At 43.9% G+C, this 142,435-nt stretch overlaps 3 protein-coding genes and 1 pseudogene across 8 annotated transcripts; 3 read left to right on the forward strand and 1 right to left on the reverse strand.

Annotated features, from left to right (window-relative positions):
* Window positions 1-517: 517 nt before the first annotated feature.
* RAPGEF3 (Rap guanine nucleotide exchange factor 3) lies at window positions 518-25,312 on the forward strand. 4 transcript variants are annotated; one of them, XM_003825770.7, is made up of 28 exons: window positions 518-1,122; window positions 1,595-1,807; window positions 7,701-7,754; window positions 7,841-7,947; window positions 8,150-8,271; window positions 8,454-8,622; window positions 9,245-9,329; window positions 9,680-9,740; window positions 9,853-9,929; window positions 10,134-10,280; window positions 10,739-10,851; window positions 11,128-11,216; window positions 11,518-11,596; window positions 11,808-11,958; window positions 12,044-12,126; window positions 12,771-12,810; window positions 15,603-15,684; window positions 15,995-16,141; window positions 18,069-18,166; window positions 18,631-18,756; window positions 18,848-19,029; window positions 19,274-19,364; window positions 19,478-19,528; window positions 20,449-20,536; window positions 20,925-20,989; window positions 21,432-21,486; window positions 21,586-21,657; window positions 21,994-25,312. In XM_003825770.7, the coding sequence occupies exons 1-28, from the start codon at window positions 1,117-1,119 to the stop codon at window positions 22,110-22,112; spliced, it is 2,772 nt and encodes a 923-aa protein (XP_003825818.1). In that variant the 5' UTR covers window positions 518-1,116; the 3' UTR covers window positions 22,113-25,312. The 4 variants fall into 4 exon arrangements, with proteins under 4 accessions (XP_003825818.1, XP_034791863.1, XP_034791864.1 ...); XM_034935972.4 differs by having other exon boundaries at window positions 583-1,122; window positions 10,176-10,280; window positions 21,994-22,434; XM_034935973.4 differs by lacking the exon at window positions 15,995-16,141 and having other exon boundaries at window positions 583-1,122; window positions 21,994-22,434.
* Window positions 25,313-33,640: 8,328 nt separating this feature from the next.
* Window positions 33,641-53,487, forward strand: ENDOU (endonuclease, poly(U) specific). 2 transcript variants are annotated; one of them, XM_003825775.6, is made up of 10 exons: window positions 33,641-34,294; window positions 38,791-38,913; window positions 41,502-41,567; window positions 42,041-42,178; window positions 42,638-42,809; window positions 43,200-43,399; window positions 46,306-46,419; window positions 47,072-47,178; window positions 47,919-48,061; window positions 48,776-53,487. In XM_003825775.6, the coding sequence occupies exons 1-10, from the start codon at window positions 34,240-34,242 to the stop codon at window positions 48,891-48,893; spliced, it is 1,236 nt and encodes a 411-aa protein (XP_003825823.2). In that variant the 5' UTR covers window positions 33,641-34,239; the 3' UTR covers window positions 48,894-53,487. The 2 variants fall into 2 exon arrangements, with proteins under 2 accessions (XP_003825823.2, XP_054951695.1); XM_055095720.2 differs by lacking the exon at window positions 38,791-38,913 and having other exon boundaries at window positions 33,646-34,294; window positions 48,776-53,486.
* A 133-nt stretch (window positions 53,488-53,620) lies between these two features.
* Window positions 53,621-100,143, forward strand: RPAP3 (RNA polymerase II associated protein 3). Of its 2 annotated transcripts, XM_003825768.6 has the most exons (17): window positions 53,621-53,731; window positions 56,879-57,037; window positions 58,116-58,256; window positions 61,983-62,105; window positions 63,292-63,419; window positions 69,066-69,187; window positions 70,503-70,573; window positions 71,697-71,822; window positions 72,795-72,922; window positions 77,910-78,031; window positions 79,949-80,019; window positions 80,129-80,230; window positions 89,380-89,618; window positions 90,625-90,811; window positions 91,876-91,973; window positions 92,647-92,747; window positions 98,497-100,143. In XM_003825768.6, exons 2-17 carry the CDS (start codon window positions 56,885-56,887, stop codon window positions 98,580-98,582), a joined length of 1,998 nt encoding a protein of 665 aa, XP_003825816.2. In that variant the 5' UTR covers window positions 53,621-53,731; window positions 56,879-56,884; the 3' UTR covers window positions 98,583-100,143. The 2 variants fall into 2 exon arrangements, with proteins under 2 accessions (XP_003825816.2, XP_034791866.1); XM_034935975.3 differs by lacking the exon at window positions 56,879-57,037 and having other exon boundaries at window positions 53,636-53,731.
* Window positions 100,144-119,088: 18,945 nt separating this feature from the next.
* On the reverse strand, window positions 119,089-120,531 carry LOC106635373 (large ribosomal subunit protein eL21-like; annotated as a pseudogene).
* Between the last annotated feature and the right edge of the window lie 21,904 nt (window positions 120,532-142,435).

The following is a 142,435-nucleotide window of genomic DNA, read 5'->3' on the forward strand; positions in this document are numbered from 1 at the left end:
GGTAGCAAGCCTGCTTAGCAGGGCGCTGGAATTCCCGGTCTCTGCCTCAACCTACCCGGCCACCAGGGAGCGCGCGGTATGGGGCGTGGTACTCGAACACCTTCTGCTCCCCTGGAAGCTCTGCCACAACCCCAATCTCCTCTTAGGGCCCCTATCCGTTCTGGAGAGCAGTCCTCCAGTCCCTACCCGTTCTGGAGAGCAGTCCTTCCTCTCCAGCCTCAGTTTCCTCAACTGCTCCCGGTGTGTGTGTGCTGGGGCACGGGGCAGTGGGGCGTGGGTCTGGGAACGGAACTGTGGCAGGCAAGGCAGCGGGATTCCCCGCGGGAAAGCCGCCTATTCCCTCCCCCGGGCGGCTGGAGACCCTGAACCGAAACAGGAGGCAGACACCCCCGGCCGGGAAGCGGCCCCAGCCCGGATTTCCCTCCCGGGTGGGGCCGCAGTGACTCACCCCCTCCCCCCTTTCCCCGGTTTCCTTGTTTGCATTTCTCCTCCCGGCCACGTGGCGGCCAGTGCAGCCACTCACCGCCGGATCCCTGACACCCCGGCCGTTGCGGCCTCCTCCGCACACTTCGGGGCCGCTCCTGCCCCCTGGGGATGCTCTGGGCTCAGGCGGATGTCCACTCTGGTACCCCCGGGTGCGGACTCCAAAGCCTGCCAGTGCCGGCCCCCTTCCCCTACGCATTCCTCTACCGTAAGGCAGGGCGCCTCCACCCCGCCCCCTCCGCCAGTCCCGGGGAGGGGAAGGGGGCGGGCAGCGCAGGGGGTGTGACAGCTCCCGCCCGGACCGGTGCCAGCGCAGCCTTGCTTCAGCGCCCGGTGCCAGCTGGCTCCTTCGTCTGAGACGAAGGCGGAGGCTCGGGGCTCCTTGTCGCCGGTGGCTGGGTGGCGTCCCCCCACCACGCCCCCACCCCTCTGCTCACCCAAGAGGAGCCTCTCCACCGAGCCCTGCATCCTGCTGCCCTGGCAGCCAGTCCAGCTAGGCACTGGCCCAGTTCACTGTACCTGGACTTACCCACTGGCACCCTCGGGATCCCCTTATCAAAGCTGATGGGGGTCGCTGGGGACCCCCCAGCCTTTTGCTAGAGCCTGCACGGCTGTGCGAGCTTGAAAAGAAACATGAAGGTGGGTAAGGTGGGGTCAGGGTTGAGGAGGAGCAGGAGAGGGTGGGAGAGGAAGGTGACACGGTGGGGAGTTTGGGTGGGAGAGAGAGGGTTAGTCAGGGCTGAGGAGGAGAGGAGAAGGGTTTAAGCCGAAGCTGCATTTCTGGGAGACCTAGTGAATCTATAGCTTCATACTGGGAGGTAGTGGAGATCCCTGCAGGGGCATGGGCAGTGAGATGGGACAGAATTCCAAAGAGGACTAAGAAGGGCCTGATCTTTTCCAAGAGCCAGCTGGAGACCCCTAAGTGCGCCAGACCGGCAGGCCCCAGTGAAGGTCTTCCTGTTCCTCCCCCCAGCTCCTGGCAGGGTTGCAGCACCTCCGCCTGACCAGTCCAGAGGACTCTAAGGAAGTAGTTCTGCCTGGGGCAGTTGTACTGTGGTCCAGCCGCCCCAGTCGCGTCCCATGGCTGTCCACTTTCCTCCCCGTGTCACAGGTGGGCTGGCCAGGTGAGAGCTGCTGGCAGGTGGGCCTGGCTGTGGAGGATAGCCCAGCTCTGGGAGCACCGCGGGTGGGAGCCCTCCCTGACGTGGTGCCGGAGGGGACACTACTCAACATGGTGTTGAGAAGGATGCACCGGCCCCGAAGCTGCTCCTACCAGCTGCTGCTGGAGCACCAGCGTCCGAGCTGCATCCAGGGGCTGCGCTGGGTGAGTACCTTTCACCTGCCCAGGTGCCAGGGCCAGTACCAGAGCTAGAGGGGGGCCTAGATCATGGCTTGGCATGCTGCTGGTGGCCCACCTTGCTCTGGGGGTGTAGAGTGGTACAGCTGCCGTGGACACTGGGTCAGGAAGCTTGTCTGCAGTGTGCGTGGGTGGCTCACACAGCTGCAACGTGTGTGTGTCTGTGTGTGTGTTCTGCCCAGATGTCTCTGGGCATGGGGGGAAGGGGAAAGGGATTTGTTGTTTATCTGTCACCTCAGTGAGCCGGCATTGAGTTAGGTACTTGCGTGTTCTTTCCAGGTGGAGGTGGGAGGTATGGGGGCCGGGTCAATGGGTTGGAGTGAGGTAAGCTTGGTTACAGTTCTGGGTGCGTCACCGTGGCAACATTCTCCTTTAGTGAGTTACTGAACTGAGCTAATTCTGCGTTTTGGTCTTAGGGTGAGGTGATCATGTATGTGGACACTGCTTGGTACCTGCCTTTGGGGGGCTCAGGGAAGGATTCGGAGACATTTGGAGAATCTGAGATCACCAAAGTGCCCTTTGCTAGTGAGAAACATCTCTGGACCTGAAAGAATGAAGGAGAGAGCAGGGAGGGGAAAGAATGGTGGGATTTGGGAGGCAAGATAATGGCTGTACTATCCAAATCAGCAGAGAAGCTATCCCCAACCATCCAGACTAAATAGAGTAGCTTAGCTTGAGATTCAGTTATGTCTCCACTGCGTGTGTCCACCCAGGTTTCGCTATGTTGCCTAGGTAGGTCTTGAACTCCTAGGCCCAAGCAATCCACCTGCCTTGGCCTCCCAAAGTGCTGGTATTACAGGCGTGACCCACTGCGCTTGGCTGGGAGAGTTCATTTCTTTTTTCTTTTCTTTCTTTTTTTTTTTTTTTAACCGGAGTCTTCCTCTGTCACCAGGCTGGAGTGCAGTGAAGCAATCTTGGCTCACTACAGCCTCTGCCTCCCAGGTTCAAGTGATTCTCCTGCCTCAGCTTCCTGAGTAGCTGGGGCTACAGGTACGCGCCACCACGCCCAGCTAATTTTTGTATTTTTAGTAGAGATGGGGTTTCACCATATTGGCCAGGATGGTCTTGATCTCTTGACCTCGTGATCTGCCCACCTTGCCCTCCCAAAGCACTGGGATTACAAGCATGAGCCATTGCGCCTAGCTGAGAGTTCACTTCTTATTGGCAAGTCCTTTTGAGTGGAATAACCACCACCCTCTCCCTCCTTCCCCCTACCTTGCCCAACTGCCATTTACAGTGAGGCTGAGTTGAAAAAACTGAGACCTACCAAGAGGAGGGGCTCCTCTTTGCAATCAGAATTGAGAGGAGAGTCCACGTGTCAGCCCTGGTAGAGCTGTTCTCTACTAGGGTCTTCCTTATCATGAGCCTGGGTCCTCCTCCGCTACCCTTCTGGCTCTCCGGCTCTCCGGGTCACTGGCTGTAGCTATTGCCTGGAGCCAGTGGGCTGGAACCCTCCCTCCCTCCTTCCCTCTTGGGCTATAATTATTTGTGCATTTCCTGTCCCCTTCCCAGCTTGTGGAAGCAAGGTAGGGGGTAGGGAGAAGGTCAGGTGCCAGGACAATGGGTCACTGGAGGATCTCCTGGGACCTGAAGTCTGGGAGGGAGTGGAGGAGGCCACCAAGCTGTCTCCTGACTCCCCACAGCCCCCAGAAATGAAGGGCTGGTGTGCATGGGAAGGCCAGAAAGGTGGGGTTAAAGGTTGCTGGAGTGTAAATGGGGTCAAAGGCACCAAAACAAGGCCTTTCCGTGCCAGGTGGGCGTTGGTGACTAGAGGGAACTTAGATTTTTAGTGTTTAGAGGCAGGCGGCCACTCCCTCTTCTGATGACCAACTTTGGGGACTGGGGTGGGGAGGTTTCATTCCATCATGCCTATATTTGAGAGGCTCTGGGTACCTGTGAAGCTGTACTTCTTACCTCTTGATGATGCCTTTAGCCCAGGGAAGGCTTCCGTGAGGGAATGAGTGCCAGCTGTGAGCATGCACGCCCATGGTGAAGGGGTGGAGCCCGAGTCCCAGGAAGACAGCACTGCCAGTTATTGAGACCAGACCTCCCTCTTCGAAAGCCAAGGGGAAAACCCATCAACCTCCCAGAGAAGAAGTCTGAAGACAGCTCTTTCTGTTCCTACCTAGACTAGGACAAGAGAAAATGAAAGCGGGTTACAGTAGGAGGGCTTGCAGTTAGATACAGACTAAGATAAGACTTAACAGCTATTGCAAAGGTGACACTGGAATGGGATGGAAGAACATCTTTGGAAAATAAGAGGGGGAGGTGAGATCTTGTCTGATGTCCGGGGGCAGGGGCAAGATCAGAGTGACCTGTGGTGGGTTCTACTAGCTCAGGGAAGTCTGAGATGATTCTCTTTGTGTGACTGTTCTTGGGGAAGTGGCCCTGTTTTGTAACTCCGAGAACGCACTTTCATTCAACCTATCCAAATAATAGTAGTAGTTAATAGTTATACAGTACTTATGTGCCAGACATTATTGAAAGAGGTTTGCCTTTATCATATCAAATAATTCTCACAACAGCCCTGTGAGATAGGTACTAATGTCATCATCTCCATTTTATAGATGTGAAAACAAAGCCACAGAGAGGTTAAGTGACAGATTCAGAGTTACGCAGCTGCTAAGTGGCAAAGCTGGGCTTTGGTCCCAGGCAATCTGGCTGCAGAGTCCAAGCTCATAACCACATAACCACCATGCTGCACTTCTCTCTTGCTACAAACAGTAACACTGACACCTTAAGGCATCATCCCGGCCCCATGCACCCTTCCCCTGTCCCACCACAAGCAGCCCTAGCTTGACACCTTAGCTATGGCCCAAGGGAACTGGTCTGACAGGTCCCCAGGCTGTCTGGCTCTGTGCCTGTCTCTCCAGCCCAGCTCTGACATTCAGTGACAGGGAGTGAGGGTGGGGCAGGCCACAGTGCTGGTGCCAGGGGAGTTAGTGCCTCCTCTTCCGCCCTGAACCCTTTCTGTTCAGGAATGAGAGGGGGGAGTGGGTGAGGAGGACCTTCACCTTGACTCATATCAGCTGCTTCTTCCCAACTGAGAACCCTGAAGCTGACATGACTAGCATTGTATTTTTTTGCACTGTGTCCTGGTAATAGGGCCCATCATGAAATAATAACATCTGATCAAGTCAACTAAACTTACTAAGTAGTTACTATGATCCAGGCACCATTCCAAGTACTTTATATTATTAACTTTTTGATCCTCATAACCCTTTGTGATAGGTACTATTCTTATCATCAACCCCAGTTTACAGATGAGGAAACCGAAGCACTGCAAACTTCAGTAATTAGCACGAGCTCACACAACCAGATGGTAACGCAAAAGCTAGGATTTGAACCCAAGCATCTGGCTGCAGAGCCGACACACTTGACCACTGCCCTTGAATAGCAGCCCTCTCTCCGCCCCATCCTAGAATGTTGCCAGGCACACAAACATCCTGGGGGCACAGAGAGGGTAGAATAACAAACCTGTCTATCTTTGTCTAACCCAGTGGTTTCCAAACTTACTTGCCCACAGAACTTGCCTGAAGGCAGAATACCTCTACTGTCTGTGCCTATAGCACAAAGCTGAGGAAACATGGGAATAGGCATAATGGAAGACGGTAGGGCATAATGCTAAGAGCATGGCCTTTGGAATCAGACATAGGTATGAATCCTGGTGCCCTTATTGACCAACAGTTAGGGCAGGTTATAGAACCTTGGAGCTTTCTTTTCTCTAGCTGTGAAATAGGAAACAAATACCTACCTCTGGGGTCAGCACCAGTAGCAGAGTTATTCAGTAGAATCTTACCTTTCTAAATAGTTGTGTGATCTCTCTGGGCTTTTGCTTTCCTTGTCAAAATGAGAGGGATTCCTTAAAGTCCCTTCCTCAGTGCTCATGGACTAGGGCCATTCTCTGACCTGCATCCTCATCCCCTGGGGGAGGACAGGAAATGACCAACCTGGCCACGTGACCCAGCACCACCCCTCCTAATGTGCCCTCTCCCAGGTCAGAATAATACCAGGAAGGGGGCTGGTGCTGGAGCCTGGGTTGTGGGCTCCAATGGGAGTTGGGGCAGGGACTGGGGCCACCTGGGCATTTTGATATGAACAACAACAAGTCATTAGCACTCAGGCACTGTTTGTTCCAACACAGGGGGCTGGCTGGGTAGCATTCCTGCCCTTCCTCCCTTCCCTGGCTCCTCCTCCTTCTCATTTCCTGTCATTAAGTCTCCAGGGCTCTGTGTCTGGCACTGGGCTGGGCCCCATGACCCGGGCAGGGATACCCTTGGGACACCTAGTGACTTCCGCCCAGCCCTGGGCCAGGCGCCTGCGCATGCCAGACCTCAGGCCTCTGCTTGGGCACGCAGTGCCAAGATGCCTGTGCCCAGGGCCCTGCCAGCACCAGGACTGGTTGTACTGCAACTCCCCAGCAGGTCCTTTTCAGGGACCTGAGGCCAGATGGGAAGCTAGGAGAGAGGTGGCTGGTGAGGGGAGAGGAAAGGGGCAGGTGGGGTGGGTGTAGGGAGACTGAGAATGGGAGCACTTCTGGGTGGGAACTTGAACTTCTCCACAGCTGTCTGGCTGTCCGAAGTATGCGCAACTGAGTTACACAAGGTACCTCACCTCCAGGCTTTTATTTCCTTGTAAGTGACAGAGGACAGACAATGCCTGCTCTGCCTATTTCACATCTGATCCTATTTTACATGAGATCCAATGAAATCAAGGGGGCGATTGTGCTTTGTAAACTGTAAAGTGCTTTGTAAACTGTAAAGTGAGCCGTTTGAGAGGGCTCGTAGATGGTAGAGCATCCTGTCCAGAGATGTCCACAAACCCCAGGTTCTCAGGTGGTAGGAAGAGAAGGGTCGTGAGGGGCTTTCATGGCCATTATTCCAGGGCATACAGGCCCGGGAGTTCCAAATGGCTTGTTACCAAGGGCAGGGAATCCTTACTAAGCAGTGTTTCCATGATAAAGTGCGTCTTCCTGAGCCAGTCCTGTGTGCCACCAAGGACTTATTCACTCTCGCAGGGCACGGGCTAGCAACATCTCAGAGAAGAAAGACACTTTCCAGCAAGCAGCCCCACCCTAATGCCTCACAGATGAGTACTAGCTAACATGTGCATACAACTATATGCCAGGCAATGCTTTAAACATTCGATGTGTAGCAACTCATTTAATTCTCCCAAAACCTCATGAGTCGGTATTATTAGTGCTTTGTAGATTTTACAGTTCAGGAGACTCAGGTAGGGAGGGAGAGGTTAAATCACTTGTTTCAGGTCACATCTGCCATCAGTGGGGAAGCAGAGATTTTAATCCAGGAGCCTGGCTCCAGGGTTTGTGTTTTAACTACCAGGCTGATCCGAGGCCCAGAGATGGCAAGACACCTGCTCATGGGCCTGTGGAAGGACACAGAACCTGGCTGGGGATCAGGTCTGTGACCCCAGCCCAGGAGCAGATGTTCCCAGGCCTCCTGAGCTGCTCACATCCTGGCTCCCATCTCACAGGTCTTCTTATCTCATGTCCTCATGCTCCTTCCAGCTCCCTCACTTCTTTCCCCCAACAGGGGCAGTTCACCTGGGGGCGTGGGCACACCTGGGCCCTGAGTAAGCAGAATGGGTGTCTTAGGGCTCTCAACTGTAGGGAGGCAGTCCTTGGGTTGTGTTTGGTGATCAGGATGGCAGGGTGGGAAGAGGCGATGCCCGGGGCACAGGGTGCTGAGTGAATATTTGTTTATTTGCTGAATGAGTGGCCACATAGATGCATTTGGGGTTGGGGCCTAGGCAAGAGTGGGAGTGATGGGGGAGGGGAGGTGTCCAAGAGCTGGGCTTGAAGACCTCACACTGATGTGCACGCTTTCCCTGCTGCCCCCAGACACCACTCACCAACAGCGAGGAGTCCCTGGATTTCAGCGAGAGCCTGGAGCAGGTAGAAGCCTGGGCAGGGTGGAGCTGGGACAGGCAGCACCATGAGGGGTTCAGAGCCTGAACTGCTGTGCCCTTCCTCCCTCTAAGGCCTCCACAGAGCGGGTGCTCAGGGCTGGGAGGCAGCTGCATCGGCATCTGCTGGCCACCTGCCCAAACCTCATCCGAGACCGGAAGTACCACCTTAGGCTCTATCGGTGAGTGGAGGCCCTGCTGCCTCCTTGCCCAGCCTCACTGCTTTCTCTCCGTTCCACTTTATGTCAGGCACCTGGGCCTCACCCTGCTTCTAGCACAGGGACGAACCGGGCTTGGGCCTCGGAGGGTGCCTTTCTAATGCATAGTTCCTCCCTCTCCCTGCCACCCTCCTTCCACTGGCCTGTCCCCTTCTACCTTCCATAGGCAGTGCTGCTCTGGCCGGGAGCTGGTGGATGGGATCTTGGCCCTGGGACTTGGGGTCCATTCCCGGAGCCAAGTTGTGGGAATCTGCCAGGTGCTGCTGGATGAAGGTGCCCTCTGCCATGGTGAGCCCGAGCCCAGGGTGGGGTGCCCTGGGCTGGGCTGGGCAGTGAGGGGGACAGGACAGGGCAGTCCTGGGAAGCAGGCACTACTTGGGGAGTGCTGAGGGGTGGCATTGCAGTGGGGTTTCATACCCACATAGCCTCAATTTCCTCTCCTCCCCCACGCCTGGGCCTCTGCCCCCCAGTGAAACACGACTGGGCCTTCCAGGACCGAGATGCCCAATTCTACCGGTTCCCCGGGCCCGAGCCCGAGCCCGTGGGAACTCATGAGATGGAGGAGGAGTTGGCCGAAGCTGTGGCCCTGCTCTCCCAGCGGGGGCCTGACGCCCTGCTCACTGTGGCACTTCGAAAGCCGTGAGTCAGAATCCCTGCACCCCGTGACCCCAGGCCTCACACAGCACTCAGATTTCACGGTTTCTCAGATTGATCTCTGGGGGCATCCCTTACCTGCTGTGGAGGGAAGGGAACCTGGCTGGCCCAGAAGCCCCTGGCGCTGACTGCCACAGACTCACTGTGTGACCTGGATCCCTCCACACTCCCAAACCCCCCCAAGTCAGTTTCTTCCTCTGTAAATGAGGATGTTGGACCAGGGGGATCTCTGAGGACCCTTCCCACTCAGAGACACAGTTGTGGCTGAAAGCAAGTGGGTTTTGGAAACTGCAGTCCGGTGGGTCCAGGTTCAAATTCCAGCTGGACTGGCTACTGGCTGGGTGACCTTGAGCCTCCTCATGCTAGTTCCTGTTCTGTCAAGTGAGGATAATAGAACCACTCCTTAGGGTTGTTGTGAAACAATGCATGCAAAATGCTCATCACAAGCGCTGCCACATGTGCGCACTCAGTAAAGGTTAGCTGCTGCTGATAACTGTCACTGCTGAGGCACCGTCTGGCACAGGCATCGGCTGGGTGGGTGGAGTGGCTCCCTGCACCTGACGGGCCCACAGTTCACAGTGTGCTCCCATTCCTCCTGTCCCTGCAGCCCAGGTCAGCGCACGGATGAAGAGCTGGACCTCATCTTTGAAGAGCTGCTGCACATCAAGGCTGTGGCCCACCTCTCCAACTCGGTCAGTCCTGCCCCTCCCAGCCCTGCCCCGTACCAGGCATCTTCTCTTCCTGTGACTTCCCTGAAACTCCAACTGCTGGGCCAGAGGGCATTTCTCCACTTCCATCTATGGCTGGAAATTTTCAGTCTGATTTCTTGCCCCCGGCGCTGCCCTGTCTGAAAATCCTTCCGCCTCTCTCAGCCCATTTTCTCCACTTGCTTTGTCTCCTGCTGAATCCTGGGAACACCTGACCTGGCCACATCTTTGTCCCCCAGCACTTGTGTCTTTGGACCTAACCACACCCCTAGCAAAAGCCTGGCTGCTCTGCACATGAACTTGTCGCCACCGACTCTCCTATCTCCACCACACAGGTGAAGCGAGAATTAGCGGCTGTTCTGCTCTTTGAACCACACAGCAAGGCAGGGACCGTGTGTAAGTCCAGCAGGGCATAAGAAGCCAGGCACAGGGCCTGGACATGGGCAGAAGGATGTGTGAAGGAATGGTAGGTGCCAGGAGGGCCCGGTCTGAGGTATGCTTCTGTCAGTGTTCAGCCAGGGGGACAAGGGCACTTCGTGGTACATTATCTGGAAGGGATCTGTCAACGTGGTGACCCATGGCAAGGTGAGCCCTCCCTCCTCCCCACCCCAGTGCCCTGGGTCCTAACTGCTCCCTGGTCCATGTCCTCATGGGCAGTGCCTTTGTTGATCTACTGCTGCTGACCCCGTGTCTCCTGTGTGGGTTGTTCTCCTGCCGTGGGTCTGTCCTGGCAAGAGCTGGGGGCGGCGGGGGTGGCAGGGGCGGGCTGAGACTGAGGCCTGGCTGCAGGGGCTGGTGACCACCCTGCATGAGGGAGATGATTTTGGACAGCTGGCTCTGGTGAATGATGCACCCCGGGCAGCCACCATCATCCTGCGAGAAGACAACTGTCATTTCCTGCGTGTGGACAAGCAGGACTTCAACCGTATCATCAAGGTGCTACTGCTGGGGTTGGGGAGGGCAGGGGCCATTCGTCCAGAGAAGTGATGTGGAGAGAGGAGTAGGGACCAGAGCAGAGGGCCTGTAAGAAGCAGGGCAGGTAAGAGATGCTGGGCTATGACAGCTGGCAGTGGGACCATGGCCCTGGGTGTGTGTGAGAAGGTGAAGCCCATAAGGCACAGAAGGAGTTCAGTGAGACCAGTGACTTCAGGCTCAGTGTGGGAGACCAGGGGAAGGATGGGCGTGCAGGGGGCGGGGGACTAGGCTGTAGGGGAGGCAGGATGCATGGAAGGTAGGGAAGGCTGAGGAGGTGGAGCCAAAGTCGGAGGTGGGAGAAGGGCTGTGGGTCCCTGTGGGACCCTCATGGGGCTCACGGGCTGGAATGAAGGAGGTAGATGAGAGGGTCTAAAGCTGGAACATCATGGGTTGAGCATGGGATGTGGCCTGTTCTCCAGGATGTGGAGGCAAAGACCATGCGGCTGGAAGAACATGGCAAAGTGGTGCTGGTGCTGGAGAGAGCCTCTCAGGGCGCCGGCCCTTCCCGACCCCCAACCCCAGGCAGGAACCGGTAATACACCTGCCATGCTCCCTCTCCACACTGTCCCTCCTTTCATTTCCCAATCTTTGCTCCCTTCCCCTGTGTCATATCCCTGCCCTCTGGCCACTTGTGGATGGAGAGGTATTGAGGGACCAGGATGTGCCTGCTGAGCCAGTCTCCTCCCTGCCCTAAGGTGGGACAGGGCTGGCTAATCGAGAAACATGATGTAATTGATTATTGATGTCTGCCCAGGTGTGGAAGTGGGGAGTAGTGGCACCAGTGCCAAAGATTGGCCATTTCTGCTAGGTATACAGTGATGTCTGGCACCCCAGAGAAGATCCTAGAGCTTCTGTTGGAGGCCATGGGACCAGATTCCAGTGCTCATGACCCAACAGGTAAGGGCAAGAGACACCCTGCCTGCTTTCTGACTCATTGGGTGGTCCATGGAGCCTGGGAGAGAGCCAGGTACCCTGCATCTGACGTCACCGAATGCTGGATTGGTCTGTACAGAAGTTGGCAATAAGTCCTCTTACCTGTGCTCTTGGCTTAGTGGGGAGCACTATCACAGGGGCTGGACACTGCTGGGACCTTGCAGGTGGTGGGATGTGGGGAAGGGTCCTTCCAGCTGTCCATACACCTGTGCTCAGCAGACTTGGCCTCTGAAGCCTCCTCCCATCCCCTCACCCTGTCATACAGAGACATTCCTCAGCGACTTCCTCCTGACCCACAGGGTCTTCATGCCCAGCGCCCAACTCTGTGCTGCCCTTCTGCACCAATATCCTTCCAGCTCCAGGGGGATGGTGTGCATGGGGATAGGATGGTGCGTGGGGTTGAGAGAAAATCTCACCAGCGTGGCTGTGCTGAGCCCTTTAAATGCCAGCCTGCTGCCAGGCCCAGCTTGCCAGGGGCCCTGGGCATCCTGCCCCTCCTTTGCCTCAGGTGGGTGGCCCTGCTTGGATGTTGTGGTTCCCTTGACTGGTGCCCACCTTCCATGTGGAGCCTGCGGGTGGCAGCGAGCAGGAGCGCAGCACCTACGTCTGCAACAAGAGGCAGCAGATCTTGCGGCTGGTCAGCCAGTGGGTGGCCCTGTATGGCTCCATGCTCCACACTGACCCTGTGGCCACCAGCTTCCTCCAGGTACCTGGGAGTGAGGCACAGCGGGGCTGGGCTGCCCGGGGTGGATGCAGCTACAGCCATCTCAGTGAATCTTGGCTCTTCTTAGAAACTCTCAGACCTGGTGGGCAGGGACACCCGACTCAGCAACCTGCTGAGGGAGCAGTGGCCAGAGAGGCGGCGATGCCACAGGTGATGCTTTGACTCTGTTAATTTGTCATTTCCATAACTGGCAGTGCCATGGGGACCAAGAGCATACGCTCTGGAGTCAAGCACTTGGCTTCAGATCCAGGCTGCACCACTTACTTCAATTCCTTGTTCTTATCAGTCCCCTTGCTGTTCACCCTCACACCACATGTCCATCCATTCTCATGCATCAGGCACTCATTCATTTATTCATTCTCATATCTTGAGTGCACCTGCTGTTCTCACTTCCTCCATTGGGCATGCATTTATTACCAAATACCCTCAGTGCCAGCTTCTGCCAGTCCCGCCCGGTACATTTCCTAGACTTTACCTTCACCTTTGCAGATATTCCCACGGGAGCAGCTGAGATTCAGGGGGGTTGGGAGCTCATCTGAAACAGCACTTGATCTGAAACCCTGGGTCTGCATCTGCCTTTAACTTTTTCCTTCCGCTCCTGGCCTTGGAAAATCACAAAGTCTGGGGGCCTGGTTTCAAGACCGTGTTTGCCCCTCTTTATGTGATACTTACCTGGTCGTGCTTACCTCTGAACCACTGGTGAGGGCCGGGGAGAATCCAGAGCCCCAAGGGCCTCCCTGCTGCAGCCCCAGGGATACCTGGGCTCACTCACCTCCCTTCTCTCTTGTCTGCAGGTTGGAGAATGGCTGTGGGAATGCATCTCCTCAGATGAAGGTGTCTGCCTGGCCCCAGTTTCTTTCCTCTGCTCCTCCTGGACTGCAGGCCCCTCCTTCGCCCCCTGACCCTGAGGGGCTCTGTGTGGGTGGGAAGCTCTCCTCCCACAGACACACCCTTGGGTCTCTGATAGGTGTTCACGGGGCCCTTGCTGCATGTGGTGCCCTGGGCCAGGCCGTGCCAGGAGGCGCAGAGGCCTAAGGTGGCCTCCCTCCTCGCCCACTCCCTGACTCAATGGGCCTTTTATTCCTTTTGGGAGGTAATTCATGCCCACAGGTAGAGCCTGGGAGATGAGGAATGGTGGCTGGAGTTGGCCCCTGAGGCCCACGGGGCTCCTGGTGGCCAGTGCTGTGGGAGCTCAGAGGAAGGCGCGGCCCCTCCCTGGAAAGTCAGAGGTGGCCCCAGGCCATTCTCAGCTGGGGCTTAAAGGGAAGCAAAGAGGGGATGAGAAGATGTGACTGCAGCCAGGATTTGGTTGAGGAATGGTGGGAGAAAGAACTGGAAAGGTAGATTAGGTTGGTGGTGGGGAGGGCTGCACTGGGAATAAAATCCAGGGGCCTCACCATCCAGCAGGCTCCCCATGGTCCCACCCTACTGTGTGTCCCAGCCCCTGCCTGCTGGAGACTCTTACTGGCTTCTTCTCCTCCGCAGGCGAAGCCCGTTCTCCCCTCAGGGCCTTTGCACTTATCCCTTAGCCTGGAAGGGTCTTTCTCTGGCTCTGCCTGGCAGGATCCTTCTCGTTCTCATCTCAGCCAAATGCTGGGTTCCCAGACAGGCCCCCTCCCGTCTCCCTATCCAGAGCACCCTCCCCTTTCTCCCCACCACGCTCTGCCTTGGTGTCCTCTGTGATTTTCTTCAAAGCACTCTCACCATGTGGAGTTGTTTTCTTTGCCTACTTGCTTTCTGTCCTTTGGTATCTCTCCCATCCCACTGGAGAGCTGACTTCCCTCCTGCGGGCCCCCACCTCCGCTTCTCCTTGCTCACATGCTGCCTGGCTCTTGGCTGACGCTCAGAAACTGATGTGGGCTCACCCTCGCAGGCCGGGCACTGCGCTAGGTGCTGATGCTGCACTTCATTCAACCCTGGCCTGTGGGGCTGCAGTCAGGCAAGGGGCAGAGCAGTTAAACAACCTGTGATGTGCAGTGACACGGGACACTTTCCCTGAATGTGCACTGGAGTCGGCTCTTCCAACTGTAGTCCGCTCCTGAAAACGGGAGGGGAAGAGCCAACTCCAGTGCAGATTCAGGGAAAGTGTCCCGTGTAAGCGACTACTGGAGTTGAGAGCTGCAGGGGGCAAGGGTGGAGGAAGAAGAGGATTCCTGGTGGGCAAACCCAGGAGGAAAGGGAACCCAGGAGGAGGATCCCTGGAGGAGCGAGAGTAAGAGTAGGACCCCAGAGCAGGCAGGAGGTGGGCAGGGCCCCCTGGGCCAAGGACAGGGGTCTGATCTTTGTCCTAAGAGCAGTGCAAACCATTAAAGGGGTTTGAGCCAAGGTTGGCAAAGTCTGATTTGTGTTTTGAATAGGTCAGCTAAAGAGCCTGGGCTTTCTCCAGCAGACAATGGCCGCCACTGAAGTCAAGTGCAGGAGCTTCACAGGGCTCTGGTCAGGCAGATTGGAGGAGGAGGGCTGGAGGCACCTGGGAGGGAGGAGGAGGAGCATAGTTGGGCCATTGGAATAGATAAGGAGTGAGGCCTCGTGGGCAGGTGGAACTGGAGTTAGCCTGGGCAGGGGAGGAGGGGGCACAGAAGACCCACTTCAAAGAAGAATCTTCAAAGCAAGATGACAAGCTACGGAAGTGTGGAGGAGCCTGGAGCTGGGGAGAATGGCTGGGGAACAGAGTGGTCTGGGAGGCAGGATGCAAGGATCCGATGGGTATATGGAGTGTGAGGTAATGGATCATTCATGTGGAAGGATGCAGGGGGTGTTTGAGACCAGGGTTTGGAAGAGAGTTCAGCACTGCTGGTAGTTTTGGGAATCACCCATGTGCAGGCGACACATGAGGCAGTAAGGAACTCTGCAGGGGTCCCTGAGATTTGGAAATGTAGGGAAGAGCAATGGATTGAGGTCCGAACCTGGAGGATCTGCTATACGCAGAGCTGGGAGGAGGGACAGAGTCAGTACCAGAGTCGGAAAAAAGCAGGGTGGGAAGGGGAACCTGAGTCAGGAGACTTGCCTGGCAGGCGCTGCCCTGCCAGCAGAGGCCTGACAGTGGTTTCCATGAACTGCATCCCTGCTGTGGGCTGGGACAGGGCCACTGACACAGTATCGGAGCACAGAGGGGGAAAGGAGCAGGAGGGATTCCAACTCTGCCAGTTAGCAGCTGTGTGGCTTTGGGCATGTTACTTAACCTCTCTGAGCCTCATTTATTTCATCCATAAAATGGAAATAAAAATAATACTTTTGTCAAAGGCGCATTGTGAATATTTAGATCCTCAGAATAATGCCTGGCTTGTAGCAAATGGTAGCTGGAGGAAAAGGAAGAGAAAACCAAAGTCAGCAGCTGAAGGATTTTCATATTAGAACTGCTCTGGACCTATCTGGCAGATGCAGAAGCACACACACACGGAGGGGCATGGATTTGCCCCACCCTTAGACATGTTGTGTCTTCTCCTGGATCCTTGGTCCCAGGTGCCTTACCTGAGCTCAGGTGAATGTGGCAAGCAGAGCCCTCTGGTGGTGTGAATGCTGTGTGGTGCCCGTGCTCCTGGTGACACAGGGCCCTCACAATCCCTCCCTCCACACTCTCCTCTCATGTCCTCCCAGCCTTATTTTCTCGTTCCTCTTCCTCCCAGGCCCGGAACTTGCCTGTTTGGCTCCCCAACCAGGACGAGCCCCTTCCTGGCAGCAGCTGTGCCATCCGAGTTGGGGATAAAGGTTGGTGGTCTGTGCCAGCTGGGCACAGCCCGACATCTGCACCCTGCTGTCTCTGCCTCTCTTGTCCTGCTGTCGTCACTCTTGACCTCGGTGTGCCTGGGCCAAGGTGGCACGCTGTACTCCTCAGGGTCTGTGTTCCAGGCTGCTGGCTAGATCTGCCTCCTACATGCCTCTCTTTTGCTCAGGGCCTCCCCACCTGCAGCTCAGCCTCTTGGGGATCCCTCCCACCATTACTGCAATAGCCGCCCTCTCCCTCCTGGGGTGGAGATCAGGCAGCCCTTCCCACAGCTCAGTCTGGTCTCCTCTTCAGTCCCCTATGACATCTGCCGGCCAGACCACTCAGTGTTGACCCTGCAGCTGCCTGTGACAGCCTCCGTGAGAGAGGTGATGGCAGCGTTGGCCCAGGAGGATGGCTGGACCAAGGGGCAGGTGCTGGTGAAGGTCAATTCTGCAGGTGGTGAGTTGTGCCCCTGGATAGACCCCAAGGGAGGGTGGCCCCTCGGATCTGCGCCCAGGTCCCCCAGTCAAGATCATTGTCATCATTGTCATCTTTCTGGTCTTCCTCAGTGTGAATGATGGCTAGCATTAATGGGAGGTGGAGTGCGTCTGTTCGAAGTGCTTTTCATGCAGTGTGTAAGAGCATGAGCTCTGGAGCCTGCTGCTTGCATTTGGCACCAGCCCTTTAGCTCACCATCTGTGTGTCCTCTGGCAGGGTACTTCATCCCTCTGTGCTCAGTTTTATCATCCATAAAATGGGAATAGTAGGAGTACTTGCCTCCTGGAGGAATTGTGAGGATCAATTGAGTTCATCTATGAAAGCATTTAGAATGGTGCCCGGCACATAGTGATACATAAGTATTAGCTGCTATTATTATCATCATTTGTGTTTAGTCATTTAATATGAAATAATAACAATCTCATGAGATACAGGTACTTTTATCCTATTTTCAGACAAGAACACTGAAGCTCAAAGGGCATGAGCTATTCCTCAAGCTCACACAGTGAGAGTAGCTGGTCTTGGAACTTAAGTAGTCTTCATTTCTTTAGTCACTCAGCAAACATTTTTGAGGATCAGCTATGAGCCAGCAATATGTTAGGAGCTGGAGATACCACAGCAGGTAAAACAGGTCAGCTTGATGGTTAAGAGCATAGACTGTGGACTCCCAGACCCGTGAAGGCATCTTAGGCTCACCATTTACTAGCTGTGTGATGCTGGGCAAGTTGCTTAACCTCTCTGAGCCTGCATTTCCTCACCTGTCAGATGAGGACTGTAATTGTATCTACCCACAGGGTTGCAATGGCTAAGTGAGCTAATGTGTGTAAAGCACTTAGCACAGGGCCTGCCACAAAGTCAGTGCTGAGAACATGGCGGGCTCAGGAGTATTAAGATGGGCCTCCAGAGAACCTGGAACATTCAAAACCACTGTTCTCTGCGGAGGGCACGGGCTTGACAGCTGGAACCCAGGGCAGACAAGAATTAGGGGCGTTCAAGAAGTGGGGATGAGAAAAGAAAAGCCTTCTCCCTTCAGGAAGTGGGGAGAGATGGTCACCTGTGTGCCCTGCCCTGGGAAGTACTGCCCTCTGCTGGCCACCTGGTGAGTTGCAGTTGCCCAAAGGTCATGTTTATTGAGACCCTACTATGTGCCAGGCACTGTTTAGAGCACTGATCTCCGAAGCACTTGGATCGACACCCATGTCAATAACCAACATTTAATTAAAACCCACACCCCACTTGTGAATATTTGTTTGTAAGTAATACACATATATTACTACATTAATATAATAAAGATAGATAAAATAGAAATTGATGGAGTAGAAATGCAAAGCAGGTAGAAAAAGTAAACGTAAGTAGAAGAGCTCATATTTTCCCCAGGCACATGGATGATCTGATGTACCTTACTTTGGAGGCCACTGCTCTAGGGACTGGGGACTCAAGCACAGTCCCAGTCCATGAGGAGCTGATGAAAATCAACACCAAGGCTTATATAAGACACTTCCCAATTTTCAAAGGGCTTTTATACATAGCATGTACTTATAGCTACTATTTATATACATTATTTTATTTGACTTATGAAATAGTCGGGGCAAGTCTTATTGTCTCCATTTTACCAGGGAAGAAAGTGAGGCTGAGGGAGGCTCAGACCCTGCCCAGGTTCTTCCTGACGCACTGAGAATCTTTTCTCATCCTCTTGGATGTGCTTCCCTGGGCTGCGTGGCTGCGTGGGCACATGCACCTGTGTATTCTGAGCACCACCCAGGACTTCAACCCTGCTACTAGGAGAAACAACCTCTCAGCCTCCCAAACAGCACCTCCACCCTGGCATCCAGCTGGTCCCCGGCCTCCCTCCCTTCCCCCACCCAGTCCGCCTCTGCTGTCTTTGCAGATGCCATTGGCCTGCAGCCAGATGCCCGTGGTGTGGCCACATCTCTGGGGCTCAATGAGCGTCTCTTTGTTGTCAACCCACAGGAAGTGCATGAGCTGGTAGGGACCAGGCAGGGTGCCAGGGCCCAGGGAGGAGATCTATTTTGAGTGTGGCAGTGGTGGATTCTGGGGAGGGTCCCAGAGAGAAGAGGGAGGAGGGGCCTGGCTCTGGCTGCTGCTGGGTCCTCAGCACACAAAGGAGTGGGCCTCAGCTGATGGGGGAATTCCCAAGATAGTGCAGGGCAGGGGCTGGTAGCACTGGTTGGGAGCTCCCAAGGAGAAAGAGGAGGACCTGCCCTAGTTAGGGGTTCCCCAGGAGACAGGAGCCCAAAAGGAGGGGTCTCAGCACTGGGCAGCCCTATCCTCCAGCTGCTATAGCCCCTAGAGACCCTCTACTCCCCACTCCTGCCCTCCTAACCCTCCTCCTAACACGAGCATAGAGTCCTTGCCCCAACCCTCTCCCCCTACCCTGTGCCTTTCCCTGGATTCCTCAGGCAGCCCCCTGAGCACTCTCCCACCCGCAGATCCCACACCCTGACCAGCTGGGGCCCACTGTGGGCTCTGCTGAGGGGCTGGACCTGGTGAGTGCCAAGGACCTGGCAGGCCAGCTGACAGACCACGACTGGAGCCTCTTCAACAGTATCCACCAGGTGTGGGAGGCAGAGCTGGGGGAGGAGAGCAGGCGGCGGGGCGCCCGGCTCGGCTCAGCACTCGCTGACCTCTCCTGCTGACCCCACCCAGGTGGAGCTGATCCACTATGTGCTGGGCCCCCAGCATCTGCGGGATGTCACCACCGCCAACCTGGAGCGCTTCATGCGCCGCTTCAATGAGCTGCAGTACTGGGTGGCCACCGAGCTGTGTCTCTGCCCCGTGCCCGGCCCCCGAGCCCAGCTGCTCAGGAAGTTCATTAAGCTGGCGGCCCAGTGAGTCCCTGTCCAGTGGGTAGGGCGTGGCCAGAGTCCCCCGGCTACCTTTTCCTAAGCCCCCCTCTTTGCTTAGTATGTTGCCAAATCTGCCACCCTATTTGTTCCCTGGGTCCCCTGGAGCCTCTGCCTTCCCACCCATCCAGCTTGGATCTCTGCAGAGGCTGGCCTGGCCGTTGTCTGGGGGCACTGTAGGGGTGGCTGCTTCCCTTACCCTGAGGGTCTCTGGGTCTTCTGCTCACAGCCTCAAGGAGCAGAAGAATCTCAATTCCTTCTTTGCCGTCATGTTTGGCCTCAGCAACTCGGCCATCAGCCGCCTAGCCCACACCTGGGAGGTAAGTGTGGTCTGGAGGGCCCCCTCCTGAGGTCAGGCCTCAGGCCCTCCTGGGAGTGCTGGATGGGGCTGGGCCTCCCCCAGAGCAGCCGCTCATCTGCCTCCTTTTCACAGCGGCTGCCTCACAAAGTCCGGAAGCTGTACTCCGCCCTCGAGAGGCTGCTGGTGAGTGCTTCGCCCTGCCCGGCCTGGCTCTGCTAGGATCAGCTGGGCTCGGCCCTGCCCTCCAGACACCCTCACTCTTGGCTTCCCTGCAGCCCCTCTACTCGTCCTTTGTCACTTTCAGGGTTCCCAACCTCGGCCCAGGGCCTAGCTCCAGCCTGTGAGTTTGGGGAGCTGGCTGAGGAAGGGGTGTTCAGCACTAGGATAGGGGTTGCACGGTGCATTCTGGCCCTCAGTGTGTGCATGGGGGCAGGAGATCCTGTGTGAAGACTGGGCTGGAGCCTGTGGGTGTCCAGTCCTGGGGTCTGAGGTGCCAGGGCAGTGTCAGGGGCTCCAGAGCCCAAGGGCCTGGCATGGAGCGCCCGTGTGCACCAGGGCCTGTCTGCCCCTCAGGAACTCCGAGGGGCTTGCGGGCTAGACCAGTAGAAGAGGCGAGGATAGAGTTGGGGGTGGAACCTCCCACCTCCAGGAACTTTTGAGGATTTTGAGGGTTTTGACTATTCTGGAGAGAAGCAGAGAAGAGGTACTTCATCAGCATAGCCTGGGAGCTCTTGAGAGAAAATCCACCTCGTGGGGCTCAAGGGATTCAAAGGAGTTTACTCTGCAGAGAGAGAGAGGGAGAGAGAGGGAGGGACACAGAAAGAGACAGGGATAGAAAGGGACAGAGAGGTGACAGTGACAGACTTTTCCAAGAAACCTGGGGCCCCTGTGACTAACTGCTGTGAATTTTCTCAGTGCTAATGGGAGGTTGGAAGCCCCGTGTTCGCCTGTGACAGAGCCTGGGTGAGACCTGGGGCTGAGGAGAGGCTGAGTTGGGGCCTCTGCACCTGCTGTGGGATGGGCATGTGGCCCCTCCTTGGTTGGGTGGGGTCTGTGGTGGCTTATGGTGTGTGCAACCCCCTCAGTGTGGCTTCTTCCCCTAGGATCCCTCATGGAACCACCGGGTGTACCGACTGGCCCTCGCCAAGCTCTCCCCTCCTGTCATCCCCTTCATGCCCCTTCTTCTCAAAGGTAACAGGGCTTCCTGCCTCCATCCCTCCATTCCCCCCTTCCTGCCTCCATCCCCCATTCCCCCCTTCCTGCCTCCATCCCCCATCCCATGCCTATCTGTGTGTGCACCCACTCTGTTGGAGAGATTATACCTCAAGTGCTGATGCCTCAGGGAGTGCAGAGATGAATTAGGAGTTCTTAGACTGGAAGAATGAAGACATCCAGACAAATACGGGCTGCCTTCAGGGCCTAAGAGATACAAGGAAATGCTGCTGGGGCTTGGAGGGGGCAGAGGCAGGGGCTATATGGGGTGAGGTAGGCCCAAGGGAGCCGTTATGCCCTTCACATTTTCTGGGCTACAGGAGGGCAGAAGTTTGGGGCCCTATGAACAAAACCCATCTCTTTGCAGACATGACCTTCATTCATGAGGGAAACCACACACTAGTGGAGAATCTCATCAACTTTGAGAAGATGGTGAGTCCAGGGAGAGCAGGCGTTCACTACTAACATAGGTTGGAGGACATGACTGTGGCCTGGGAAGGGGCAGGGCTTGGAGGCAGCTTAAACTTGTTATGAATAATATGAGGATGAATACTTACTGTGTAATAGCCCCTGCCTTATTCCACTGCAACTGGGTCTGCCAGGGTGCCAGCCTCAGACGTCTCACCATTCAATGAGAGCCCTTCCAGCCCTCTTCTCTCTAAGCCTTTCTCTCCTGGCCTCTGCCTTCTGTCCTCTGCCTGGTCCCCGCTGGGCCTCTGGGTGTGCTGGGGCGAAGTACACATGACGCCACATAACCAAGGATCTTACAGCCCCTGATCCTTGGTTCAGAGGGAGCTTGGCCTCCCTGCTGCTGCACAGGGCAGGACAGGGTTTCTCCCTCAGGCAAGAGCTCATGCCCCGGTGTTGTCCGCAGAGAATGATGGCCAGAGCCGCGCGGATGCTGCACCACTGCCGAAGCCACAACCCTGGTGAGAGGGCGGGTCCCCGGGGTGGGAGGTCCCCCACCCTACATCCTCTGTGAGGCTCCAGGGTGGCCCTGACTCCATGACCCCTCCCCACCCCCGCAGTGCCTCTCTCACCACTCAGAAGCCGAGTTTCCCACCTCCACGAGGACAGCCAGGTGGCGAGGATTTCCACATGTAAGTGGTGGGCGATGGTGGGTGGGCAGGGAGGGGGTGCTTATGGTAGTTACCCATGGCTGGCACATCCTAGGCACTTGCCATGTGCCAGGCACGGAGCCCGGCCCTTCCATACATGATGTTGATAATGTTCAGCCTCTGTGCTCTGAGCCAGGGGGCTCTTCGGTCCCCTCACCCGTGGGGTGGGCAGGGACAGCCGTCTTTAGGAATTGGTGATGGGAAGTGGTTTGTGGGTGGTGGAGGGCAAGAAGGCAGATGTGACATGGCTCCTTGGAGGGGAAAGGTTGGGTTCCACAAAGGGGCATCAGTGCCTCCCTGACTACTCTCCTCCACCAGGCTCGGAGCAGTCCCTGAGCACCCGGAGTCCAGCCAGCACCTGGGCTTATGTCCAGCAGCTGAAGGTCATTGACAACCAGCGGGAACTCTCCCGCCTCTCCCGAGAGCTGGAGCCATGAGGAGGGGCTGGGACTGGAGCTGGAGCAGGCACTTGCAGCCAGGAAAGCCAGGGTGTGCCGGGCCAAGATACTCACAGGCTGGCCACAGCTGGGCAAGGCTCTCCGTGGAGTGGACTCGAGTCCCTGGAGCAGGCAGTGTGGAGGCAGCCATCCCCTGTGATGACTGGCAGCTAAGGAGGACCTCGGAGTGGACCCGAGCCAGGAATAACGAATGACCCAAGGCCAAGGAAGGGAGGACAGAGAGGCCCCAGGAGTGGGTGGAGAGTGGAGTGCGCTGGGACGTTGTGTGCAATAGAGAGCTCTCCACACCAGGTGTTTTCCAGATTCTGTGCCTCTGGCTTTGTTGTCCAGCCAGGCCTGCAGTTTATTTTCACAGTGGACAGAGAGAGAGAGAGAGGCTGCATGTGTGTACCGTGTGTGGCAAGGGCAGGGCCTTGGCCTGGGGCAGGGGCCCCCTCCTTTCTTTCCACAGCTTTCTTCCAACAGCAGGCAGTGGGGCTGCGGGCCTGTGCGGTGGTCCCTGAGGAGCTTTATTGTTACTGTCAACATAGTAGTATGTTCCAGGCCAGCCCAGAGGGGGCGTGGCAGGGAGGCTGAGGCCCCGCCCTCTGGGAAGGAGCTGTGGAGGAGAAGCAGCCCCATGCTGGGCACGGGCCAGACTGGGTCCAAGATCCTGATGCCACCCAGATGTGCCTCCAGGGCTCTGGCCAAAGGGCGGGCTGGAGCCTGGAGCCCCTGTCAGCAGCCAGCCAGGGTGACCATCAGCTGCCCATGGTGGTCCAATAGGACTTTACAGTCCAGATGCAACTGACAGCTTCTTCCCAACTGCAATCCCCGCTTTTCCACACTTGAGCTCGTCCTGGACTGTTGGGCCAGGCTTCTGGGGTCTTCTGGGTGTGGCTTGTGATAGAAACAATGCTGAAGCTTCCGCGGAGAGCCCGTCGCTTGTTGGGGCCCAACAGACTTCCAGGAAATCAGGGTTTATCATCAGTGTTGAGAATGGTCCCAGCAAGCTCTGGTCATACGAAGTCCTCTCTTCCCTGCCCCTTCAGCACTTCCCCTAGGAACCAGCTACTGCCAGGACCCCTCTTGCGAGGCAGAGCTCACCCAGGAAGCTCCAGGGACTCCACCCTCTTGCCTTGCTATTGCCCTGAGTCCTGGCAGCAGGAGGCACTTGTCTGGCCAGAGAGAGACCTCATGGCCCCTGGCATGACTCCTGAGTAGGTATTGAGGCTGCAGGGCCTTGGGCGTCCGGAGGCAGCTGGTATGGCCCCTCTGCACTTCAGCCCCATGGATGTGGATACACAGGCCTGCTGCTCCCAGAAAGGGTCAGAGCCTTTAGCAGGGAGGCAGCACAGCTGGGCTTATACCTCAGGTCACTAAGTGAATCTGAGCAAGTCAGTGAACAGTTCTCTTCCTTCATTTCTCCACCTGTAAGCCAGGTATGATAAACGCCATACAGCGCTTAGTGACAAACACATAAAACTGTAGCTCCTGCCTCTGTAGCAGAGGTGACAGCCAAGGGCAGTCCTGTGCTATCCAGGCCTGGTAGGGGGGCAGTCTCGCCTCAGGTGAGGGCTGAGGGAGAGACTGAGGTGCAGCAGATGGCAGTGGTAACCAAACCAGTTCCCTTGCCGTGGGTGGGGACACAGGAGAAGCACGGAAGCATCCGGAACTGAGCAATCAGGACAGGAGGCTCAAGCCTGGGTGAGTCAGGAGTCTGGGGGCTTTCTTTTCATCCAACCCATTGTCTGCTGGTGTCTCGGCAAAAGCCAGCCAGCCAGCCGCGGCCCTTCACCGTTCTTCAGACTCTAGGGTGAGCCCAGCCCAGCGACACAACAGAAACCAAGTGCCACGGGGGCCGGTGTCCTCCACCAGCATTTCTCCTCTGGTCACATCTACGTCCTGATGGGACTTCTCCCTCCTCCTTGGACCATCAGCTTTACAGTCCAGACCACCCTGCAGCCACCCTGTGGTCTCCCAGCTGCCCCAGTCTCGGGCAGGACGGCTTTTGAGCCTGTTGGGAGAGACCTTGCCAGGAGAATGGTGCCCAGGGCAGGCAAGAGGACACAGACTCTGGGAGCTAGAAGAGTTGCGGCCCAGGGGGCCAGGCCACTCCCAGAGGACAGGAGGCCCAAAAGCGGGGAAAGGCTCCATGTTACGGTGGCCCCATGCTGGGAGTTTGTGCTGCCTTCTGTCTCCCTGACTGCCCAAGCGTGGGGTGGTATGGGGCAGGAGGCATCCTCTGGTGTTCCCTAGCAGCCCAGGCTGTGTGCAGGGGCTCCCATTTTGTGTCTCAGCTGCAAGAAGGCCACAAAGGGAGGAGGGGCTCATGGGACTGCTGAGAAGAAGGTGTGCAGAAAGGGAGTGTGGCCCTAGATCAGTCCTTTAAAAAGCCTCTGTTACCTGAAAGGAGGTCAAACAGAGAGGAATGGCTGCGTGTGTGTCCTACAGGGCAGGACAGGACAGAGGGAGGTCATTGTTACACACACATCTCCCCTCCTTTCCTCCTTCCCCTCCACTTCCCTGTGAAGGCCTGAGGCAGGCTGTGGCCAGGCTCAGGCCCTGACTGTGGGGTACACACCATGGAGGGCCACGCCTCCCCACAGACGGGGTGGAGTGGTCAGTGGAGCCAGCACCCTCTGCTGCTTCAGCATCTCCGCCTGGAGCCAGCTGTCCCCTCTCTCTCAGGCTCCATCCAAACAAAAGGATGGCAGAGCCTGAGATCCGGCACCCCATCCCCCTCCACTCAGCACTGAGTTACAGCTGGGTGGGGGCATGTCTGCCTTCACACGCTGCCTTATGGCTTTTGTGTCTCCAACAGCCCTCAGCCTCTGGCTGCTCTCCTTCCCAATAGTCACAAGATTTACCATGATAATAATAGGTTAAGACTTGAATGGTGTTTTCATCTTCTTTCATCTTCACCCTGTCTCACATTATGTTATTTTTATCCTGATGACAGAATAGGTACTACAGGTATTTTTACTCTGGTTTTACAGTCAAAGAAACTGAGGCACAGGCAGGTTTGCCCAAGGTCACATAACTGCTTAATAGCAGGGTAGACAGGTGAAGTAACTGGATGTGTATCAGCCATGCCCTTTCCCCATGCCCCCGGCACTCCCCATGACAGCTCCCTGAATCCCAACATTTTATTCTTTTGCAGGATTAGACCCAAGCATATAAATTCCTTTTTCCCTCTCTCCATTCCCACATTCTTTTATTTTCACGTACTTACTATAGGCCTTGTAGGGGCTCTGTGAACAAGACAAAGGCCAGGTGCTGTGGCTGATGCCTGTAATCCCAATGCTTTGGGAGGCTAGGCATTTGAGACCAACCTGGGTAACAAAGCAAGACCCGGTCTCTATAAAAAATAAAAATTACCCGGGTATAGTGGTGTGCACCTGTAGTCCTAGCTACTTGGGAGGTTGAAGTTGGGGGATCACTTGAGCCCAGGAGTTCGAGGTTACAGTGAGCTATAACTGCACTCGTCCTTTCTTTGGTTGACAGAGAAAGACTCTGTCTCTAAAAAAGAAAAAACCAAGACTGGTAGTTCTGGCCCTCATGGGGTCAATCATCCAGCTAGGCAGCCAAGTCTATCAGTAACAAAAGATGCCGAGGGATAAAGTCCAGAGCAGCAGAATCCCAGGGCTGCAGCATCTCAGTGCTTACCCCAAGCATTAAGGCCCAGAGCTGCTCCTGTTGGAGCATAGTTCATAGCCCCAGCTCCCCTGAGCCCTGCACAGCTCTGTCCCCTGAGATGGGGATGCTCTCCACTCATCACTGGCACAAGCCACCTGAGTAGCAGGCAGGTATGGTGGCTGGTGGCTGCAGCAAATTCTGACCTGGCAGTTGTCCTCAACCCCTTTCTCCCTTCCACAGACCTACAGGTCAGAAAGTACATGTCTTTCCAAAATGTGTCCTAGTACCCCAACCCACACTCAGTATTGAGCTCCTCCTACATCTGCCAGGCCATGGATCTATACTAAGTAAGTGTCCACCCAGGCCTGTCCAGTTGCTGCAGCCAATTCAGGCACCCTCCTCTCAGATTCTGGACTCTTCAAGACCTGAGCTGTAGCCTTCCTGCAACACAGTCTGCTGGCATCTGAGGGTGAAGGGGCTTGCAGGCCAGGGCACGGGTGACTGCCGTCCCTCCCAGTGATGATAAAACTGGATCATCCTGAGAAGCCGAGTCTGACTCAGCTGCACTTAGAAAGAGTCTTCTCTCCCATGCCTGGGGGCCTTCCTGGAGCGGGGGCCTTCCTGGAGCAGGTGCCTCGATGGGGTCAGGGGAGGATGCTGCTGGTGGTAGCTGGTAGAACACGGAGGAGCCTGGTGACTCCCAGAAGAAGATAGAAGGTTAAGCTCACAGTTTGGACCCACTTTTTGTGCTAGGAGGTGTGGGATTCTGGTTGTGCATGTGTGTGGACTGTGACCAGTGTGCACCCTGGACCAGGGAGCTGGATGCTTCAGGCTTCACCCTGACTCTGCCTGCCTTGCTCTTGGCCCTTGGAGAGCACCTGGATCTTGGTTTTCTCAATGGAGTGAGTTGTAGGCAGCTAGAGCTGTTTTGGACTGCTGAATGGAGGGCTGTACTGGCTTTCCTGGCACTTAGGCGATCCTAGCTAGCAGAGGGGTACAGACAGCGTGCCTTTTTAGGGGGCCATGACAACAGGATATTTTAAGCTTACTTGACCACCCAGAAAAGTGCCCTGTCCACCAGAGTATAAGGCAGCATAGGCGGATCCCATAGGTGGGCAGTGTGCTGGGGCAGGGGGGCCTCCATCTCTCAGCAGCCCTGGGCAAGGCAAGCGCCTTCCTCTCCCTGGGCCTCACTTTCCCCATTTAGAAACAGGAATTTGGATGAGAAGTGTTTGAGGATCTATGAATTTGGCAACTCAGGGTGTCAAAAGGGGAAGGGGTGTAGGCCCCTTTAAGCATCTTCCCCATGGTGGCTTCCAGCCGTGACTGCTCATGGGAGGGATAGTGAGCTGCAAGCACTGTTTTATTGGAGGGGTTCTCAGAGCTCCCTACCCCTGAGTGTTGCTCCCTGCTACCTGCTTGAGTGCATGACTGCTTGCCTTCTACTCTTTGAGTTCTAGTTGTCAGTAGAAGGCCCCTGTTATGTAGATACATAAGTTGGGAAGATTCTAATGGCCCAATTGTAGATTCTAATTAATATTTCTAATGGTCACTTTTAAAAGAATAGAAAAAGAAGAGCCTCGAGGCAATGGCATTAGGGGAATTTTAATGGCATGATCAGGTGGCAAGGTCCAGAGATGATTACTTAGGGTGGGAGAATGTTACAGGGGTCCTGGGACACAGGGCATCCAGGGTGGGAATCAGAGGGAGAGGTAGGTGGCCAGTTTCACCCTCTCAGCGTTGCTGGGGCTGAGCCCTGCAGGAGCAACCTGTGTGCTGGAAGGAGAGCCTGCACATGCAGGCTGGACTCTGGTGGCCCATGGAGAAGGTCAGCAATCTCTGTTTCTCTTCTCCGGTTCTTGACTTTGCACAAGGCAGCTGTGGATTATCTCATCAAATAGAGCACAAGGCTCAGGAGGCTGAGCCATGGAGTTGCTGCTCTTAGCTTAGCCCCATTGCAGCTTTTAGCTTCCCCCAGAGCAAAGCACTGTTCCTAAGGCTGCAGGCCACAGCCCCAGAAAACAAGTGGTTCCTTTTGGCACCAAACCAGGTGAGTTAGACAGTGCGACTCATCAAAGGGCCATCCCCAAGACTTGAAAATACCAAGGGTGCACGTTTTTTAAATGAAAATATTATCTTTGGAATTATAAAATAAATATTACATTATAGAGACTGTAGATTAGAGGAGCTGCCACCTTCTCACTATTGTCATTTTCAGAACTTTTTTTTTTTTTTTGAGACGGAGTCTTGCTCTGTCGCCCAGGCCGGAGTGCAGTGGCGCGATCTCAGCTCACTGAAAGCTCCACCTCCCGGGTTCACGCCATTCTCCTGCCTCAGTCTCCTGAGTAGCTGGGACTACAGGCGCCTGCCACCACGCCCGGCTAGTTTTTTGTATTTTTAGTAGATGGGGTTTCACCATGTTAGCCAGGATGGTCTCAATCTCCTGACCTCGTGATCTGCCTGCCTTGGCCTCCCAAAGTGCTGGGATTACAGGCGTGAGCCACTGCGCCCAGCCCAGAACACTTTTATTTTTATTTTTTTTATTTTTATTTCTTGGAGACGGAGTCCTGTTCTGTTGCCCAGGCTGGAGTGCTGTGGTGAGATCTTGGCTTACTGCAATCTCCACCTCCCTGGTTCCAGCGATTCTCCTGTCTTAGCCTCCCAAGTAGCTGGGATTACAGATGTGCATCACCACGCCCAGCTACTTTTTGTATTTTTAGTAGAGATGGGTTTTCACCATGTTGGCCAGGCGGGTCTTGAACTCCTGACCTCAGGTGATCTGCCTGCCTCGGCCTCCCAAAGTGCTGGGATTACAGGCGTGAGCCACCGGGCCCAGCCACAGAACATTGTTAACATTCATTTTTCAGGCTTTTCCTAACCATCCTATCTAAATTACGCCCTTCGTGGCCCTATTCTTTTTTTTTTAACAACAAACATCTGGCCTTATTTGTTAGGCACTGTTCTAAAACCTTTGCAAGGATTAACTTATTCAATCCTCACCATAGCCCTCTAAGGTACTCTTACTTGTTCTATTTTAGATCTACGGGGGAAATTGAGGCACAGAGGGGTCAGGGAACTTGCCCAGGGTTGTACAGCTGGTGGGTGGCAGAGCTGGGATTCAAACCCAGGCAGCTTGGCTTTAGAATCAACAGTCTGAGCCTCATGTCCTCCTGCCCAGATCTGGCTGTAGACGCTCTTTATTTATGTCTTTCTTTCTCTCCAGCTGCTGAGCTGCTCACCCTTTATCCACTTTGCTTATCACAGTGTCTGGCACACAGTGGCATTCAAGTGCTATTTGTCAGGTGAATGAAGGAATGAATGAGAAAGGGGGAATTTCCCATAACCCAACTACCTTAGCACAATAATTATGGTAATTTAGACAGATTGTAGATTTCAAATCATGGGTCAGGAACCGCTCCTGCCAGTCCTGTTGTCCTGTCATCATCTTTGAGGCCAGAACAGCCCAGCTGTGCCAACATACCTGGGGCGAGAGGCAGCCCATGTTCCTCACGCCAGCGGTCAGCTGCGGGTTGGCCTCGGGCCTGTCTCTCTCTTGATCTCGCCCTTACTCACTCCCTCGCTGTCTCTCTGAACCTCCTTATCGCTGTCTGCCTGTCTTGCCCACTTCTCCTTGTTCTCATTGTGCCTCTAGACCCTCTTTAAAGCCAGTGGAGTTTGAGGACATGCAATAGTAATTTTATAATCATTACTGGGCAGTGTAAAACAAACATTAGCACAGCTGGCAAAGAGTGTAGGCAGATGGTTCCTTTGGGATCCTAAAAAAGCAGGATACAGCTGAGATCTCTGTGACACTGTGGATTCAGAAACTGCTGGAACTGTCCAGTCCCTGTGGTGGCTGCCCCTTGTAGGGGTGGTGCCAAGGGTGGCTTGGGGGTTTAGGTCCTCCTAAATTTCCATTAGGCCCCAACAAATACACAGTATAGCTAAAAAAAAAACAAAAACCCAGTGTATTTGTTATGAAAATGCAACTTTGAGATGAGTCTCTAGACCCCACGTGCCCCCTTTGGATAAACTCTGGTGCTTCACAGCTGCTGGAGACCCATTTGCTGTCCTCTGCTTTGCTAACCATCTTCACTGAGTCTTTAATAACAAGTGGGGCTGGAAGACTGACCAGTGCCCTGATTCATTTACATATTGATTCATTGCAGGTCTCAGGCACAGGTTGATAATTATTTAACTGTTTAGATTCTAACACACATTGGTTGGCAATACAAAGGGCCCATGAGGCAGGGTCCCCTTCTCAAAGAACTTCAGAGGAAAAGTTAAATGGCAGTGCAGGGGTTAACTGATACCATGTTGGCAGCAACAGATGGTCAGAGATGACTGTGCTGTGTCAAAGGCACACAGGACAAATATGCACAACCAAGCTCCTAGGCAGGAGAGATCCTGTGGGCTGAAGAGAGGTCAGGCTTTGTGGAAGAGTGAATTTGCCCTGGGGCTGGAGGATGAGTAGGAGCTGGACAGCTGAGCAGGGAGGGTGGGGGAGGGTGTTCCAGGCTGAGGACCAGCATGGGGTGTGGCTGGCAGAACTAGAAGTGCAGCATGGGACTATGTGATGAGTGGGCCTAGTTGGGAGGTCTGACGGATATGCTCAGCCCAGGCATTGAGTGTGATGCTGATGTCAGGGCTGCCCACAAACTTAAACAAAAGCCTGGGAACACAAACGTGGTATACACCATACTAACCAATGTGGGAAAGAAATCACACATGGAGCCGCTTCTAAGACACATTCAATAAGAGCAGATGTGGGTGACCATCCTGCGCTTCTATCCTGTGGGCCAGGGCAGCACTCCCAGGAGAACCAGCATCTTCATGTGCCAGGGTCCCCTTGGGAGGTGAGTCTGGGCCTCTCCTGTGATGGGCCAGCTGCAGGGTCCTTCCACACTCAGGTCCTCTGCTGAAATGACGTGGCCTTGGTTTTGCAGGAGAACGAGGATGGTAGAATAGGCTGGCCTGGGCAGGTGTCCCTTTTAGTAGTCCTCTGGGTCAGTCTCTCTCAAGGCCTGTTGATCCTGACAGACCCCAGACACCTGTGGTAGCCCAGAGATGAATGAGGCCTACTTCAAACAATGCCCTAATGCTGAGGCTTATCTGGCTTCTGTCCCACCAGAAACCAATCAGTTCCAGGAAGAGTTTTCCAGCCCAGCCTGAACCCTGCCAGTCCAATAGCAGCATAGCCCCTGACGTGTAGTGAGCACTCGATAAATATTTGGCTGATGGAATTCCCACCCTCTATGTCTCTCACAGCTGAGTGCCTCCCAAATCCTTGCCCAAGCAGCCTCACCCTCTTCCCCACTCTCCAGACCACCACAGAGGACACAACTGCACCATCTCTGTCGCTATTTTCATCATTGAGACACCATCCACCATGCATCTCCCTCCACTCTCTCCCTACCCCAGCTCTCCAGGACCCAGCCTACCACGATTCCCAACTTGCTGGCTGGTCCCACTGTGGCTTCTTGGGAAGTCTGCAAGGATGGAAAGCCCATGTGAGTACCTAATGGCGGGGGGTACTCAGAAAGAGGAGCCGCAGAGTTCTTGGTCCACAACAGGCTAGCAGGGAAGAGAAAGCTGCCTGAAATCTATCTTAATGTATCTCTCTCTCTCTCTGTGTGTGTGTGTGTGTGTATACACACATATATGGACATCTAAGTTTATGAGGCATCTTTGCATGAATATGTATTGATATATTTTCACTTATTGGCTTAATGGATTTTTTCTGCCTTTGTCAGCATGTCTTCGGTTATAAAATCTGGGGTTTGGGAATCCGATCTGCGAAGAGGGCGTATGAGCAGCCGTGGGAGGGCATATCCCAATTCCCCACCCCTCAACCCTCAGCACCAGAGGCACTGAAGGAGAGGCAGGACAAGCACTTAGGGTTGTTTAGGGAGTTGTGACATCCTATGAGAAGTGGAACTAGATGGCAGTTGAGGTCCCTTTAATTCCAGTGAATTTAAATCTAGACTGCTTTGTATAGTAACCAGACATGATTAAGTGGTCGTTCAAAGTGTGATGTTGTGGGGCAATGGAGCAACGGTGCTTATGAGAATGACCCCTGGTCAGATGGATCTGGGTTGAGGCACAGCTGCATAACTTAATGATTGTGTGCTTCTGGGCACGTCTCCTAACCTTTCCGTGCCTCAGTTTCTTCATCTGTAAAATGAGGACAGCAATAGTACCTCTTAAGGTTGTAGTGAGAATCAATGAGATAACACATATGATAACACACGTGGTAAGTGCTCAGTCAATGTTGCTGGTGGTTGTTAAGGCTGTTATTCTTGTTGAAGGATGCAGTTTTAAACACTTGGGTACTCAGATGAACCATTTGGCTCTATGGAGTCATCCTTAACTGTCTTCCCCAGCTCCAATCCTTGCTCCTGACCTAAAATTCCATTAATGGGGGGAGAGCTCCTGCCCTCAAAACACCATCCCATGGCCAGTTCAGCTGGACACTAGGAGAACCTAGCCAGGCTGTACTCCACTCTGACAGCTTTGGCTTCAGCTAGGGTCCACCCAGCTGGACACTTGGAAGGGACAGACCATTCATTCCCAAATTCTGAGGCATCATTGCTTCCCAGGCCAGCCAGTGACACCTTCCTTTGTCCCCTAAACAACAGGAGTCAGAGACACGTTTATGTGGTGCCAACCCAGGGAGGATGAGGATTCTGAGGGGCAGTGACTCTTCAGCCTGCTTTTGGGTTGTGTAAATGAAACCTATGCAAATGAAGCAGCCATTTCTGCTCTTACTCATTCTAACCAGCTTCCCTCTGGGAGAGAAGGGCTAGGCTCACTCTTTAGTTGTGCTTCCGGGCTGGATGCAGTGGCTCACACCTGTAATCCCAGCACTTTGGGAGGCCAAGGTGGGCAGATCACCTGAGGTCAAGAGTTTGAGATCAGGTTGGCCAACATGGTCTCTACTAAAAATACAAAAATTAGCTAGGTGTGGTGGTGCATGCCTATAATCCCAGCTACTCGGGAGGCTGAGGCATGAGAATTGCTTGAGCCGGGGAGATGGAGGTTGCAGTGAGCCGAGATCACACTGCTGCACTCCGGCCTGGGCGACAGAGAGAGAGATTCCATCTCAAAATATATACATACATTGCACTTCCTGTGTGAGCCCCTTGCAAAGTTTGCTTGCCCTAGGCTTGTCCTTCTCTCTACCCCTGAGTCCCTGTGTTTGGACTCCTCTCTACACAGCAACAGGCTGGGGGATTCTCTTTAACCCACCAGCAACTGTTCAACCTGGCGCATGGGCAGGAAAACTCGAGATTAAAGTCTGAGAACCTGGAAGGGATTGTCAGATCCAACCCCATCATTTCAGATGAGAAAGCTGAAGACCAGCGAGAGGAAGAAACTTTTCCTGTTAAAGCACACTGGATGAAGACGTGCTCCACTCCCAACCTCCAGAAAAAAATCACTGATAGAGTGGCCTCCACTGTTCACCAATTTTGCCTTTTTATATGATAGTTTTCTTTCCTGAGAGGGTTGAGAATCCCCATGCAGTGCTCTTTCTGGCAAGGGCATCATACTTAGCAGATTTTACCTTTATTATCGGGGAAAACTGGACAGTCACGGGGAGCTGCTCCCCTTCTTTTGGACTTGGAAACAAAAGAACCTCACTGGGGAGGAGTTCCTGAGGAGAGGAGTGTAAGTGGGGGTGAAGGGAGTGAAACCCTGGGCTCCCAGGGGAAGAAGAGTGGGCCTTCGGTTGCCTTTAAGAGGCCTCTTGCCCCTCCCCTGCCTCATAAGGAATCTGAAACGTTTAAACCCCAGAGGCTGACTCAGTAAGAGTCATTTGCATAATATTTTAGAGTGATTTAGCCATGCGCTCTACATGTGGCTGATTTAGCTATGCTGGGCTTGGTGGTCATAAGAATAGCACTGGTTCTGACCGACACATCCTCTATCTCTCTGTCCAATGACCCCAACCCTTGCTTGGGCACTTACTGTTTGTCAAATTTGGACTAATCACCTTACTGTGTGCCAGTGTCATGCTAAGCTCCAGGAATTTGAAGATGAATCCAACCTGTGGCCCCTTGGAAAGTCAGGTCTGAGACTTGGAAGTAGGTGTCTGTTTGGTGGGGATCACCCAAAGATCAGCCCATGGGTGTCCCTAATTTGGACAAAGAACCCTCCAAACTGGACCCATCTTGGTGTGCCTGCCTGCATGACCTATTTTTTAAGCTGCAAACAGCTAGCATTACCTGTTCTCAACATCTGGCATTACCTACCTTCTTAGTCACCTTCCCTCAGGCTTCAAACAGCTGTAGGGCCCCACCTCCTATCCATCTAGGGTCCCTCCCTCCCCTTTTTCTTCCTGAAAGGATCTGGAGACACCAGCTCCACAAGTCCTGGTGTCTTTAAAAGGATCAGCTTGAGGAATAAGGCTCGTCTGAGAGCTGTGACATTCATCTGACTCTAGTGAAAGTCCAACAGCCACTCCCTTTTTGGCCTCCAACTGGGCACCATGAGGGCCTGCATCTCCCTGGTATTGGCCGTGCTGTGTGGCCTGGCCTGGGCTGGTAAGTCACTATCTGGCGGGCATGGGATTGCTGGTGGGGCGGGATCTTGCCTAAAGAAGCAGAGAGTTGGAGAACTTGGTAGAGGGCAGGGCCGTGGGACAAGGGAGGGTGAGCTCTGTCCTAAACCCGCAGAGCACTTTTGGGTTGTCCTTGTCTGAGGGTGCAGGCGTTGGTCCCGGAATGGACTGGACTATGTGGAGAGAGTTGCAGGGCTGATGGTCTGATTTCATGGAAGTCCCTTCTTGACACCTTGGAGGATCAGCCCCAAATATCCCTTAGTCCAGCCTGACTTTTGATCTCCCCAAGATTTTGTTGTCTGGGGCCACTGTAAGGTATAAAGCTAGGGCTGGTGTCCATGGGGTCTGAGTGGCCTGGCTGCCCTTGGTCACTCCTTCCACTGCCTGGTGACAGGTGAGGTTGTTTAGGGTGTGATGTTACTTTGGGTAGAGCCTTAGGAGGTGGGCAGGCTTAGGAGGAAACTGAAAGGACCTTTGACCAGGAGGTGGGCCTCGTCCTATCTGGGGCTGTACAGAGGTCAGAGGAATGGATCTCTGTTGCAGTGTTAGGAGAACTGAAGAATACAGAAGGGACCTGGCCCACAGTTATGAGAGGTCCAGGGGATGGGACTGGCAGAGGAACAGGACCATGTTCCTGTTTAGTAACTGTGCAAAATGCTGGTGCTGATGGGTTAATTGGTAGCTAGTGGGTGGGTGGGAAGGAGTGCCAAGGGAGGGGCTGAGCTGAGGAGTGTGGGGAGAATCCTCCTCTGCCCACAGGAGAAAGAATCCTTCCACTGGGTTGCTCCTGTGTAGGACTGTGGAAAGGATTAAATGAAATAATGTATGAGAAGCACCTGGTGCAAAGTGAGATCTCAGTGAATTGGAAATTCGCTATGATTATGACTATAAATTTTCTTGGGAGAAACTTCCACTTGGGGTCATTTCCAACTGGGTTGTGGAAAGGAGACCCTTATGGGATTTCTAAATGGAAAACCCCTGGAAGAGGAAGTTGTGCCTCCCAACCATGGATGAGATAGTGCATCTTACCAGAAACCAGCTCTGCCTGGGCCCTAGTGGGTGGAGAGGCAGTGGGAGAGCATGAGGGTGGGCCTGGGAGCCACCAGCCTCAGCCCTGTTGGTTGGGAGGAAGGTGGAACTTGGGGGCTTAATGTGTAGGGGTGGCCAGCGGGCTTGGCATATTCCAGCCTTAGGGAAGGAGAGCAACTCTGGATATTTGGTCCCTGGGGGGACATCCCTGAGGGCAGAGGTAGCAGTGGCTTTAGAAGTGCAGGTGGAGCTCTTGCTGCTAGGTCGGAGGGCAGTATCTGCTTTGGCTGTGGGATTGATGGGGAAGTGAGGTCAAGTGTATGAGGCTTCCTAAGGTGGCAGGGAAGAGGCTCTGCACTTGTTGATACTATCCCAACATCTCAGAACTGAGAGGCAAGAATATGAATCACATGGGGAATCACTGACAGCCTCAGGTCCTCCTTTATGAGCTGGATGTCTGTGGAGAACCTTGGTTGATTTTTTTGGTTGTGAATGGAGGCAGGAAGCTAGTCCAAGGGGTGAGGCTTCTTGGTTGACTAGGTCTCCATGGAAACAGCATCTGGGGCCTTCTAAAGGTACAGATGTGTAGGATGTCCCAGTCATCAGAGGGGCTGAGCACCAGTGTACAGGGACACTGTGTCCACCCAGGCTTGGGACCAAGCTTCCTTGATGGCCAGTATGGATAGGGAGTGGCTGTTCTGGCATATTGAAGTCTTAGAAAGTGCAGAGAAATTGAGCATTTCATGGGGGAATGGAGGGAGAATCTGAACCCGAGAGAGGAAAGGCTCAGATGAAGAAAGGCAGAGAGTCAGAGAGGTGAGGCAGAGGAACAAGAGGCACAGGTTACTACAGCAGTGATTCAGGCACCTGGCTTGGGGAGCAAGGCTTACTCAGAGTGTTGGTGTTAATGGTGCAGTGTGGGGATGCTGGAGTGAGTTGTTAGGGTGACTAGTTACTCATCAGAGTGTCCCCAGAATGTCACAGCAAAGTGCCTATGAGGAAAAGTTCCTCCCACCCCTGCACTCCACTGTCAAATCCCAAGGTCACCTTGAAGCAGACTAAGTGCACAGAGAAATGTGAGAAAGTGCTGGCATGGGGCTCTTGCTGGAGACAAAGTTCTTGAGCAGAGATGAAAAAGCCCACTCAGCTTGGGCCGGCGGGGGTGCTCTCCTGCACGTCCAGCTGACTGCTCGCTTGCAACCCTTCTCAACTGGTGCCAGCTGCTGGAATGAAGTGAATTCTTTCCCTGGACTCTGCTGATTTGGCCCATTAAAAACATTGCCCTGATTTGCCTGAATTCTCTCCCTTTGGATTCTGGGTGTACTGCCAGGCTGACTGAGCAGGGAGCTGATGGGCTGAAAATTTCTCCTTAAGATCTTTGCATTCAGGCTCCAAGGGAGCATCATTTAACATTCAAGAGGAGTTCCTGCCGGCTTGAAGGAACAAGTGGCCTTGGGCCTGGTCTCTTTTAGGGACTGGAAACCTGCCTTCCTGCCCACCTTGGAGGCCTGACAATGTGAAGTTGTCTGAGGACCCGGGTTAACCTTGACCCAATGCCTCTCTGATGTAAAGAATACAGACCTGTAGTGATGAAGTCAGCCAGGAAACCAGCAACACAGATGTGCTGACAACCCAGCCCAAGGGATGGCCCTGTTGAAACCCTGGGAGAGTGTCAGCTAGATTAAGTGTGTCGATGGGGCCACAACACAGGGAAGACTGCTCCAGCCAGTCTGAACACTTGTCACTTGGAAGATGGGCATGAAATATTGCCACCGTTTATTCACCTAACAAATACTTCTATGGTACTACTATGTGTCACTTGCTGTCCTAAGTGCTTTACATATATTAACTCATTTAATTCTTATAAATATTCTATGAGATATGCTCCATTATCATCCCACTTTTACAGATACGAAAACCAACGCACAGAAGTTCAAATAACTTGCCCAAGATCACATAGCTAGAAAGCAGTAGAACCAGAATTCCAGCCTCAAGCAGTTTGGCGCCAGAGTCTAGGTTCTTAACCTCTCTGCTATGCTGTCCCTCATTAGACAAAGTATCAACCTTAACCCCAGAATCCAATACTAGGGACTGGTAACCAAACCCAACCTCTAATATTTAAGCTCTAACCCACTCCAGGCTTAAATTAAGATACTACACCTGTATTGAATCATAACCAGAACCAAGCCCCCAAACAAAACAGGGATTATTCATCTTTTTCTCATCCTGACACATTCCTCAACCCCAAATGTCATCTTAAGTCTATTCCTATTCCTTACCCAAATATCAATACAAAATTGTTAATTTGTCAACTAATTTAACTCAAGCCCAAATCCTAACTGTAGTTCTTAACCTAACTAACCCCAACCCTGGTCCAAATTAGGTTTCAGTTTCCTCACTGATACAAATTCTGATGCTGATGGTAACTCTGACTCTGATCTTGACATTCTCTGTAACCCACAGTATGACCTCTGAACCCAGCGTTCGTGAAATCCAAACCTCAGGAACCTCAAATCGAACAAAGACTCTGTTATCACCCTTAAAGCCCAGAGTGGATAGTGGGTTTCCACTGTTCCTTCAAAATGTCTTGTCTTATGTCCCTTGCGACCAAAAGCTTGCTTCTGCAAACCATTTGGCTGCAGTGGGGGATGTGGTCTGTGGTTACATAATAGAATGCTATGCCAGAGCCCAATTCTCACCCGCACCCGCCTCATTCCCCACCCTGAGCATAAATTCATCTGAATGTACTCCAAAGACGGGAAAGAACAGAAAGATGTGACACAGGGGGAAGGAGCGTGCAGAGAAGACCAGAAGGGGAGACAAGAGCAAAGAAGCAAATAACATAACAGGGATGGAATAAGAGCCAGGGGAGGGTCAGGGGCAGGGGACATCCCTGGGGCAGCATGACATGACAGGTGAAGGGGGCCTGTGGGCTACACCCAGTTCACAGACCTCTTTCTTTGGTGTGCTTAAAGTGTTACAAGGTTGGAAAATTTCACATAAAAATGAAGATTTATCTTGAAAAAAAAAGGGAAGGCTCTGGCAACACTGAGCACACATCCCAACATGGCCACAATCGGCTAGAGCTGAGCATCAGCTGCAAATTTCAGATGGAGCATTGCTCTCAAGTTTGTCACGGTCTCCATTTCTTCCTACTGCCTCATACCCTGCTTCTTTACTTGCTTATGTTATGGGCCTAACCCAAATAGGGATTTGGGTTTGTGATCCTGGTCTCTTTGATGAGCCTTGAAATATTTGGTGGGTGTTGGGTGGTGGGGAGGAGGCTTATGTTGTGCATGGGAGGCTGTGGATGTACTTCTCCTTTGCAGAGAGTAATGCCCTTCCCTGCCAGGTACACTCCTGCCCTGGTCTGTGAACCCTCCTGCAGGAGGCACCCTGGGGAGAACAGGGTCTCCATAGAGCTGAGTTGGTGACCTTTACTGCCCATAGGAAAAATAGAATCCTGTGCATCTCGATGTAATGAGAAATTTAACCGGGACGCTGCCTGCCAGTGTGACCGCCGGTGTCTCTGGCATGGGAACTGCTGTGAAGACTATGAACATCTGTGTACTGGTGAGCCTCCTTGTGAGACGAAGGCATGTCCAGCCTGTCTAAGGGGCCACTGGCCTGGGTGTCCAGCAGGCCAGAGCAGCGTTCAGGACTCACAGGGGCTCTAAGGGTCTGGACAGAAAGCACTGAGGGACAGAGGCAGGGTCAGGAATTTGGCCACCACTTTTCTCAGGTTTTCTAGGATGCCCCCAACTTAAAATACAGTAGATGTCATTTACCTAGAATTTCTGTCTGAAATACCAGTTTTAACAATATCTTGAAAGTTTAAGTACTACATTCTAAAAAAGGGTAAAATGATAAAAATAATATTTTAGTATGTATGACATTATTAATTGTTATTCAACACTTTAAATCACAAAAATGTAAAAATGGTAGCAAACTCTCACAACTTGTGTACTGCCAGAAGACTGCATGGTGTCACAGTGACGGACACGATTCATACCACTCTTCCTCTAGTGAAGGGACCACGTGGTGCAACATCTCCATACCATCATTTCCAGCCTACCAGTTAGAACAGGACATGCACCACCTTTAACTGCATAGTTTTAAATGAATACTTGAAAAAAATCTTGTATGAATAATCAACTTGTTTAGGTGCTTCCAATGTTGTCAACTCCCAGATTAATGATCTTCTGCTTTGTGACACAAAGCCTTGATGTCAAGCCATGCACTCTGACTCCCAGTTTTGAAAACATGGTCACTGAAGCCACGTTAGGTAATGGCCATCAATTTCACTGCATAATCGTTGCACAGGTTGTGCGTTGCACAGGTTGTGCGTTGCACAGGTTGTGCGTTGTACAAGGGAACCTAGTTAAGCAGCAAGCTGGACCAAAATCCAGTCTGTATCCTTCTCATCAGGTTTTGTGCCCTGCTGAAGAGTTGTGTCTGCTGAGAGAAACGAGTGCGTTTTCTGAATTTGCCCAAAGGTGGTAGCCAGTCAAGCATCCACAGAGCTGCTTCCACTCGTATGGAAGCTTTTTTTCAATTTATACAAAAACACCATATGTATTAGTCCATTTTCATACTGCTATGAAGAAATACCCGAGACTGGGTAATTTGTAAAGAAAAAGAGGTTTAATAGACTCACCGTTCCACATGGCTGGGGAGGCCGCACAATCATGGTGGAAGGCAAAGGAGGCGCAAAGACACATCTTACATGGTGGCAGGCAAAGTGCGGGGGAACTGCACTTTATAAAACCGTAAGATATCGTGAGACTTATTCACTATCACGAGAACAGCACAGGAAAAACCCGTCCCCATGATTCAGTTACCTCTCACCAGGTCCCTCCCATGACACATGGGAATTATGTGAGCTACCATTCAAGATGAGATTTGAGGGGGGACACAGCCAAACCATATCACCATATAAGCATATGTATTATACATTAGCACCACATATATATTAGCACACACACATACACCTCCTTCCCCAGGCAGGGAGACCCAGGCCGAGATCAGCCGGAATCAGAGCCTATGCCTTTTCTGCTGTCCTTGTGTCCCCACTTTTTCTTACCATTCAGAAAACACAGGAAGGCTTGTTCACCTTGGACCATCAGGCTGGCATTCAAGATAAAGGCAATACCCAGCGTAGCAGCCATTTCATCTTCAAGTTTCTGATTTGCAACTCAGAACCCCTTTCCTATAGAAAAACATATTGGAAATGATGGTTAGGATTCCAGCTCAGCACACAAAATTCTGTTTAGCATAAAATGTGGCTGAATTCAGAACTCCATGGATTGCCAGCACTTAGAACACAACCTGACACATAGTAAGTGATCAGAAGATGTTTGTTGACTGAAGAATAACCTAACTGGTAGTTCTGATGGTAATAACTTTCCAGCAAACTCACTAGTAGATTCTGAATCACTTTGTAACAGTACTGTTTGTTGGGTGTGTGGAGGGGGTGCTGGTGGGGGGATTATTCCACTGTGTAATGAGAGAGGAACTCAGAGTCCCCAGGAACATTTCTCCCCCCTGCATCACCCCCAACCTCAAATCCACCCTTCTCCACCCAGAGCTGAGCTACAGTCACTCAGCTTGCAGGTGAAGGGAAAGGGGCAGCAATAGGAATGTGCTTTTCTGAACATGCCTTTTCCCTAGACACAGTCTTTGTGGCCATTTCCAAGTGGGGCAAAGAAAGAAGGGAAGTTGGAATCTCAGGAAACAGCTCTTATTCCTTGAGGCCCTGAGAATTTACCCTGAGCTCTGATGAGAAGTTTTTCTAGGTACAGGATGTTCCTAAGTGAGGGCTTTGTCATTAGGACAGCATCAAGCCTCTATCCATCTGTCAACTTTTGTTAAATCAGAGTTTTCATCACCAAAGTCAGAGTTTTCAATCCAGATGTGTCACCTGGGGAAATTATTTTCCTTTTTTATAAGTTTTCTATAATGTGTCTTCCATTGGAAACATCTTCCATTTTCTGTTTTCATCATCATTATTTGGTGCCTGTCCATTGGACCCCAGCCCCTGTTCAGAATTTGCTTCCAGTGCCCTTGCTTGTCCCCTGAGGCTGGGGAAACAGAGAACCAGAAACCAAGCAGCAGGGGAATTCTCAGGTTGTTGGTGACTTTATTTTTCTATCTACCTGCAGAGGACCACAAAGAGTCAGAGCCATTGCCACAGCTGGAGGAAGAGACAGAAGAGGCCCTCGCCAGCAGTGAGCCTGCCTCCCCAAAGGGGGGCCCTCAAGATAAAGCAGGAGGGACATGAGGGTGACAAGCAGGGGCGGCCATGGCAGTGGCACCAGGCCCAGGCCTCAGCCAGATGAGAGAGGCTTGTTGGATTCTGGGAACCTGGGCAGGAAGAAGCCTGGGGGAGCTCAGCCAGCCTGGGGGGCCATGGGAGGAGGGTAGCTAGGAAAGAGAGCCTGAGGCCTGCAGAGGGAAGTGGAAGAGATTTTATTTTTAGAATGAGAAGATTAGAAAAACAGCAGGCCAGAAAGTAAGGTTCGGCATCAGAAAGGACTTCCTGACTCTGAAGGGTGTGCACGAATTAGGTTTGTTTGTTTTCCTTCCCTGGAGATCTTTACTGGGCAGAGTGAAGACAGCCAGGCTAGGGAGCGACAGCCTGTGGGGCGTTCAGAGCGACCTCTAGAGGTCAGCCCGGGACACACCACCCCTCTCTTCTCAGACTTGTACTCGGCACCCACCTCCTGCCAGGGCCGCTGCTACGAAGCCTTTGACAAGCACCACCAATGTCACTGCAATGCCCGCTGCCAAGAGTTTGGGAACTGCTGCAAGGATTTTGAGAGCCTGTGTAGTGACCACGGTTAGTCTTCTGCTCCCTTAGCTGAGCTGCAGAGACAGAAGGACTTTAGAGCAGGTTCTCAACATGTGGTCCCTGGACCAGCAACTTCAGCAATGTCTGAGAACTTGTTAGAAACACAAACTCTGGGGCTTCACTCCGGGCCTACTTAATTAGAAACTCTAGGGATGGGACTCACTGTCCTGTACTACCAGGGCCTCCAGGTGGTTCTGATGCATGCTCAAGCATGAGACCCCTTCTAGGGGGAAGGGGCGGGGGACATTCTGTGGGCAATGCCGTGTGGTGATTTTACACGTCCTTTAGGCTCTGGGCCCCTGTCCACCACTAGGGTGTCCAACTGTGGCCCCCCTCCCTCCTTGCTGGCTTCTTGAAGGTGCCCAGGAGGGGATGTACACAGATAATTTCCTGCCCGCCCCCCTTTCCCTCTGGCTCTGAGGCCACCCCTCTTCCAATTCCTCCCAGAGGGCTTCTCCCACAGCAGTGATGCCATAACAAAAGAGGAGATTCAGAGCATCTCTGAGAAGATCTACAGGGCAGACACCAACAAAGCCCAGAAGGAAGACATCGTTCTCAATAGCCAAAACTGCATCTCCCCGTCAGAGACCAGAAACCAAGTGGATCGCTGCCCAAAGCCGTGAGTTCCCACAATTCCTCTTTCTACCCCCTAAATCTTGCCCCTATCCTTGCTTCTTTTGATGCCTCGACTTTTTATCCTCAAGTCAGGCACGATCAAAGGGAGAGCAGGAAAAAAATAGGTCTCCAGAGACAAAGCCATCTTGAGGGACTGTGGATATCCAGTTGGGAGGGTTTCTGTGATTGGCCAGGCTGAGGATAGAACAGCTCTTCCAAAACATGAGGTGGAAGAAAAGTGACCTGATGTGTGACTTTCAAGAGTACCCGAAGTGCCCCCTCGGCTCCTGAACCCAGCCCTCGCCTGTCTGCCCCTGGCCTGTCTAGAAGTCTCTGGAGGGGTCGCTGCCCCGTGTTTGGGGCTCTCAGTGGGGCTCCCCTCTGCCTCCCCCAGACTCTTCACTTATGTCAATGAGAAGCTGTTCTCCAAGCCCACCTATGCAGCCTTCATCAACCTCCTCAACAACTACCAGCGGGCAACAGGCCATGGGGAGCACTTCAGTGCCCAGGAGCTGGCCGAGCAGGACGCCTTCCTCAGAGAGATCATGAAGACAGCAGTCATGAAGGAGCTCTACAGCTTCCTCCATCACCAGAGTGAGTGAGCACCCCCAGGCCCCAGAGCGCATGAGTCTGTCTGAGCGAAGCCAGGTGGGCGGGGGAGGGGAAGGTTAGGAGGGCAGGTGAGGAGGCGGTGGGGACTCTGTGGAGGTCAGTGTACATCTGGGAGGGATGAGGGATGAGGCCAGGGGGAAGCCAAGGAGAGGTTAGGAACCCAACCAGGAGCTGGCACATCCTCTGGCTGGCTGGCTTGGATATCACCCCACCTTTGACTTCATGTTAACTGCCTCATGCACGCCCACCCTCTGCTACAGTCTCAGGGTTCTCTGCCAGGTGTGAGCCTCCCCTCACATCCCACCCCCACCCAGAGCACGTCTCAGCCACCTCCGCGATCCTGGAGTTAGCACCATGTTTCAGACAGGTAGAGTCGCTGACTCTACTCCCTCCTCCTGCACTAAAGTCCAGGAATCGGGTTGGCTGAGTCCACCTTTTGGCTGGGGAAACAACATCAGAAAATCAACAAAGGTTCAGAGCGGGAAGTCCTATCGGGAAGAGTTGTGGTTGGAAAGCCTCCAGGTAGAGATACATTTGAGTCAGACCAAAAAAGATTTTGGCCGCAGGACTTCTTGGCATGGAGTTGTGTTTGTTACTGTCCTGCAGATTCCTTTCCCAACTCCAGGCAGCTGGGCTTTGTCTCAGGGGTGGCTCTGTCCGGGTCTTCCCTCGTTGTCCCTGAGAGTGCCTTGGCTCAGAGCTGCTGCCTCCCTTAAGAGTTGGTGACACTGTTTTTAGGTAAAGTGACAGCGACACAAGAGTGACTCTATGAAGAAGTTGCAATCCTGTGCTGCCCCCTGGCGTTCTCTTCGTAGTAAATACACAAGAGAATCTTGGAGGTCTAGACTGAGCAAGGGCTTTTCAAATGAGAGAAACGGAGGCTAGACAGGCTAGACTTATCTGAGGCCACAAATGAGTTGGAAGCAGAGCTGGGGCTGGAACTCAGGGTTCCGATGCCAAGGCCAGGCTGTCCCGTTACTAACTCTCTCCTCACCTCTCTCCTTGTCCAAATCCCACTTATCCTTAAAGTTCTATGATAATTCATATCCCACCGCATTTGTGAAGGCTGCACCTGCCCCAGCTCACTCTGGCTTTCGGCACCTCTGCAGAGTTTGGAGTGTGGTCCACAATAGCCTTGGGCCAGAGAGACTTGGTTTAAATCTTGGCTCTGCCACTTGCTAGTGACTTGACCCTGGGCAATTTATTTGACCTCTCTGGGACTTCCCTTTGAAATGGGGTTTTTGAGGATGACTGCTTATAAAGCACCCAGTAGAAAGCCTGGCACTCAGTCCTTGCTCAGTAAGGGGAACTATTCAGTGTGTGAAACCATTCTCTGTTATTTCATGTAGTCTTGTTTTCCAAATGTGTTTTAAGTCCTTGAAAGGAAGGAATATGTCTGGTATCTCTTTTGTATTCACCATATAAAATTGTGGGCAGTAAACAGTCAATCTTTGATGGTTCCCTCATTGAAATCTCCAGCCCTGAACTTTCCCAAGGGCCTTCTCAACATCTCCACTTAGCTATCTAACTGATATTCACACAGAACTTAGTGTAGAAATAATTTTTGGTTCCCATCAAAAATACCCGCTCCTCTCTGGGTCTTCCCCATTTCATAAATGGCGGGCATAACCCATCCGGTTGCTCAGGCCAAAAGCCTAGTAGTTAGATGTAATTGTTCTCTTTACCTCAAAGTTCCCTACTCCCATCTCCTCCATCAGTAATGTAATGTCCATCACTCCCACTTCAAAATATGTCCTGGGCCTACTGCTTCTCTCTCCTCCTCCGGAGTTAACACCACCATCTAAGCCCCATCAACTTCTTACGTAGACAAAGCATGAGCCTCAAGACTGGTCTCTCTGCTTCCACTCATACCACCCCATTGCCTTTTTAACATACACAGCCAGGGTGATCTTTTAAAAGGTCCTATCATACAATTCCCCTGCTTAAAATCCTTCAGTGGCTCTGCACTACCAAGAAGCTATAGAGTTGTTAAAGAGATTGGTCTCTGGAGCTAGACTGAGTGGACTCAAGTGCTGTCTCTACCTTTCATTAACTGTGATCTTGCATGAGTTTTATACTTTGTCCGTCTCAGTTTCTTCATTTCTAAGTTGGGGATAATTAGTACCAAGCTTGTATGAAGATTCAACGTGAGGATTCAGTGTTACATTGAAAGCACTTAAAATGGCAGGCACTAGGTGGACAGAAAGCAATTAGTAAATCTAAAACATTTTTTGTTTTATTTCTATTTGCCTGAGACCTGACCTTCTTGCCATGGCTTGAAGGATCTGACCCTTGGCTGCTTCTCAAACCTCCTCTCCTACCACTCTCCCCTCCTGCTCCAGCCTCACTGACTTCTTTTAGTTCTTTGAGTAGCAAACTCAAGTCTGCCTGGAGCCTTTGCTCTTGCAGTTCCCTCTACATGGAGGAATCTTCCCCACAGATCTTTGTGTAGCGAGTTCCTTATCCTTCAGCTCTCTGATCAGTGCTACCTTCTCACAGAGGCCTTTCTGATGTTCCTTTCTAGAAGACACCCCCCCCCAACTTATGTGCCAGCCCTTTCCCGTCATTACGGGCTACTCTGCTTCATAGCACTGATCTGAAATCATATTTCTTATTGTTTACTTATTATTTGACTCCTCCAGTGGAATGTAATATAGATAGAGACCGTGTCCTTGCTATTCCCAGCTGAATCCTCAGCCTTTAGATCTGGATCTGGCACAAAATAGGCATCCCATAGATAATCATTGAATTAACAGCCGAACACATTTGTTGATTGAACCCACATGTTTCTTGACGTGTGGGAGCAAGTAGCTCTTCAGGTCTCTGTTTAGCGCTCCCAGGACCTGGCCCTGCCTCCCCTCTCCAAAACCCTTTGTGTTCCTCTGCAGATCGCTATGGCTCAGAGCAAGAGTTTGTCGATGACTTGAAGAACATGTGGTTTGGGCTCTATTCAAGAGGCAATGAAGAGGGGGACTCGAGTGGCTTTGAACATGTCTTCTCAGGTGGGAGCATTTTTCTTGGAAAGAAAGAGTTGGAGGGATGAAGAGGAATGGCTTTGCTCAGGAGCAGGGCAGCCCTGGGTGTGGATTAATCAGCAGTCCAGCCAGCTAGTAGGGAGGGACCCATGCACTCTCCCCTGCCCATATGGCCGGGGGGCGGGGGGGTGTCTGAGGAGCCATTCTGAGAAACAGTCTTTTCTGGAGTACCTAAGGGGGAAAGAAGACCAGATGCTGGGGCTCCCAAGGGGGTACATCTAGGACAAGACATGTGTCTGGGAGCAAGTTTGCCTACCTCTGAACAGTCCTTTGCTTCCAGGGCCTGGCCAGCTGCTTCCCAAGAGGGCCATGGTCTGTTCCCCCCTGTTCTACCCCATAAAACTCCCACCAAGCCTGGCTTGCTGCTGGAGTAATGGCTGAGAGAGGTCATCAGGATCACCAGAAGGAAGGATTCTCCCAAGGGCTTGAGCCAGAAGGGGGGCCTTCCTGAGGTGAGAGATAGGACTGTGAGAGACTCTGGGGACTCACAGCAAGGGGTCAAGCAGCTAGAAGTCAGAGACTGGAGAAGGGGGAAGCCTTGGCATGGGGTGGAGAAAGGGGATTGGAGGGGAGGGTGGGGAAGGAGCCCAGATTATCCATCTTGGACTCTTTATTATAGGTGAGGTAAAAAAAGGCAAGGTTACTGGCTTCCATAACTGGATCCGCTTCTACCTGGAGGAGAAGGAGGGTCTGGTTGACTATTACAGTCACATCTACGATGGGCCTGTGAGTACACGGACTAGAAAAGCCTTGTCAGTGCCCAGATATCCTGCTCTCACTCTGTGTTCCAAACTGTCGACTTGCCTCTCAGCCTGACTCTCAGGGGGCAGCCCCAGGTGATTGTGACTATCACGTCCTCACCTGCTGGACAGCCACTTTAGCCAGCCAGGACACTGGAATTCCCTTCCAAACAGTGAAGGCTCTAGAACTGCAGGGGACAGGAGGCAGGAGGCACCATATCGGGGTGGGAGCCTGGGGCCTGGGGAGGATTCTCAGAGGGAAGAACAAAGATATGTAATTACTCCCTGCCTCAGTTTCCTTAGAACGTGGCTGAAAGTTTCAGCCTGGCTAGTTTGAGCTAAACTTCATACACTTTATAAGACAGAAACCTTTGCTGCCCGGTACCAGGAAATAATTTGGGGGCAGTAAACGATCCTTCTCTTCCATGTGTGAGGGCCACTGGGAACAGTGATATCCTTGATATCCAGAGATGGATCCTATGGATAGTGATTTTGGCCTTTCTGGTAGATGTGCACTGGCAGCTCCAGGCAGAGGGTCCGGGTGGGCTCAGACACCTTAGCAAGGCAGACTGCCTCTTCTATTTAAAGAATCCAGTCTCCCTGGAAGGTTCACACAGGCCCCTAATGGACCCTCAACAAATACCGTCTGACTGTTGCCATTGGGCACCCGTTCTACTCCACTCTGTGGCACTCACCAGACCCCCTTTTCTGCCCTTCCCTCCACAGTGGGATTCTTACCCCGATGTGCTGGCAATGCAGTTCAACTGGGACGGCTACTATAAGGAAGTGGGCTCTGCTTTCATCGGCAGCAGCCCTGAGTTTGAGTTTGCACTCTACTCCCTGTGCTTCATCGCCAGGCCAGGCAAAGTGTAAGAATGGGGCCAGCCAGGCCTGGGGGGCAGACTGGGGCTGCAGGCTGTCCTCAGCCATCACAGAGTCAAGAGACCTGGACTCTGCCACAAAGAGGCTGAGAGGGCTTGGACAAATCTGTGCTTTGGGCCTCAGTTCTCTTGCTTGAACAATTAAGTTTTTGGATTGGTTTGGTGGCTGCCAAACTTCATCTTAGCAGCAAAATTATCTCCCCTCATTCCCCCAAAGTGAAATCTTACGCAGGACCTTAATATATGAAATAGAAATGGAGTTGTCCTAGAGCTCTCAGCCTCTTTATTTGTCCCCTGAGGCTACTTAGGGGAACCTGGAGCTCCAGAAAGTACCATTAGGAACCACTGGGCTTCAAGTTCTCTAACATTCGGACACGTTGAGTTCTTCCACTTCTGAAACCCTAAGCAAATGTTTAATTTCTAAGGATTTCACCTCCAGAATCTGGGATTTTGGAATATTGCTCTGGGAAAGATGAGGAACAGCATTCTTTAAGAAGACAAGAAATAAGGCAAAGATTTTGAAATGGCTCCTTGCACATGGGGAGCTGGAGGCAGCTGCTGAAGAAAGCAGTGCCAGCTCTGTCTTTAAGGCTGTTTAAGCAGAATGGAGCCCTTCTGCTTTGGTTGGGCTTGATCCTTCCAGCCCAGGGAGAGGCAGGGTGAAGTGGGGAGCCCCTCTGATTTCAGGCTCTTTCCCCACAGGTGCCAGTTAAGCCTGGGAGGATATCCCTTAGCCGTCCGGACATATATCTGGGACAAGTCCACCTATGGGAATGGCAAGAAGTACATCGCCACAGCCTACATAGTGTCTTCCACCTAATAGAACTTCGAGCCAGAAAGGGGCATGAGGGCTCTTGCGAGACTGAAGTGCTATCTTCTCTGGACTAGAGAGAAGAGGGAGAGGACTGGAAGGGATCACCAAATCTCAAAGCAATGAGAAGCATTCCTAAATCCCAAAGTGCCCACATGGGAAAGAGATAAAATGTACAAATTAGAAAAATGTGGATAAACAGTCAAACCTTTATCCTCTAGAATTTTGGCAATGTTGACTAAGAAACAGAGTCCAAGCAGAGAAGGTAGGAACCCTCCATAGCTCTCTGCCCTGATGTGTGGGGGAACTAGGAAGAAGTCCTTTGACCTCACCAGGCCTCATGCTTCCCTTTAATGTAAAGGGAAGGGGTTTGCCCACTTTCCTCTTTTTGGGGTTGGTGAGAGGGCAAACCCTGATATTTTTACTGTGAAGGTGTTTTCAGTTGTTCTTAGGAAGAACAGCTGATAGAAATTCAAGATTACTATAATGGCTGTTATTATACACAGCTCTGTAAACTACCACTCAGCTCTGTGTTGGGGTCCTCAAAGAAGTAAGGCCACAGTAATCAAGCAAGGGCCTTTGGTTTTTTCCAGAGTTAGATCCTCTCAGAACAGAGTCTGGGAGAACTCCAATGCTGAATGGAGAAGGGTAATAGGTTGGTGCAGTGAATGGGCTGGGGGTGGGGTGGCCTTCTCCAGGCCTGAGTGTTTTTGTGTCCAGCTCAGTATCTGCATCAAGAAGTTTCCCACTTGTGGATGTTTAGTGCAGCCACAGACTTGTATTTTGATCCCCAATTTTTTTTTTTTTGAAAGAGTTCTCCTCATAGGAGGATGATTCAGCATCAGAAGAAGAAGGAACCCATAGCTTGGTGTCATTAACATAATTATTTTAAGCCTTATCCAGCAGCCATAATTTGAATAACTCTACGAGACCAGAGAGACTGTAGTTCCCTATTTTAACCTCAATTATGCATTTGTCCCCCAACCCCACTGAGAACTAAATGCTGTACCACAGAGCCGGGTGTGAACTATGGTTTAGAAGGTTCAAGTTTCCAATTAAAGTCATTGAAGAAAACTTGAAATGAGCGTCTTCTTTGTATATGGCCTCCCTCCAATGTCTGTCTCCCTGCCTTTTCCCTAGAGCAGGGCTGGCAGTGATACTTTTGCTCTAGAGTCTTTTCAGAATGGCTTGAAGAATGTGGTATCTGGGTGAAGTCTCTGTTGACTCACTAAGTCTCTCTAGCCAAGAGGGGAAGAGAATTCTGTAATATGAAGAGTGGAAGGATCATTGCATACAGATAGTGAGGCGGCCGGCGGGGGTGGTGGTAAATGGAGATTGGTGGTCCCCATCCCCAATAACCAGTCCCCTTTATCAAATACACAGGAGTATAAGGACATTTCTGGATGTAGCTTCTGTGGTTGCAGAGGTTGACCACACTGGGAGAAGAGGAGATGCTAAAGAGATACAGAAAAAGACTTCTTATCTGTAAACAGATACTCAAGCCACAATGCTAGAAAACGGTCAGGTATGAAGAGATACCTCGGGCAAGTTTATAGCCTGCAGATAGATGAAACAGGGCCTTGTCCTGCCCTTTCCCAGAGATGTTCACAGTCAATAGGCAAGACAGTGAGTCAGTAGAGCACAGGGGTAACAGGTACAGGCTCTGAAGTCATGTTGCCCAGGTACCTAGCCAGGCTCTGTTGCTTACTGGCCATATGAGCAAATTTCTTAATTATTCAGATTGTTTCCTCACCAGTCAAATGGGGATAATATTACCATTGTTGTGAGAAAAGGAATGTGAAATAACATGCTAGTCTTTCTTATAGTAATTATTGTCTCACTTATTATACAGATTTAATTTTATACTGGGAGAGGCAATTTACTATCCCTGCTATCAGCCTTAACCTTCACCTACTGGTGCCCAGTACTTGTGCTCTTCATAGGCCTCTTCAGAGGTCTTCCAGGTAGTCCAGTAGGAGACAGAAAGACAGAAATGCAGGAGAGAGTACTGTATTCCAGGGTCTGGGCCTTAGATTTGCAGGAGAGAAAGGTAAGAACTAACATTTGTTAAGCTGTTACCATGTCCCAAGCTGTGCTAAGTAGTCCTTTTATATTCGTTTTCTCACTCTGGTGGGTATTTTTATCTTCACCACTTTAATTTTACCTAGACAACTGAGGCTCAGATTAAGCCACATTCTTAGTCAGTAGCAGAATCAGGATTGCAAAATTCAACCCTTTTCCTCATGTTGTAGTGAGCCTGGATTTCTAGTAGTATCTACTCACTTATTCATTCATTATTTTTTAAAGAATATTTATTAAGACCCCTGACAGAGGCTGCTGGTTACCCCTGAGTATCTGCTCTCCTCTTCTTCCTTATTCACTGAAGTCTCAGTTTTTAGGTACACAAATGACTGTCAAGAGTACAGACTCTTGACCTCCCTTGCAACCAGAAGTAGGCGTGTGTCTATGTCCTCACCAATGGCATGCAAAAGGAAGTATTCTTAATGGGCAGGGGGTACCGTTATTCCCACTCTTGCCCTTTTCTGCTGACTGGATTTCAGACAAGATCGTGGGAGCTTGAGCAGCCAGCTTGAACCATGAATGAAAGCCATATGCTGAAGATCACAGAGCAGCCAGGAAGGAGCCTGGGCCTCACACCGTAAGTGTCACACTAATCCTGGATTGCTTATATTCAGTTTTACATGAAAGAAAAATAATCTTTCATGTTTAAGCCACTCTTATTTTGGGCTTTCTGTCACATGCAACCAAACTTAACATAGTATCTCCATAACAGGAAGTCCCAAGGTTCATTTTCTTCCTAAAGTTACTTAGCTAATACTTCCTTTCTTAAGATTTACATTAACTGTCAGACTCTTTAACTATTTGAAAGAGCCCAATAATTGTTTTGGATATTAAAATTAATAGCATTTACAATCATTAATTGCAGCATTTTATTGTTGCAATAATAAACACTCCTGTTTATTTCCACTGACCATTACAATTGCAACACATAAAACACATAAAGAGGTTTGTCTCTTTGAAAGTAACTCTTGAGGTATTAATGAAAAAGTTCAATTGAGATGACTGGAGTAAATGAATAAAAGAGACTTAAAAGAAAGGCATTATTTACACATTTTGTTGAAATCCATTTAAAGATAACTGCCAATAGAAGTGGGGAGGTCTGCAAGGAATCTAGGAAAGAACTTAAGGTGGCCTAGGTCTGAGCTCACAGGAAAGAAGGCTGCCATTGCAGGCACAGGTTTTGTGGGACAGCAGGAGCCTCAGAATTAGGTGATGATGACCATCAAAACCATTTGATTAACTTTTCTCACTTTGACTCTATATTCACTAAGCTACTTCTGATTATTATATGGTTTGAGAGAGAAAAAGAGAGAGAGAAAAGCAGGGTCACCTAAGGGTCTATGAGGTTTTACTAGAGCAGCCAGCTAGCCCCCTTATCTCTCTTCTCAATCAACTCTGTCAGAATTAATAAAACAAATGTGGTTGCTTTTGTTAAAAACACCAGTAAATCAATATTTGCTTTTAAATACTTAATAAAAAAATTCTTAAAAGTCAGTTCTCTATCTCCCTAATACAACCAAACAATCATTTCATTAGTAAATATTTTGACGTACACTTAATGATTTGACTACTATGATTTTAAAATATAAAGATACCAATAATTAAGCAATGGGAAGGATGTGCTAATGATATGACCTTGTAAGACAGCACTCCAGCCTAGTTCTTCATTGATCAGCGCCTGGGTTAGTGGCTTCCAGCTTCAAATGCACAGCCGTATCCTATGCTTTAAAAAATTCTGATTGGCTTCACTCAAGACTAGTTACATCAGAATCTCTGGGATAGGACACAGAAATCAGTATACACACACACACACACACACAAACACACACAAACACACACACACACACGTGTATATGTATATACTCCCTAAGTGATTCCAAAGCTCAGTCAAGACTGAGAACAACCGATCTGGATTTTGAGGATATTTGAGGTTACAGTCCTGTTTTAAATGGAAAGTTTCATTTGTTTGTGTTTGCTTCTGTGGACTTCTGCAATTATTTTTGTTTTGCTTTCGTTTAAGAGTTGTCATTGCAACGAAGACTCCCTCACACGGGAAGCAGAAGCAAAAAGTGTTAGAAGTTTCGTTCTTTTTTCTCTGTAAGCCAGAGCATATCTAAAGACAGATTGTAACACTGGCACATGTCAAAGAAAGACTCAGAGATAGATTCACTTAGAAAAGGGGTTTACTTGCAAAAGATGCGAGGAGTTAGACGGAAGGACTAGTTTGCCAACCAGTACTTAAAGGGAAAAAAAAAATCCCCTAAAATTACCAGGATTACCGGTTGACAGTAGTCTGTTCATGGTGGAAAAACAGCAACTTTCTCACATGGTTATTATACTCACAAAGGTCAGACAAATTAATGTCACAAAGGTCAGAGATTAGCAAGGTAAATATTAGGGATTAAACTGTTTAAGGGAGTCCAGGGAAATATTCAAGGTTTTATTGTTTTGGAGATCAGAAAATCAGGATGATCCTGCAGTTTTTGGGTTATCTCCTTTTAAGCTTAGTCATATTGGAAGCAGGCAGAAGGCTCAGATATTGCTTTTACATACCCTCAAGCCACCAAGCTGGTTCCATCCTGAGAAGGAAGTCACGAAGCTGACTTCTGCGCGCGCTCAAGCCCAGGCTAAAGGGGGCGGGGCGAGGCCGCGGGGGCTTGTGGGGAAGCGCAGGAGGCGGGGCTTTGCGTGAGTCACTGCCGGGCTCGGCGTGAGTCGCTGCGGGGCTGACGGGGTGGCAGTGCGGCGGGTTACGGCCCGGTCAGGTGAGCGGGCGTTGCGGTTCTCGCTGCCCGGAGCAGCGTAGGAGATCCTTGGGGTGGCCGGTGGGAGGAGGGGTAGCGGTTACGGGTACCGGTGAGGCGGGGCGGGCCGGGGCTGGCGGTGGAGGCGCGCGTTGAGGCGGCGCGTCGGTGTCCAGCGTTGAGGCTGCGCGTCGGTGTCCAGGGCAGCGGCGTCCCGGGTCGCGCGTTCCCGGAGGGGCTCGCCCCCGCAACCCGGGCCTGCGCGCTTTGCTTTGCAGGCGGACCCTCCACCCTGCTGCGATTTGCAGTGCTCGGGAAGGCAGAGCCGCCCTCCCGCAAAGACCGAGGTGGGGCCCGCCCCCTTGCGGCGTGGGTGTGCGGTGTTCGCCGGGACAGCGGGTGTGAAAGTGATACCCCCAGCGCTGGAAGTTTTTGATTGCTGGCTCGCACCCCCGCCCCATCGCAGGGTCCCTGGGAGAGTTTTTGGGCCTGCTCGAGCAGCAGCGGTGATGGGTGAAATGGAAAAGCATCTGACCCCCGTCAGCATCTCACTGACTTGTTGCGCTTTTATTCATTTATTTGAGTTCCCAACAAAGCGTTGTACTAGTTTTGTTTTTGAATGAGTTGTGCATATATGGTCAAACATGGACACTGCCTGAAAGAAGCTTAAACCTAATTTAGTTGTTGAGGCTACGAGTCAGAAGACCTATCTGCATCTGCAACTGTCCCTTCTTAGTGAGGTATTTTTCACTGTCCTAAACAAATGTTTTTCTAATTCCGTCTCTCTCCCTCCCACCTTACTTCTCTTCCCTCCGCCTAAAGCTTTGACTCTTCTACCTTTTTGGAGATTTTGCCCCATCACTCATCCTTTTTCCTATATCTTTTACTTTGTTGCTTTTTCCCCAGACTATGCTCAAGAACAAGTCTTATATTATCAAAGGCAAATGTACTGTAATCTCCATATAATCTCATTTACTTAACTCATTTCATTCCCCCCCTCCTTTTTTTTTTGTCCCAGGCTGGAGTGTAGTGGGCCCGTCACCGCCCACTGTGGCCTCGATCTCCCGATCCTCCCACCTCAGCCTCCTGAGTAGCTGGAACTATAGGCACCCTCCACCACGCCTGGCTAATTTTTGTGTGTTTAGTAGAGGTGGGGATCTCGAAGTGTTGCCCAGGCTGATCTAGGAACTCCTGAGCCCAAGCTATTCCCCCTGCCCCCCAACCTCTGCCTCCCAAAGTGCCGGGATTACAGGCATGAGCCACCTGCGGTTGGCCTTCCACCCTTTAAAAAAAATCTCATTGAAACTCTAAATAGAGGTTAGGCGCGGTGGCTCACGCCTGTAATCCCAGCACTTTGGGAGGCCGAGGCGGGCGGATCACTTGAGGTCAGGAGTTCGAGACCAGCCTGGCCAACGTGGTGAAACCCCGTCTGTACTAAAAAAAAAAAAATACAAAAATTAGCCGGGCGTGGTGGCCTGCACCTGTAATCCCAGCTGCTCGGGAGGCTGAGGCAGGAGAATCACTTGAACCTAGGAGGTGGAGGTTGCTGTGAGCTGAGTTTGTGCCACTGCACTCCAGCCTGGGCGACAGAGCAAGACTCTGTCTCAAAAAAAAAGAAAAAAGAAAAAAGAAAAAAAAACAAAAACTCTGAATAGTCTTTTTATGACTAAATATAATGCACTTTCTTTCCCTCTGTGGCATTTGGCACTGCTAACCTCTCACTTTCTTCAACTCATTTTTTGTCATCTGTAACAGTACACTCTAGGTTTTCCTCCCAACTGTCTAGGTGCTACTGCCTACTTTTTTCTTCCTTGGCATCTCTTTCTCCGTTTAGTGTTCTCCAGGTTCACCCCATTCCCCAGTTGTCACAATGGTTAAACATGGCCACATCCTTGATTCTAGCTTCTACCTTTCTGCTAGTGACACCGGAATTTATCTCTATTCCTACATAGCTACCTATGGGGTATCTCTTCGCCCCATTAGCACTCAAATTCAGCATATCCCAAACAAATAATCTGACTTTCCGTTTGCCCTCCAACTTTGATGCCTCTTTTCCTTTTAACATTGTATTTCTTGACTCAAAATGGCATCAGTAATCTTACCGGGGTCCCAAGCCAGAAATCTAGGCCACTGTTTGAGTCTTTCTCTGTTCTCCAACACCTCAGTCTAGTCAGTCATCAAGTTCTTTTTATTTTACTACCTTGATATTTTCACATAACTTTCAGAATATAGGTTAGACCTCATGGCCTGCCATTTCAAGTCTGTCCCATGTCCACCTCTTTAATTTTCTTTTCCTTCATTCTCCCTCATAATTCCTCACTCTGCCTGCCCACTCCTCCCTGTTAGTCGCTTGGCGGGCCCCTTTGAAATCCAGCTAAAGTTCCAACACCTCTGGGGACTCCTTCCTTGACACCACCACCCTACCATCTGATCCATGCCTATTTTTTGCAGTCAGTTCCATAGCATCTGTATGTACCTCTGACACAGGGTTCTCAACCAGGGGTTATTTTACCTCTCAGGGAACATTTGGCAGTGTCTGGGATTCTTCGTTGTCACAATCCATGAGAGGAAGGGATAATCCTGGCACCTAGTTGGTAGAGGACAGAAATGTTGCCAACCCTCCTACAATGCACAGGACAGCACTCTTAAAACAAGTTTTTTGGCCCAAAATGTCAGTAGTCCCAAGGTTGAGAAACCCTGCTTAACATATTTTGTTACTAGTGCTTTATATATTTTTTTCTTCTCCACTGCACAAGGGACCTTGTCTTGTTTTTGCATCCCTAAATCTTGATTCAGGGCCTTTCACATAGTAGAAGTTAAATGTTGGAAGAAAAAGAAATAAAGGAGGTAATCGCTCAACTCCAGAGATGAGCAGCCTGTCTGCTACCACAGGCTACTTGATAATTTCAGTGATTTTTCTCCCCATTACCTTTCTTTAATGTTGCCTTTCAAGGATGCTTCAACTTGTCTATTTTTCATTTGTTTATTCAGCAACTGATTTATTTTTAAAATATTATATTGATTTTTCTTTATTCAGCTTCAGTTGGCTGTCTTCTGTCCATGTATCTTGGCCACTTATGAAGTGGTAAAAGATAATTAGCTAGCTTTCAGAAAAATAAACCAAATAGGCCTATTCTTATCAGAGGTTGGTTGTTCAAAACTCTGCAGACCATAATGACTTCAGCAAATAAAGCAATCGAATTACAACTACAAGTGAAACAAAATGCAGAAGAATTACAAGACTTTATGCGGGATTTAGAAAACTGGGAAAAAGACATTAAACAAAAGGATATGGAACTAAGAAGACAGAATGGTGTTCCTGAAGAGGTAAATTAAGAATTCGTAATTAAGATCCACCAAAACTAATTTTATAAAAATAAAGCATAACTTTTAAAAATGTTTTGTGAAAATACTGAAATTGAAGTGACTTGCTTCACTGTCAATTTTCTTTTCTTTTTTTTTGTGATGGAGTCTTGCTCTGTCACCAGGCTGGAGTGCAGTGGCGCGATCTCGGCTCACTGCAACCTCCGCCTCCTGGGTTCAAGCAGTTCTCCTGCCTTAGCCTCCTGAGTAACTGGGACTACAGGCGTGCACCACCACGCCCAGCTACTTTTTGTATTTTTTTTTTTTAGTAGAGACGGGGTCTCATCATGTTGTCCAGGATGGTCTTGATCTGTTGACCTCAAGTGATCCACCCACCTCGGCCTCCCGAAGTGCTGGGATTACAGGCATGAGCCACCGTGCCCGGCCCACTGTCAGTGTTTTTAGAAATTCTGCTTTTCAAAAAGTCTTTGTAATAATTAAATATATTACCATATTTTAAGGCTTAGTGAGTAGTTACTGAAGGGATGATCATGTGATAATACTTAGAGGTAAATAAATGACTAGCATCATAAAATATGTAGAGGTGTGTGTGTATAAAAATAATATGTGTAGTTATATACTAATGATATATTAACATACCATGTTGGCATAAAAATGCAGATAGTACCTAGGTTCAACCAAAAGTTTTTCTTAAGACAGTGCATTTAAATATGGCTGGGTTTTTCATACTGTACATAATATGGAGGCAGTTCAGTTTGTCTTTGCACTACTGCTGGTTCATCGTACTAAGGCTGAAGATAGGTCGTTTTTGAAGTTTGAATTTAGGATTGCAAATTAAAGGTATAATTAGAATTTCTAGGTAATACTTTTTTCTTGTGATTGAACAATGTTCAACACTCATCAAAGTATGAATTAAACTTTTAAAGTATAATTATTATAAGTGAAGGTGGTAAATTGGTCTTTTTAAACACTTTAAAAAATTCTTAGAAGAAAATATAGTGAGAATTTTAAACATAGCTAGTTATACAAAGAGTAACAGAGCGTAATACTCACAACTTTGTGTTTTTTTTTCCCTCCTTAGAATTTACCTCCTATTCGAAATGGGAATTTTAGGAAAAAGAAGAAAGGCAAAGCTAAAGAGTCTTCCAAAAAAACCAGAGAGGAAAACACAAAAAACAGGATAAAATCTTATGATTATGAGGCATGGGCAAAACTTGATGTGGTAAGTTAATCTAGTCATTAGCTTCTTAATATTTGAGTAAAATTTTCTGGGAGTTAGCTGATAATCATGGGTTAAGTGAAAAATAATGTAGAGTTATGGCCTGTGTTTTTCTCTTATACATGATTTTATGTGGAATAAACATTTAATTACATAGCTCTTTAGTTAATGAGATAATTTTTTTTTTCTGCAATCCTCTTTCAGCAAATGGTGGCTAAAACAGCCAGGATTTTATTCTTTTTTCTTTCTTTTTACAAAAATTACTGTTTACTTATTACTATTTATTTATCCAGTGTACTCTTCATCCAGTTTCCTCTGGTGGTTACATCTTTCTTAGCTGTAGTATACAGTATCAAAACTAGGAAATTGACATTGGTACAGTGTGTGTATGGTTCTGTGTTATTTTATCCCATGTGTAGGTTTGGATAACCCAGCCGCAATTAAGATACAGATATATGGCACCACCACAAAGATTCCCTTTGTGCCATCCCTTTATAGTCATACTGCTCCTCTCTACGCCACCTTCTCTAACCCCTAAACAGTCAGAATTCTAAGATACTCCCAGAAAAGAATGACTGTGCAGATGTCTTTGTCATAAACTGAAGGACCTGTAGAAATGTGCTAAAAGAGAATGCCTTTGTGTCTAGTCTTAGGACTGGGGCTGTGTGACAATAAACATAGGCCTATCTTGATCCTAGGAAGTTGGGCTTCTTTACCCTTCTAGACTGGGATAGCAGATATGTGTCCTCCCATCTCCCACATGTGATACACAACATACTTGGAGAATCACCATCAGTGCTCTGCCTTACAACCCTTTACCAGTGTTTCAAGCAGCCACTGTCGTGTCAGCCTGTGAAAGAGAACCTGTTGGCCAGCCCTATTCTGCACTCTGATCTACTTTAAGGGTTGATGTGGTTAGGGGTATGTATGTTGGGGGATGTGATAACCAACTGATGAATTTGGAATATATATTCCTCTTTAGTTTTTAAACAAGTGTTTATTACGTAATATTTGATTCATACCAAAGAATATGTAGAGATGTATGTTCTAAAGCATAGTAATAAAATGAATACATGAGCCTACCATCTAACTTAAAGAGAATTTTTCCAATATTATTGAAGCTACTGGTATGCTCCTTTCTAATCCCATGTTCTTTTCTCCCCTCTACTCCCAGAGGTAACCACTGTCTGATTTCTCTGTTTATTATTTTCTTTGCATTTTTCTGTTTAACATTTTTACTGAGGTATAATGTGCATCAAGTCCAAAAATCTTAAGTGTGCATCTTCCTGAATTTTTACTCAAGTGTACACCTGTGAAACCACTGTTTGGATCAAGATACAGAACATTCTGGGAGGCTGAGGCACGAGAATGGCTTGAACCCGGGAGGCGGAGGTTGCAGTGAGCCAAGATCACACCACTGCACTGCAGCCTGGGCCACAGAGGGAGACTCTGTCTCAAAAAAAAAAAAAAAAAAAAAGGACATTTCCAGCCTCGCAGAGGCCTTCCTTTCAGTAGATGACCTCTGAAAAGTAGCCACTGTTCTGACCTCTTACACTGTAGATAGTTTTGGAATTTCATATAAATGATTATACCGTATGCATTATTTAAGTTTGGCTTCTTTTGCTGTCATTATATGAGATCCATATTGTGAGTAGCAGCAGTGCTTTTTCATTGCTGACCAGAATTCCATTGTGTGGATGTCTCAATTTGTGTATCCATTCTCTTATTGATAATACTTTTGTATTGTTGGCGGTTTGGGGCTATGATGAATAAACCTGCTGTGAACATTCTTGTATTTGTCTTTTGGTGGATATAAGCACCCTAGAGGGGATTTGCTGGGTCATAGTTTATAAATACATTTAGTTTTAGAAAATACTGTCAAACAGTTTTCCAAATTATTTGTGTGGTATTTTTCTTAATAAAACTAAGGCTAATTAAAAGAGCGCTGGGACTTTTATTTAGTTTGCCATCTGCTTCAGGATTGTCCCAATATAAGAGAAGTAAAATTTTGAGTCTTGAATTTATCACTGTTGGAACTACTTTCTGAAAATAGAATTTATTCTCAAGTTCACGTAGCCTGTCTTCATTTTTTGTGTGTGTGACTTTTTGTTATATAGCCTGTTCCTTTTCATCAGTTGGTGTCTTCTTATAATGCCCTTTCCTGAAAGGCATCATCTCAGATGATTTCTTATAGAGATGTTTTCTACACTGGCATTTACTCATTCAACAGATATTGATTGAGCTCCTGCTGTATGTGGACAATGCCATCAAGATTGTACTGCATAGCTTGCAGTTGTCATTTTGGTGTCTGTATACAAGATATAGTTGTTTAATTCCCATTTCATTCTAGTTCAGATCTGAGCAGCTGCTTTAGTGTTCTGCTGCTGTTAGTTTTCTATACATGTCAGCATAGCAGGGTTGGATAATCCTGGCTGCAATGTTGGTAGGCTGGTGGTATTTCTAGAATCTTCATGCTAAAACACATAGCTAAATTTTAGTCCATGTTTCAATGTTCATTTAATGAAACTATGCATAATTTTTTTATTTTTATAAGCAATTTTTTTCCTACGTAAATAACTTTAGTGTTTGAATGCAAAAAGAATTTTGTTTACATAATAATTAAAGTTTGTGTTTAAATGTGCTTTAATGAACTCTAATGGTCGTCACGGTGGCTTACGCCTGTAATCCCAACACTTTGGGAGGCTGAGGCGGGCAGATTGCTTGGGCTTAGGATCCAGGCAAAAGCCCGTCTCTACAAAAAATAAAAAAATTAGCTGCGCATGGTGGTGCATGCCTATAGTCCCAGTTACTTGGGAGAGCGAGGTGGGAAGATGGCTGGAGCCCGGGAGATGGAGGTTGCAGTAAGCTGACATCACACTACTGCACTCCAGCCTAGGCAACAGAGCCAGATGCTGTCTCAAAAATAAAATAAAAATAAAATCTTACTAAAAATCATTGTTTTATCATATAAAAAATAAGAGGAAAATTCTGGTGGAGGTCTATGAAATTGTTTATTATCATGAAAGTAGTGTGAGTCAAAAGAGATTGAGAATCGTGGGACTAGCACATTTTTTATTTTTCCTTTAGTAGAGGTAGCTATATTTTGGAATACACCGAGAGACAGTATAACATATCGATTGAGGGCTCTTGGAGGAAGTAGACTTGGTCACTTACTAGCTGAGTGACCTTGAATGAGTTAACTAACTTCTGAATTTCAGTTCCCTCAAGTGAAAAACATGGGTAATTATACCTTCCTCATAGGTTATTGTGAAGATTAGGAGTTAATGTGCTCTTTTTTTGTTCGTTTTAAAATAGCAGTTTTAAAATAGCAGTTTTTTGTTTTAAAATAAGGAAGAAAAAAAATTTTTTAAAACTTTTTCTGCTACTCGGTGCTAATTATATTAGTTTAGGGCTATTTGCAAACTTCCTTTAAGCCATAAGACCTAACTGCTAATAGTTTGTGATTTAGGGGTGATTTGTACAGTCTGTTGACTTAGCTTTATGAGTTCAAAGTCAGATTTTTGGTTTTGATCTTGGTTTTCTAAGCTAAGGCATCTTTTTCTCTGGATATAATCTTAACAATGAGAGATTTGGGTTGCTTTGTAAGGCTGTAGGTCCTTAGATTGTAACAATTTACATTCATTTGAGTGTATTTTTTTAGTATGTCTTTTTTTCTTTTTTTTCCTAATCATATAATTATGACCCCTGTTTTCCATCTTTTGATTTTAGGACAGTATCCTTGATGAGCTTGACAAAGACGATAGTACCCATGAGTCTCTGTCTCAAGAATCAGAGTCAGAAGAAGATGGGATTCATGTAGACTCACAAAAGGCTCTTGTTTTAAAAGAAAAGGTACTAATTAGTTAGGTTTTGTTTTTTTTCATGTAAGCAGGAGATGTGGATCCTAAAGTTTCTTGAGCATAGTTTTAATACGTGTTTACACTTTATGTTGTTTTTGGCTACATCCCTCTCTGGAGGCATTGTAACATGGTGGTTAGGAGTACATGCTCTGGAGCCAGATTACCTGGGTTCAAATCTCTGATAAGTTCTTTAAACTTCTGAACTTCAGTTTTCTCATCTGCAAAATGATAATATTACCAACCTCAACGGGTTCTTATGAGTAGTAAGTGAACTATTCTATGTAAAATACTTGGACTGTACCTGGAGTTGTCCAGTGTTTTTAGTAGTAGATTGAAGTAACTTGAAATTAGTGTGTGATTCTTGGCGTAAATATTATATTCCACTCCCGGGTATCAAAGGCTATCTTTGGTTACTTTTTGGAATGTTCAGTATCTCCCTGAGGGATGCCTCATTATTATAAAACCAGCTATATTACTTTCACAAAGGTGGAACTCTTTTCAGATTAAACTCTTGATGCTTTTTTTTGGTTTCATTTCTGTAGGTTGGCATTGTCAGTAAGGAGTATAATGCTGGGTATTTTACTCATTTTTCTGCCTGGGCTCTTGGGTTGTACCCATACAGTGACCATGTACAGTTACCCTTGAACAGTGTGGGGTCAGTGCCTCATGCAGTAAAAAATCTGCATATAACTTTTGACTCCCCAAAAACTTAACTACTAATAGCTTACTGTTGACCGGAAGCAGTATGGATAATACAAATAGTTGATTAGCACAAATTTTATGCGTTATATGTATTATATACTGTATTCTTACAAAAAAGTAAGCTAGAGAAAAGAAAATGTTATTAGAACATTTTAAGGAAGAGAATGTGTATTTATTTATATAAATATATTTCACTGTGTAGAAGTGGATCTAAAGTCTTCATCTTTGTCATCTTCATATTGAGTAGGCTGAGGAGGGGGAAGGGGAGGAGTTGGTCTTGCTCTCTCGGGTGGCAGAGGCAGAAGAGGTGGAAAAGGCGGAAGGGGAGGCAGGCACACTTGGTGTAGACTTTTATTGAAAAAAATCCACATTTAAGTGGACCCATGCACTTCAAACCTGGGTCGTTCAAGGGTCAACTGTAGTGAATTTCAGAATTTGTAAAAAAGATCATTTTATATAATTTTCTTTTCTTTCAGGGCAATAAATACTTCAAACAAGGAAAATATGATGAAGCAATTGACTGCTACACAAAAGGCATGGATGCCGATCCATATAATCCCGTGTTGCCAACGAACAGAGCGTCAGCGTATTTTAGACTGAAAAAGTAAGGACTTTCTGTGATGTGTGTGAATGTGAATGTCTTATGTATATATGGAGACTTATTAAAAAAAAAGTGTGGAATAAAGTGTGGAGGACAGATTGAAAATGTATTGCATTTTCTTTTCAACTGTAAATTCTTATAGCTCACTCCTTTTTATTGAATTATTTTGTTTAAGCCATTTTAAACATCTGGTGCTAAAACCTTGTTCCCATAGCTCACTTTACTGAGGTATTCCTCTAAAAATTTAGTAATAGTGTTCTTTTCTAATTCACAAAGCTAAAAAAGTTAGTTGGATATTTTTAGAAATTAATATCCTGTCGTTTTGAAAAACCATTTATCCACTATTTAATCTAGAGAACATTTATTATGGAAAACTTAAAATATGTTTCGACATTTGTTTGTCTTTAAGTCATACTGACTTTTAAAGTAAATAATGTGGAAGAATATAAATGTGGTATTGTCTTATCACATGCAGGTAACCAACCTATCATAGGGGTTTTTTAAAAAGATAAACACCATCAAGGAAGACATTCTTACTGTTTTAATTATTTGGAAATACAAATTTTATTGGTATCTGAGTTTTTACTATTTAAATAACATTTTTATGTCTTTGAAACTCATGATATTAATCTCTAAAAATTAGGGGAATATTTACATTTTATAATATTAGATATCTGCAATATATGTAGCATATACATAAATTACAGAGAATAGTTTAAAATAAGCCTATATAAGCACCCCTCTCAACTTAAGAACCAGAACATTACCATTATTTTTGAAGTTACCTTGATGCGCCTTTCTGTATCCTGTCCCTTGCCTCCCTCCCAGTTAACCACTATCTTGAATTATATATTTGTCATCCTTTTGATTTAAAAAAGCTTTATTATATATGTATATGTTCCTAAATAATATATAGTATAATCTTGCTTATTTTTGAGCTTAAAAGTATATCATACTGTGTGTAGTTTTCTGTGGCTCACCTATTTATTATATTTTTATGATTCATTCTTGTTTTGATGCTTATAGCTCTAGAGCTCTCATTGTAACTGTTATATAGGATAATTTATTTTTAGAAATATACCATTATGTGTCTATTCTTGTGTTGCTGGATTGTTGGTTCGTTCCTTTCTTCCTTTCTTTTTCTCTCTCCCTCCCACTCTTTCTTCCCTCCTTCTGTCCCTCTTTCTTTCTATTGCCCACCTTCTGTCCTTTCTTTCCTTATTTCAGCAATGCTATGAACATTTTTGTACATGTTCCTTGGTGTTGGGTCATAAAATGTGTAGATGTTCAGCTTCACAGGATGATGGCAAAGGTAGTTTGTTGTTACACAGTTGTTACAAAGGTAAATGGATGAGTTTACATTCTCATTAGCAGTGTATAATAATACCTATTTCCTACCCTTACCAACATTGATATAATTGGGCTTCTTAATTGTTTTCAATCTGGTGGGTGTAAAATGGCATTTCATTGTGTCTTTGAAATGACATTTTGCATTTCTCAGCTATTAGTAAGGTTTTCATTTCTCAACTATTAGTAAGGTTAAGCATCTTATATATTTTCCTTTTTTTTTTTTTCTTTTTTTTCCCTGTGAAATGCCTATTTGGTGTTTGGCCATTTTTTTTTTTTAGGGCTTTTCCTATTGATTTATTTTGAGAGTTCTTTATTCTGGATAACTAATCTTTTGGTCTTTTCCATAATAACTATCTTCTCTCAATTTGTAGCTTATCTTCTTTATGGAATTTTAATGAATAGAAACATTCAATTTTAATATATTTCAACTTCTTGATTTTTAAAAAGATTAGGACTTTATAAAATGATTTGTTCAAAAAAATAGTTTGCCGCTTGAGTTCCTAATAGTCTCCTCTAATTTCTTCTAAACATTTTTAAGATTTAATTTTCACATTTAGGTGTTTTCACATATGCTGAAGGTTTTTCCAGCTCTATTTTTGGAATAGCCCTACTTTCCCCCGTGGATCTGCCGTGCTACTATTGTTATATGTCATGTTTGCCGAGATCACTTTCTCATCTCTGTTCTTTACACTGGTCTGTTGCCTGTCCTTACATCCATTCCACACTATCTTTAATTATTATAGCATTGTAATTGTAAGTTTTAATATTTAGTGTACTGCATATTCTCCTACCTTTTATTATTCAGGAATGTCTTGGGTATTCTTGGACTTTTACTCATCAATATAACTTTTAGAATCATCTTCCCAAATTCGTTAAAATATCCTGTTGGGATTTTGATTAGAATTGCATTAGATTTATAAATCAGTCTGGAGAGAATCATATTGTATGTTTTTGTACTTTATTATAGATGAATGTGAAATATCTCCACTTAGATTGTCATTAATATCTTTGAAAACAGTCTTACAATTTTTTGCGTCTGTGTTTGGTAGGTCTTTGTTAGATGTTTTGTTTGTTTGTCTCTTGTTGGTCTCTCGTAGTCACCTTACTAAACTTGTAATACTTCCAGCAATGTCTCTAGATTGTTTTGAGTTTTCTTTTTGGACCATCTTATCATTTGAGAATAATTTCAGGCCTTTTTCTTTGTTTCTAGTCCTTGTGTTTCTTTCTTGTGGAACTGCATTGGTAAAGACCTGTATGTAATACCAAGAAAAAGCAGTGATAATGGGCATTCTTGTTTCTCGCATTAAAGGGAATGCTACTAATGTTTCACCATTAGGAATTATAGGCATACCTTGTTTTATTGTGTGTCGCTTTATTGCGTCCACAGATACTGTTTTTACAAAACGAAAGTTTGTGGCAACCTTATATCAGGCAAGTCAAGCAACTCTATTGGTGCCATTTGTCCAACAGCATGTGTTTACTTTGTGTCTCTATGTCACGTTTTGGTAATTGTTGCAGTATTTCAGATTTATTATAATTGTATCTGTTATGGTGATCTCTGATCAGGGATCTTTGATGTTTCTATTGTAATTGTTTTGGGGAGCCATCAAGCACACCCATATGTTGTGCATTCTGTCTGCTTCATTGACCAGCTGCCCCCGACCCCCCATCTCTCTCCTTCTCCTTGGGCTTCCCTATTCCCTGAGACACAACAGTATTGAAATTAGGCCAGTTAATAACCGTACAGTGAGGCCAGGCATGGTGGCTCACACCTGTAATCCCAGCAATTTGGGAGGCTGAGGCAGGCGGATCACTTGAGGTCAGGAGTTGGAGACCAGCCTGGCCAACATGGTGAAACCCTGTCTCTACTGAAAATACAAAAAATTAGCCAGGTGTGGTGACGCATGCCTATAATCCCAGCTACTCGGGAGGGTGAGGCAGGAAAATCACTTGAGCCCAGGAGGCAGAGGTTGCAGTGAGTTGAGATCATGCCACTGCACTCCAGCCGGGGCGAGAGAGTGACGCTCTGTCTCAAAGCAAACAAACAAACAAACAGAACCCTATAGTGGCATATAAGTATTCAAGTGAAAGGAAGACTTGCAGATCTCTTACTTTAAATTGGAAGCTGGAAATGATTAAACTTAGTGAGGACGGCATGTCGAAAGCCAAGACTGACTGAAAGCTAGGCCTCTTGTGCCAGTTAGCCAAGATGTGAATGCAAAGGAAAAGTTCTTGAGGAAATTAAAAGGGCTACTCCAATGAACACAAATAATTAAAAGCAAAAGAAGCTTATTGTTGATGGGGAGAAGGTTTTATTGGTCTGTATAGAAGATCAAACCAGCCACAACATTCCCCTGAGCCAAAGTCCAATCCAGTGCAAGGCTCTAATGCTCTGCAATTTAATGAAGGTTGAGAGAGGTGAGAAAGCTGCAGAAGAAAAGTTGAAAGCTAGCAGAAGTTGGTTCATGAGGTTTAAGGAAAGAAGCTGTCTCCATAACATAAAAGTGGAAGGTGAAGCAGCAGGTGCTGATGGAGAACCTGCAGAAAGTTATCCAGAAGATCTAGCTAAGGTAATTGATGAAGGTTACTGTGTTAAACAACACACACATTTTCAGCGTTGACTAAACAGCCTTCTGTTAGAAGACAGTGCCATCTAGGGCTTTCACAGCTAGAGAGAATGCCTGGCTTCAAAGGACAGTCTGATTCTCTCTCTTGTTAGGGGCTAATGCAGCTGGTGACTTTAAGTTGAAGATAGTGCTCATTTACCATTCCAAAAGTCCTAGGGCCCTTAGGAATTATGCTAAATCTACTCTGCCTGTGCTCTATAAGTAAAACAACAAAGTCTGGATGACATCTATTTATGAACTGGTTTACTGAACATTTTAAGCCAACTGTTGAGACCTACTGCTTAGAAAAAAAGATTTGTGGGAGGCCGAGGTGGGCAGATCACGAGGTCAGGAGATCGAGACCATCCTGGCAAACACGGTGAAACCCTGTCTCTACTAAAAATACAAAAAATTAGCCAGGCGTGGTGGCGGGCACCTGTAGTCCAAGCTACTTGGGAGGCTGAGGCAGGAGAATGGCGTGAACCCGGGAGGCAGAGCTTGCAGTGAGCCAGATAGTGCCACTGCACTCCAGCCTGGGCGACAGAGCAAGACTCTGTCTCAAAAAAAAAAAAAAAAAAAAAAAAGGATTTATTTCAAAGTAGTGTACTGACAGTGCACCTACTCACCCAAGATCTCTGATGGAGATGTACAAGGACATGAATGTTGTTTTCATGCCTCCTAACACAATATCCATTCTGCAGCCCATGGATCAAATAGTCATTTTCAATTTCAATTCTTGTTATTTAAGAAATACATTTCACAGGCTATAGCTGTCATAGATCGTGATTCCTCTAGTGGATCTGGACAAAGTAGATTGAAACCTGGAAAGGATTAACTATTAGATGCCATTAAGAATGTCCATAATTCATGGGAGGAGGTCAAAATATCAGTGTTAACAGGAGTTTGGAAGAAGTTGATTTCAACTCTTATGGATGACTTTGAGGAGTTCAAGATTTTAGCAGAGGAAGATGTCACCGAATTGCTGCAATCTTGTATTCAAACTTGAATGGATGGTCAGTTGATTCTTATGGATGAGCAAAGAAAGTGGTTTCTTGAGATAGAATTTATTCCTGGTGAAGGTGCCGTGAACGTTTTTGAAATGACAACCGAAGATTTAGAACATTATATAAACTTAGTTGATAAAGTGGCAAAGTTTGAGAGGATTGACTCCAATATTGAAAGAAGTTCTGTTATGTAAATGCTATCAAATAGCATCACATGCTACCACCACCACCGTGATCGGTCAGCAGCCATCAACATCAAGGCAAGATCGTCAAACAGCACAAAGATAAATATTCACTAAAGACTCAGATAATTATTAGCATTTTTTAGCAATAAAGTTTTTTAATTAAGGTATATACATTGTTATTTAGACATAAAGCTTTTGCACACTTATTAGATTACAGTATAGTGTAAATAAAACTTTTGTATGCACTGGAAAACCAAAAAATTTGTGTGACTAGCTTTATTGTGACATTTACTTTCTTGTGGTGGTCTAGAATCAAACCCACAATATCTTTGAGGAATGGCAGTATTGCTTTTATTATGCTTAATTAACTAAAAGCAGGTGGGAAAAATGCCTTCAGTGGGTAAGTAAATTCTCTTTTCAAGGATTTCAGAAACAAATTTTGAAGTTTTGGTTTAGTAAATTAGTTTTATTGACTTTATTTATTTTAATGTTTTTAAATTGCAGATTTGCTGTTGCTGAGTCTGACTGTAATTTAGCAGTTGCCTTGAATAGAAGTTATACAAAGGCTTATTCCAGACGAGGTGCTGCTCGATTTGCTTTGCAAAAATTAGAAGAGGCCAAAAAAGGTATTTTCTAGTCACTCTCTAAAGAATTCTTTAACAGTGTTATCTCACAGATGCTATATGGAGAATACTGAGTAATCACAGTTACTACCTTCAGAGAGCTTTCTGTATTTGAACAAAGGTCATTTTTGCAACTGAAATGATATCTTGATGTTTTTAAGAAAGAATGCATTATTTGCCACCAATCAGAATTTGGTTCAAATTCTCATGTTACTAAGTACTAACTATGTGACCAGTATCTCCTCTGATTTTCAGTTTCTCATCTGTAAAATAGGCATTAAAATGTCTTGTTGGCTTTAGTGAGGCAAGAGGTAGTGTGTTTAAAGCTCATAACACATTTTTGTTCACTTACAAATTCTAAGCCTTCTGTTATTTCATAAAATAGGTTTGTGTATTATAAATCACAAAATCTGAATAAAGCTGATATTTAATTGGATTTTGCTGCTGCTTAGGTTTTTTTTTTTTCTTTTTTTTTTTTTTTTGAGACAGAGTCTTGCTTTTTCACCCAGGCTGGAGTGCAATGGTGTGATCTCTGCTCACAGCAACCTCCGCCTCCCGGGTTCAAATGATTTTCTCTGCCTCAGCCTCCCAAGTATCCGGGATTACAGGTGCCCACCACCATGCCTGGCTAATTTTTGCAATTTTAGTAGAGACAGGGTTTTGCCATGTTGGCCAGGCTGGTCTTGACTCCTGACTTCAGGTGATCTGCCCACCTCGGCCTCCCAAAGTGCTGGGATTACAGGAGTGAGCCCGGCCTGCTTCTTGGTTTTATGATATACAACTTATGATAGCAGGTATCCTTCCTGGGGCTGGTGGAAGATGGTTTGTCATAGGATTTTGTCTGCCCTGGGGGAGAAGAAGAAAGTTCAGTGGCTTGGCTCGGCACAGTGGCTTACGCCTGTAGTCCTAGCACTCTGGGAGGCCAAGGTGGGAAGACTACTTGAGGCCAGGAGTTTGAGACTAACCTGCCCAATGAGGAGAAAACCTGTCTCTACTAAAAATACAAAAATTAGCTGAACTTGTTGGCGTGTGCTTGTAGTCCCAGCTACTCAGGAGGCCGAGGTACAGAATCACTGGAACCTGGGAACTGGAGGTTGCAGTGAGCCAAGATTGCGCCACTGCACTCAGCCTGGGCAACAGAGTGAGAATCTGTCTCAAAAAAAGAAAGTTCAGTGGCCTAATGATAGTATTTCTTTGTTTCTCCTTTATTTTGCTGTAGGACAGTTGCCTGATTGTCACAGGCAACAAAAGATTGTTTTGTACAGGTTTTAAAATATTACCTATCTTTAAAAATTTTTTTATCTTCTCTTTTACTTAGATTATGAAAGAGTATTAGAACTAGAACCAAATAACTTTGAAGCAACAAATGAACTCAGGAAAATCAGTCAGGTAAACTATAGTTATTTAAATGAAGTGTATTATGACCTTTATTTGAAGAAGTAAAGCTTTTTGCATAGATTTTGTACTATATATTTCTTAATATTGAGATTTTCTAATTTTAATTTTTTGTACTATAGAGTTTTACTAAATGAATTTGCAAGCTAGAGGGAGTGTAATGGTATTTAAAGACCCTTGATTGTTCTAGAAGTTGCCTGAGATCTTTAAGAACTACTGCTGCTTTACTCTTTCTCAGATGACAGAATTATTATTTTTTTATCCCACTGATTTTCTTCCTTTTTGGCTTATGCACTGACTGAAACATTGAGAGAAAAGTGACAGTGATTGGGGAAAGTGTGCTTTTAAATATTACCACTACTATTGCACATAAGATCTGGTAAATATGTTAACTTGATTGTAGTTGTGAACTGTATTACATATTTTTAAAATTTTGCCTTAGGTCAAATAATGACTGTGAATATTGAATTTGAGAAGTTTGGTGATGTAGTTGTAATGAACTGTTATGTCTGAAAACAGCTCCTAAAACAGTGTCTGACCCGTATAGAAATTCAATAAATATTTGTTGAATAAATGAGCAACTACTTCTAATGGATGCTACTTATTTATTTATTTAAAATAATTCAACTTGTATTTTAGATTCAAAGGGTACATGTGCAGGCTTTTTACATGGGCATATTGTATGATACTGAGGTTTGGGGTATGAATGATTCCGCCACCTAGATAGTGAGCATAGTACCCAATAGGTAGTTTTTCATCCCCTCCCCTCCCCACCCCAATGTTTCTCTCCCCAACAGGTAGTCTATAGTGTCTGTTGTTTCTGTTTATGTCCATGTGTACCCAATGTTTACCTCCCACTTATAAGTCAAAACATGCAGTATGTGGCGTTTGATACTAATTTTAATTGAAATGAGAAGCACATTAAATTTATTATATGCTTATTTTACTTTTTACTTTAATAAGTAGAAAGATTTTGAATTAGAGCAGAAAATGTTATTTTGATTATTTAAAATGTGGCAGAAATTCTAATATATTTGAGGTATTTATGTTTTAAGGTCAAATATATATGCATCTTGCATTACTTTGTTTTATTTTAGCTGACTGCTATGTCTCCTAGGCTTTAGCATCCAAAGAAAACTCATATCCAAAGGAAGCTGACATAGTGATTAAGTCAACAGAAGGAGAGCGAAAGCAAATTGAAGCACAACAGAATAAGCAGCAGGCCATTTCAGAGAAAGATCGGGTAATCCAAAGCTATTCCAACGTACAATGTATATGTTTTGCTGAGTGTTGATTTATTTCTTGTATATCAGTTAATTTCTTTCTTCTCTAATATTAAAGTTTTGCTTGAGTAGGAATTGGAAATTAAATGCACTAAAGCCTCTGGGACCTACTAATTCAAAATTTGGGTAATTGATGACTTTATATATAAATTAAAAAAATAACTATAGAAACACTTAAGTTTAGGAAACTACTTTTGAATGTTTTATTATATATTTACATATACATAGTTATAAATTTAACATAGAAGTTAATTACAATCCATTCTTATAATGTACTTTTTTCATTAATTCACACTGGACTGTTTCTGATTGAAATTCCTCTACTAATCATGAGTTGAGGTTTAGTTTATTTATTGCCTTTCCTGGACCCACAGAGGATTCCTAATAAATATTTATGAAATGATTATTGATTGTGATATTTGACTGATTATAAGTAAATGTTATAGTGAAATCAGGTATACAAATTCCAATACAGCTGAATTTATCTTATATTTGGGCATATTAAAGTTATTGAAGAGTGGGCTTTATAATTCTGGTACTGTATTCTTTCACAAAATTTATTTGAGTTATGAAGTCCTTTTGTACAGCTTCTAATGTAACTTAAGACAGTATATTATTTGGACCTTTGTTAAAATAGGTTTTTAAATTTAAGCTTTGCGTAATATGTAATTAATGGAATAATAGTGAATGCTGCAAAGTAATGTAGTATACATGTTTTTCCTTTTTAGTAGTGAAAAGAGAATAATGCCATTAAAAAAGAAACAACCCAAACCAACAGATTTTAAAACGTGTCTCATGGGCCAGATTTTTAACAATATTCTTTCTTGAAATACTGTTGGTGAATATCCTTGCAGTGTTTCATAAGATTTGAATTCATTTATTTTTTTTTGAATTTTTTTTTTTATTCTCCATATTTCTCTACAAAATAACAGGGGAATGGATTTTTCAAAGAGGGGAAATATGAAAGAGCAATTGAATGCTATACTCGAGGGATAGCAGCAGATGGTGCTAATGCCCTTCTTCCAGCTAACAGAGCTATGGCCTATCTGAAGATTCAGAAGTAAGTATTGGTTACATTTTAGTGCTGTTCAGGATAAAAATTTACAATAAATTGGTAAATTTTTACCATAAGTTACCTAACATGCCAATTATGGCGTGTTAGGTTAGCTCACATGCCAATTTATGGTAAATTTAAGTAAGTTAAAATTTAATTTATATATTTTTGAGCATTTAAATTAAAGTGAAATGAGAGGGGAAAAGTAGTGTGTGTGTGTGTGTGTGTGTGTGTATGTGTATGTATGTATGTGTATGTGTGTGTTTATGTACCTGTGGTATACATAGTTCCAGGCACAAGGTGTGTATTCAGTAGATGTTCTTGTTAATATTTTCCCGCTTTTAAGTCTGGCATTACACAGTTTACCAGTTTTTCTCTAGTCGCTTTATGTATAGTATTCTGGATCTTGATTAAAAATTATTTTTCACTTCAGAGCCCCTTGGGCAAAGTCTTATCTGGAAATGTTTTATATACATACATGTATAACAAAAGAGAACTGCTGTCATTGAAACTGCTGATTAATAACATATGTAACAAACATTTGATCCTATATTAACCAGCTTTTTCTGGATGTGCCCAAGTTGGACAATCAGTAGAATTATATCCGATGGCAGAAACTTAGACTTAGACTTTGTTTCTCTTGTTATACTTTACACACTAATGCCAGAATTTTAAAAAGCCTGTAAATAGTATAAATAGGAATTCGAAACTTCTTCAGTGCCATGAATTCCCCTTTAGCTGTATGTTGAATGCTTCTTAGGATATTTTTAAATGCTTAACTGTACAACTAGGATTACAAAGGAAACCAATTATATCAAAATATAGTTTTGAAAATATTAAAAATTGTGATATAGTAGTATATTTGATTTTTTATTAACACACCTCAAAATGAGAAATTACATTTAAAATACAGGCAAGTGCTGTATTTTATGCTCACCAATATTCAGAGTTACAGTACAAATTTAACCTGCTGCTTATTTGCATGTGATTGTACTGTATTTGAAACTACATTTAAAATACAGACAAGTTAATGTTAAAAAAATTTTAAAGACATGATTGTAAGGTTTCAATAAGGACACCAAATTTTGGGATGATCCTCGACACATCTTCCACGTACTGATCAACAAGCAAGTGTGGATAGGGAATACCTGAAGCAACGTAGATGATTAGATTTCCAATGTGATAACACATGCCTTAGCTCTTTGTCTTCTGAATAACTACTAGGGCAGAGTTGCCCAACAGTTGCCAGCCTTGTCACAAGAGTATTTATAAACCAGACACTGCAATCACATGCAAATAAGCAACAGGTTAAATTTTTACTGTAATTCTGAATAGTGGTGAGCATAAGCAATATTTTGAGATACCAGTAACCGTTGTAATGTGATATGGAAATATCTGATTTTTTTTTTTTTTTTTGAGACAGAGTCCCCCTCTGTCACCCAGGCTGGAGTGCAGTGGTGTAATTTTGGCTCACTGCAACCTCCACCTCCCAGGTTCAAGCAATTCTCCTGCCTCAACCTCCCAAGTTGCTGGGTCTACAGGCATGCGCCATGACACCTAGCTAATTTTTGTATTTTTAGTAGAGATGGGGTTTTGCCATGTTGGCCAGGCTGGTCTCAAACTCCTGACCTCAGGTGATCTGCCCGTCTCGGCCTCCCAGAGTTCTGGGATTACAGGCATGAGCCACCGCGCCTGGCCGAAATATCTGATTTTTATTGGTGACAAAGTGATAGATACTATTGTCTGCATTTGTATTTGAAAGATAGCTAAATTTTATTTGAAGTTTAGTGAAAACAGTGATACAGTTTTTTTCCTAAACAAGTTTCCACATCCCTCAGACAATCTCAGGTTAGGAGCTCCTGTCATAGAAATAAATTTTGATTATATATTTAACCTCATTTAAAGTAATAGATATCACTAGAGATAGATTCTTTTGTTGACTAGTCAGAGTAAAGATCATTGCATCTCTTGCTCACTTATGAAAATTTTGATTTTTGCTATCGAAGAATTGTGCATTGGTTTAAAAATTGTAAAGCCTGAGTTCGTTGGTTTGACTAATGCTAAGAGTAATGCCTTCTTACAGGTGAGAGATTATATATGCATTTATAAGATATCTAATTTATTGTATCAGTTTTATTTCTTTAGTTTATAATCGTATTAGTGGAATATATTATACCAAGTTAGCAGAGTATATTTTAAATTAAAAGAACTTATGACTCTTACTTGTATCTTTTCCTAGTGTATCTTTTAGATTCACAGTTAATATCAGAATTTTTTTCTGTACATGGAGACTGTTATGTATTACGGACTATGTGAGGAACATAAAAAAGCAACATTTCAAGCTTAGACTACTCCTAGTTTAGGTAACCATCCTATAGCTTGAGGTTCTATAAACTGTGTCAAATTAGAGCTAATTAGAACCAGCAGTATAGTCAGTCTTACCTACCAGTGTGCGGGGTAGCAGTAGGGAGTAAGAAGAAATTCACCTAGTTAGGCCAACCGGGATTCCTAGAGAATGTGCTTTCTGGAGGTGATAGTCTAAATTAGTAGTTTGCATTGGGAGATGAGCAAGACATCCTTGAGTTACAATAATGGAGTGCCTGTGAGCTGGCAAATTGTGGAATGTAGGCTGGTAGATGGTTAGCTTCAGAAAGGCTGAAGAAATAAGAAGATAATCAGAAATAAGGACAGAAGTTTGGGCCAACATTGTAGTCCTTGAAGAGGACTGACCAAGAACAAATCTGAGTCCTATTCTTAGAGGGAGTAAAGCATAGATTTAGAGATAGGATAAGAAGAAAATAACCCAGTAGTATTAGATATTAGATTTGGGAAACAGGGTTGAGAGTTGGTCACAAAAATAAGGTAGAATCTTGGTTGCTGGAACTGGAACCAGACTAAGACTTGATTTAGTAGAGGGTGGTTCACTTAATGGTGATTAGGGGCGGCATTTACACTAGAGCCAGAGTAGACCTAGGGCAAGTGGACCTAACTGAAAATCAGAAGGAATCAGGGCTAAGGAGCTAGGCAGAGATGATAGTTTTTCGCACTCACCATTTTTATTCTATTTTTGATTAGTTTGTCTTTTTCTCCAACCACCTAAAAGATGTTTGTTGATTGGATTTTTCTAAATTCAGTTTACAAATGGAGTGCACAGGAGACGTGTAATAATTTTAAAGGACTTAGGTGAGTCTATTTTCAAAGAATAATCGTCTACCTCTGTGGCAACTTCAGACTTTTAGAAAAATTGTTGGGTTTTCTTCAGCTGTACAGTAGAACATGCAATTAAATATGCAATTAAATATACAATTAAAATGATTTCCTAAACATTTATATTCTAAATTTTCTTTGAATTTGGGTGTTGGAAATTTTTTGATTTACTTATTCAGCAAATATTTATTGTGCTAAAATGTATCAGGTGTTCTGTGAGGCACTGTGGAAGGTATTAAGTATACAAATATTAAATGTATAGTTGTTTTTAAGAAACCCGAAATTTGCAGGGAGCGACAGAAAAGGAGACCAATATTTGTGAAAATACGCTAAGATAGCGCTATGAAGGACACGTGCTATAGGAGTTCAGAGTGGGAAGAATACTGGCATAGACTGAGTCTAGGCAGGGGAATTCCTGGAAAGCATCTTGAAATTGTTCAAACCAAACTGAGATCTAAAGGAGTAGTATGAGTTAGTGAGGTGAAAAAACAGGAAACAGGTCAAGTGTTCTAGTGCAGGTTCAAAGACATGGGAGTAGGCAGGTTGATGGTACCTCAACCTGGAAAGGGTGAGTGGTTCGTATTATGGCTGTTATTGCAGGGGACAGTGGCAGAGAGAAGGCCAGATACTCAGGCAGGCCCCTGACTTTGCGCTCCAAAGGAATTGGACTTTATCTTGAAAAGTATGGGGGCCATGCAGGTATCTTGAATGATATAATCAGGCAAGTAGAAAATAACATTGATAAGGGCGTGAACACAGATATATTCTTTATCTCTTGCTGGAAAGTGAATTAAATAAATCAGAGATGTTTAAGTTCATTCGAAATTCTGATTTTTTTATATGAGATTTTGTTTTGAGGGCAAGATGACATCCATTTAGGCCTTGGGGAGAATGCAATTACAGGAGTGTTTTTTTTTTTTTTTTAATATTCTTATGAAACTTTTCAAACTTATACAAAAGTAGTATAATAAACTCCATGTGTCCATCATCTAGTTCTAACAAGCCATACTTTTTTTGGTCATATTTGTTTCAGCATTTTCCCCCCGAATTATTGTAAAGCAAATCATAAACATTATGACGTTTATCGCTAAAGAAAGGATATTTTATACATAACCACAACCATTAGCACTCCTAAGAAATTAACGATAATTCATTAATGTCCTATTAATATATGGGAATGTCTGAAGTTTTTTTGTTTTTGGGTTTTTTTGGTGGGGGGGTTGAGCTCTTCTTAAGCACCTTTTTATTGTAGAGCAGTAATGAGTAAGTCTGTAAGTCTGAATTGATTGCTGGTTGCATGGCTGAGTAGAATTTATGCAAAGTATTAAATGATATGCTATCACATTCGTACCAAGTTCTCATTTTTTTGTTTTTCTATGAGTATGGGAGGTTTACTGTGGGTAAATGTTAATAAAGTTTTATTAGAAAACTAATGCCAGTCAAAATTCTAATGTAATACCTGTGCATATTGAGACTTGGAGAAGAGGTAGGCAGAGAAGCAGTGGCATTCTTTTGTCTGCCCTAGTCATATTTTTGCATTATTATTTCATCGCTCCAGCAGACTCTCCTAACATTCCCTCAATCTGGTACCTTCTCCCTCCTCACCAAATGATTCCAGGATTTGGTGAGAATAAAAAATTTATAAAATAGTTCTCCACTTCAAACACAGATTTAGAAGTTAGTGATTGAAATTATATACAAGCTTTTTAAATTAGAAACTTAGTTTATATGACATTTTTCCATAAGCTGCCTTTTTTCCAGTCAGTAATTTTATCATGTTCAATAGATATGAAGAAGCTGAAAAAGACTGCACACAAGCCATTTTATTAGATGGCTCATATTCTAAAGCTTTTGCCAGAAGAGGAACTGCAAGAACATTTTTGGGAAAGCTAAATGAGGCAAAACAAGGTAAGACTTTATAACAGCTGGCACTCAGTCATCCTGATGAGTGCCCAAGTTATAGAAGCAGAGATTCATGTAGCTTACCCATGGTTCAAAGATACTGAACTTAGGGAATTATGTTTTCTTTCCACAGTTTAGATCACGAATAGATTTGGAGGAATGCAGCTTCCGCATGTACCAGATTATCTTTTTGTTTAGTAGCATTCTGGCTAATTTTGTTTAGTACATTCTGGCTAATTGCCAGTCAATATTAATGAAAAATTTTAATTATACATGAGAATGGAAAACGATAAAAAGACCAGAATGGAAAGGAAGGGAATCAGTGTTGTTGAGCGAAAGGGACTCACTGTGTGATATGCTTGAAGCCAATACTGTGACATCAGGTTTTTGAGAAAAGGCTTTATTTATATTGAAAGTTGACTCCTAAAGAGACAGGAATCAAACCCAAATCTGTCTCCTTGTCCTGGCCTTAAGGCAGTAATTTTATTAGAAAGGGTTTAGGGAGGTGGATACTGGAATTAGCAGGTAATTAGTGGAAGGAAAGGGAAAAGTTCTTGGGCATATGTAGCTATCTCTTCTTGCTAACTAATGGATTGCAGGTGCAAATTTGGGGTAGTTAGTAGAACTTGGTGGAAATTCAGTTTGTGACATCAGCAAACTCGTTTTTGTGCAAACTCCACTTGGCCATCTTGGTTCCAAATGATTTCAGCCTGTTTTTTTGTTTGTTTTTTTTTTTGTTTTTGTTTTTTAATCCCAGTAAGCAGAGGAAGTTTCTTTGTTTCAGCAAGTTGTATCTTTTCCTATCTGCCATCCTACAAACTGAAGAATTTCTGTTAGTGATTGATTTTTTTTTTTTTTTTAAACTCTTCGGGCTGTGGTTTTATCAGCAGGTAGGGAATGGAGGATAATGGAGATCTGATACCATTTTAATTCTTGATACTATTTTTTTTCTTTGTTTTTATGGTCTTCTCTTTTAGGGTATTCATTGAATTAGTCTTTTCAGAGAACCAACTTGGTTCTCCTGTGTGTGTTTTCTATTTAATTTCCTTCTGCTTTTTATTTTATTCCTTCAACTTTCTTTTGGTTTAATTTGCTGTTTTTCTAGCTTCTTGAGATCAGTACTTAGATAATTGATTTTCAGCCTCTGTTCTTTCCTGGTATGTGCATTTAAAATCTGGCAGTTTCTCTATAAGCCTGTTAGCTACAGCAGTGCTTTTTTTATTGTGGTTAAAAAAATATGTAACGTTAAATTTATTATTTTAACCATTTTTCAATATATAGCTCAGTGGCATTAAATACATTTACATTGTGCAGCCATCACCACTGTCCATCACCAGAACTTTGTCATCATCCCATTCTAAAACTCTATACACATTAAACAATAACTCTCCATTCTCCTCTCCTCCCAGCCCTAGTAACCTCCATTCTACTTTCTGTCTCTGAATTTGACTGTTCTAGATATCCTGTGTAAGTGGAATCATGCAGTATTTGTCCTTTTGCCTCTGCTTATTTAACTTAGCATAAGTCCATGTTGGAACATATATCAGAATTTCATTCCTTTTTAAGGCTGAGTAATACTTTGTTGTATGTAATTCTCTTATTCTATTAATATTTTACATTTAGTGAGTTACTCTGTCATTTGTTTACATGGTGAACTTTGCTAAGTTAGATGACCTCTAGGGGCCTCAGTTTTATCACCTTTAAAGTGGGGTTGTAGTGAGGGTTACGTGAACATTCATATAAAACAACTACAACAGTGTTCAGTAAATGTTCTTACTATAGCTCACCTGTTTCCTAGTAATCTGAGTAAAACTGCTTGAGCTAAAAATGTGATTATTAACTGAATATATCATGAATATACATGCGAATATGAAAACTCCACATTTTAACTATGTTGTAATGTTTTTTAAAAATTCACTTTAGATTTTGAAACTGTTTTACTTCTGGAACCTGGAAATAAGCAAGCAGTAACTGAACTCTCCAAAATTAAAAAGGTAATGTATTCTTTTCACCCAAACATGGTCATATTTTCTGAAACATAAATATATTTATTTGTTGTATAATAAATATTTTGATAGTTATGATTATAAGTTTATTTTCAAGGAATTAATTGAGAAAGGACACTGGGATGATGTCTTTCTTGATTCCACACAAAGACAAAATGTGGTAAAACCCATTGATAATCCACCGCATCGTGGATCAACTGTAAGTAAAGCACTTTCATTTTTTCCTTGCCATTTAAATATGTTGTAATAGGAGAATTGGAAACCAACTATTGTATTAATAAACTTTTTTTTAAAAATTATACTTTAAGTTCTAGGGTACATGTGCACAACGTGCAGATCTGATACATACGTATACATGTGCCATGTTGGTTTGCTGCACCCATCAACTCATCATTTACATTAGGTATTTCTCCTAATGCTATCCCTCCCCCAACCCACCACCCGCAACAGGTCCCAGTGTGTGATGTTCCCTGCCCTGTGTCCAGGTGATCTCATTGTTCAGTTCCCACCTATGAGTGAGAACATGCGGTGTTTGGTTTTCTGTCTTGTGGTAGTTTGCTGAGAATGATGGTTTCCAGCTTCATCCATGTCCCTGCAAAGGGCATGAACTCATCGTTTTTTATGGCTGCATAGTATTCCGTGGTGTATATGTGCCACATTTTCTTAATCTAGTCTATCATTGGTGGATATTTGGGTTGGTTCCAAGTCTTTGCTATTGTGAATAGTGCCTCAGTAAACATACGTGTGCATGTGTCTTTATAGTAGCATGATTTATAATCCTTTGGATATATACCCAGTAATGGGATTGCTGGGTCAAATGGTAATTCTAGTTCTAGATCCTTGAGGAATCGCCACACTGTCTTCCACAATGGTTGAACCAGTTTACACTCCCAGGAACAGTGTAAAAGCGTTCCTATTTCTCCACATCCTCTTCAGCATCTGTTGTTTCCTGACTTTTTAATGATTGCCATTCTAACTGGCATGAGATGGTATCTCATTGTGGTTTTGATTTGCATTTCTCTGATGGCCAGTGATGATGAGCATTTTTTCATGTGTCTGTTGGCTGCATAAATGTCTTCTTTTGAGAAGTGTCTGTTCATATCCTTTGCCCACTTTTTGATGGGGTTGTTTGTTTTTTTCTTGTAAATTTGTTTGAGTTCATTGTAGATTCTGGATATTAGCCCTTTGTCAGAGGGTAGATTGCAAAAATTTTCTCCCATTCTGTAGGTTGCCTGTTCACTCTGATGGTACTTTCTTTTGCCGTGCAGAAGCTCTTTAGTTTAATTAGATCCCATTTGTCTATTATGGCTTTCATTGCCATTGCTTTTGTTGTTTTAGTCATGAAGTCCTTGCCTATGCCTGTGGCCTGAATGGTATTGCCTAGGTTTTCTTGTAGGGTTTTTATGGTTTTAGGTCTAACATTTAAGTCTTTAATCCATCTTGAATTAATTTTTGTATAAGGTGTAAGGAAGGGATCCAGTTTCAGCTTTCTACATATGGCTAGCCAGTTTTCCCAGCACCATTTATTAAATAGGGAATCCTTTTCCCATTTCTTGTTTTTGTTAGGTTTGTCAAAGATCAGATGGTTTTAGATGTGTGGTGTTATTTCTGAGGCCTCTGTTCTGTTCCATTGGTCTATATCTCTGTTTTGGTACCAGTACCATGCTGTTTCGGTTATTGTAGTCTTCTAGTATAGTTTGAGGTCAGGTAGCCTGATGCCTCCAGCTTTGTTCTTTTTGCTTAGGATTGTCTTGGCAATGTGGGCTCTTTTTTGGTTCCATATGAACTTTAAAGTAGTTTTTTTCCAATTCTGTGAAGAAAGTCATTGGTAGCTTGATGGGGATGGCATTGAATCTATAAATTACTTTAGGCAGTATGGCCATTTTCACAATATTGATTCTTCCTATCCATGAGCATGGAATATTCTTCCATTTGTTTGTGTCCTCTTTTATTTCGTTGAGCAGTGGTTTGTAGTTCTCCTTGAAGAGAATTGGATTCCTAGGTATTTTATTCTCTTTGTAGCAATTGTATTATTCTCTTTGTAGCAATTGTAAATGGGAGTTCACTCATGATTTGGCTCTCTGCTTGTCTGTTAATGGTGTATAGGAATGCTTGTGATTTTTGCACATTGATTTTGTATCCTGAGACTTTGCTGAAGTTGCCTATCAGCTTAAGGAGATTTTGGGCTGAGACGATGGGGTTTTCTAAATATACAATCATGTCATCTGCAAACACGACAATTTGACTTCCTCATTTCCTAATTGAATACCCTTTATTTCTTTCTCTTGCCTGATTGCCCTGGCCAGAACTTCCGACACTGTGTTAAATAGGAGTGGTGAGAGAGGGCATCCTTGTCTTGTGCTGGTTTTCAAAGGGAATGCTTCCAGTTTTTGCCCATTCAGTATGATATTGGCTGTGGGTTTGTCATAAATAGCTCTTATTATTTTGAGAAACATTCCATCAATACCTAGTTTATTGAGTGTTTTTAGCATGAAGCACTGTTGAATTTTGTCAAAGGCCTTTTCTGCATCTATTGGGATAACCATGTGGTTTTTGTCATTGGTTCTGTTTATGTGATGGATTACGTTTATTGATTTGCATATATTGAACCAGCCTTTCTTCCCTGGGATGAAGCCAGCTTGATCGTGGTGGATAAGGTTTTTGGTGTGCTACTGGATTCGGTTTGCCAGTATGTTATTGAGGATTTTCACATTGATGTTCATCAGGGATATTGGTCTAAAATTCTCTTTTTTTTGTTGTGTCTCTGCCAGGCTTTGGTATCAGGATGTTGCTGGCCTCATAAAATGAGTTAGGGAGGATTCCCTCTTTTTCTATTGATTGGAATAGTTTCAGGAGGAATGGTACCAGCTCCTCTTTGTACCTCTGGTAGAATTCAGCTGTGAATCCGTCTGGTCCTGGACTTGTTTTGGTTGGTAGGCTATTATTGCCTGAATTTCAGAGCCTGTTATTGGTCTATTCAGAGATTGAACTTCTTCCTGGTTGTCTTGGGAGGGTGTATGTGTCCAGGAATTTATCCATTCCTCCTACATTTTCTAGTTTATTTGCGTAGAGGTGTTTGTAGTATTCTCTGATGGTAGTTTGTATTTCTGTGGGATCAGTGGTGATATCCCCTTTATCATTTTGTATTGTGTATATTTGATTCTTCTCTCTTTTCTTCTTTATTAGTCTTGCTAGTGGTCTATCAATTTTGATGATCTTTTCAAAAAACCAGCTCCTGGATTCATTGATGTTTTGAAGGGTTTTTTTGTGTCTATCACTTTCAGTTCTGCTCTGATCATAGTTACTTCTTGCCTTCTGCTAGGTTTTGAATTTGTTTGCTCTTGCTTCTTTAGTTCTTTTAATTGTGATGTTAGGGTGTCAATTTTAGATCTTTTCCTGGTTTCTCTTGTGGGCATTTAGTGTTATAAATTTCCTTCTACACACTGCTTTAAATGTGTCCCAGAGATTCTTGTACATTGTGTCTTTGTTCTCATTGGTTTCCAAGAACATCTTTATTTCTGCCTTCATTTCGTTAGTTACCCAGTAGTCATTCAGGAGCAAGTTGTTCAATTTCCATGTAGTTGTGCAGTTTTGAGTGAGTTTCTTAATCCTGAGTTCTAATTTGATTGCACTGTGGTCTGAGAGACAGTTTGTTGTGATTTCTGTTCTTTCACATTTGCTGAGGAGTGCTTTACTTCCAATTGTGTGGTCAGTTTTGGAATAAGTGTGATGTGGTGCTGAGAAGAATGTATATTCTGTTGATTTAGGGTGGAAAGTTCTGTAGATGTCTATTAGGACTGCTTGTTGCAGAGCTGAGTTCAGGTCCTGGATATCCTTGTTAACCTTCTGTCTCGTTGATCTGTCCAATATTGACAGTGGGGTGTTAAAGTCTCCCATTATTATTGTTTGGGAGTCTTAAGTCTCTTTGTAGGTCTCTAAGGACTTGCTTTATGAATCTGAGTGCTCCTGTATTGGGTGCATATATATTTAGGATAGTTAGATCTTCTTGTTGAATTGATCCCTTTACCATTAGGTAGTGGCTTTCTTTGTCTCTTTTGATCTTTGTTGGTTTAACATCTGTTTTATCAGAGACTGGGATTGCAACCCCTGCTTTTTTTTGCTTTCCATTTGCTTGTTAGATCTTCCTCCATGCCTTTATTTTGAGCCTATGTGCGTCTTTGCACGTGAGATGGGTCTCCTGAATGCAGCACACTGATGGGTCTTTACTCTATCCAATTTGCAGTCTTTGTGTTTTAATTGGGGCATTTAGCCCATTTACATTTAAGGGTAATATTGTTATGTGTGAATTTGATCCTGTCATTATGATGTTCGCTGGTTATTTTGACTGTTAATTGATGCAGTTTCTTCCTAGCATCAATGGTCTTTACAATTTGGCCTGTTTTTGCAGTGGCTGGTACTGGTTGTTTCTTTCCATGTTTAGTGCTTCCTTCAGAAGCTCTTGTAAGGCAAGCTGGGTGGTGACACAATCTGTCAGCATTTGCTTGTCTGTAAAGGATTTTATTTCTCCTTCACTTAGGAAGCTTAGTTTGGCTAGATATGAAATTCTGGGTTGAAAATTCTTTTCATTAAGAATGTTGAACATTGGCCCCTACTGTCTTCTGGCTTGTAGGGTTTCTGCTGAGAGATCTGCTGTTAGTCTGATGGGCTTTCGTCTGTGGATAACTCGACCTTTCTCTCTGACTGCCCTTAACACTTTTTCCTTCATTTCAACCTTGGTAAATCTGACAATTTTGTGTCTTGGGGTTGCTCTTCTCGAGGAGTATCTTTGTGGCATTCTCTGTATTTTGTGAATTTGAATGTTGGCCTGCCTTGCTAGGTTGGGGAAGTTCTCCTGGATAATATCCTGAAGTGTGTTTTCCAACGTGGTTCCATTCTCCCCATCACTTTCAGGTACACCAATCAATCGTAAATTTGCTCTTTTCACATAGTCCCATATTTCTTGGAGGCTTTGTTTGTTTCTTTTACTCTTTTTTCTCTAACCTTGTCTTGTCGCTTTATTTCATTAATTTGATCTTCAATCACTGATACCCTTTCTTCCACTTTATCGAATTGGCTACTGAAGCTTGTGCATGCATCACGAAGTTCTCATGCCATGGTTTTCAGTTCCATCGGTCATTTAAGGTCTTCTCTGCACTGTTTATTGTAGTTAGTCATTCGTCTAATCTTTTTTCAAGGTTTTTAGTTTCCTTATGATGAGTTCGAACATCCTCCTTTAGCTTGGAGAAGTTTGTATTGCGGACCTTCTGAAGCCTACTTCTGTCGACTTGTCAAAGTCATTCTCCGTCCAGCTTAGTTCCGTTGCTGGTGAGGAGCTGTGTTCCTTTGGAAGAGAATAGGTGCTCTGATTTTTAGAATTTTCAGCTTTTTTGCTCCGGTTTCTCCCCATCTTTGTGGTTTAATCTCCCTTTGGTCTTTGATGTTGGTGACCTCAGTTGGAAATGTAGAAATCACCCTTCTTCTGCGTTGATCACGCTGGGAGCTGCAGATTGGAGCTGTGCCTATTCGGCCATCTTGGAACGCCCCCTAACTCTTAAAGGAAATGTTGAAATGCCTTACTGGGGCACTTTTTTTTTTTTTTTTTTTTTTTTTTAGAATCTTTAAAAAATACTTCCTAGGATTACTGATGTATAAGGGAAATTTAGCAGCGTTTAGAGTTTTGGGATAACTTTTTAAGTGAGTATTTTAATTTAACACTATCAGTTTAAATATTTCTGCCTATTTCTCTTATATTAAAGGAATTTCAAGCAGTTTTACATTTTATAGAAATTAAATGTCTTTGTATTTTTATTACTGTTCTTTTCTGAAGTTGGGATAAACACCCTTGCATCAAGTAAATTATGAAATATACATACAGAAAAGTACACAAGACAAATTATGATTTAGAGAATAATTACAAAGTGAACACCCATGAAATCACCGAGTCAGAAAATTAAGACATCACCCCTAAAAAACCTCTCTGTGTACCCCTGACTGATCAAGATCCTCTTCCTGCCCTCTTAAACTGTTATGCATAGACGATCCTTTGCATAACAGTTTTCTTTCTTAGAAATAACAATTTCATAAGGAAGTCAGAGGAGGTATTTTTATCCTCTTTTTATAAAGGCAGAAAAGGAAAGTTTGTTTTGCTATGTTTGTACTAGTTAGTAGTAGCAAATAGATTTCTTAGTTTAATACTTTTCCAGTGCATTTAATATGACTGTATTCTTTTTTTTTTTTTTTTTTTTTGAGACGGAGTTTCACTCTTTGTCGCCCAGGCTGGAGTGCAGTGGCGCGATCTCAGCTCACTGCAACCTCTGACTTCTGGGTTCAAGTGATTCTCCTGCCTCAGCCTCCCTGGTAGCTGGGATTACAGGCACCTGCCATCATGCCTGGCTAATTTTTGTATTTTTAGTAGAGACAGGGTTTCACCATGTTGGCCAGACTGGTCTTGAACTCCTGACCTCAAGTGATCTGCCCACCGTGGCCTCCCAAAGTGCTAGGATTACAGGCATGAGCCACCATGCCTGGCCTATTACGACCGTATTCTTGGTAATACTGGTTGTGTGTGTTGTGTGTGCTAGGCATAAATCTAGTTGTTTTCACACATTATGGTCATTTTCATATATTTATTTACTGTTCTTTTCAGTAAAAGTGATTATTTAATTAAATGTAGTTTAAACTTTTACATCTTTGTAAGACTTCTTTACAAAAATTAATGCACAAGTTTACAGAAGGCCTTTGTTAGACGTCACTGTCCATAATTATAAAAACATTGCCACGTGATATGTGTAATATCCCATGACTAAATACCATAAGTAGCTTTTACAAATATGTTGGGCCCACCTTCTTGTTAAAAATGAATTTATGTTAATAGTTGTGAAAATACAATGTGAATTTAAATCTCTATGGCAATATGACAAAACAAAACACCTCTAGGAAATGAGAAATCTTGGGGTAAACTGTTCTGTAAATGATCCAAAATCAACAAAGTTAGTATCCTAGTGGGAAGGGAAAAAAATTGCTGTTGATTTTTATAATGGATCTTCATGATAAATAAAAATGTCGGCATTATTTTTAAAAAGTAGAGGATAGCAGTTTGGTATAATGCCTTTGAGACTGGATTTGAGCCCCACTTGATAAACTTTGCAATCTTGAGCAAGTTAGTTAATCCCTGCGTTATCCTTACTTTTTCTCCGTAAATTGAGAATAACTCACAGATTAGTTTATATCAAAGGAAATAATGTGCATAAATGCTGAGGCAATTTCAGGTGAAACAAATTTTAGTTTCCTTTTTAGTCACGTATTTGTGACACCACCTGGTCACCAGAGAAAGTGGTGAGGAAAGAAAGGAAGACTACGGAAAGTAGAGAGAGAAGAGAATGAGTCTCAGGATTATTGAAATGAAAGGCTAGGGCAGGGTAGTCTGTGCTTGAAGGGCTGGCAGCTTGGAGGTATTTTTAGCAAACCTCTAGACAGAGGGTAGGAGAGCAGAGATGTAGGTGAACTTGGGCCTGGGGTTTCCCCTGAGAGTGGTAATAAGTGAAAGTTTTCCTGATCCTTTTGTCTCTGCTAAAATATCTTATTTTGCTTTATTTCCTTTTTTTTTTCTTCATTTTTCTGTTTCCTGATGTCAAAACTTCACCTGTTTGGTCCCTTTTTCTCTTTATTCCTTTGTTCTTCTCTCTCTCTCTCACTTTTTTTTTAAATGGTCACAATATACAACTAAATAAAATGTTACGCTTCCGAGTCATGATTTTAAAAAAGGAGTGAATTGAACCTTTCATATTTTCTTAAGTTCTTTCTATAGTGGTTTCTTTTATGGTTTACTCCTGTTACTAGCATACTGTTCTTCCCCACAGTCCTTCCAGCTGTCATCAGTGACCCTCAGTGGCTCTCAGTACCCCGGGTCTACACTTAACAGAGACCAATGATTAGGAAATTCATAAATTCAAATCATTATTTACATATCTGTTGTCAAGGACAGGGTTTAATACACATATCCATTCTTGATCAGTATCTTGATAAAAACTTTTGCTGATACAGTTCTTAGCAAAGCATAGGCCTTAACTTAATATGATTATTCTTTAAAATAGAACTGCTTGAAGAATTCTGTTATAAATTTTCTTACAGCTTTTTCATTTTTGTACCTTCGTTTAGTAACACTCATTTATTACCATTGGGTCATATCTTAGCTGCATTAATGGAATTTCTGGTTTTAACGTTGAGTTTGTTATCTATTGCAGAAGAAGAAGTGCTTATATTTACAACTTTTCAATTTATAATTCAACTATGTAGTTGGAATGTATACTTAGAGTACATTGAGGAAAGTTTTCTTCTCTTTTCTAAAGATAAAACAAATTTCAAACATATACAAAAGTATATAGCTGCAACTGTTAATCAATATTTGCAAATTTTAGAAGAAGCTTTTCTTAACTTGTTTCATTTTTCAATACCTTTGGTGGAACAATAGCTCCTCAGTGTATTTCTGTGTGTTTGGTATGATGATATAGTGAAGAATATTGTTATATTTTATTAGATATACATATATTATTAAATATCAACATAAGTTGAAAATGACACGTGTGTAGTGATTGAGATAAACAATGAAAGCCATTTATTTTATTAAATTGGAAAAAAGGGTTTACTTTTACCAACTTTGTGAATATTACTTGGCAGATTTTTAATCCTGGGCTAGTTTTATCCAGCTGCTATATATTGAGACAATGTGTTTAGGTTTTAATGATAGTCTATCCCATACATAATGCTGGTTATTGTCTGCCCTTATTCCACTTGCCTTCAGTTAGTCCACAATACTGCTGTTGGTTTGGTAATTTCTTTGCTGTATTGCCCCTAGAATAGAGTCCAGACTCCTTTCATGGCATCCAAGTCCCTTCATAGGCTGTCTTCAAACAGCCTTTGAGGCTTCATCTCCACCATGCCGTGCCTTGCACCAGCCCCACTGGACTTCTCACCTTTCCACTGACTGTGCTGCACCCTTCAACTTTGCCATTCCTGTGTGCTTTTTCTGTGAAGGCTTCCCTCATGCCAGTGTTTATCTTCCTTCCTGTGTTCTCTTAGCGTTTTGTGCTTTCATCTCTTAAACATGCCCATGGCCTTATATATTTACGTATACATGTCTCTCTCCCTTGTTTCGACCTACCTGGGATAAGTGCTTTGTATAGCTTTTTATTTTTGTATTCTCAGACTTCTAAGTCTGTCTAGCCACCAAATTGAATTTACTAATCACTGGGATATTAGCTGTAAGATCATTGCAGCCTTTTAACTTGTGACCCTAAAATAGGAAACCTTTAATATTTTGATTTAAGGAATTGATTTTAATTGTTTTAGAAACCACTCAAGAAGGTTATTATTGAAGAAACTGGTAATTTGATACAGACTATTGATGTGCCAGATAGCACTACTGCTGCTGCTACAGAGAATAATCCTATTAATCTAGCAAATGTAATAGCAGCCACAGGCACCACAAGTAAGAAGAATTCAAGCCAAGATGACCTTTTTCCCACAAGTGATACTCCAAGAGCAAAAGTATTGAAAATAGAAGAAGTCAGTGATACTTCATCCCTGCAGTGAGTAGAAATGCTGTTATTTGCTGATCATCCAGAATGGGATAATTCCAATGGAGAATTGATATTACTGAGACTTCTGATTTGTACTCATCATGCTAATTTTTTGAACTGCCTAACTTAAGTTTCTAGCTTTTCTTTTTTGTTTGTACTTATTGTAAGGGTGATTTTGCTTAAAGAATGATTACTATTTTTTTTTAACCACAGTGTGAAATTTAAAGATGATAAGAAGGTATCTTGAAAATTGATTTTGTTTAAAAATTTTCATTTCTAGGATTTCAGTTTTATTATTTAGTTCAGCAAAATTTTAGTTTTTTAAAAGGAAGCTTCATAAAAATGTAGAATTTATGGATTGCCATTATTTCATCCATTAGTATTTAAGACTGTTGTGGACTCTAACTTTTGTTTGGCATTTAAAAAATAGTTTATGTGTTTTTTCTTGATAATGAGAATATAGAAGATATAGACTAATTAGGTTCATTTTGAGGTATGGAAACCTTACTCATATATTTTTACATTGCCACTCAACAAACCTGCTAAAAGTTGTTTTTTTCTTTTAAACTTTGAACTTTAGTAGTACTTTTATTTAAAGTGATAGTATAGATCATGAGACAATACTATATAGGCAGTTTTTTTTGGAAGAAGCATTTCTTCCTTTTTGGAATATCTTGAAAATGATCATTTAGATCTTTGAAAGGCTAAATCATTAGTGTATGTGACATGGTAATTGAAATATATAGAAATGGTATACTCAAAAGGTGGATAGGTTAGCTGCCCAGCAGAGGAGAATAGTCATTACATAGCCAGCATGTGAAAATTTGCAAGAGCGTAATCTGTTTTGCCAAAAAATGTTTATATATTATTAGCTGAAATAATTGAATGCTTGTATAATACAAATAGATAATACAATATTAATAGTCAAAAATTTAAAAATTTTTATTGATGTCTCCTTGATTGAGCTATGATTATTTATGGTTCTTTTCTGTTTGATACCTCTGAAATATTTCAGACCTCAAGCCAGTTTGAAGCAGGATGTATGTCAGTCTTACAGCGAGAAAATGCCTATAGAGATAGAACAAAAACCTGCTCAGTTTGCCACAACTGTTCTTCCTCCAATTCCTGCAAACTCGTTCCAGCTCGAATCTGATTTCAGACAATTGAAAAGTTCTCCAGATATGTTGTATCAGTATTTAAAGGTAAGAGAGAGGAAGGTAGTACTTCTGTTGTAAGTAAAAGGTCAGAGAACTTCTGTCACTTTATAATAATGGTGCCATATTTGCTTTTTGTAGGATATTATTGTAGAAATTATTGTAGAATACATCACCCTGGTCAGACCATTTAAAAATATTTACAACCAGGGAACCTTGATGTTCTCCTTTGGCAATAGATTCTGTGTCAAATTCTATTGTCTCAAATAACGTAATCTAATTTCATATATATTAGCTTAAGCTTAATCCTTCAAAAAAAACCCTAAAATACATTGAGTGTCTTCTGTGTGCCAAGCAGTGCTTGCAATATGTAGGCAATCATTCTTCTAATATTTGCTTTAAGAAAAAGAATCAAATCCTATGAAATTTAGCAAATAATGAATTAGCATGGTCCTTTTCAAGTGTAATGAGAGTAACATTTCCTAATAATTATGCAATATAAAATTACTTCCAAATACGTTTTCTCATGTAATTCTACTTTTAAAAATCTCTAGTTATATTTATTGCTCTTTGAGAGCCTTTAAAGTTTCCTGTCTCTCTTAGGATGGTGTATATCTCTTCTGCTCATAAGATTTTTCTGTGACTAGAATAGAGTGATTATCATGCAGTTCCTGTAACTTTCATTCTTCTATCATAATTGCATTTTAATGTGACTCCATTATTATTCATAAGTGCTAATGCATAGTAGTTATTCTTTTCTTTTTGTTTTGGACGGAGTTTTGCTCTTGTTGCCCAGGCTGGAGTGCAATGACGCAATCTCAGCTCACCGCAACCTCTGCCTCCCAGGTTCAAGCAATTCTCCTGCCTCAGTCTCCGAGTAGCTGGGATTACAGGGATGTGCCACCACGCCTGGCTAATTTTTTGTATTTTTAGTGGAGATGGGGTTTCTCCATGTTGGTCAGACTGGTCTCGAACTCCCAACCTCAGGTGATCCTCCCACCTTGGCCTCCCAAAGTAGTTATTCTTTACTATTTTTACCCAAGCAGTTGTTGTGTAATTTGTGATATGTAAGTGTTGCCATCAAGTAATTGTCTTTTTATTTTTTTTTCAAGCAAATTGAACCATCTTTGTATCCTAAGTTGTTTCAGAAAAATCTGGATCCAGATGTATTCAACCAGATCGTTAAAATTCTGCATGACTTTTACATTGAGTAAGTCAGGTTTTTTTTAGTTATACAGTAAGTCCTCACTTAATGTTATTGATAGGTTTTTGGAAACTGCAATTTTAATTAAAATGATTAAGACATAGGAACATAAGTCTTGTTTATGTCAATTGGCCTATGGTAAAATTGGTTTGTTTATACAGTATGCCGTTTTACATAAAGTCACAGTTTTCGTGAACCTATTGATGATGTTAAGTGAGAATTTACTGTACTCTTATGATGCTATGCTATTTCCAATGATTTGGGAAGTTGATTCTCTTTGAATGTATATGGCAAATTAGCAGCATATAGCAAAGTTAGCTTTCTTGTAAGTTTCATTGTTAGAGAAGTTGCAAGGAAATGACAAGTACAGACAATAAAAAGGGAAAAGTTTAAAAGGGAGGAAAAAGGACTCTAATTTTTTTGTAGAGAAAAGTAGGGTATGGAAATGACCAGTGTTTTAACAGAATGGTAGTTTCCGTACTAAGCTCTCATTTAAGAATATTGTAATTTCTTCAGTTGACTTGATAAATCTCTTCATTTGGGCATTTAAAATACAGGTATCCAGGGGAAAAAATGCTGTCATTTATGTATAATTAGAAGTATTGTGTTAGTAAACAGAATTATTAATAAATGAGCTGCTTTTAACTGATCATTTGTTTCTATATTTGGATTATTTCAGGAAAGAAAAGCCATCACTCATCTTTGAAATCTTACAAAGACTTTCTGAACTAAAAAGGTTTGATATGGCAGTGATGTTTATGTCAGAAACAGAGAAAAAGAGTAAGTTCTATGAAAGTTTTCCCATGTTTATTTTTGTACATTCCTGTATTCATTCAACAAATAATAGCTGGCATTTATTGACTACTTATTGTGTATAAGGTTATATTTAATTAAATATTTATATTTAAATTGGATGATATTAAATTATATTTAAGTTAATTAAATTGGATAACAAGAACAGTTAAAATTGTTTTGTTAGTCCTGACAATATTATGAAGTGTAGGTACGGTTTTCACTCTCCTTTTACAGAGGAGGAAACAGGTATAGAGAGGCTAAGAAACTTGCTAAGGTCACATAGCTAGGAAGCCAGACCTAGGATTCGAACCCAGGCAGTCCAACTCCATAGTCTGAGCTCTTCTACTTGAAAACGCAGTAAATGGTATGATGGTGGAGTTCCTACTGTTACTATGTAAAGGATCAAAGCCACAGGACCATGTAACTGGGCGAGGTACAGGAAAGGTCTGATCCATTCTGAGAGAGGTAATTTCCTTGAGTTTGATTTTAGCTGAATTCTCAAAGAAGTGCAAGAGTTAGAGGAAAGGCTGAGCAAGAGAGTTTTAGACTGAAAGAATGATACATGTAGTGGTTCTGAGGCAGGAAAGAGCAAATTGAGTCCAGAGAATTTAAAATGGTATGGCTGGATTGTAGAATAGGGAGTAATGAGTGGCAGGTGATGAACCTGAAGAATTGTATTTCTTTTTTATTTCCACATCACAATTTTTGGCATAAAGAGTCCGTTTTGAGAAATCCTAATTAAAGAAAAATTGCACTATGCAGAAACTTCAGTTGCTCAGAGTTTTGGGCTATACTCATTTCAGGAAAAAAGAGAAAAGTCATTCACATACCAGTGTTCTTTTTTTTTCTTTTTAATAATTAGCAAAACTCAGTGTACCATTTTCAGATACCTCCTGTACTAAACATACATGGGCTTCTTTTATTTCTTCTTTATCTTTTTAGCAGTGATGTTGAATGATTTTAAATCAATAAGAAAGATACTTTTGAAATTACACTTAGGGAAGTGGACATGTAATTTAGATATATATATTTTTTAGGCCAGGCATGGTGGCTCATGCCTGTAATCCCAGCACTTTGGGAGGTTAAGGCAGGAGGATCGCTTGAGACCAGGCTGGCCAACATGGCAAAACCCCGTCTTTACAAAAAATACAAAAATCAGTTGGTTGCAGTGGCGTGCATCTGTAGTCCCAGCTACTAGGGGGGCTGAGGTGGGAGAATCGTTTCAGCACGGAAGGTTGAGGCTGCAGTGAGCCATGATTGTGCCACTGCGTTCCAACCTAGGCAACAGAGTGAGACTCTGTCTCAAATAAATAGTTAAATAAAAATAAAAAATATATATATTAAAATATATATATGTATATTTTAATAGTGGGGGTTTAAACCAAAAGTTTTGGTTTTAGCTTTAGTTAACCAGAAATGTTCCTTGAAATCCCTGAAAAATGTTACTGTTTCTTATTATATTTTGACCTCATCTTTTTTTTTTTTTTTTTTTTTTTAATTTTCATTTTTATTTTTATTGATCATTCTTGGGTGTTTCTCACAGAGGGGGATTTGGCAGGGTCATAGGACAATAGTGGAGGGAAGGTCAGCAGATAAACAAGTGAACAAAGGTCTCTGGTTTTCCTAGGCAGAGGACCCTGAGGCCCTCTGCAGTGTTTGTGTCCCTGGGTACTTGAGATTAGGGAGTGGTGATGACCTTCAAGCATCTGTTTAACAAAGCACATCTTGCACCGCCCTTAATCCATTTAACCCTGAGTGGACACAGCACATGTTTCAGAGAGCACAGGGTTGGGGGGTAAGGTCACAGATCAACAGGATCCCAAGGCAGAAGAATTTTTCTTAGTACAGAACAAAATGAAAAGTCTCCCATGTCTACTTCTTTCCACACAGACACGGCAACCATCCGATTTCTCAATCTTTTCCCCACCTTTCCCCGCTTTCTATTCCACAAAACCACCATTGTCATCATGGCCTGTTCTCAATGAGCTGTTGGGCACACCTCCCAGACGGGGTGGTGGCCGGGCAGAGGGGCTCCTCACTTCCCAGTAGGGGCGGCCGGGCAGAGGCACCCCTCACCTCCCGGACGGGGCGGCTGGCTGGGCGGGGGGCTGACCCCCCCCACCTCCCTCCCGGATGGGGCGGCTGGCCGGGCGGGGGGCTGACCACCCCACCTCCCTCCCGGACGGGGCGGCTGGCTGGGCAGAGGGGCTCCTCACTTCCCAGTAGGGGCGGCCGGGCAGAGGCGCCCCTCACCTCCCAGACGAGGCGGCTGGCCGGGCGGGGGGCTGACCCCCCACCTCCCTCCCGGACGGGGCGGCTGGCCGGGCGGGGGGCTGACCCCCCCACCTCCCTCCCGGATGGGGCGGCTGGCCGGGCGGGGGGCTGACCCCCCACCTCCCTCCCGGACGGGGCGGCTGGCCGGGCGGGGGGCTGACCCCCCCACCTCCCTCCCAGATGGGGCGGCTGGCCGGGCAGAGGGGCTCCTCACTTCCCAGTAGGGGCGGCCGGTCAGAGGCGCCCCTCACCTCCCGGACGAGGCGGGTGGCCGGGCAGGGGGCTGACCCCCCCACCTCCCTCCCGGATGGGGCGACTGGCCAGGCGGGGGGCTGACCCCTCCACCTCCCTCCCGGATGGGGTGGCTGGCTGGTCGGGGGGCTGACCCCCTCACCTCCCTCCCGGACGGGGCGGCTGGCTGGGCAGAGGGGCTCCTCACTTCCCAGTAGGGGCAGCCGGGCAGAGGTGCCCCTCACCTCCCGGACGGGGTGGCTGGCCGGGCGGGGGGCTGACCCCCCCACCTCCCTCCCGGATGGGGCGGCTGGCCGGGCCGGGGGCTGACCTCCCCACCTCCCTCCCGGATGGGGTGGCTGGCCGGGTGGGGGGCTGAAACCCCCACCTCCCTCCCGGACGGGGTGGCTGGCTGGGCAGAGGGGCTCCTCACTTCCCAGATGGGGTGGCTGCCGGGCAGAGGGGCTCCTCACTTCTCAGACGGGGCGGCTGCCGGGCGGAGGGTCTCCTCCCTTCTCAGATGGGGCGGCTGGGCAGAGACGCTCCTCACCTCCCAGACGGGGTCGCGGCCGGGCAGAGGTGCTCCTCACATCCCAGACGGGGCGGCGGGGCAAAGGCGCTCCCCACATCTCAGACGATGGGTGGCCGGGCAGAGACACTCCTCACTTCCTAGATGGGATGGCGGCCGGGAAAAGGCGCTCCTCACTTCCTAGATGGGATGGCGGCCAGGCAGAGACGCTCCTCACTTTCCAGACTGGGCAGCCAGGCAGAGGGGCTCCTCACATCCCAGACGATGGGCGGCCAGGCAGAGATGCTCCTCACTTCCTAGACGGGGTGGCGGCTGGGCAGAGGCTGCACTCTGGGCACTTTGGGAGGCCAAGGCAGGCGACTGGGAGGTGGAGGTTGTAGCGAGCCGAGATCACGCCACTGCACTGCAGCCTGGGCACCATTGAGCACTGAGTGAACCAGACACCGTCTGCAATCCCGGCACCTCCGGAGGCCGAGGCTGGCGGATCACTCGCGGTTAGGAGCTGGAGACCAGCCCGGCCAACACAGCGAAACCCCGTCTCCACCAAAAAAATACGAAAACCAGTCAGGCGTGGCGGCACGCGCCTGCAATCGCAGGCACTCGGCAGGCTGAGGCAGGAGAATCAGGCAGGGAGGTTGCAGTGAGCCGAGATGGCAGCAGTACAGTCCAGCTTCGGCTGGGCATCAGAGGGAGACCGTGGAAAGAGAGGGAGAGGGAGACCGTGGGGAGGGGGAGAGGGAGACCGTGGGGAGGGGGAGAGGGAGACCGTGGGGAGAGGGAGAGGGAGAGGGCTTGACCTCATCTTTTACCACTATTTTTTCAACCACTCTGCCCCATTATAGTGGTTTTATATAGCTTTTAATATACCAAACTGTCAGGCGGGTGCAGTGGCTCACGCCTGTAATTGCAGCACTTTGGGAGGCCGAGGCAGGTGGATCACCTGAAGTCAGGAGCTCAAGACCAGACTGGCCAACATGATGCAACCCTGTCTCTACTAAAAATACAAAAGAAAAAAAAGAAAAAAAAGAAAAAAAATTAGCTGGGCGTGGTGGCAGACACCTGTAATCCCAGCTACTTGGGAGGCTCAGGCAGGAGAATCAATCACTTGAATCCAGGAGGCATAGGTTGCAGTGAGCCGAGATTGCACCATTGCACTCCAGCCTGGGCAACAAGAGTGAAACTCTGTCTCAAAAAAAATAAAAAAAAAAATTACGAAACTGCCAAACTTATTTTGGCCTCGAGGACTTTGGCTGTTCTCTCAACGTAGAATTATCTTCCTACATATCTTCACTTGTGTGCTTCTTCATTTGGTTTTCACCTATCACCACTTCAAAGATGTCTTTCTTCACTGACCCCCCCATGAACCTCTCTCTTCTTACCCTGCTTTATTTCTCTTCGTAATACATTACTAGCTGACAGTGGTTCATGTGTATGTTTATTATATCTCCCTCTCTAATAGAATGAAAGCTCCATGACAGCAGGAACTTTGTCTACCTCGTTCACTGGGCCTCAGTGCTAGTGCATAATAACCCCTCAGTGTCAGTGTGTTGAATGAATGAATTTACTGTTACTCTAATGTGATAAGTTCAAGGTATCCGAGAATGCAGGTGGGCTCTTCAGACTGGCTGACCAATAGTACTGTCTTGATGGGGTTTCCACTGTCTGCTAAGTTAAACATGGAAAGCACTTAGAATGGTTCTGGCATGCAACCAGGTATTCAGTAAATACTTAGCTGTTGTTATATTTTATTATTGCCATTATCATTAATAACTGTTAGCTAGTTCTCCAGTTTTAATGTTGAGAAGCATGAACTATAAACTGTTTTCCTAATGTTGAGTGTCGACCGATCAGTGGTAGTAAATATGATTTTTTTGCGATTCATAATCTTATTTATTTATTTATTTTTTTGAGACGGAGTCTCACTCTGTCGCCCAGGCTGGAGTGCAGTGGCTCGATCTCAGCTCACTGCAAGCTCTGCCGCCTGGGTTCATGCCATTCTCCTGCCTCAGCCTCCTGAGTAGCTGGGACTACAGGCGCCCGCCACCACTCGCGGCTAATTTTTTTGTATTTTTAGTAGAGACGGGGTTTCACTGTGTTAGCCAGGATGGTCTCGATCTCCTGACCTCATGATCCGCCCGCCTCGGCCTCCCAAAGTGCTGGGATTACAGGCGTGAACCACCACGCCCGGCCCATGATCTTATTTTTAACATGTAGTAGTTTTAATTTTGTAATGTAAAAATATTTAACTGTCCCATCAAGTGTGATTTCATCAGTGTCATTGCTGTTTTTCATTTACAGTAGTGATGTAAAGTTTTCTTTTAAAATAAAATGATTTAGGTTTGAAAAACAGTTTAGTTGAAATAAAAATATTAAGTAAATAAAAGTACACTTGTTACACAGATAGGGTAAACATTTTTAAGGTAGTACAGAATGAATTAAGTTTAATCTGCAAGATTAATATCATTGAGAATGCAGGGCAAATTTTATACTGCTAAAGCAAAATATTCCTGAAAGAACCATTGTTGGATTGCTGTATAATTTTGTGTTCTCAGATTGGCTTTTTAAATATCTGAATTATAAACCTATTTATTGCTTTAAAATGTAAAATGTTTTTGACAAATAGATTGCTCCTTTTAATTTACATTTTGCTTGGTTTTTAAAAAATGAGATTAAAATGGAGAATTTCTTTTTCTTTTTCAGTTGCACGTGCATTATTTAATCACATAGACAAGTCAGGATTGAAGGATAATTCTGTCGAAGAACTCAAGAAAAGATACGGTGGTTGATTCCCATTTTTGCTGAAATAATTGTTTTTGACTTTCATATGTAAATTTTTTCTACTGAAAGTGTTTTGCTGTTTAAGAAAATGAAATTATATAGCAGGAAAGGACTATCTTTGAACATAAGTTAATTAACTATAAGGTGAATTGTGATTTAACTAGTGAGAATTATATTCAAGTGAACTCTAAGTGTTTTTCTGAAAATAAAAATATAAACAATGAGATACATTTGTAAGGATCAGCATTTTATTTTATGAGTCATTTTAAATGTTAAATTTAGATACATTCTTCAGTGACCCATAAATGTAACATTATTTTTATATTTTCATGAGTTTTTGTAACCACTTGCCAAAGCTGCTTCGTTAGCATATGAATAATTACCTTTGTAAAGAGGAAGTTAAATAGATAGTGAGATCCTTTCTTTATAAAACTTTTAAATGTTATTGTGCCAATTCACTAACATGAAGTTATTTAGTTGCATGTATTTTTAGTATTTATGTTGAAAGAAAGAAGACTTTTAACTGGACTTTCAAACTAGGTTAATTGAAGTATCACAGTATTCTTACATTTTAATGCCATAGGGTTTTTCCCCTTAAGATATCCATGTTACATACCAGTTAAGGACAGATAATGTAATGCAAGGTGTAAAAATGTAAAAATTAGTAATGTTTAAAGTACTAATTAGCATATAGCCCATACGTATTTGTTGGATGTGAGTGTAGCATTTGTAAACTTTTGAAAGTAGGGCTAGAACTCTGCTCATCCCTGTACTCTGCATAGTACCTAGCACAGACCTTTGCACATAGTTAGGTGCTCAACTGATACTTATAAAATTTAATTGAATTTGACGCAAGAATCATATTAAGTAAATGTTTAAAGTAGCAGCCTAGCAAATTTTTGGGCATGGTGTAAACACTGGTAAAACCAGTTAATTTTAGAGACTATCAAGTTAAAAAATATTAGGACACCATCCTTTAATTGTTATCAGCATCAATAAGACAGTTCAGTTTACAATTTTATACAATATTGTGGTTAATTTTTATTGCCATTATACATATTACTATTCTTATGAATTGTTTGAGAAGTAATCATAATTTGTTTACAAAGATAATTTCTTCAGGTTGTGGTATAAATTATTGAGATATGTTTGTAATTTGGATAGTTTGAATGCTTTAAAATACACTTGATAGAGTTTATTAACTTTGTTTATTGCTAAATGTATTATGATATATAAACAGGCAATTGAATTTAGCTTTTTATCTGCTATGATCTGAATGTTTATATCCCCCACAAATTCATATGTTGAAATCCTAACCCTGAAGGCGATGGTCTTCGGAGGTGGGGCCTTTGGGAAGTGATTGGGTCAAGAGGGCAGGCCCTTGTAAAAGAGGCCCCAGAGAGCTTGTTCACCAATTACACCATGTAAGGACACATAAGAAGGCACCATCTACGAACAAGAAGGTGGGCCTTCACCAGACACCAGAGACCAGAATCTACTGGCATCTTCATCTTGGACTCCCCAGCCTCCAGAACTGTAAGAAATAAATTTCTGTTTTTATTAATGTAAGCTACCCAGTTTGATATTTTATTATAGCAACCCGAATGGACTACGGTATGATCTTTTGAAGAAACTTACAAGGTAGTCAGGGCAGGTAATGTTATTGTCATTCTTAACATAAGAAAAGGAGGCTCAGAGGGTTAATGTTCTCTGCATGATTATAGAGCTAAAAATTGGCCAAAACAGTTCAGAACGTGCTGTCTTCTCTTAATGTAGAGCTATTTGAACTACTTCCAGCTGCAGTTTTTATGTTGTGTTACCTGTGTAGAGACTGTTAACTGAAGAAGTACAGATCACAAGATTTACTATAGAATTTGAATTTTAAAAAATTTCTGATGTTAGCCTGATTTCTCCCCAGAGACATTTTCATGTAGTGATTTAAGACCAGAGGCTCTGGATTCAGACTTCTTGAGTTTGAATTCTGGCTCCATCTGGCTTTAGGGCCTTGGACAAGTTACTTTTCTATTCTTTGTTTTTGAAATCTGTAGAATGGGTATAAGTGAGATTGAATGAATGCACACATTTTGTTTTTGGAGCAGGGCTGGATGTATAGTAAGCGACTGTTGTTACTATTATTATTACAATTACCAACATTTCCTAAAAGTGATTAGAATAAAGAACAGTCTTTAGGGGCTGTCATATTGTTGCCTTATTGCAAAATAGCATAGTGGTTAATAAAGTCATTTTTGGGTCAAATAACCTGCGTATACAACCTATTGCACTCAACTAGCTTGTGAATTTGGACATACTGCTTAGCCTCTCTAAGCTTCCGTTTCCTCTCATATAAAATAGAATATTAGTAAATGCCTACCTCAAAGATTTTTAGAAAGGCTAATACTTATAAGTATTAGCACATTAATGCCTGTCACATAGTGCTCAGTCATTTTTATTAATAATAGTAATATTATTGCCTTAAAGGTATAAAAGCAGTACTTTCCCAAGTGGTTTCTTTCTGGAAATGTAGTTATTTACTGTTAATTGTATCTTTTGACTTGATAGCAACATTTACATCATAATTATTCTTGAATTGTTGGCAGAAGCACCATGCCTGTCATTTATTGGCTGCCTCCGACTCTGGTTTTAGTTACACTCAATTTAATAAATTGATGGGGCATATCCAAGTCCTTACCATTTTAACAATTTGTGCTAATGCATTTGAAAAAAATTTTACTTCCAACCTCTAAATCCATTCTCTCTGTTAACAGGAGGCATTTCTGAACACAGTACCAAGGCTCATTTTACCTTTTTACAATGCTTTCTTAATGTTTGACCTTTATCAGAGTTATGTTTAAAGAAACATTGAAAATTTAATGTTAATGAAACTTGTTTGATTCATTCATTTAATTAATTTAACAAATATTTGTTGAATCTACATATAATGCCAGGCACTGCTAGGCACTGAAAATACAAAAATGAACAAAGTAAACATGGATTCTTTCCTCACAAAACTTACAACGAAGTGGGAGGTGGAATGGGATGGTGGGGATACAAATAAAGAGGTACAGCGTAATAAATGCTAAACAGGTAATACTAAGGGATCATGGGAAATACCAGGAATAGCAGATGCAAAAGACAAGACAAGTTTGAGAAAACTTAAGTTTAATTTTTAGCACAGAGTGGGAACTGGATTGTGGTAAGAAATGAGGCTGGTGAAGACAGAAGGGTTGAGATTCTAGAGGACATTTGAACTTCATCCTGAGGGTACTGTGGAACTAGTGATAGTTTATATAGGAGGGTGATTCTCAAATTTGTATTTTATAAAATTTACTTTGGCTACTATGGGAAGAACAGTTGCCTGGGGACATTAGAGACAGGGGAACTTGTCAGAGGACTTGGGGTACCTAAGGCAAGAGATTATGGTATCCTGAACAAGAGTACTAGCCGTGAGGATGGAGAGAAGTGACCAGAATGGAGAAATATTTGGGAAGTAGAATGGGCAAGATTTGGCAGTAGATTCAGGGCCCCCACATTCAGGGCTTAACTCCAAGGAGCACCCTTTACATTGTGGTCTGCGTGAATGGCATCCCTGGAACATAATGTGAATGCTTCCTAACTTGTACAATTTGGTGATCCTGTGTGGACTGGGAAGCAAGTTGAGAAGCAGAAGGAAGCATTAATGGTCATGCCCAGATTTTTTTCCCCTAGGGCAGTGCTTTCATTCACTAAAATATAAAACACAGCGGGTGACACCATATGTGGAACTGGAAAGTTTGGTTGAGTGGCTGAGAGAAAGGTCCAATTTGGGATCTGTTGGATTTGTGATCCCTTTGGTCATTGAAATAGATTAGGGATGGTGATTTGGGTTTGGACATTAAAAAGCATTTAGGTGAAGTCTCAGGATTAGATGAGATTACTTGGAAGTATAGAATCAGGAGAAAAGGGTGACTGGGTAAGTGGAACAGAACTAACAACCACATTTAACAGATTGGAAAAGGAGCACATAAAGCAGACTAGGGAGAGTGGGCACAGAGAGGGTGACGTTGGCAAAAAGCACATGATGGAATTAAGTTTTTTGTTATTGATAATTTAAAAGCTTTGTCTTCATAGCTAATTATTGGTTCTGTCATGTAAGTTTTTAGGATTGTTGCCAAGTTTGAGAAAATCTCTACCGTGTTTCTTTTGTATTTGAGCCATATGATTCTGGGGTTTATATGAGTATATATTTCTGGTAAGGCAGAACTCCCATTTTGACCAGGCATCCATGAAGCATCCTGTGACAATACATGTCTGAAGACTGAGAAGTATCTCCACAGATTAGCTTTGGGATCCATACATTACAAATCTTGTCCACCACTGCACATGCACTTCTGGGGCTGGTTACTGTCTAATGCATTTATATCATGGTTCAACTTCTGGCCTAAAACTGGAAAAGTTGATGGCATGGACAGTAGTAGGAGTATCCCTAAAATCTTCCTATACTGAGATGGCGAGCAGTAATTCAACCTGGTACAAAAATGACTGCAGACCATGTAAATATATTCTGTAACACTCAGCTACTTCATAGTCTAGATCTCAAAACACTTGGTGCAGGGAAGTTAGAGTAGAAAGGGACAGCAGCCTAGGTTGATTGTGGTTAAAATATATTAGTTTTGAAATTTAGTTTGAAAATGTAGTTTGCAAAAACATAGTCATGTAAACACTTCCCTATAGCCCCTCTCAGGGTGGAAGTGGCCTGTACAAGTGAGAGTTCCTGGGGCTTAAGCCTTTGTTAACTTCAGGGTAAATCAGCTGTTTTCTCAGTCCATAACCCTGAGGCCTATGAGTATTTAGCAAGCATCTCTTCTTTTGCAACACCAGAGGTTTTGGATGCACAGTCTATACATCTCAACTATCAAATTTGTGAACAACTGAAGGCTTATGCCTTTTTAGGGCTTGATCTGTCTGGTATCGATTTTTCATTTTAGGTATGAATTACAAGAGCTAGCACTGAAGAGGTTATTTTAGAGTGTGGGCCTTGAGCCCATGCCCTTCTGTCTTTTCTATTATCTTGTATCCTGATGTCCTCTATTTTCTGAGGCTCCTCCCCTGACTACAAGCAAGTCTGGATTTCCCTGCTTAGAGGAATGGTCCTTTGACCCTGTCCATGTCCTCTGTCTCTTCTGGCTATCCCCAGTAGTTCTGTGATGGTAAAATTAGTCATTTTCCCCTTAGTTCTTACTGTCCTTGACCCCCTGTAGCATTTGACCTGGTTGGCTATCTTGGCCTTGGTGACATTTCACCCTGTTGGTTCCTTGCCTCCTCCTCATAGCTCTGTCTCTGTCTCCTTTTCATCTTTGTGTGTCTAGTCTAGTCCTTGGCCCTCTCCTCTCCCCTGACAGCTTGACTACTCAGAACGTCTACTAACAACTCCCACATTTGTTTCTTAATTGCTCTCCTTTTTCCCAAGTGCTAGTCTTTTTCCCTGGTTCTGTACTAACTGTTATTCCTTGGTGTGCTATTACTGACCAGAACTCAACATTGTAAATAGCAGCTCATTGCCCTTGCAATCCAGCAGCCCCATTCTAGCCGTCTCTCCTGACTGCCCCTCTTTTAATGTGGCCATTGTAGGTTCAGACAGAAATTTCAACCTTAGCAATATTTTTGACCGCTACTTCTTTTTGCCTGCATCCAGTCACTAACTCATGAAGTCCAGTGGGCTTTCCCCTTGCAGTGTCTGCCATGTGTCACCTCATGTCCTGAAGATGGCAGTAACCCCTACTGAGTCTCTCTGGCTGTATTCCTGTATAATCCACCTGTGTGCCTCTGCCAGCTAAATCTTCCTTTAGCATTGCTCTCATTATGTCACCTGTGCACACAGCCTGCTTGCTCATGAGACTTCTTGTGATGGCCATCTTCTGAGTTAAATGTTGGGACAACTTGTTTGACCAAGGGCTTTCTGATTTGTGGATTTAATTCTTAATTCAGCAACACATATTATGTGCCAGCTGCTATGCTAAGCCACAGCCTCTACCCTGAAGTATCTCAGTCTATTAGGGGAATTGGACAAGAAACATGAACTATAATAAAGGGTGGCAAATATAATGATAGAAGTCTAAGAGGCAGGACTCAAAGCTCAACTGGTAGGATTGAGAAAGGCATCTCTGCAGAGGAGCCATCTAGTCTCAGGCATGAAGGATTAGAAAGAATAATCCAGGCAGATGCAGGGAAAGCATGGTTTAGGTAGAACAGCTTGGAACAGAGGAGTATGAAAACAGGAAACATTTAGGGATTTGCAGGCAGTGGAGGTACATGGGGCTTGGCTGTGGGGAGATGGTGAAGAAGTAGGAGCCAGATTATGAAAGGCCTTTGCTGTGACAAAAAGGCCAATTTTCTGAAAGTGATCAAGAATCACTCAAGGATTTCATTTTAGAGATAAGGAAACTGAGGCATATATAGGTTATATAGTTTGCCCATAGACATCTGATTAACAGGTGGTGGAGCAGAGATACTGTACCAAGTAGTCTGATTCCAGAAGCCACATGCCCAACCACCATTCTATGTTATTCTTTTGGATGTATAAAGAAGACAGGATGGATTTTTATTTCTTGTTTTTGAGACAGAGTCTTCCTGTCACCCAGCCTGGAGTGCAATGGTGCGATCTTGGCTCACTGCAGCCTCAGCCTATTGGGTTCAAGCGATTCTCCAGCCTCTGCCTCCCAAGTAGCTGGGATTACAGGGATGCGCCACCACACCCAGCTGATTTTTATATTTTTAGTAGAGACAGGGTTTCACAATGTTGGCCAGGCTGGTCTCGAACTCCTGACCTCAAGTGATCCACCCCGTCTTGGCCTCCCAAAGTGCTGGGATTATAGGTATGCCCAGCCGTCAAGATGGATTTTAAAAATATATGTAGGTGGGAAAATCCACAGGACTTCTGGGCATTCATTCATTCAAACATTTCTTAAGTGTCTATAATGTACCCAGTAGGGGATTAAGCATCAGAAAACAGACATAACTTCTGTCCTTCAGTAACACACAGGGTAGCTGGGGAGTCAAATAAATCTGCAATTACAGCACAGTGTCATGAGTGCCCTAATAAAGGTTTGGAAAGAGCACAAAGGGCAGCTCTGAATCAGACTGGGTGGGACAGGGAAGGAAGAGGCAGCATTTGCTGTGAGACTTGAGAAGGATGGTCCAGGTGCACAGTGGGAAGGAGATGTCCAGGTGGCAGGATCAGCATAGGTGAAGGCCATGTATTAATAGCATAGTCATGAGCACCTTGACTTGACCTTGGGGGTGTAGGCAATTCTGTATACTATGGAAGGTGACATGGGGGATAGAGTTTGAGTTGACTGGTACATTTTCCCTTCGTTTTTTATTTGTTAATTTTTCATGTGTGCACATAACTAGATTTTAAGCTCCTGGAGGGTCGTGACATCATCTTAGATGTCATTAGTGCTAACATTGGCCTTGTCTATGGCAGATGCTCAGCTGTTTATTGAGTGATCAGTCTAGATTATTATGACATTAGGCTAGAATTAGTGAGTTTCTCCTCTTACTGTGGTTATTTAATGTAGGACTGTCAAATCTAATTCATGAGAGAATTATACTCTTCACGACTTTTTCATTGTAATCACTTAAAGAGAAGAAAAATGAAGCCACACATGATATAGGCTATCCCAATCAGTTTGATTCTACTTTGTCAAATAATAATTTGGGGCAACAAAAAGACTTGATTGAAAAGTTTTTAACATGATTGTTTTGTTGAGCTTATATAAGTTTAAAACTTATTTCCCATCAAACATGAGGATGAATAGCTTCACTTCAATTTAGTCTTAATGGCAGCCTGTCTAGCGATAAGGCTTTTAAGATTTGTGACATCTTTGAATTTTATATAGCAGTAATTTTAACCTAGTAGCAGCAAGGAGACAAAATTCCTTACATTCCATCTCTGAAAATGACCACTCCTAAAGTAGGAACACCTCAGGGATCTGGGAGCCTCCATTAGCTGATGCTTACAATTAGAGTTTGAATTAAGCAAAAAAGGCCTCTTGGTAATTTTATTTAATAAATGCTGTTCACCTACTATATTTTTTTGCTATGGTCTTAATGTCTGTGTCTCCCTAAACATTAGTTGAAAACTAATCCCCAGTGTGATGGTAGTAGGAGGTGGGACCTTTGGGAGATGATTAAGTCATGAGGTCAGAGCTCTCATGAATGGAATTAGTGACCTTATTTAAAAAAAAAGAAGCCCCAGAGAGCTACCTTGTCCCTTCTCCCATGGGAGGTTATAGCAAGAAGATTATTAACCCTCACTAGACATCAAATCTGCCATGATGTTTGACTTCCCATTCTCTAGAATGGTGAGAAATAAATTTTTGTTATTTATAAGCTACCCAGTTTATGGTAATTTGTTACTGTAGCCCAAATAGACTAAAACAAATTTAGAATATCGATTTATATTTTAAAATAGACAAAACACCAAACAACAATAACAGACCCAAGGTTTATGTGTGTATGAAGCCCTGCTCTGGTGTCCTGCTGAATGCAGCTCTGGAGGAGGCTGTGGTTAACACTGCAGGGGCTTCCAGAGGGCTTGGCCTTGGGTTCACCTGGAATCTGCAATCCTGGATGCCTATCCCAGGATCCAGGTATGTGGGCAGTGTACCTAAGCAGAAGACCCTCCTTCAGTGTGTTTGACTTCTGTGATCACAAGCAGCCAGTCAAATGGGAGGTAGGAGACATTTCTCTTGTGGCTTATGGAATCAGTACTGAGCTTTTGCAGTACTGGTGCTGTGCTGATAACTGCAAAGAAGTAAGACTGTGAGTGATGAAAGGCTCAATCAGGGGTTTGATGATTCTGGAGGTGGTGGTCTGGGGAACAGACAGGGAAGGTGGCATGGAAGAGGTGGGGTCTGAGGAGGCCTAGAAGGATGGGTCAGATCTGGTTTAGGTGGAGGAGGGTTGATGGCTTCTCTTAACAGGATCCATCTTAACTTCTGAGAGATACAGATGGATAGCAGAATAGTAGGATGGGAATTGCTGTGGCACCTTTCTTGAATGGCACATCAAAGCCCAGACCTGTTCACTCAGGAGAGATCTTGGGACGGAGAACAGTGGTAGAATTGTTATTTGGTTTGTCTCTTAAAGATTCTTAAATTTTATGTGACACTTCAGCATTTAAACTTCATGCTGTCGAAATACCAACCTGAGAGGTCAGAGGAAAAGAAGATAAAGAGTGCAGGCACTCAGGCAGTTGACATGGGTAAAACTAAATATTTGGGCCTCACTAGAATCTTTCTATTGGTTTACTGTCTCTTCAGAGAATAGTGTAAATGAGGAAGATATGCCTGAGTCCTGGGGTCTATTTTAACCTACCACTTATAGCTTGCTTTATTGACATTTCAGATCACCCAAGCCAGTGAACACATTCGTGATGATCCTGAAGCTGATCGTGGGGGAAAATGTTTTATAAAACTAGGGGCATCCTTTGGGTGGATGAAACAGATGAAATCAGGATGAAACAAGCAGATTAATAAGGGTTGAGCATAGGCCATAAGAAATATTAAAAAACATATAAAACTGTCATCAATGATAAAATATTCTCCGCTACTAACAAGTTACTGAAATATATCAAACGTTCTTCTGATCCTTGGCTGGTTCTCTGAGGAATGAGTCGCTGCAGTTAGTTTCTGCCACCTCGGGATGGAGACCAGTGTGCTCCGGGCAGAGCACTGAGGAGGCACTTGCTAAATGTTCACTGAATGAAAAGCGAGTAAAGCTGGAGACTGTTGTGGCCATGCATTGTCTATGAACACCAGGCAAAAGTTATAAATTAATTTGATTGTAAATTAATTTGATATTATAAAAGGAAAACTAAAACCATTCTGTAGCCAGAGTAGTGGAAATACACGAAAATAGATGACTCTGTCATACCATCGATCCTGTACTAGAACAGAATTTGCAATACCATTTAGAATACTTCTGGAACTCTGTCCCAGTAAGAGCAATAAAAGATGAGCTTTTATCACAACAAAGTGCTCTGAGCTGTATAGTTTTCTTGACTTTTTTTTTTTTTTTTTTTTTTGAGACAGAGTCTTGCTCTATTGCCAGGCCTGGAGTGCAGTGGCACAATCTCAGCTCACTGCAACCTCCGCCTCCTGGGTTCAAGCAATTTTCCTGCCTCAGCCTCCTGAGTAGCTGGGATTACAGGTGTGCGCCACCACGCCCGACTATTTTTTGTATTTTTAGTAGAGGCGGGGTTTTACCATGTTGGCCAGGCTGGTCTCGAACTTCTGACCTCAGGTGATCTGCCTGCCTCAGCCTCCCAAAGTGCTGGGATTTCAGGCGTGAGCCACCATGCCTGACCCTTCTTGACATTTTCAGTTTATCTTATTTGACCCTTGCAACTGTGTTCAGTGAGATATTTAGAGCAGCTGTTACTTGGATAGGAAAACAAAGAGCTGAAAAGGTTAAATTACATGCCCAAAGTTATGTGAATAATGACATAACTCAGACTCTGTGCTGTTTCCAGTAACCTCTATCAGGTCCCCTCTTATGGAATCCAGTAATGATGTGGACTTTACTGAGTAAACCCCTAGCACTGCAAACCATTGAATGTGGATTCAGTGGTGCTACAGACTGAATGTTGTGTCCTACCCAAAATCCATATGTTGAAATCCTAATCCCCACTGTGATGGTGTGTGGAGACGGGGCCTTTGGGAGGTAATTGGGCCATGAGTGGAGCCCTCATGCTGGGATTACTACCCTTATTAAAAAGGAACAGGAAAGAGCTGCTTCTTCCCCCACCCCACCCCCCTTCTCTCTGGCTCTTTTTCTGTCTGTCTCTGTCCTCTGCCACGTGAGGATACAGTGAGACAACAGCCATCTGCAAACCAGGAAGAGGGCCCTCACCAAACACCAGGTCTGCTGGCTTCTTGATCATGGACTTATCAGTGTCCAGAACTGTGAGAAATAAATGTTTCTTGTTTAAGCCACCCAGTGTATGGTATTCTTAAAATAGCCTCCTGAACTAAGAGACATGAAAACTAGAATTGGTCTGCCTATCAGTGGGATTATAAATGTGCAGTGTATTTTAAAGACTTGATCTCCAAAGTACAGTACTTAGCACATAATATGAAGTTAATAAATGTTTGCTAGATAAAGGAACGAATGCAGGCAGTATAGAATGAGAATGAAGTATCCAGATGAAGCCTTAAGTTTGGCTGAAAGCACTTGTCTGAACATTTAAAGACCTTTTCATCATCAACGAGGATTATTTTAATTCCCTTTTATAGGATTGTGTTCAGAGTGTTCCTCCCCAAAATGTTTTTTGAATACCAAATGAACGTAAAAAGGAATAGGGTTATAATGTTCTGTTTCTCATGTGGAACTCCCTTGTTCATGGCAGTTCAAATAGACTAATATTAGCTAATATTTGTATACATCCTACTGTGTGGCAGGCACTTTACCAAGGGTTTTGCATATATTGTCTCAATCCTAGAAACATGCAGAATAGGTTTTCCTGTGAAGCTGGGGGTCAAGCAGAAGCTAGTCTGACTTAGACGCTCATATTCTTCCTCGTACACTGCAGTGGTTGCTGAGCCACTGTCAGGATAACACAAGAGGAGCACAGCGGCTGGAGAAGGCAGGCTGGCAGCTGGCATTTCTTCGGTATTACTACCACCTACTGGATGTTCAGAAAATAGCAGTATGCATGTGGCAGAAAGCATTCTGATAGGAATAAAAATGAAAGTGAATTTTAATTTCTTCAGATTTTCGGCCAGGCGCGGTGGCTCACGCCTGTAATCCTAGCAGTTTGGGAGGCCAAGGTGGGCAGATTGCCTGAGCTCAGGAGTTCGAGACCAACCTGGGCAACATGGCAAAACCCCATCACCACTAAAATACAGAAAATTAGCTGGGCATGGTGGTGCATGCCTGTATTCCTAGCAACTCCGAAGGCTGAGGCACGAAAATCACTTGAGCCTGGGAGGCAGAGGTTGCAGTGAGCTGAGATTGCACCACTGCACTCCACCCTGAGCAATAGAGTGAGACCCTGTCTCAAACAAAAAAAGATTTTGACTGCTTAGTATCTGTAAAAGTCTCCTTCTAGTGCATATAGCAAAAATGAAGATGTAATCTTTGATCATGTTGTTCAGTATTGAAACCTGGGAGGAGGATATAGTGAAAGGAGGGAGTACGGCAGACAGTTTGTTACGGCAAGTTCATTCAGCCAGCATACAGGTCCTGGTGGCCTTCTCTGTGCCAGTCACTGTGGTGGTTGGCTTGAGTAGTTGGCAGACAGGAAGGGATGTCAGTGCTTATTTGGGCCCTGTTATGAGACATTGGATTTACTCTGTCCTGTAGCCTGACAGTCCTGGGCCACGGTCACGTAGGGAAGCTGTGGAATCATGGTGGAGTGTCCAGACAGGGAGCATACCTCAAAGTCAGTGCCTAACTATGGCTAGGTCAGAACTCCATCTTCCTACATCAAGGACAGCCCCCTTCCTCATGTGTCACAAGGTCTTTCTAGGGACTTGTGGGGGAGTGTGTGGGCAGCATTTTTCCTCCCCTCAGTACTTCAGTGCATGAGACCTAGATTTAAGCTAAATATTGACTAAATTTTGAAGAGGAGGAGGTGTCACAAAAATGCATTTAGAAAGGAATGTGCAGAAAGGGCTGTTCTTCCTTGAGAGAGGGGTGTGTGTGTGTGCATGGACATGGTGGGCAATGCCGTTTGTGTGTAATATTCAGGTCTGCTTTACTGGCCTACAGAGATACCTGCTTCTCTTCTACTTCCCCTTCCTCTCAGTTTCCAACATCAGTGAGTCATTTTGATGTTTACTTTATGAGGCCTCTTTAAGTGGTAAAATACAGTGATTTTGTTTAGTCTCACTTGGATAATTGAATATGCATTTCTGTAACATCAGAGGAAAACTATATTTAACTATTAAGTCAACACAGACCCTGAATTATGATGAAGTAGCACACTTGCAATGGCAAAAAGCCAAGTTGACACCAAGAAGTGTCATAGTTTTGTGGTCATTGATTTGATTTCTCAAAGATTATACCATGTTTAGTTCTGTCTTTTCTACACTTTGTACCAAGCCTTTTGTGAGTGCTAAACATCTTTGAATTATCTGTGATGAGGTATTGCTCACTGGGCAGTTATTAGTTTATGAGGATGGTGAAAAGACCAAAGGAAAGGACTCACTCACAATTCTGTCCAACAATAAATAGAGTTGACTGAGATGGCAGTGTTTTTTTCCAGCTGAAGTTGCTACCTGGCTGGGTGTGGTGGCTCACGTCTGTAAGCCTAGCACTTTGGGAGGCTGAGGCAGGTGGATCACTTGAGGTCAGAAGTTCAAGACCAGCCTGGCCAACATAGTGAAAGCCCATCTCAACTAAACATACAAAAATTAGCTGGGTGTGGTGACACGCACCTGTAGTTTCATCTACTCGGGAGGCTGAGGAAGGAGAATCTCTTGAACCTGGGAGGTAGAGGTTGCAGTGAGCTGAGATCGCACCGCTGCAGTCTGGCCAACATAGTGAAACCCCGTCTCAATGAAATACACAAAAATTAGCTGGGTGTGGTGACACGCACCTGTAGTTTCACCTACTCGGGAGGCTGAGGAAGGAGAATCTCTTGAGCCTGGGAGGTGGAGGTTGTAGTGAGCTGAGATCACACCACTGCACTCTTAACCTGGGTGGCAGAGCGAGACTCTGTCTCAAAATAAAATGAAAAATGAAATGAAATGAAATGAAATAAAAAAATAAAAGTAAAATGTAAAATAAAATAATAAAATAAAGTTGCTATCAACCTTATTTTAACCCCAACATCCTACAATTCAAGACCCGGGGCAGTATTATCCATAGAGTCTGGCAGTAGTGGAAGCTCTGCATGGCTACAGACTTTATCATGTCCTCACCTCTGGCCCTGAACTAGCCAACAACCTCAAAGTGCCAGAGGGTTCCTGCCAAATACGTTTCCCTCCTGGCTTGTCAGAATGCCTGAAAATCCTGTCCTAGACTTCTTAGAGACACAAACATTTTAAACTTAGCCCAGGTATTACTATAATTTGAAAACAGTAACATATGAGCTAATTCGTCTATTAACAAAGACGATTTTATTTTATCAGTCCCTTGCTTTGGAGAGGAGGATCCTGAAGGAAACTAAAAGCAGGCCTCGGGAGGCAAAAGCCAAGGTAGGGTTTAGGTTAAGTCAGAAGTGAAAAAGGATGATTTAACCGGGGAAATGAAGCATAAAGAAAGTAGGTATACATAGTCTTTTTACCTCCCACAGGCTCAGAGTTTTGCCTTAGTTGGGGCTGGAGAGGCTGAGATCCCAGGCTGATAAATTTGACATAGAGGTTTTCCTGAGTAGACTCAGTACTAGGTAATCATAACTTATGGCTCTGGTTATTGTTACCTCAGTGATAGATTGAGCTTAATGGAGGGTGGGGTTCAGTAGGATGTTGCAAGGCAGCTACCATGTGCCTTTAACTCCCACCGCAAACCAAATAGCAAAGCCATTTGAAGCCCGCAATTTGCTGGAAGGGCAGAAGCAAAAATAAAGAACCAGATTCAAATGAACTTCTATAACTACCATCAGGATATCCTCAAGGGCTCTAGCTTTAGAGGGTCATCTGTCCCATTGATGCTGGAAAACATAACCTGAGCCTCTTTCTTGTGTCACTAGAAGATATCAGTCTTTGTTGGGTCCCAGCAACACCTACCTAGGGGGTGTTTACACACACACACAAATCCAGCCATACTGTTCCCTGTCAGCTCTCCTGTGGGCAGCTGCCCAGGCTTCCCTGCTGTGGTTGTAGCCTCATCTCTAGGCTTCCTCTCCACCCCAGGCCTGCTTAACACCAGGCATGGACGCAGTCCCTTCCGTTAGCCTTCCAAACACAGCTGATACTAGAAGGCACAGTTTAACAATACTTTACCATATACTTGAAGATACCACTGGGGCCTTATGGGACACAAATGAACTTTAAAACCAGGCACCCCTGCTCCTGGAGTCCAGTGGCTGTGCTTCTTTGCAAAAGTGCCCCTCCTTAAGCCCAGAATTCTCCACCAGCTGGCCTAAGCCTGATAAAGTGAAAACCAGTTCTCATCCTCTAACGGTCTCTGCAGAGCTTCACTACGCACTTGGTGAAGACTGGGTCAGCATCTGAGTCTGAAGCCTGTGCATGTGGATTACTCCCTGCTTTCAGGACTTCCCTGACCTGAAAGAGTGAGTAAGCATTTACCTTAGATCTGCTTAACCAAAACAAACTTGTGTTTCCTAGAACAATGGGAGGATCTTCCCAAAGGAAAAAGAAAATCCAGGAAACACAGGAATAAAAAGAATGCTTCTGATTCCCCAAATGTTGGCTTTAATTTTGTTTTCTCATGTCTGTTGCAGTGGGTACCTGGAATTCGATTTTGTCCTTTTTTACTCACCTTACCACTTTTTCCATCCGAGAATGCTTGATTTGGATAATCAGAGTAAGTCAGTCAAAATGTTCAAATTGGGTATAAGGTCTCTCAGGTGAATATCAGCCCTTACAATCTGAAATGTTATCAAGTCAAGCTACACTGCATGTTTGCCATCTCACTTTTCATTACACTTGATTTGTCCTTGTATTTGACAAAGAAGCAGAACAAAGTTTTCACCAACCAACCACATGACAGCATTAACCACCAGAGGATTTTAAACCTAAGCCTGGTGGAAATTCAGAAGCAAGGAAAATCGTGTAAGGCAATGAGGCTCCTTAGAGAAATTTCAAAGATCTTGTTAATAGGTCAACTTAACTAACTGTAAATGACCTGAATTCAGGACTAAGATTTCCATAAATATAGTGATCAATGTTGATTTTAATTACATTACCTTTAACACTTGTTAGAAGGAAAGCAAAGAATCTCATTTTCATGTATAATTACTTTTCATAGATCTGATATGCTTTTTACTTAGCTTGGAGCAATGGGTCATTTTTTAAAGGACTACATTATTAGCTTTGATCTAATTTGCCTGGGCTGAGTTTAAAATGTTTGTGTTTCTGAGAAGTCTAAGACAGGATTTTCAGGCATGAGATGGCTCTGTGCTTTCCATTTTGGTACTTGGATGTGAAATTTTATACCTCTTATTCCCAAGAAGCTGTCATGTATAATAGGGTGGTACATTGTGAATTTCATGATGTATTCATTGGTCCACTACATTAAAACATAAAAACTGAACCTGAATTGTAGGAGTGGGGTCATATTATAAATTCATAAAAATTAAATTATTTTTATCAATCAAATAATGAATATTTAATATAATACTGGGCATTGGTGGTAAAACAGAAATTTTAAAAGCCATCATTGCTTAAAACCTGTAAGTGGGGTCATAAGGCTAATAAAAATGAAACAAGACAAATATGTGTTAAATGAATTAAGAATTAGGATAAAGGAGAGATTACTGTGGTCTAACATCAGCAAGAAGACTTCTTAGTGGGAGGTGATACTTAAAAAGTTTGGGGGGACTCCTAGGAAAAGATGGTGGATTAACCACATTTTTTCTTCTTACCTTTCCTCAGATTCTAGTAAAATAATAGTAAAGAATTACAAATGAATAAATCATAAACAGCAAAAAGAAGGGGAACTGCATTAGGAAACAAAAACTATTAATACATTTTAGAAAGATGAAGGTGGAGGGAGTTACAGAAAGGATTTGCATGAGGGAGCATGAGGAAAGTAGTATGGGCTAAATTATGTTCTCCTCAAATTCATATGCTGAAGTCCCACCCCCCAGTACCTCAGAATGTGACTACATTTGGAGATAGGATCTTTAAAGAGGTAATTAAGTTAAAGTGAGGTCATTAGGGTAGGCCCTAATACAATATGATTGCTGTCCCTATATGAAGGCGATTAGGACACAGGCACATAGGGAGGGAAGACCATGTGAAGACACAGGGAGAAGACAGCCATCTATCTGCAAGCCAAGGAGAGAGGCGTTTAGAAGAAACCAATGCTACTGGCACCTTGATCTTGGACTTCTAACCTCCAGAATTGTGAGAAAATAAATTTTTATTATTTAATCCATCCAGTCTGTGGTACTTTGTTATGGTAGCCCTAGCAACCGAGTACAGATGGTACTTACATTCTAGAACTCTTGAGAGGCTCTGGACTAGGGAACACTAGGTATAGTAAAGGGTGTATAGTCTGTTGGGTAAATATCAGCTGATATTTTGGGAAAATCTCAGTCATTGTTGCTTCAAATATTTCTTCTGTTCCATTCTCTCTTTCTTGTATTCCCATTATATGCATGTTACATCTTTTGTAATTGTCCCACAGTTCTTGAATATCCTGTCTTTTTCATTCTTTTTTGTTTCTGCATTTCAGTTTGGATATTTTGTGTTCTGCATTTAGGCCTATGATCCATTTCAAGTTAGTTTTTGTAAAAAATTGCACTAGCTAATGCATTGGCTAGACCTTCCAGCATTATGCAGAATGAAGAATGGTGTGAATGAACATTCTGGCCTTGTACCTGATCTTAGGGAGAAAGCATTCATTCTTTTATCCTATGAAGTATAACTCTAGCTGTAGGTTTTTGTAAATATCCTTTATCAAGTTGAGGGAAGTTTCTTCTATTTCTTTTTCTTTTCCCTTTATTTCAAAAATAAATTTAGGAACAACTCTACCTTTTCTCTCCAGGAAAGTCCCCTCAATTTGTTACTTGGAGAGTTTTTATCAAGAATCTCTGTTGAATTTTTTCATAAGCTTTTTCTCTATCAATTGATATGACCATATTTCTTTGCATTAGCGCAATATGGTAGGTTATATTAATTGAATTTTAAATATTGAATTAGCCTTGCATCCCTGGAATAAATTCCATTGGGACATGGTGTATAATTCATTTCATATAATGCTGAATTCTATTTGCTAATACTTTGTGTCTGTGTTCATGAAGGATATTGTCTGGTTTTCTTTCTTTTTTAAATATTCTTTGTCTGGTTTTGGTATCAGGTTAGTATGATATTCAAAAATGAATTAAGAAACCTCTCCTCCTCTATTTTCTGGAAGAAATTATGTAGAATAGATGCTAATTCTTATTTAAAAAATAGGTCAAATTATCCAGTGAAACAGTCTGGGCCTACAGATTTATTTTTTAGGAGTTTTAAAATTATAAGTTAAATTTCCTTAATATTGTAGGCTATCCAGATTATCTATTTCATAATAGGAAATGTATGGTAATTTGTGTCTTTTGAGGTATTGATGTATTTCTTCTGAGTTGTCAAGTTTGTGTGTGTAGAGTTTCTTGCAGTACTCCCTTATCCTTTGATATCTGTAGAGTCTATATGATAGTCTCTGTTTTACTCCTGATATTGGTAATTTGTGTCTTTTCTTTTTCCTCTGTATAATTTCAGTTCTTTTAAATTTGTTGAGGTTTGTTTTATTTCCCAATTTATGTTCTGTCTTGGTATATGATTTGCAGATTCTTGAAAAATCTGTTGATTCTGCTGTTGTGGGGTGGAATAGTTTATAAATGCTAACCTGTTGGTTGGTGGTATTGAGTTTTCCTGTATCCTTGCAGATTTTCTGTTTAGTTGTTCTATCAGTTGTTGAGAGGGTATGGAAGCCTCCAGTTATAATTGTGGATTTCTCTTTGTCTTTTCAGTTATATCAGTTTTTGTTTCACATATTTTGCAGTTGTATTTTTGGGTGCATACACATTTAGAATTACTATGTCTTTTTAGTTGATTTATCCTATTGTCATTATGTAATGTCCCTCCTTGTTTTTGGTAATTTTCTTTGCTCTGAAGTCTATTTTATCTGATATTAATGTAGCCATCCTTGCTTTCCTTTGATTAATGTTTGCATGATATGTCTTTTTCCATTCTTTCACTTTCAATCCTTTTATATAATTATACTTGAAGCAAGTTTGTTATAGACAGCATATAGTTGGGTCATGTTTTGCAACCCAACATGCCATCTCTGTCTTTTAATTTGTTTTTAGACCATTTACATTAAACATAATTGTTATTTTAGAATGTATGTCTACCATTTTATTTTTTGTTTTCTGTTGTTTTCATTTTTTTTGCCTTCCTGTGTGTTACTGTAATATATTTTAGAATTCCACTTTGATTTATCTATATAGTTCTGAAAAAGTATATGTCTTAATTGTTTGGGTGCTGTAGGTATTACATTATATATACATTACTTATTGCAGTCTACTGTTGTTATTTACCAGTTCAAGTGAAGTATAGAAACCTTACCTTCCTTTTTGTTCTGTCATCCTCCTCTACTAGTTGTCTTAAATATTTCCTGTACATACATTTAGAACCACATAGGACAATGCCGTGATTTTTGCTTCAACCTTCAAACATAATTTAGAAAACTCAAGAAGAAAAGAAAAACCTGTTGTATTTGTTCATAGTTTTTGCTTACTGTGTTCTTTCTTCCTAATGTTTCAAGTCCCTCTTTTTATTATTTTCTTTCTGTTTAGAGAACTTCCTTTACCCATTTTTTTGGGTAGTTTTGCTGGTGAAAAATTATCTTAAGTTTTCTTTCGTCTGGTAATTTCTTAATATTTGTATATTAATAATTCCTAAAGGTATTTTTACTGGACATAGAATTCTTGGTTGGCAGTTGTTTTGTTCTGGTTTGATTTTCTGAGACGGAGTCTTGCTGTATCACCCAGGCTGGAGTGCTGTGGTGTGACTTTGGCTAACTGCAACCTCTGCCTCCTGGGTTCAAGGGATTCTCCTGCCTCAGCCTCCCGAGTAGTTGGGATTACAGGCATGCACCACCATGCCTGGCTGATTTTTTTCTTGTATTTTTAGTAGAGACAGGGTTTCACCATGTTGGCCAGGCTGGTCTTGAACTCCTGACCTCAAGTGATCCACCCACCTCAGCCTCCCAAAGTACTGGGATTACAGGCATGAGCCACTGTTGGTTGGTTGACAGTTGTTTTCTTTCAACACTGTAAAATATCATGCCACTTCTTTCTTCCCTACATGGTTTCTGATGAAAAATCTGTTTTTTTTAATTATATAGGTAAGTTGTCATTTTTCTCTGGCGGCTTTCAATATTTTAAAATTTGTATTTAGTTTTCAGAAGCTGGCATGGATTTCTTTCAGTTGATTATGTTTGGAGTTTGCCCAGCTTCTTGAATTTATAGGACTTTGTCTCCTGGCAAATTTGGGAAATTTTCAGCCATGACTTCTTTGAGTGCTTTTTCAGTCTTACTGCCTTTTTCCTCTCCTTCTGAAACTTTGATTACAGGAATGTTATTTTTTAAATAGTCCCACAGGTCCTTGAAACACTGTTCATTTTATTTCAGTCTATTTTCTCTGTATTTTTCAGATTGACTAATTTTTATTGTTTTTTCTCTCAATTCATGATTTCTTTCCTGTGTTTCTTCCTCTTACTATTGAACCCATCCACTGAGACTTTTATTTCCATTATTTTATTTTTGAATTTTAAAATTTTTCATTTAGTTCTTTATATCTTCTATTTTCTATATTTTGTTTGTTTCAAGCAGGCTTGTAATTGCTTGTTGAAGCATTTTTATTGTGGCTGCTTTATTATTTATTTTTGAAAGAAGAAAAATTTATTTTATTTTAAATTTTTAAAATTTTTATTTTTATTTATTTATTTTCTCTGGTATTTGGCCTTTCCCCCCCATAGGTTATTGGAGTACAGGTGGTATTTGGTTACATGAGTATGTTCTTTAGTGTTTATTTGCGAGATTTTGGTGTACCCATCACCCAAGCAGTATACACTGCATCCTATTTGTAGTCTTTTATCCCTCACCTCTCCTACCCTTCCTTCTAAGTCCCCAAAGTCCACTGTATCATTCTTATATGCCTTTATGTCCTCATAGCGTAGCTCCCATATAGCAGTGAGAACATACGATATTTGGTTTTCCATTCCTGAGTTACTTCACTTAGAATGATAGTCTCCAGTCTCATCCAGGTTACTGCAAATGCTGTTAATTTATTCCTTTTTATGGCTGAGTAGTATTCCATTTTATATATGTACCACAGTTTCTTTAATTACTCATTGCTTGATGGGCATTTGGGTTGGTTCCAAGATTTTGCAGTTGCAAATTGTGCTGCTGTAAACATGCTTGTGCAAGTATCTCTTTTGTATAATGACTTCTTTTCCTCTGGGTAGATATCCAGTAGTAGGATTGCTGGATCAAATGGTAGTTCTACTTTTAGTTCTTCAAGGAATCTCCACACTGTTTTCCATAGTGGTTGTACTAGTTTACATTCCCACCAACAGTGTAGAAGTTTTTCTGATCACTGCACCCATGCCAACATCTACTGTTTTTTTGATTTTTTTATTATGGCCATTCTTGCAGGAGTAAGGTGGTATCACATTATGGTTTTAATTTGCATTTCCCTGATCATTAATGATGTTGAGCATTTTTTCATATGTTTCTTGGCCATTTGTATATTTTCTTTTTTTTTTTGTAGCCCAGAAGTCCTTTATTTTTTTTTTAACACCTATTATGCCATGAATTCATAGGGAATAGGTTCCAGCAGCTCAGGCTCCTTCCCATTGGTTCTCACAAAGTGTGCTTCTCTGGGTGGAGCAGGCTGGCGCTTTAGTTGAACCCAGGTACCTTTCTCTTTGGCTTCTTTCTTTTTCTAATCATTTTCCTTCACACGTTTCAGGAAGCTATCTCGGCTCTTAGAGTGCTTAATGTGCTCAATATGCACATTAATTCTCTTGGCAAGAATCTTGCCCTTGTTTGTTTACAACAATGCCAACAGCATGCTGGGTAACACTGTAGACTCTTCCAGTTTTGCCATGGTAACACTTGTGGGGCATTCCTTTTTGAACAGTACCCATTCCCTTGATGTCTACAATATCACCTTTCTTATAGATTCGCATATATGTGGCCAAAGGAACAACTCCATGTTTTCTAAAAGGCCTAGAGAACATATATCAGGTGCCTCTCCTCTTTCCCTTTGTGTTCGTCATTTTGGCGAATTACTAGAAGATGGCGGTTCCGGCCGAAAGGCGTATATTTTCTTTTGAGAATTGTCTATTCATGTTTTTAGCCCACTTTTTGATGGGATCAAAAAACAAAAAAGTTTGTTTTTTTTCTTACTGATTTGTTTGAGTTTATTACAGATTCTGGATATTAGTCCTTTGTCAGATGTATAGATTGTGAAGATTTTCTCCCACTCTGTGGGTTGTCTGTTTTCTCTGCTGACTGTTCCTTTTGCTGTGTAAAAGCTCTTTAATTTAATTAAGTCCCAACTATTTATCTTTCTTTTTATTGCATTTGCTTTTGGGTTCTTGGTCATGAAATCCTGGCCTAGGCCAACGTCTACAACAAGGGTTTTTCCAGCATTATCTTCTAGAACTTTCTTAGTTTCATGTCTTAGATTTAAGTCCTTAATCCATCTTGAGTTGATTTTTGTATAAGGTGAGAGATGAGGATCCAGTTTCATTCTCTTACATGTGGCTAACCAATTATCTCAGCACCATTTGTTGAAAAGGGGATCCTTTCCCCACTTTATGTTTTTGTTTGTTTTGTTGAAGATTAGTTGGCTGTAAGTATTTGGGTTTATTTCCAGGTTCTCTATTTTGTTCCATTGGTCTATGTGCCTATTTTTATATCAGTACCATGCTGTTTTGGTGACTACGGCCTTAGAGTATAGTTTGAAATCAGGTAGTGTGATGCCTCCAGATTTGTTCTTTTTGCTTAGTCTTGCTTTGGCTATGTACACTCTTTTTTGGTTCCATATGAATTTTAGGATTGTTTTTTTCTAATTCTGTGAAGAATGATGATGGTATTTTGGTGGGGATTGTGTTGAATTTGAAGATTGCTTTTGGCAGTCCCCACCAAAATACCACCATCATTCTTCACAGATTCTACCCATTGATTCTTCATTGATTCTACCCATCCATGAGCATGGGATGTGTTTCTATTTGTTTGTGTCGTCTATGATTTCTTTGAGCAGTGTTTTGTAGTTTTCCTTGTAGAGGTCTTTCGCCTCCTTTCTTAGGTATATTTGTAAGTATTTTATTTTATTTTTTTGTTGCAGCTATTGTAAAAGGGGTTGATTTGATTCTGTGCTTGGTTTGATTGATTCTTGATTTGATTCTCTGCTTGGTTGCTGTTGGTGTATAGAAGAACTACTGATGTATGTACATTAATCTTGTATCTGAAAGCTTTTCTGAATTATTTTATCAGTTATAGGAGCTTTCTGGAGGAGTCTTCAGGGTTTTCAAGGTAAACGATCATATTGTCAGCAAACAGTGACAGTTTGACTTCCTCTTTACCGATTTGGATGCCCTTTATTTTTTCCTCTTGTCTGATTGCTGTGGCTAGGACTTCCAGGACCATGTTGAAGAGGAGTGGTGAGAATGGGCATCCTGGTCTTGTTCCAGTTCTCAGAGGGAATGCTTTCAGTTTTTCCCATTCAGTATTATGTTGGCTGTGGGTTTGTCATAGATGGCTTTTATTACACTGAGGTATGTCCCTTGTATGCCAGTTTTGCTGAGAGTTTTAATCATAAAGCAATGCTGGATTTTGGCAAATGCTTTTTCTGCATCTATTGAGATGATCGTGTGATTTTTGTTTTTAATTCTGTTTATGCAGTATATCACATTTATTGACGTGTGTATGTTAAACCATCCCTGCATCCCTGGTATGAAACCCACTTGATCATGGTGGATTATCTTTCTGATATGTTGTTGGATTCAGTTGGCTAGTATTTTATTAAGGATTTTAGCATCTGTGTTCATCAGAGATATTGGTCTATGGTTTTCTTTGTTGCTTACGTCCTTTCCTGGTGTTGGTATTAGGGTGATGCTGGCTTCATAGAATGGGTTCCCTCTTTCTCTATGTTGTGGAATAGTGTCAAAAGAATTGGTCCCAATTCTTCTTTGAATGCTGGTAGAATTCTGCTGTGAATCCATCTGGTCCTGGACTTCTTTTTGTTGGTAATTTTTGAATTACCAACTGCTTGTTATTGGTCTGTTTAGGGTATCTAATTCTTCCTGATTTAAGCTAGGAGGGTTGTATTTTTCCAGGAATTTATCCATCTCTTCTAGGTTTTCTAGTTTATGTGCATAAAGGTGTTCATAGTAGCCTTGAATTATCTTTTGTATTTCAGTGGTATCAGTTGTAATAGCTCTCGTTTCATTTCTTAATGAGGTTATTTGGATTTTCTCTCTTCTTTTCTTGGTTAATCTTGGTAATGGTCTATCAATTTTATTTATTTTTTCAAAGAACCAGCTTTTTGTTTCATTTATCTTTTGTACTTTTTGTTTGTTTGTTTCGATTTCATTTAGTTCTGCTCTGATCTTGGTTGTTTTCTTTCTTCTACTGGGTTTGGGTTTGGTTTGTTCTTGTTTCTCTAATTCTTTGAGGTGGGACCTTAGAATGTCAGTTTGTGTTCTTTCAGACTTTCTGATGTAGGTATGAACTTCAGGGGCTATGAACTTTCCTCTTAGCATTGCCTTTACTGTATCCCAGAGGTTTTGATAGGTTGTGCTGCTATTGTTGTTCAGTTAGAAGAAGTTTTTAATTTCCACCTTGATTTTGTTTTTGACCCAATGCTCATTCAGGAGCAGGCTGTTTAATTTCCATGTATTTGCATGGTTTCAAGGGTTCCTTTTGGAGTTGATTTCTAGTTTTATTCCACTGTCATTTGAGAGAGTGCTTCATATAATTTCAATTTTCTTGAATTTATTGAGGCTTGTTTTATGACCTATCATATAGTCTATCTTGGAGAAAGTTCCATGCGCTGTTGAGTAGAATGTGTATTCTGTGGTTGTTGGAAGAAATGTTCTGTATATATCTGTTAAGTTCATTTGTTCCAAGGTATAGTTTAAATCCATTGTTTCTTTGTAGACTTTCTGTCTTGATGACCTGCTGTCAGTGGAGTATTGAAGTCCCCCACTATTATTGTGTTGCTGTCTGTCTCATTTTTTAGGTCTATTAGTAATTGTTTTATAAATTTGTGAGCTCCAGTGTTAGGTGCATATATGTTTAGGATTGTGATATTTTCCTGTTGGACAAGGCCTTTTACCATTATGTAATGTTCATCTTTGTCTCTTTTAACTGCTGTTTCTTTAAAGTGTGTTTTGTCTGATATAAGAATGGCTACCCCTGCTTGCTTTTGGTATCCACTTGCATGAAATGCCTTTTTCCACCCCTTTAAGCTTATGTGAGTGTTTACGTGTTAGATGAGTCTCCTGAAGGCAGCAGATGGTTGGTGAGTTCTTATCCATTCTGCAGTTGTTTATCTTTGAAGTGGGACATTTAGGCCATTTACAGTCAATGTTAGTATTGAGATGTGAGGTACCATTGCATTCATAGTGCTATTTGTTGCCTATGTACCATGGTTTTTTTGTTTTTTATTTTTGCTTTTTAAACTGTATTTTGTTTTGTAGGTCCTGTGTGATTTATGCTTTAAAGAGGTTCTGTTTTGATGTGTTTCCAGGATTTGTTCCAAGATTTAGTGCTCCTTTTAGCAGTTCTTACAGTGGTGGCTTGGTACTGGCAAATTCTTTCAGCATTTGTCTGAAAAAGATTGTATCTTTCCTTCGTATATGATGATTAGTTTTGCTGGATACAAAATTCTTGGTTGATAATTGTTTTGTTTGAGGAGGCCGAAAATAGGGCTCCAATCCCATCTAGTTTGTAAGGTTTCTCCTGAGAAATCTGCTGTTAATCTGATAGGTTTTCCTTTATAGGTTGCCTGGTGCTTTTGTCTCACAGCTTTTAAGATTCTTTCCTTCATCTTAACTTTAGATAACTTGATGACAATGTGCCTAGGCGATGATCTTTTTGTGATGAATTTCCCAGGTGTTCTTTTTGCTTCTTGTATTTGGATGTCTAGGTCTCTAGCAAGGCTGGGAAAATTTTCCTTGATTATTCCCCCAAATAGATTTTCCAAACTTTTAGACTTCTCTTCTTCCTCAGGAACACCGATTATTCTTAGATGTGGTCATTTAACATAATCCCATACTTCTTGGAGGCTTTGTTCATATTTTCTTACTCTTTGTGCGTGTGTGTGTGTATGTGTATTTATTGGATTGGGTTAATTCGAAGACCTTGTCTTTGAGCTCTGAATTTCTTTCTTCTACTTGTTCAATTTTATTGCTGAGACTTTCCAGAGCATTTTGCATTTCTGTAAGTGTGTCCAATGTTTCCTGACATTTTGATTGTTTTTTTTCGTTAATCTATCTATTTCCTTGAATATTTCTCCCTTCACTTCTTGTATCTTTTGGATTTCCTTGCATTGGCTTTGCCTTTTTCTGGTGCCCCCCTGATTAGCTTAATAACTAACCTCCTGAATTCTTTTTCAGGTAAATCAGGGATTTCTTTCTGCTGTGTTAAAGAGCCTTGTTTTTTCATATTACCAGAGTTGGTTTTCTGTCCTTCTCATTCGGGTAGGCTGTCAGAGGGAAAATCTAGGGATGAAGGCTGTTGTTCAGATTCTTTTGTCCCATGGGGTGTTCCCTTGATGTAGTACTCTCCTTCTTTTCCTATAGATATGGCTTCCTGTAAGCTGAGCTGCAGTGATTGGTATCTCTCTCTGGGTCTAGCCACACAGCAAGCCTACCTGGCTCTGGGTTGGTACTGGGGGTTGTCTGCACAGAGTCCTGTGATGTGAACCATCTATGGGTCTCTCAGCTGTGGGAGGCGGCAGGGGGTTGAAATGGACTCTGTGAGGGTTCTTTAGCTTTGGTGGTTTAATGTTCTATTTTTGTGCTGGTTCGCTTCCTGCCAGTAGGTGGCGCTTTCCAGAGAGCATCAGCTGTGGTAGTATGGAGAGGAACCAGCAGTGAGCGGGGCCCTAGAACTCCCAAGAGTATATGTCCTTTGTCTTCAGCTACCTGGGTGGATAGGGAAGGACCATCAGGTGGGGATGGGGCTAGGAGTGTCTGAGCTCAGACTCTCCTTAGGGGGGTCTTGCTGCTGCTGCTGTGGGGGCTGGGGGTGAAGCCATCAGGTCAATGGAGTTGTGAACCTAGGAGTATTATAGCCCCTCTGCTGAGTCATGCAGGTTGTCATGGAAGTGGGAGAAAGCCAGCAGTCACAGGCGTCACCCAGCTCATGCAATCTGAAGGGCTGGTCTCACTCCCACCGTGCTCCCCCAGTAGTCCCTAGTCTGTTTCCAGGCAGTGGCTGAAGTGAGCAGGGCATGAGAACTTGCCTCAGGCTCCCCGCCTCCCAGCTGCAAAAGAACAGGGCTTTGGTTCTTTCCCCGCCTGTGGAGTCTGCCCACCGGATTCGCCCCCTAGCCCGAGTTTTGGCCAGGAGGCTTCTCACCCGGTTCAAATTGTTACAAAGTCCAGATGGAGACTTCCTTCTCCCTGTGGCGTCTTCCCCCATGCCTCTGGTGCCTCCAGGAGGGTCCCTGTGGTGCCAGGCAGGAGTGGCTGCTTGGGGACCCAGTGAGCTCCCAGGGCCTTTCCCGCTGTTTCTTCTACCCATGTATTTTGCTTGGCTCTCTAAATTGACTCAGCTCCAGGTAAGGTTGGAAACTTCTCTTGAGTATGACTTTCATTTTCCCCAGTGCGGGTGAGTGTTCAGGAGTGGAGGGTCTCCCTTTCCCACTTCCACAGTTTGAGCACTCACAGTATTTGGGGTGTCTCCTGAGTCCTGCAGGAGCAGTCCGCTTCCTTCAGAGGGTCTGTGGGTTCTCTCGGGATTCCTGGTTTGTTCTCGCAGTCATTCTGGAGCTAAAATGTGCGATGTGAGCCTCTGTATGCTGCTCTGTCCGAGTCAGAGCTGCAATCTAGTCCTGCCTTCTGTCCACCATAATGATCAACAAGTTCTAACTTTTTTTAATTTTTAAAATTTTATTTTAATTTCAGGGATACGTATACAGGTTTGTTATATAGGTAAACTCGTGTCACAGGGGTTTGGTGTACAGATTTTGTCACCCAGATGTACTAAGCATAGTACCCAATAGTAATTTTTTCTGATCCTCTCCCTTCTCCCAGTTTCCACCCTCAAGTAGGTCCCTGTGTTTTCCTCTTCATGTCCATGTGTTCTCATTATTTAGCTCCCACTTATAAGTGAGAACATGCAGTATTTTGTTTTCTGTTCCTGCATTAGTTTGTTAAGAATAATGGCCTCCAGCTCCTATCCATGTTCCTGCAAAGGACATGACCTCATTCCTTTTTATGGCTGCATAGTATTCCATGGTTTATATGTATTATATTGTGGCTGCTTTAAAATATTTGTCACATCATTCTGACATCTGTCATTTTGGGGTTGGCATCTAGTAATTGTCTTTTTTTCCTATTCAGTTCAAAAGTTTTCTATTTATGTGACAAGTGATTTTTAAAAGTTGAAACCTGCACATTTTCATATTCTATATGAGATTCTAGATCTTATTTCAACCTTATTTTTAAAACCTATTTTAATTTGACACTTCCCTGGCAGATGAAGAGGAGGGGACACCACTGTGTGAGTGCCAGGTAAAGATAAATGTCCAGGTTCCCCACTGAGCCTCCATTGACACATTGGGGCTAGGGGTGGGAACCCTTCATTACTGATGGGTAGAGATGAGATTTTTGTTTCCTTGTGTGGTTTCCACTGGCACTGCAGTAGTAGTGGTCTCATTATTGCTGAATGGTGGTGCAAGTCCTTACTCTCCATTAGTCCTCCTCAGACACCACCCCATCTGGGAGAAGGATGGGCACCTCATTACTGCCGGGTGGAGGTAGAAGTCCAGGTGCCTCATGTGGTCTCCATTGATGCCACTGGGGGAAGGTGCTTGTTACTGGCCAGTGAGGATACAGTTCCTGCTTCCTTACTTGGCCTTGTCTTACAGCAGCCCCCTTGGGCATTGGAGCTCCTCATTAGAGCTTTGTGAGAGTGAAAGCCCATGTTTCCTACTTAACTTTTGCTGGTGTGTCTAAGAGTGTGGCCACAGATTTTCCTGTGATGTTAGCCTGGAGTGGAACATTCATTATCTAAAAGTCTGTCTTGGCCAGGTGTGGTGGATCACACCTGTAATCCCAGCACTTTGGAAGGACAAGGCGGGTGGATCACCTGATGTCAGGAGTTTGAGACCAGCCTGGCCAACATGGTGCAACCCCATCTCTACTAAAATACAAAAATTAGCTGGGCATGGTGGCAGGCGCCTGTAATCCCAGCTACTTAGCAGGCTGAGGCAGGAGAATCACTTGAACCCAGGAGGCGGAGGTTGCAGTGAGTGAGATCCTGCCATTGCATGTCAGCCTGGGTGACGAGCAAAACTCCATCTCAAAAATAAATAAATTAAATAAAAATAAAAGCCTATCTTGCTTGTCTGGTGCCTTCCTGATTATTTGGCTAGAGAGAGCAGGCTTTGGGGGACTTCTTTTGGTTTATGCCCATTGATGTTTCCAGGTCGTTGGCTTCTTCAGCTCTGTTTGGGATACTTGAGTCAAAAAGGAAGCCCAAGGAATTCACACTATGTTTCTTTGTGTCCCACATATATGTGTAAATATATACATATGTGTATATATTTACACACATATGTGTAAATATATACATATGTGTATATATTTACACACATATGTGTAAATAAATACACACACGTATATTTACACATATGTGTAAATATACACATGTATATATTTACACATGTGTAAATATACACATATGTATATATTTACACATATGTGTAAATATACACGTGTGTATGTATACACATGTGTAAATATATACGTGTGTATACTTACACATATGTGTATATATACATATACACATATACATATATTTACACATATATGTATATATACGTATATTTACAAATATGTGTATGTGTATATATACATATACGTATATTTACACATATATGTGTATGTGTACATACATATACGTATATTTACACGTGTGTGTATATACATATACGTATATTTACACATGTGTATGTGTACATACATATACGTATATTTACACATATGTGTATGTGTATATACATATATGTATATTTACACGTGTATGTGTATATACATGTAGGTATATATGTGTATATATACATGTATGTATATACATATATGTGTATATACATATGTGTATATTTACATATATGTGTATATACACATATGTATATATACACATATATTTACACATATATACACATATATAGTGTATTTACACATACATATATAGTGTATATATATACAGTATATGTATATATACACTATATACACTATGTATATACACATATATGTGTAAATATATACATATATGTATATATACGTGTGTAAATATATACATATATGTATATATACATATGTGTGTATATATACGTGTGTGTGTATATATATGTGTGTATATATATATATATATATATATAGTCCAGTGTTTTTAGCTGTACTTAGGAGGAATAGGGAAGTACATCTACCACTAATAGTTTTAAAATATTTTCTGTACTTTCAAGCTTAATCTCACCTAGAAGCTTGAGTCAAAAACTCTGTGCTATGATGTGAACATTTGTGTCCTCTCAGAGTCATTTGTTGAAAACCTAATTACCAAGGTGATGGTATTAGGAGGTAAGCTTTGGGAGATAATTGGGTCATTGAGATGGTTTGGATATGTGTCCCCACCCAAATCTCATATTGAAATGTAATCTCCAGTGTTGGAGGTGGAGCCTAGTGGGAGGTGACTGGATCACGGGGGCAGATTTCTCAGGAATGGCTTAGCACCATCCCCCTTGGTGGTGTCCTCACCATAGCAAGTGAGTGCTCATGAGATCTGGCACTCTCTCTTGCTCTTGCTTTCTCCATGTGACGTGCCTGCTCCCCCTTTGCCTTCTGCCATGACTGGAAGCTTCCTGAGGCCTCCCAAGAAGAAGAAGCCACTAACCCCTGCACAGCCTGCAGCACTATGAGCCAATTAAACCTCCTTCCTTTATAAGTTACCCAGTCTCAGGTGTTCCTTTATAGCAATGTGAGATCAGGCTAACACAGTCGTGATGGCAGAAGCCTTGTGAATAGGAGGAGTCCCCTTAAAGAGGCCCTGGAGAGCTGTCTTGTCCCACCATATGAAGAAGCAGCAAGAAGGCACTATCTGTGAGGAAATGGACTCTTACTGGACACTGAATCTGCCAGTACCTTAATCTTGGACTTCCCTGCCTCCAGAACTGTGAGAATAAATTTCTGTTGTTTATAAGCCACCCAGTTTATGGTAATTGCTAGAGAAGCCTGAATAGACTAAGACACCCTCCATTGTCCTTGATTCCTTACTTCCCTTCACTCTCCATTGGTAAGTCATCGTGCTTTTCTCTCTGTAACATATTCAGTTGCTCTCCTCTCAGTATTCACTTCTATCAGCCTGTGTCAAGTAAACATCATCTTGGACTACTGTAGGATCTTCCTAGCTGGTCTCTCTGCTTCAATTTTTGCCTCCATAATCCATTCTCTAAACAATCGTTAAACTTTTAAAAACATAAATTAGTTCGTGTCACTACTCTGATTAAGAACCTCTATATAGTTTTCCACTGTACTTTGAATGATATGTGAATCCTTTACCATGGCCTATTAAGTCCCCAACATGATCTATCCCCCATCTACTTCTGCAACTGCATCTCTTCTACACTTCCCTTAAGTTGAAAATGCTCCCATCACATTTGCCTCATTCTTTCTTGAGTACCCCAATCTTGTACCTGCCACAGGGACTTTGCACTTGCTGTTGCAGAGCCCAGCATGCTTTTCTGTCATTTGATCACAGGGTTACTTTTCGTCATGTGGATTAAACATCCACTTAAACATTACCTCCTCTGAGAAGCCTTCCTTGACACTTTCTTTACTCAAGTAACTTTCATTATCAGTACTCTTCTGAATTTTCTTCAAAGCCTTTATCTCTAATATTTTCTGGCATATTTATTTGTTTAGCCATTAGCTGTTTTATCCCTCTGAGATGTGAACTTCATGAGATCAAGGTCATTCCTGTGTTGTTGATGAGGATGTGCTAAAGAAAATGTCTAAATAATTTTACTGAATAGATAAATTTAATCATCTCCTTGTGAGCTAATTACAAGAGTCAATCCTGGGTACAAGATAGTATTTTACATTTGCTACGTGATTGAGTCTGGACACTAATATTTTGTTGTAGATATCTTTGTCATCTTTTAAAGAGGAGGAAACTGCAACTTGGAGACATTCAGTACTTGTCCTAAAGCTAATGAATTCAATTCTACCAACATTTACTAAGGACACACATATGCAGGCACAATGCATGACACCAGGAATACAAACTTAAATAAAGCAGGGTTCTTACCCTCCAAATTACTCACCATCTACTGCGGGAAAGAGAGCACAAACCATTAACTGTACTACAATATGATTTGTGAATAAACTCTGGTAAGCCTTATTCCAAAGGTAGGAATGAAATACTAAGAAGTAAGGAGTTATGTGACTAATTTTGCTGGACAATTGCATGAATATTTGAAATGTTTTACAGAGAAGGTGACATTTGAGCTAGGCCTTCAAAGATGAATAGAATTTTTTTTCCAGGTGCAGAAAACATGATAGGAGTTTTCCAGACAGAGAGAAGACGGAATGCAAAAGCAGAGAGACTTGTAAGAACACACATTGTGGCTAGTCAGCTGTTTGAAAGCAGGCTGGACTTTTGCAAGCCTGGTCTCAGTTAATAATAATAATTTAAAAAATAATTAATTTTTAAAATTATTATTATTTTTTTAACTTGTTATTGGCCCTTATATTTTATTTTACTTTAAGTTCTGGGATACATGTACTGAACATGCAGGTTTGTTACATAGGTATACATGTACCATGGTGGTTTGCTGCTCCTATCAACATGTCATCTAGGTTTTAAGCCCTGCATGCTTGTCCTAATGCTTGTCCTAATGCTCTCCCTCCTCTTTCCCCAACCCCCTGACAGGCCCCGGTGTGTGATGATCCCCTTCCTGTGTCCATGTGTTCTCATTGTTCAACTCTTGCTTATGAGTGAGAACATGCAGTGTTTGGTTTTCTGTTCTTGTGTTAGTTTGCTGAGGATGATGGTTTCCAGCTTCATCCATGTCCCTGCAAAGGACATGAACTCATCCTTTTTTTATGGCTGCATAGTATTCCATGGTGTATATGTGCCATATTTTCTGTATCCAGTCTATCATTGATAGGCATTTGGGTTGGTTCCAAGTCTTTGCTATTGTAAATAGTGCTGCAATAAACCTACATGTGCATGTGTCTTTACAGTAGAATGATTTATAATCCTTTGGGTATATACCCAGTAATGGGATTATTGGGTCAAATGGTATTTCTGGTTCTAGATCCTTGAGGACTCGCCGCACTGTCTTCTACAATGGTTGAACTAATTTACACTCCCACCAACAGTGTAAAAGCATTCCTATTTCTCCACATCCTCTCCAGCATCTGTTGTTTCCAGACTTTTTAATGATCACCATTCTAACTGGTGTGAAATGGTATCTCATTGTGGTTTTGATTTGCATTTCTCTAGTGACCAGTGATGATGAGCTTTTTTTCATACGTTTGTTGGCCACATAAATGTTGTCTTTTGAGAAGTGTCTGTTCATATCCTTTACCCACTTTTTGATGGAGTTGTTTGTTTTTTTTTTCTTGTAAATTTAAGTTCCTTGTAGATTCTGGATATTAGCCCTTTGTCAGATGGATAGATTGCAAACATTTTCTCCCATTCTGTAGGTTGGCTGTTGACTCTGATGATAGTTTCTTTTGCTGAGCAGAAGCTCTTTAGTTTAATTAGATCCCATTTGTCAATTTTGGCTTTTGGTGCAATTGCTTTTGGTGTTTTAGTCATGAAGTCTTTGCCCATGCCTATGTCCTGGATGGTATTGCCTAGCTTTTCTTCTAAGGTTTTTATGGTTTTAGGTTTTACATTTAAGTATTTAATCCATCTTGAGTTAATTTTTGTATAAGGTGTAAGGAAGGGGTCCAGTTTCAGTTTTCCGCGTATGGCTAGCCAGTTTTCCCAGCACCATTTATTAAATAGAGAATCCTTTCCCCATTGCTTGTTTTTGTCAGGTTTGCCAAAGATCAGATGGTTGTAGATGTGTGGCGTTATTTCTGAGGCCTCTGTTCTGTTCTATTGGTCTGTATATCTGTTTTGGTAACAATACCATGCCGTTTTGGTTATAGTAGCCTTGTAGTATAGTTCGAAGTCAGGTAGCATGATGCCTCCAGCTTTGTTCTTTTTGCTTAGGATTGTCTTGGCAATGCGGGCTCTTTTTTGGTTCCATATGAAATTTATAGTAATTTTTGCTAGTTATGTTAAGAAAGTCACTGGTAGCTTGATGGGAATAGCATTAAATCTATAAATTACTTTGGACAGTATGGCCATTTTCATGATATTGATTCTTCCTATCCGTGAGCATGGAATATTTTTCCATTTGTTTTTGTCCTCTTTTATTTCCTTGAGCAGTGGTTTGTAGTTCTCCTTGAAGAGGTCCTTCATGTCCCTTGTGAGTTGTATTCCTAGGTATTTTATTCTCTTTGTAGCAATTGTGAATGAGAGTTCACTCATTATTTGGCTCTCTGCTTGTCTGTTAATGGTGTATAGGAATGCTTGTGATTTTTGCACATTGATTTTTTATCCTGAGACTTTGCTGAAGTTGTTTATCAGCTTAAAATGTTTTGGGGCTGAGACAGTGGGGTTTTCTAAATATACAATCATGCTGTCTGCAAACAGAAACAATTTGACTTCCTGTCTTCCGGTTTGAATACCCTTTATTTCTTTCTCTTGCCTGACTGCTTTGGCCAGAACTTTCAATACTATGTTGAATAGGAGTGGTGAGAGAGGGCATCATTGTCTTGTGCCGATTTTCAAAGGGAATGCTTCCAGCTTTTGCTCATTCAGTATGATATTGGCTATGGGTTTGTCATGAGCAGCTCTTATTATTTTGAGATATGTTCCATCAATACCTAGTTTATTGAGTGTTTTTAGCATGAAGGAGTGTTGAATTTTATTGAAGGCCTTTTCTGCATCTATTGAAATAATCATGTGGTTTTTGTCATTGGTTCTGTTTATGTGATTGATTATGTTTATTGATATGCATATGTTGAACCAGCCTTGCATCCCAGGGATGAAGCTGACTTGATCATGGTGGATAAGCTTTTTGATGTGCTGCTTGATTTGGTTTGCCAGTATTTTATTGAGGATTTTCACATTGATGTTTATCAGGGATATTGGCCTGAAATTTTCTTTTTTGTTGTGTCTCTGCCAGGTTTTGGAATCAGGATGATGCTGGCCTCATAAAACGAGTTAGGTAGGAGTCCCTCTTTTTCTGTTGTTTGGATTAGTTTCAGAAGGATTGGTACCAGTTCCTCTTTGTACCTCTGGTAGAATTTGGCTGTGAATCCGTCTGGTCCTGGACATTTTTTCGTTGATAGGCTATTAATTACTGCCTCAATTTCAGAACTTGTTATTGGTCTTTTCAGGGATTCAACTTCTTCCTGGTTTAGTCTTGGGAGGGTGTATGTGTCCAGGAATTTATCCATTTCTTACAGATTTTCTTTATTTGTGTAGAGGTGTTTATAGTATTCTCTGATGGTAGTTGAATTTCTGTGGGATCAGTGGTGATATCCCCTTTATCATTTTTTATTGTGTCTGTTTGCTGCTTCTCTCTTTTCTTCTTTATTAGTCTTGCTAGCAGTGTATCTATTTTGTTAATTTTTTTTTTTAAAAAAACAGCTCCTGGATTCATTGATTTTTTTTTGAAGTGTTTTTTGTGCATCTCCTTCAGTTCTGCTCTGATCTTAGTTATTTCTTCTCTTCTGCTAGCTTTTGAATTTGTTTGCTCTTGCTTCTCTAGTTCTTTTAATTGTGATGTTAGAGTGATTTTAGATCTTTTCTGATTTCTCATGTGGGCATTTAGTGCTATAAATTTCCATCTCAACACTGCTTTAGCTGTGTCCCAGAGATTCTGGTATGTTGTCTCTTTGTTCTCATTGGTTTCAAAGAACTTTGTTATTTCTGCCTTAATTTCATTATTTACCTGGTAGTCATTCAGGAGCAGGTTGCTCAGTTTCCATCTAGTTGTGCAATTTTGAGTGAGTTGGTTTCTTAATCCTGAGTTCTAATTTGATTGCACTGTAGTCTGAGACACTGTTTGTTATGATTTCCATTCTTTTCCATTTCCTGAGGAGTGTTTTACTTCCAATTTTGTGGTCAATTTTAGAATAAGTGCTATGTGGTGCTGAGAAGAATATATATTCTATTGATTTGGGGTGGAGAGTTCTGTAGATATCTATTAGGCCTGCTTGGTCCAGAGCTGAGTTCAAATCCTGAATATCCTTGTTAATTTTCTGTCTCATTGATCTAATATTGGCAGTGGGGTATTAAAGTCTCCCACTATTACTGAGTGGGAATCTAAGTCTCTTTTTAGGTGTCTAAGAACTTGTTTTATGAATCTGGGTGCTCCTGTATTGGGTGCATATATATTTAGGATAGTTAGCTCTTCCTGTCGCATTGATCCCTTTACCATTATATAATGCCCTTCTTAGTCTTTTTTTTATCTTTGTTTGTTTAAAGTCTGTTTTATCAGGGACTAGGATTGCACATCCTGCTTTTTTTGCTTTCCATTTGCTTGGTAAATATTCCTCCATCCCTTTGTTTTGAGCCTATGTGTGTCTTTTTGCATGTGAGATGGGTTTCCTGAATACAGCACACCAGTGGGTCTTGACTCTATCCAGTTTGCCAGTCTGTGTCTTTTAACTGGGGCATTTAGCCCTTTTACATTTAAGTTTAATATTGTTATGTGTGAATTTGATCCTCATTATGATGCTAGCTGGTTATGTTGCACATTAGTTGAGGCAGTTTCTTCATAGTTTCGTTGGTCTTTATATTTTGGTGTGTTTTTGCAGTTGCTAGTACCAGTTTTTCCTTCCATATTTAGTGCTTCCTTCAGGAGCTTCTTGTAAGGCAGGCCCGGTGGTGACAAAATCCCTCAGCATTTGCTTGTCTGTAAAGGCTGTTATTTCTCCTTCACTTATGAAACTTAGTTTGGCTGGATATGAAATTCTGGGTTGAAAATTCTTTTTTTTAAGAATGTTGAATACTGGCCCTCATGCTCTTCTGGCTTGTAGGGTTTCTGCTGACAGATCTGTTGTTAGTCTGATGGGCTTCCCTTTGTAGGTAAACTGACCTTTCTCTCTGGCTGCCCTTAACATTTTTTCCTTCATTTCAACCTTGGTGAATCTGACAATTATGTGTCTTGGGGTTGCTCTTTTCAAGGAGTATCTTAGTAGTGTTCTTTGTATTTCCTGAATTTGAATGTTGGCCTGTCTCCTGGATAATATCCTGAAGTGTGTTTTCCAACTTGGTTTCATTCTCCCCATCACTTTCAGGTACCCCCATCAATCGTAGGTTTGGTTTTTTCACATAGTCCCATATTTCTTGGAGGCTTCGTTTGTTCATTTTCATTCTTTTTTCTCTAATCTTGTCTTCACGCCTTATTTCAGTAAGTTGATCTTCAATCTCTGATATCCTTTTTTCTGCTTGATTGATTCAGCTATTGATACTTACGTATGCTTCATGAAGTTCTCATGCTGTGTTTTTCAGCTCCATCAGGTCATTTATCTTCTTCTCTAAGCTAGTTATTCTAGGTGGCAGTTCCTGTAACCTTTTGTCAAGGTTCTTAGCTTCCTTACATTGGGTTAGAAGATGATCCTTTAGCTCAGAGGAGTTTGTTATTACCCACCGTCTGAAGCCTACTTCTGTTATTTCGTCAAACTCATTCTCTGTCCAATTTTGTGCCATTGCTGGAGAGGAGTTGTGATCATTTGGAGAAGAGGCATTCTGATTTTTGGAATTTTCAGCATTTTTGTGCTGGTTTTTCCTTATCTTTGTGGATTTATCTTCCTTTAATCTTTGAGGCTGATAACCTTTGGTTGGAATTTCTGTGTGCGGGTCCTTTTTGTTGATGTTGATGTTATTGCTTTCTGTTTGTTAGTTTTTCTTCTAACAGTCAGGCCCCTCTTCTGCAGGTTTGCTGCAGTTTGCTGGAGGTCCACTCCAGACCTTGTTTACCTGAGTATCACCAGGGGAGGCTGCAGAACAGCAAAGATTGCCGCCTGCTCCTTCCTCTGGAAGCTTCATCCCAGAGGGGCACCTGATGCCAGCCAGAGCTTTCCTGTATGAAGTTTATGTCAACCCCTTTTGGGAGGTCTCTCCCAGTCAGGAGGCATGGGGGCGAGGGACCCACTTGAGGAGGCAATGTGTCCCTTAGCAGAGCTCGAGTGCTGTGCTGGGAGAACCCTCCTTGTCAAGATCTACTGCTCTCTTCAGAGCCGGCAGGCAGGAACGTTTAAGTCTGCTGAAACTGTGCCCACAGCCATCCCTTTCCCCAGGTGCTCTGTCACAGGAAGATGGGAGTTTTATCTATAAGCCCCTGACTGGGACTGCTGCCTTTCTTTCAGATTTGCCCTGCCTGGTGAAGAGGAATCTAGAGAGGCAGTCTGGCCACAGCCACTTTGTCGCACTGTGTTGAGTTTCACCCAGTCTCAACTTCCAGGCTTCCTTAGCACTGTTAGGGGAAAACAGTCTACTCAAGCCTCAGTAATGGCGGATGCGCCCACCCCCCCGCCCCCAGCCCACGAAGCTTGATCATACCAGGTCGACTTCAGACTGCTGTGCTGGCAGTTAGAATTTCAAGCCAGTGGTTCTTAGCTTGCAGGGCTCTGTGGGATTGGGACCCCACTGAGCGAGACCACTTGGCTCCCTTGCTTCAGCCCCCTGTCCAGGGGAATGAACGTTTCTATCTTGCTGGGGTTCCAGTCATTTTGGGGGTACAAAAAAAAAAAAAACCTCCTGCAGCTAGCTCAGTGTCTGCTCAAGCAGCTGCCCAGTTTTGTGCTTGAAACCCAGGGTCCAGATGGTATAGGCACACGAGGGAGTCTTCTTGTCTGTGGATTGCAAAAACTGTGGGAAAAGCGTAGTATCCAGGCCGAGCAGCACAGTCCCTCATGGCTTCTCTTGGCTGGGAAAGGGAGGCCCCCTGCTTCTTGCACTTCCTGGGTGAGGCGATGCCCCACCTTGCTTCTGCTTGCCCTCCGTGGGCTGCACCCATTGCCTAATCAGGCCCAATGAGATGAACAGGGTATTTCAGTTGGAAATGCAGAAGTCACCCACCTTCTGCGTTGGTCGTGCTGGAAGCTGCAGACTGGAGCTGTTCCTATTCGGCCATCTTGCCAGATCCCCTCACAACATTTATTAAAGTCAGCATGAATGTGAATCTGGCTGAAGAACTGTGAATAGAGTTTCTTTTCTGAGTTAATGAATTTTTTTATCTCCAAGAGTCAATAATTATGTTTGGTCTGCCTAAGATTTGCACTTCCCAAGCTTTAGGTGGTTTTTCCTCTTCATTTGAATGAACTATGATAGCCTCTTCATTTGAATGAACTATGATAGCACCATATGGAAGTGGGGATAATGGCATGGTAAACTCATTCATAACCCCAGTTTGCTTGTACTGTATTTGGTAAAGACTTTCTTACTTTTTGCCAATATGACTACATGGCATAAAATCCCTTAGCTAGGAATTCTTTGATGTGGATTAAACTTTAAATATTGCTTGGAAAGGAAACATAAAATTGATGTTATTGAATATTATTAATAACACCTTCATGAGAAATATTTTTTGTGAGTATCTTCTCTCTGTGCTATTTAATGTCCTTAGAGAACAAAGGGAGCCCACTCCCTTTGGATTTGGGGAGAAGGATGGGAAGGAGGAGAGCTGAATAGATGCCAGAAGTGAGTTAGGTGCTCTGGTGCTTTATGCATTTTATCTTCTCAACACTATTCTCTTAATTTTACAGAATCTGGCTCACTGAGACACATAGAAGTTGAGTAGTTTGACTGAGGTTGCACTGCTAATTGTAGTAAAACTAATTCAAAAGCCAGATCTGCTTCCAACTTGGAGTGCCAGTGGAGGTGGAAGTATGGTAGGGAAAAAATGGAAAAGATATAAGGCAATTAAAGTTCATTGAGTTCCCAGTCACACTTTTTTTCAGAAACAGGGTCTTGCTTTATCACCTAGGGTGGAGTGCAGTGGTGCCATCATAGCTCACTGCATCCTTGAACTTCTGGGTTCAAGCCATCCTCCTGCTTCAGCCTCCAGAGTAGCTGGGACAACAGATGTACACCACAATGCTTGGCTAATTAAAAAAAATTTTTTTTTTTTTGGTAGTGCTGGGGTCTTGCTATGTTGCCTAGGTTCACAGTCACACTTTGGCCCTGAGACCTGTCTCTCTGGTCCAGGTGTTGTCTCTTTGACCTTATCGATGTGCTATCTCTCTGTGGCACTTGGAGGGGTAGAAGCATTATCTAAACAGGCTGATAAAATTATTGGTAAAATAAGGATGTGTCAGGCAACCATTTAAAATATCCTGCATGCTTGCTTCCTATCATGAATCTGTGGCTTGGAGATATCAGAAACTCATTTTTATCACATTGACATATCATAAGCACTATGAAGGAGGGCAAAACATGAGCCAGACAAACGGTGTTAGGTATAGACTGGCTTAAGCGTGTCGTCCCTTGTCCCTGAGAAGGCTGGTGTGATTCTTTGCCAAGTTTCCTTCCTGTTCATGCTTGGATCCCTTGGAAGTAGCAAGCGTGACTCTTCAGAATTTGTCACCCAGAAATGAGGGCTACAGTCCCCAGGGATATTGCCTCCTATGTGTTATATACATTTTGTTCTTCAGAGTTTGAAAAGGATCATGCACCCGGCCAAGCAAGGAAGCTATTGTGCAGATTGTGAGCAGGGACACACACACACACACACACAGAGCAATGGCATGACCATCTTCTACTCCTTATATGTAACATAATAAACTTTGACTTGCCGTTCACAGTTCTGCAGTATCTCTGGGGAGTCTAGCCACCCACTCAGTGTGCAGCAGAGGGGGAAGGAAGGACTCTGCATCTTGGGCTTTAGATCAGGTTCTTAGTCCTCTACAGGGTACATCATTCTGTAACTTCTTCTTTTGAGCTGAAAGCTGGGTATTGTTCACTCTTTCATTTCTTCATACAGCAAACATTTTATTCAGTGACAATTAACATATACCTTGAACACATCACTAAGTGCTATAGATTCAGTGGTAAAGGAGACAACATTGGCTTACAGTTACACTGAAAATAAAACCTCATCTCCAGCATCAGGTGGAATATCCTCCTTGTTCATTTTGCTCTGGCCACATGAGCCTCTTTCTATTTCTTAAACATGGCTCAGGCCCTTGCCTGGGATTCTCTTTCCCCAGATCTTCACATGACTCTTTCTTTCTTAACTTGCAGGTTTCAGCTTAAATGTTATCTCCTAAGGAAGATCTTCCCCAGTCACTCAGGTTGAAGTTACACTCGCCCTCTCAGCCACACACCTGAACCTAGTCATTCTCTAGCCAGCATATCTGCTTATTTTATTGCAATCTTAGTATTTACCACTACCTGATTTATCTTTTTCATTGATTGGGTCACTTGTTTCTTGTCTGTTTTCCCATCTGCAGAATGTTAGCTTCTTACAAACAGCAACGTTGTCTGCTTACTGTACTCCTAACACTTAGAATAGCTTACAGTAGTCTATAGTAGTTGCTCAAAATATTTGTTGGATGGATGAATGAATGACACTTTTTCTGCCTTTGTACTTACAGTCTACAGAAGTGGTATAGCATCAGAGCTTAGACTCAAGAGTCAGATGGCCAGGGGTTTGAGTCAAGCAACGGGGCTAATGACTCAAAGTCCCCAAACTTCAGATTCATAATCTTTAAAAAGGGGATAATTATAGCGCCCACTTCACAGGGTTGATGTGAAGATTAAATGAGATAATTCATCTAAATTACTTGGCATTGGGTTTGCAACAGTCAATGACAGTATATGTTGTGTTTTATTATTACTGGGAGTGAATTTAATGAGAATACAATAAAATGTAATAAATGGCATCATAGTACCAGAACAATCATACCCAAGTTTCCCTTGCCCTGAGTAGCTCTTGTCCACTTAGCTATAGCCTGAGAATCAGACTCTTCATTACAGTGGAGACAGCAGCCCTAGAGCAGTGAGCACCTGTGGCTAGGGATGCGATGGTGACTTTAATAATCTGATGTGGTGGAGAATCATTTTCTCTCTATTTTGAGTCCAGGTCATGTATTCGAAGTAACATCCTAGCCCTTCCATCTGCTGTCAGTTCTGATTTCTTGCTTTTTTCTGCACATTCTATCTAAATTAAATCTCTACTGGGGAGCCCTCTGGCTTTTAGATCCTATTTTTAGAATAGTAGTTAAGACTTAGATCTGAAAGGGAGGCCCCAGGGCTCCTGCTGTGGTCTTGGGTTCCCCCAGGCTCTGCCCGCTCTGCATACTCAGCCAGACCTGCATGGCTCTGAGGGTTACTGGTTTTTTTTTTTTTTTGCCTGCCACGGGGAAATTGTTCAACAAGACACCAATGGTGGCTTAATGCCAAGCACTGGTCCACCAGTAATGGTGGGACTTCCCCAACAGGCTCTGAAGCCAGAGTCCCAAAGTCAGCATTGAGTTTCTGCCGTTTATGCTTGTCTGGCTCTTTTTTGGATGAGTAGATAGATGCCCAACAGAGAATGACATGCAAATGAGAGTTGCAAGAGGGAAGAAGTGAACCTGGAAGCTCAGAGTCATGGACTGTGTTGAAGATATTGGGAAAGACCAGCTATCAACAGTCCTGGACCCTGTTGCTATTTTCAGTAACACTTGTTGGTAGGGTTGGGGGTGGAGAACTGAGGGTGCTTTTGTAGAGATCTTTCTTGCAGGGCTGGAGGGACCTGACAGGTGAGGAAGTATGGTGGGATCAAAGGATTGTGGCTTGGTTTTCTCTTGGAGCACTCATATTAGGATGTCCACTGCCACCCCTGAGCCTGGCTCCTAGGGTACAGGGATTAGGCTGTGAAAAACACATGCCCATGAGTGGGTATAAGCCCTTTCCTTTGGTTCTCCTCAGTCCAGCTTAGACAAGCTGGCAGTTTCAGGAAGACTTCACCAAATTCTAGGGGCAAATGTAAAATTAAAGATATTAGAGGCAGAAAAGTTCAGCATACATGATCCAGGTCTCTGATGCCACCCTGGGTAGCTCTCTCACCGGATTCCCAGACCTATGCCAATCTGCTGTGTCCTCCTGAGTGCCCCAATCCAGTTCCTACACTGCCTCCATGTGGAGGACAATTTCTGTCTTCCCTGATGCTGGAATCTGGTTTCCTAGATGTCAGCACTGATTTCCCGGACACTTAAGGTTCTTCAAGGTCAGGGCCAAGGAAAAATGCTAATTCTGCCTCTCACCTAGGGCCTTCCCCTCAGTTCTAGATTCTGGTCTGAATATGAGTTTTTCTCCAGCCACCCAAGAAGATGGTGCATTTCAGGTGAGACCCTTTGTCTACTTTGAGAAAGCAGCTTTGCTCTTAACAGGTTCAAGGATAAAGCAATAGATAAGAACGCCTATAAGAACTACCCACTTAAAGTTTTCAGAGGAATTCACTGACAGACGATGCTCCAATGGAGCAAATGTGAAGAGTGAAAGCCTAGAAAGTTTGGAAACCTTTCCCTCTTCTTCTCTGTCTTTCTCAGAGTATCTCTTTTTTGGCTTCATACATCATATTCGCACATGTAATGCATTTATTGATTGTCACTAATTATGCCCATGAGCTTTTATAAGCTTCTTAGCAAGTGAGTATCTTAATCTGCTTGGGCTACTGGACAAAAATACCATAAACTGGGTGGTTTATAAACAATAGAAACTTATTTCTGACAGTTCTGGAGCCTGGAAGTCCAGGATCAAGATGCCAGCAGATTCAGTGTCTGGTTCATAGACAGCCGTCTTCTCTGTGAGTCCTCACATGGTGGCAGGGGCAAAGGTGCTTACTGGGCACTAATTCCGTTGATGCGCCCAAGAGTGCTCCACCTTCATGACCTAATCTCCTCC

The sequence above is a fragment of the Pan paniscus genome, chromosome 10 (genome assembly GCF_029289425.2).
Source record: "Pan paniscus chromosome 10, NHGRI_mPanPan1-v2.0_pri, whole genome shotgun sequence".
NCBI classification, from domain to species: Eukaryota; Metazoa; Chordata; class Mammalia; order Primates; family Hominidae; genus Pan; species Pan paniscus.

What these genes read in the sequence shown, in the direction of transcription:
- RAPGEF3 (XM_003825770.7), top strand. An exon ending in ACGTGGTGACCCATGGCAAG is followed by an intron (nt 9,930 to 10,133) that starts GTGAGCCCTCCC and finishes GCCTGGCTGCAG; the next exon opens with GGGCTGGTGACCACCCTGCA. An exon ending in CATCCGAGTTGGGGATAAAG is followed by an intron (nt 15,685 to 15,994) that starts GTTGGTGGTCTG and finishes TCTCCTCTTCAG; the next exon opens with TCCCCTATGACATCTGCCGG.
- ENDOU (XM_003825775.6), top strand. Translation starts at nt 34,240, where the DNA reads ATGAGGGCCTGCATCTCCCTGGTATTGGCCGTGCTGTGTGGCCTGGCC. An exon ending in AGAAGAGGCCCTCGCCAGCA is followed by an intron (nt 41,568 to 42,040) that starts GTGAGCCTGCCT and finishes CTCTCTTCTCAG; the next exon opens with ACTTGTACTCGGCACCCACC. An exon ending in ATCGCCAGGCCAGGCAAAGT is followed by an intron (nt 48,062 to 48,775) that starts GTAAGAATGGGG and finishes CTTTCCCCACAG; the next exon opens with GTGCCAGTTAAGCCTGGGAG.
- RPAP3 (XM_003825768.6), top strand. Translation starts at nt 56,885, where the DNA reads ATGACTTCAGCAAATAAAGCAATCGAATTACAACTACAAGTGAAACAA. An exon ending in GCCTATCTGAAGATTCAGAA is followed by an intron (nt 72,923 to 77,909) that starts GTAAGTATTGGT and finishes CATGTTCAATAG; the next exon opens with ATATGAAGAAGCTGAAAAAG. An exon ending in CACCGCATCGTGGATCAACT is followed by an intron (nt 80,231 to 89,379) that starts GTAAGTAAAGCA and finishes TAATTGTTTTAG; the next exon opens with AAACCACTCAAGAAGGTTAT.